The sequence below is a fragment of the Monomorium pharaonis genome, chromosome 8 (assembly GCF_013373865.1).
Source record: "Monomorium pharaonis isolate MP-MQ-018 chromosome 8, ASM1337386v2, whole genome shotgun sequence".
Taxonomy (NCBI): domain Eukaryota; kingdom Metazoa; phylum Arthropoda; class Insecta; order Hymenoptera; family Formicidae; genus Monomorium; species Monomorium pharaonis.
Window position 1 is genome coordinate 16,985,206 of NC_050474.1, and position 144,179 is coordinate 17,129,384.

Below are 144,179 nucleotides of genomic sequence, written 5' to 3' on the forward strand. Positions count from 1 at the left end.
ACAAAAAAATATGTAGATATTATAACCTAATGAAAAATAAAATTTAAAAATTTGCATAATACTTTGTGTGTCGTGTATATTTAACGTTGTCAATATTTGCATAACATTGACATTAACGTTCGGTTTGCTCAAGTATCTTTCGCGGTTATCTTACAGACACAACTAGAGAGAAATATATTTTCGTTGAATCTCCGATGAACCTTTGTGACTATTTTACGAGAAATATTTATGCAAACCAAGTATAAAAATATCATTCTAGTGCTAAGAAGAAATGGAATTATTTAATTTTAATTTTTTTTAAATAATAATTCTTTGCAAAAGATGTTTTCTTGATAACAGTTTTAAAATACATTAATTATTTATTAAGTTACTATTTAAAGAACTGGATCGAAACAATTGCATTTTTATTCCAGAAGAGAAGGTTTATTTGCACAAAAGTAAAGATCCGTTTTTGCTTTGTTTTTAGTCACGTAAAACCACAGTCTTACTTCATTTTGCGCTTTATTGCCAATTCCGTTTTGGAAGAAACAAGCAATCTTCGTTCCTAATAAGATTTGGTTGAATATTTCATTGGTCTAATAATAATATGTTTGATGTTATATGATTCATTTAATATATTTGAATATTATAGAGGTAAAGATCGCATTATCCTATGTCAATGCATAACAGCCGGCATTTGTTATGAGGCATTTTAATTTTTTTTGAGCATTTTAAAATCTTTTAAATTACATTTTAGCATTTAATTACACATACTTTTTTTTTTACTTGAGCATATTATAACATGAATATGTGTATATTTAAGTGTTTTTTTGTTATTCATTTAATACTCGATTGTACATATTTCGAGTTATGTAATATTAAGCAATAACATGTAATTTTACTAATACAGATTTTTAAAGAGTTTGGCTTTATACCACAGCTAAAAGTTATTAAAATTAAAAAATTCGAATTTTTTAGGTTTTTTCCTAATCAAACAAAAAAATTTTAAGTTGTAATTATTTGAATTTTGGGTGTCCTGAAACCAAGTGTAGAAAAGAAAACAAAAAATTAGCTCATAATGATTTATACAGTAAAAATGGCCCTACTTTGCAGTTTTACAATTAATAAATAATTTTTAACAATTGTGTAAAATTTTTTAAACAAACTTTTGCAACAAATAATAAATATGTATTTATTAAAGTGTTATTAGTATAGTTAAAAATTTAATTCGTAATTGCTTCTTCATCAAATTTGTTAATAAATATTATAAATTACATTTTATTTAAGAATCAAAAGCAAAATAAAATAAATTAAAATAATTTTTTAATCAATAAGAGAATTATAAATTTACTTAAATTTAATTAGAAGAATTATAAAATTACTTAAATTTTACACAGATATTTAAATGTATTAATAGGATAATCTATTAATACATTTTCAAATTTTTTATGATACTTTGATATAAAATATATTTATTTTTAAAGAAAAACAACTATGTAGTCAATATTTATTTTCCTTGAAAGTGTTGACGTCTCAACAGATTTAATGTGGTTTTTATTTATGTTTTTACATCGAAGTAGTTATTCGACAAATTGATTACTATTCTCCTGCTAATCTATAATTTACTTACATGTATTATGAATTTTCAGTACTACACATATGGAGGAATCATGTATGTATGTACAGGTTGGCAGAAATGCTTATCCATACTAACACTTTTTTGTCTTTTGTCTTTCTTGTATCATATTGAAAAGAAAAAGACACTTACATTCTGAACTAGTGTAGTTAGTATGGTCAGGTATTTTTTGTGTACATACATTTGAATATATTTTATATTTTTTTTTATTTTGAATGAATATAGTTTTATAACATCTCTTTTAAGCAAAACTAACGTTTTAAATGTTTTTTTTTATAGAAAAGCCTATTATTTAAAATATAAATAGAAGTTGCAATATAATCTTTTCTAATATTTATTAAAATTTTTTATGTGTATATGTGCGGAGATAAATATATGTATATTGTGTAAATTACTCAAATATTATTACTTATTCTAAATATTTCAATAAGCAAATTTATTTAACGTATATTCTGAATCTTAATTTAATACTTTAATGAAGAACATATTATGCTAAACAGAAGTTTTATTTATTTATTATATTGACTGTTTTTGATAAAATTTTAAAATATTTTTTAAAAGAGTATTAATATACTCTTCTTTTAGGTATATAATAATGAGTTTTTTTAAAATCTGTGAGACAAAGAAAGATATTTTGAAATTAGTATCAAGAAAATATTCTTTGTTAAAGATACCCATTACTTACTAAAAAAATTAAATCATAATTATATTTCATGAAAAAATGATTTAGATATAATTATATATGACGTCATATACAATTATATATAATTATATCCAAATTTATATAATTATATATGATTTATATATAGACTCCGTTTGTTCTTGTTCTTTCATATATGAAACTGTATATGACTTTATATAACTATATATATATAATCACTCAACTTCAATAGATACAATCAGATATGACCAGATATTATTATATATGATCATATAAAGCATTTGCAGTTCTTCAGATATAACCTGGCAAGAACAATGGAGTTGTCTATATATAAAAATATATATAAATATGTATAAATATATAATTGTATATGACGTCATATATAATTATATTTAAATCATTTTTTCATGGGATAATTTTTTAGTAGAATTAACATTTTTCGATGTATATTGAAATTTTCTAAGTCTCTAGAACAGAAATATTTTATTTGAAACGTTAAACATTTTTTTTTTTAATTACTTTGTTCAAATTGAATTGAACTAAATCTGAGAAAATTGAAATACTTAGAAACTTATATGTTTAGACCAAAAAGTTGAAAACTTAAACACATGTGCATTTGTATACAATTTTTTTTAATGAAAAAAAAAAAACGCATTGAGAAAAAGTTACTTTCTACTAATATGAGAAAAATATAATTTGTCAATGTTTGCTTGCGCGAAGAACTTAGCCGCCACTTAAGTGTCATTGTTCGTAGCCATATATACGCGGCATATATGTTTGTCACTGTAAATGCAATAAAGAGGCGAAGGAGTTGTATCGATCAATATGTCGAGCTGCCAACGGCCGTGCCGATAGGGAAACGTGCGACTCGATTCATAAATCAGCAAGATTCCCCAACTCTCGTATCTATGAAATTATCACGCCCGCATCATTTCAACGGCACGTAGAAACCGATATACCTTGCCGAAAGCAAGCTACCCCTTAGATCTCACTTTTTGCATTAAGAACTTCGCGAAACTTTTATCGCGCGTCTCGCTCCCTCAAGACTTTATTTTCGCAGTTCTGATGGTTGGATATTTAAAATCAAGAGGAAGAAGAAACTTCCAGACCGTTGCTGGGCAACATTGGCAAATTTCATTACCTCTCATCGGACATTTCTTTTTTATACGAAAGCGAAACTACGTAAAACTCTTTTTAAACGATAAAATCTACATGTATATACAGTGCCCATTAAAAATAATCGTAATATTTGTAGAATAAACAGACAAAGCGGAAAAATAATTTGTTTTCAAATTGACATATTTTACATATTTCGCATTACATTAAATATTAACTCAAATGAATATTTTTTGTATATTAAAAAAAACAATTTTCTAAACAATGTTCTTAGATTGCATCACAATGAATTAACGCTGGCACGTTAACTCATTCGCTACAAAACTTAAGTGACTCGTGTTCAATCGATTTCTATTTATGGGTTTCTCGAAATTAAAAAAAATTCACTTTTTATGTCTTGATGAAAAAAAAATTAGTGCAAAGAAACCTTGTGTTGCAATCGAAGCCGTCGATTTCTTTGCAAGCAACGATTTCTATGTCGAGTACTAATGAGCCACAATTGTACACAATGTTGCTTTTTTGTAGAAAAATAAACATTTTGCACAAATTATTGCTAAATTAATATCTAAATGTCTGCTTCTATAAAAATTTCTTTCAAAAATAAAATTATCTATGAAAAAGTAGATTTGGCAAACACAAATGAGATGTCGAATCGGATTATGTACAAGTAAAACAACGTTTAGCCTCTTTGGGAACACATTACTTTTACACTAAAATATTAAACACCGTTTATTTTCTTCTAATACTCAAGTTTTTATTTGTCCCCCCCTGAAAATTACTTCCCTGTACCCAAATAATTGTACTTTTTATAAAATTTTGGGTTTTTTTTTAAAGCTTTAAATCTAAACTAAAAGAACCCTAAAGTAATATTTTAAATATGTAGTTCTTTTTGGGCCAAGTAACATTTCCATCCTATAATCTAATTAATATTTGATTAAATTATACAATATTTTATTTCTTTCCAAAATAAAGCATATAAAACTTTTTTAAAAAATTAAAAAAACATACTTGTTTAAAAAATTCAAAAGTATGTTCATGAATTTATAGAGATTTTTGAACAAATTGTATTATAAGGGTTAATCAGGGTGTTTTTGTGGACAACGGTGCGGTTATTTCTCGTACTCTTCATTTCACAACCGGTGGTTGCAGGATATAATAAAATATTGTTAGTCACAGTTTTTTACCTCGACTGATCACATTTGCTCATTAGTATCTGTTTTGCATTTCCTTACTTTATGTTTGTTTCTTTGCATATAAACTGAATTAAAATACGATACGTCAACACTTCTTTGGTTTAAATATAAAAAGAACCAACATACAAAATAGATACGTGCAATTTGACGAGCAATTTAGTTCAATTTTTTTTTCTCTTTTCCTTCTGGTCAAAAATAACATGACCAAAACTTTTTATTTATTGAAACTTTTGAGCAATATTGTATGGACGTACGTGCTTAAAAATATACAAGGAATCAAAGAGATAAAAATGCGGAAACGTATATACTCTCAGGCATCCCACTGGAAAGATTCAACGGTATTGGAAAGGAAGCGGTAAAAAGGACAGATTGTCGATGACAGACAAATTCGTCTGGCGCCAAGAAGAAAGAAAGTACAGAATTGGCTTTTCCTTTTTATTTTTGCCCGCGACGATGAAAAATGCTAGTGCATTTCCACGATCAGATGCATCCATTATCGAGAAGTTGCATGTCGATGTGCCTGCATAAAGAGGGTGGTGGAGGAGGGGGGAGGGAAAAGCAAGCAGCATGCAGCGAGAAAACTGTCGTGACACCGTCGGCACGCCAAGGCTTGGTGACCCGCAAACAGCGAGACACTCCACTCCACAAAGGCCGTCCATCAAGCATCAATAATGTACAAGGGTCGTAGCGTGGCCTTGCCGCGAGATATCGACTCGCTCGCAAATATCGATTACCTCCATCCGCGCGGCCCGGCGATTCAAGATGCTGCCGCGTACGCTACGAAGTCATTTTCATCGTCGCGCACGCATACATAATAAACCCCACGTCGACTAAACGAGCTATAATCCGTTCCATAACCGCGCGCGCTCACGGGCCTCGTTATGATTGCACGCGAGGAAGATGCTATATTAATTTCGCTGCGAAGGACGACGGGCAAAATCAGCTGGTTTTGGTCCCCGAAGTGGCGATGAAAGACGATATGGTTTTTTTTCTCCCTTGTAGTTTTCGAGCCGCTGAATCTCACCTCTAAAAAACTTTAATCAGGAAAGTGTGAAAATCAATATTAAAAATGATTTAATATGGAAAAATTATATTAATAAAAGTGGAAAATTGCAGTAAATAAATGAACGATACTAAATATGCAAACAACACAAATTAATAAGTGAAGAAAGCTTTATTTGATCAAAGCGGATCTTGATGCTTAAAAATCATTTTTACATGAACCTCACAAATTTCAGTAGTATAAAATAGAATATATAATACTCTGGAGTTAATGATACAATAATGTTTTCAAGTCTCAAAATTTAAAGCAACTTTCTTTGCTCTTGATAACATGCTTTTAGATATTAGATTTTGGTCTTTAGATATTAATAAATGTTTTTTTTTTTTAATTAAGCAGAATATAAATTATTACAGATTATCATGTTTTACTGATAGAAAAATACGAATTAATACGTTCATTTAACGACAATAATTAACGGTATTAGATGTTTAAAAGCTTTCCATACTGATTTTACCTTTGTGACCGATTAAAATCTTTCAAAGGTCAGAATCAGTAACTCGAAGACTACGACAATAAAATACACCGTTTTTATTTGTCACTGTAGGAATCAAAATGACCCATTTTACCCACCGCTTTTTTTATATAAATTCTGCAACGATTCTCGCGCTATTCGAGTCTGCAATTCAAAAACTTTTTGATGCTTTTTTTCGGTATACTTTTATTTGTCAAGTATAAAAAACTGAATATCTAAAAATTGAAGGTTTTAGTAAAAATGTTTGGTGACGAAAAAAATTTTTTTTTTATATATGCATTTTTTGCTAGTCAAAATATTTGACAGTCAGAAATTTCATCTTTTATGAAAGCAAGACGTTTACATATAATTTTTTAATTAAGTTATTATTTTAATTTATTGGAAACACTAATTAAAAACATTTATTAGGAATGAAACTTGTCTTATCATGAGTCTATTTTTCTTTTTGCATTTTCATTATATTTTATTTTTTCTTATAATTTTTTACTTCTTATACTATTTGTTTGTAACACGTCTCTTTCCATTAAATTCTCTTCCTCTCTATTTTCTTTTTATTTAAAAACTGCTCGTTTTTATATCTTTCTTCACATCACTGTAACTGTAAATCGTTTACTTTGCATGGGTCTATTTTTATTTCTGCGTTTTTATTTTATTGTATTATTTATTAATTTTTAATTCATTATATACATAATAGAAATAATAAATTAAGAAATAATAAGAAAAAACAATATATATATGAGATAGACGACACTGGTTAGTTTACATTTGTTTCCAAAGTTTTATTTTTACCTTTTTTTAACTTTTTGACTGTCAGAGTTTATTGCAAAAATTATATCGAATAGTCATGCAGCATGACATGATCTGGAAAAATGTCAAACGATCGCGCTTGTTGTATTTTATAATAAAAAATTTTATGGCAAAATCCGAGGACACTGTCAGCTGCACATCGCGACTCGATATGGGATACTTTTCATTTAGTGACAAGCGTCGTTCTATCTTTGTTATTCATTGAATATAAAAAAAGTGCTTGTGTAGACTCGTGTCACTAACTGGAAAACATTTGTAGTAGCACTTTTCGGTATGAAATGTAAACAGCGTGACTTTTTACTGCGTGGCACTCAAACGATTAAGAAATATTATTTAAAAACAAACTGACGTACCAGTATTGGTGACTTTCTTTCATGAAAATGTCAAGCACTAAAATCCGCTTTGATCGAGAAATGGCTTTCTATTACTTATTGAGAAATATTTTATTGCGTAAATCCAAATGTTCCTTTTACTTAAAAAGGAAAAGAAATTTATACAAAACCGATTTCGAATTTCAAGCTTTATGCACTTTCTTCCGGTTTCCTTCGGGATGTAGAGTTACAATGGACTTTAAATGCAAGTACAACTTTCATGTTGGGGATGAAAAATGTATCCGATATCAAATTGAAATATAATATTGGAAATATAATAAAAATGCCGTTACGTAATCGCGGTTTTGCTTTTTATCGATTAAATTTGTTATGGAGATTTGAATGCATTAGACCGTATATATTATAGTTATATAGATTGTATGAAAAACGAAAAAACGACTAATGTCACCGGACCAGTTCAATTTATATCGCTATTGAAGCGTAAATATCATTAATTTTAATTTGAAATTGAATTTTTAATTTAGTTTTTGTAGGTTTCATGTTTCCTTATTCCGTTGCAAAATATATGTAATATTTTCGAGCCATTGAACATTTTTTTATAATTGTAAATATTATATATATATTTTTATATAGTTATAAATATAAGAGTAAAGAATAAAATTAAATTTATCTTATTATGATGATAATCTTTAATAGACAGGACTTTGTTCAAAGAAGAAAAATTTAGTATATACGAAAAATCTTAATAGACACACAAAAATTATAATATGAAATTATTCAGACTAAAGCTAAAAAAAATGATATACTAATAGCAATAAGAGATAAAACATTAAAGTTGTATTATACTCATTTTTACAAACATATTACTATTTATTCTTAATTAAACTATATACGTATGAAAGTTATGATTAAAATGTTATATTTTTATCAGACAATCCATTTTTAGAACTTATTTATGTTATTTGTTCGTATTTTTTATTGTTAAGAAATGAAATTTAAAATAATAATATATAACAAAATTTCAATTTTTTACATAAATACTTAAGATGAGCTATCAAGCTATGCAACATTTTATTGCAATTCTGAGCTTGATTGTTCTGTCAATAAATGAATAAATAAATTTTGTTTATTTATAAATTAAATAAGTATTCTCTGCATCGCGACGAACTTTACACAAATTATTTTAAATACATAAAGTACATAAAATTAATAGTTTTATTATTATTTCTTACATTTTATTGGAACAATATTACAGTTTTTTATACATATATTTTGTAACATTTTATTTTATTTCCTGCTGTCGATTGCATTTACGCATGAAAAAAAGCGCGTACATCTCTCCCTTAGGTATAAAAAAAAAAAAAAAAAACATACTCACTAGTCCGACAACGTGAGTGAAACGATAAAGGATCGCCGATGTCGAATCTTAGGAGCCAAGTTGTCGACTAAGCTCACCGAAGAGATGGCAAATCGAAATTGCCAAGAGTATCGAAGCGTAAGAGCAAGAACATCTTTCGACTTCCGTTTTCCCTCTCGTTTGTCAGCGTTCACATTTCTTTCCCTTCTTCTTTTTCCCTTTGTTTTCCCCCTTTGCTCTTCTCTCCCTCCTCATCCGTCTCTCCACCGTCTTCTTCATTCACCTTCTCAATTCCCCTCCCCCCCCCTCTTTATCATGTTTTCTTTTTCCCTTGCTCCCTCCCTCCCCTCCCGCTCGCTCTATTTTGTAGCGGGTGTCTATCGATCGTGTCGGCTCTATAAATAGACTCGCGGCACGTCGGCGATATTTAGCATTTCGCAACGGACTACTTGCACTGGCTGCGTGCAGCCTGCTTGTGACAAGTGGGCTGACACGGTGTCGGATCTCACGGCGAGGAAAAGGTGACGGGGCCATCGTGGGATGATGCCTGGGAGCGTCACTGCTGTCCCCTTCCGCGACATTTATCGCCTTTCGTTCGACCACGATTCCATTCCGACAATGCGTCTCTTTATGACTGACGTGTTGACGAATAGCGAGCGATGACGAATGTCATTTCAAACTGCGAAAATGCGTATCATAGCTGGGGGCAAAAATTCCGGAGCGAAACCCGATAACTTTTGCCACGACGATTGTGACAGGTAGAATAATAGATTATGATGATAATGATAATAACTAGAAATGATGAAAACTAAAAAAATGTGCCTAAAATAAGAAATAAGAAATTTATGTACGACATAAGGATGCTTATTCAAATCAATCGAAGCTTGATTTTGACTATTTCATGAAAGAAATGATCGTGATCGAATTAAGATATGTTTTATGCAAATTTTTGTGTAAATAAATAGGATTTCTAATTACAAACAAATATTTTGATCAATCAGAACGTTAAGATATAGACAGTCAAGGATCTGTCATTTAGATAAAGAAATTGCTTTATCCTATTTTTATCTAGATTATTGAATATATTATCTTAATTAATTAAGCAGTAAAAAAATTGTGTTAAAGTTATAGAATAAGCTCAACATTTTTTCCTGTTTTTTCTTTCAATTTTAAGAGATAAATTTTGTCACTGATAATAAGGAACATATTTATTGTGTAAAATTAAAAATACGTGCACATTATGTCACTTTCTTTTATTTATTCTAATAATTTAACACCTCACTGAAATTAACGCAATAGCAACATGTTAAAGTAACAAGCAAATGAGTTAAATTTTAATATAAAAATTTTAACAAGGACCAATCTTAACACAAATACAAAATGTTTTTTACTGTGTATGTTACTTAATATAATATATTGTCTTAATTTTTATCTCTGGTAAAGAAAATGTTATTTTTCCAAATTATTTACATAATATTTTCTTAGATAATTTTAAGAAGATAAAATTTTTTAAATTTAAGATAAAGATTAAGATAATATGTATTTCAGTAATCTAAATAAAAATCAGATAAAGCAATGATTCATTTTACCTAAATAATGATAAACATTAGATAAAATTACAGTAAGATTTTTGGTTAATATTTTCAGATTGAATTACACATATTTATTCGTCCAATTCTTTTTTTTTTTTATCGCACGATTGAATTGCAAATAGAAGCAATTTTGTTGAATTATAAAAATAAGTTTTCAAATTTTGAATTACTCTTCAATCTCTCTGGTACACGAGTGTTGTGTAAGGAAAACGTTTTCCAGACAAGTCGTCAAATAAAAATTCGACCTTCGCAATTTGAACGATTCGTCGAAATTTTATGGAAAAACCAATCCATTTAATGCCGACGAGTTTTTGCTACGTAATGAATTATTGATTGTGTTTTTAAGAAGTGGTTCCAATATTCATAGGTTCGCAAAGAGCGATTTCGTTGTATAATTCATCCATCAAATTCTCGCTCGACTATCCCCGTGTCGTCTGTGTTTTACTCGCGCTCGCTCCTCCGCTCAGTGTCTCTCCCGTAATCTTGCCCGTAATCTTCTTCGTTTTCGAGAGGCCGGCCGCGCATCTCCGCTTTCATCTTATTCGCCGCACGGATTTCTGGATTACCGATTTATTACCGTCTCGTTACCCGGGAGATCAATTAAGCTGTACATCACACGCTCGTATCACCCTTCGTCAGATCGTGCGCCATTTCAGCCGTATCATTTCTTTTCTGAACGTTAGACAGATTTAATTGAAAAAAAGATTCTCCTAAAATGTATAAGCATCTTTGCTGTTTTAATTAAATTTGAAGAGAGTCTCAAACAATGAAGGAATCTACACTGGAAAAAGTATTCGACTGCATTGTTTAGAATTTTGGTAGACAACTGTGCTTGGTTGGAAAATTAACGAATCAAAATTCTTGTGAGAACCGCCAGGTGGTATGATTAATTCTGTCCTATTAAATCTATCAGAATTACTTATTAATACTAAATTTGTATCATGTGCATACGAGTGCTTCTGATTAACGTTTACAAAAATATTTGTGCAAGTTAACTGAAGAGGTGTTTCTTATAGAGTTTAGGTCCTTTTTATACCTTTATATTAATTTTCAAAATACAATAGAAATGTATAACATTAAAAATAACATCTTTCATTTACATTAAACTTAATGAATTATTATTTAAATTATTATAATGAATTATTTCATTAGAATATAAATAAAAAATCTCATACTGCATTTTTTGTCTTATTTCATATGGTTTTATAATTATGAAAAATTGAACTTTTGCGTCCAACTAGAAGTTTTATTATCTAATTAGAAAATGCTTGGTTATAATCAAATATATCAACATATCAAATATAGATAATCAGAAATTCTGTTTAATTTTAAATAAATAAAGTCTCAAATATATTTTGTTGATTTGATCATAACACTTTTCTCAGTGTAGAAAATAAAAATAATGCCCAGGAAAAATCTTTATATCAAGGATGAAATTGTAGATCGAATTACATCAGAGCAGATCTAATTTTACCAATCGGATTGTAAAATTAGACCCGTTCTGATATAATTTGATCCTTCCGATATAATTTGATCTATTTGATATAAAGATTTTTTCTCTGATTATCTAAAACAGACTTATTCTCGTTCAATTGTCTTTAAGTTTTTGGTTTTCCATATTTCCGACACTTTTCACACCGACTTATCTCTTCAAGGGGATACAGCGACAGGGTTCAACGGATTTGCGAGAGATCACTGCTAGACGTAGATGTCATCGGGGAAAGTACAGACAGAAGTGTACAGAAGTCGAGGCAACTCCGTAGAAATGCATACTAAGCGACTAAGCGACACGGCTGCGATTAAGGCCGGCATTCTTTTTCGAGGGTACGAGACTGGAAACTTTGCGTCGATAAGGGGTTCGCTCGCAGTCTCCGAGTAGAACGTATTTAATGATGTCAGACTCAGTTGGTTGTATTGTGTTAGGAGTATTCCGACATTAATGACGACAGCCGCGAGTTCCGCGATTTCATAAGGAAGTTGTTTTATGGAGTTATAATTGGGATTTATTTCAATTAAAGAGAGATTGTACAATCTGAAAGAACCAAAAGTTATTTTTCGAGAATTAAAAAAAATTAATGAGTCAAATATAAAATCAAATAAATAAAATAAAATTTTTCTTATTAAATGTAGATGTTTTTATTTATATTTAAGGGAAATTTTTATGCAAATTTATTATGAATAATAATTGCAGCAGCTATCAGCGTGGATTATGCTTATTGAAACGTTTGCAGTGCTTATCGTAACATTTTATAAAATGTAGAACACGAAAATGCTTTCAGAATCGTAAAGAGAAGATTTAAATCTTCACGTACAATTTTTTTTATTTGTGCATTTAGAAAAAAGATGATATTTAAAATTATTAAGTATTTGTTACTTAGAATGTTATTAATACAAATATTATTTATAAAAAATTTATAAAAAACGACACTGCACAAAGAATCGATAAAAATGAAAGCAATAATAAGATTTCTTACAAAAATAGATTAAATATTTTAGTTTTGTTTAAAGAAATACAAGAGTGTTTTGCAAAATTATATATAATAAGGTACGCACAACATACAACCCTTTCGCATATAAACTGCATTATTGAAAATCTATAACACATATAATGTAAATTATAGATTAGTGATAAAACTATAATCAATTTATCGAATAGTTACTTTAATTTTGAAAACTTTGAAAAAAATGTTCTAGTTTCTACGGCTGCATTAGCAAAATCTGCTATTATCTACTTTTGCATAACTTGAAATGCATACAATTGAGTAAAATAACAAAAAAAAAAAGAGAAATTTTCTGGTGCATATATATTTATGTAATAATTGTAAGTTTAGAAAGAGTGAGAAAGTATGTGTAACTGAAAAATGTATCTTGAAAAAGATTTGAAATGCTGAAAGGTAAAAATGCCTCATATGGTGGCTATTGTGTATTAGCATATTAACACTACTGACGGGTACTAATCAAATGATTCCATAAGTAATCGTTAGAATTCTTTATCTAATAACTATAAATATAAATATTACGTATGGCCATAATACCTACAAGAATCGTAACATATTTTCTCCCGTACTTTTTCTAGAATATAAACATTTTTCTGTGTTACATTCTTCGATACAACATGATCTCCAATTGGGCATTTATATCTGACAATCTGGCACGTTCGCGTATATTTCTACCCTCGCACGATCACGATCATGACTCGAATGTTTATGCCGAACTTACCTCCGAAAATTCTTCTTCACGAAACCACGTTTATCATACAGATAACAGTTGAATTGATCATGCTATAACAGATATTTCAAAACTTTTCCATTTATATATGAAATATAATTTGCCATTATGTGAAAGATGTGATGTATGAAAGATCCAAATTATTTTATTCATAATAAATCTTATGCCTCGATTAATTTAGTGTGCTAAAGAGTAAGTATCCATGTAGCACAGAAATTTGTTGCAACATTGTAGTACAATGTTGCAGAGATATTTTAAAGAAGTACGTAAGCAATATGTTGTGCCAATCAAAATTCGACCTAATAAAATTTTTCTGGCGATTGATTCGAACTCAAAATACGTTAAAAAGTTGTATCTTTCTTTTGCATTAAAATTAATGTAGAATTGTTAAACTATATCTCAGCAAACATCAAATAAAACATAGAGGTAATGTTATATAACATAGATATAACTCACGTTTGTGTTATATAACATTACATTTATGTTATATTTAGTATTTGCTGGATACTGTTGTAAGGGATTATTTTCATACCTTGAGACAGCTTTACTTATTTTTCGCAGCAAGATTTCGAACTGTCATGTCAATTCGATGTTGCGGTTGATTACTTCCGACCGAATCTGACCCCCAATCTTTTAAAGTTCAATACCTAAGAAGAAACTATCGAAAGAAGGGAGGAGAGGGGAGAGCTAGTGGACGAAAGACGCGGGCTAACGTAATCCTCTTTTCTTATTGATTGGCACACAGTTCGTTGCCATAGTTACCAAAAGGTTGCTACAATCCTTTCATCAAGTGCCATTTATTGGACGAGCATTACTCGTCTGAGCTTATAAGCTCATAGTGATATTAGGAGAGCGTTGCAAACAGCGCTCGTAACGGACGAGCAAATTGCTCAAATAGCGGACGAGCTTCAGCCCGGCATTCCGCCGAGTCCGACAGCTTTACGCAAATTTTAAGCAAGTTGCGCGTGAATAAACGCTGGACGTGTATACCATCGACGGCATGCCGAAAATGCATTTGTTTGCATACAACTTTGCATTCGTTCTATCGACAATATCGTAACGCACGCCGGTGGAATGCGAACTCTATTTTCCCCACAAATCCCAAACGCGAAATTTATTCACTCTCGGCAAGTTGTCCTCGCCCGTTGCCGAATGTTGCGAGCACGACGTGCGTTGGCTGCTGTCAAAGTCGGCTATTCCCCGGGCTATGGACCACAGGTTGCCTGTCGAGGATACAAGTTAAATGAAAAAGTTTTGATCCCCTTACGGGCCGATATCGAAAAATTTAATCTTTAATATCATTGGCGGATAAAATCCGTGTACAATTGCAGGCAGAAATATTTTTCAAGTCAAAAGTACAATCAAATAAGAATTATTTTATTATAAATCAGTGGTGAAATCGAAATCAAAAAGATTTCATAAAGAAATCTGTGTTACAGACATAATTTACTTACATGAAGAATTTTTATATGGTGTCGAGAAAATTGTATTCTCATTATTCAACGATAATTTTTATGAATCGCGAGGAGCAAAATATCGGATAGAAAATGAGTGTTTAAATTAAGAATTAGAATTTTTTATAAAGGGAATACCGATAAGATACTTGGTCAATATCAATTTTGGATACCGAATGCTGACGCGATACTGATGCAGTACTGTTTGAATACCGGGATAACAGCAGTGGGTCAAGATTTGCATGTCAGTACGAACATGGTACTAAAAATTTATACCAGTAATACACTGAACCAGTACTACTGAACTGTTCAATCCACGATTTGACCCACTTTTAGATTCTTATATTGGGCTGATGCGTTGTTTCTTTTTTTTAAATATTGATCCGGTACAGGGTCAGTATTGAAACGTGGATCTCATTTTGCGATACAGAATCAATATTTCGCCAGGTTTCAATATTGGTACAATGTATTTTATTCCCCTTTAGATTAAACAATCCCTTTAGATTCCTATGACCTAAAACAGTCACACATTCACAATATTTAAATTCTATCTAATAAAAAATAATTTCTATTTATAAGATTTCTATTTATAAGATAATTTTTATTAGATAATAATAAATTGATTTGTGTGTTTCAAATAGAGAGGTCAGAAAATTACAACGAGACCTCCCTCATCATTTTTTCATACTTTACAAACAAAACTTTATCGATAGAGGCATGCAATATTTTCTATTGAATATCTAATGCAAGAGGTGGTTAGCGGGCCGTTATTGTCGATCGGGCTACGTTGCGGTTGAAATGTTTGTGCAGCTAGCTACAGGTTTGCGCGCAAACATATCTCGCGTCCGGACATGGGTACACAGTAGCGACGTCACGCGTCAGACGAAGTGGGGCGTCGGAATCAATCGAACAAGCGAATTACTGTTCGAATGATGCGTGCATTCACGGACATTGTGTTACGCAAACACAATGTTACCGAGCCGTTACCTATATCAGTAGGTTCCTGGTACGAAAATAGCTGATTTTGCTTTCACATGTTGATAAACATTAATTAATATTCTGGATACATCTCATTTAGACTGGTATTATATTTTTGCAACTATATTTCCTCATATTCCTCATTCTTGTACTTCTATCAGATGGTACAGTAGTTTTCACAATACCGTTTCATGTTTTGTAATAATTAATGTATTTGCAATCAAAAATAAACGCCTGAGAAAAATTAGCCCTCAAAACTTGTATAGTGGGCTGTATTTTTCTTTTCTGTTTCTTCAAAATAAATTATTTGTACAAAATATTTAATGTATAGGAAAATATATATAAAGATTCCTTGCCTTTCACTTCGGTGTAACATTTTTTTTGTTGGTTGTACAAAAACTCTATGCTGTTCCGCAAGATAGAACAGCGCGACTATACATATATAAAGATTAGATTAGGTTGAATTCGTTTTTTAGAAGTAGATTTTATATTTAAAGAACCACAAATGTAAGAAAGACTGTATTTTTATTCCTTTTCTTTTATTATCTAAGAGAGCATGTTTCAACACAGTGCAGTGCTTAGTTTCGAGAAATAATGGAATGCTGCTTTAGAAGACTCATGTTGGTAAGATGAAAACAAACGGGAGATATATCTTAATAGTTTTTAGTTTTGTACAAAAATTAATTCAGGAATCTAATAATTCTTGCAAGAATTCTCATTTATTTTGAGCAGACACCTATTTTAATCTATCAGATTTTTAATTACTGTAACTAAATTTTTTTCTATGTATAAGTCGTACTAAAAACGCAATCAAATTTGTCTAATTATTAGAATGCGAGCCTTCTTTGTTTAGCTATTTTAATGAAAATTATGGATTGTTTGTATTTCGCCAAACTGCCAGATTGGCACTGATTGGCACATCTATATTTCAGTTTAATTGAAGCAATTTTTGTTTTTGTTTACGATATAAAAATCAAATTACTTTCAGCAGAAACAAAGGAGGGTGTTAAAAAAAGTGTCGACTTTGGCCCTTGCGGCGATACGTGAATAGATTTTGAAAAAGTATTGTTTACGTCTTCAAATGACGGAAAATACAATCCTTTATCCGACAAGTGATGGATTGCTAGAATGCCTTAAATAACGTAAACCAAAAACCTGCAATTTACTTTAAGGCGCTTCTTCTACATATGTGGTTGCACGTATAAGATAATGAGTCCTACAATGGGGGTTCTACCGATAATAGATAGTTTCAATCATTTTTATGCTTATTCTTCCTTCTTTTTATTCTAATAATTAAAATATGTATTACAATATTGTTGTTGTTTGTTGTTTGTTTGTTTGCAATAATTATCGAGTCATTAATTTGTGCATAAACATTTCCGTTTGTAAGCAACAAATTTATAAGTTGATAACTCGATATAATTATTGTAAATATCGCAAAATAGTAGCAGACATTTTTATTTGTCTTAATATATCCCTTCTACCTCTTCACGAGCATTGATTTAGGTGATTTTAGACACCCTGTATATGTACTTTTTATATTTGCTACATATATGAACTGGAACATAGTTCATTAATTTTAATAGTTCGTTAATTCAATACGCGAGCTATTGTTCCGTCTTCTAAATTATTTACGCGATCGTGACTATGCGTATGTCTCTCACACACACACGCACACACACACACACACACAGAATGTTAAATAATGTAGAAATACACCTATATACTTCTTACATTTGTGTTAATTTTAAAGGAAAAGCTGATGAGATATTATAATATCTTTTCATTAGAATTTATTAGAAAATATTACAAGTGAGATAATTTGAATAACGCCTTCGAATTAATTTCTTTTTGCGTAGATTGCAATTTACCGCAGTTAAATGTAATAATTATTTTAGTCGGTGTAGACTAAATTATTCAGAGCAGCGCGGAACGACCTCGGATTGCCTGCGAAATAACTTTCAAAGCTGATTTCAAGTTTCGGACATCTTCCTTATTACGACCGCGGAGCTTTCCTTTGAGAGGACAACTGTCGCGATCGAAGTTTGTTTCAGATGACGAAAAACGTGCGCGTTACTTTGCGCAAACTTGTTTCATTTCAACGATCATAGTCACCGCCACTTTTTTCAGCTATTTTCTTCTCGGGTTTTCCCCCCGATGTTGCTTGAGATTAAAGTCTCCTTTGTAAGTCATTTTCGAAATATCCGTTTAAGATTCCGAGCCAATTGGCGCAGAAATTGTTCACGCGTTGATGCACGCGCCTCGCATTCATCTTCGTTATACTCTCTGTGTTCGTTGTTCAACAATTGAGAATTTATAAAGCAGTGTGTTAAACGAGAGAAAGAGAGAGAGAGAGAGAGAGAGAGAGAGAGAGAGAGAGAGAGAGAGAGAAACGCAAGGGTAAGCGGAAATTCAAATAAGAGCAAAATGAAAGCGCCGCGCGTGAACACGAATAATGGAAGTAACTAGCATTGTGCGAGTCGGCACAGAGTCGTTAAATTTCGTATAGAGACTGCAATGCTTCAGTGATTCAGCATTTCCTGATGCTAATCTGTATTAATATTTAAACTTACTGTTGTTGTCTTTTTAATTTTAATTTGTATATGTATTAACATTTTTTATGTTTACTTTTTAATTCGTTATTTACCGTTATTCAATTTACAAAAGAGATCTAAATCTTTTTTGTCAATATCAAAATATTTACTGAAATAAAAGTTAACCTTCATGACTTTGTAATCCAACAAATACCTATATGAATAACATTAATATGCAGAAATTTATTGATCCACACTCAGCATAAAATATTAATGAAGAACCTTGTTGAGACGTATAGTAATGTACAATGATGAAATATGAATATTTTCTCAACTCATATGGATGTTGAATTTATATTGATCTTTCTTGATTGATTGTTCATATTGCTCCAACATTGAACAAAATAACATTGAACAAATTATTATATAAGATTATTAATAAAATCCTAATTAGATAGAGTTAAGAATATCTTAATTTTATAAAAATTTAAAATTCTAATTTTTTTACATTATTAAAAAAATTAAATGAAATGAACGTGACATGAAAATATTAATATAATTAGTTTTTAATGTTGCCCGGAGAATAATCTAAGTTTAAAGAATAACATTGATTCTTATAATTTAAAGTTAGTTTATTTTAAAATACATTTTATATATCTAGATGTATATGTATATTTTAAAGGCAAAATAATTAATTTCAAACAATAAAAATTTCAATAAGCAATAATGTTTTTTAAATTTAGTTTTTTTCTCAACAATTAAAAAAAAATTTTTGTTTCTTGTGTGTCGAAAGTGATCTCTTTTCTGTCACTTTTTTGTGAGTAAATTTCAGCATTTTAACATTATTGCACAGTTCTTGTCCTCTAAAAGATGGTATAAATCATGGCGAAAAACAGTTCAGAACGACTTTTTCAATACGTTTGATCAATTCAGCACTTGCATGCGCGTATGATAACAATCTTGCGGCACGTGTATGATAACTTTCATGGAACTGACCGCTTCGTCGCTTTCGCGAACTTAGCCTAACCTAACCTTAGTTAACCTGTTAATTTGCGAGAACCCAAGGCATTCAAGGGATCACACATCAATGCACGGGTAACAAAAAATACGGTATGCAAAACAGGGGTAATGGCTTTTTGCACTCGTGCCGACTTTACGCCCTTATTACATAATGTACCATTATCTATTTCTACTTTATTCAATTTTTTAAACAATATATATAAAATCTACGTTACGTTCGCACAATGAATAAATCATTGATGTAACATAAAACAATGTGCTTGAATGTTGAAGCGTAGTGTCTGCAAAACATTTAATAGATATTAGTTCTATGATTATAAGACCTTTTTATAATGTCTTTTCGACATTGAACCCACAATCTGAAATGTTGCAATTTAACATATTTAATAAATATTTCAACATTTATATCTCATATAGCATAAGGTACAATGTAACAGTAATATTGCAAAAACGTTGCAAAGTTATTGCAACATCGCTAGAATTTTTTGTGCTCTACGGAGTGACGACACAAAGATACATAAAGAAAATTTTATAATAAAAATTACTAAATAAATAGTAAGCCCAGAAGGAAGAAAGGAATAATGAAAATTTTTACTATGTTTTTTTACCAAATTATCATGGTATTTATATTACTTATGGTATAATTATTTGAAATTTTTTTTATGGTTTGCAGCTATCGTAGATAATAATTTTTACTACAAATTTTCTCCGTATAGTTTTGTTTTATAATTTTACACTTGCATTCTCTCTTGAAAAAATGGCAAATTTTGTAGCAGTCACATTTGGCTGTTCTTCGAACTTCTCAAAATTAGTATTTCGAGTCCAGCTGCGTATTTTAGTGACAGATTACTTATTAATCTTTTTAAGCGCGCGAAATTATTTCAATAAGCCATGGAATAGAAAAAATATCGCAAGGGAAAAATGGCCGACCCGGTCGGCGAGCAGGTGCGGGTACCTGCTGGACGAAAAGCGATAGAGTGAGAGGGGGGGGGGGAGGGAAAGTAAGAAAGGGAGCGATCCCCGCGGTCGCGAGCGAGGAGAAAAACGCGAGGGGGAGAGAGGGGGAGTCCCTCATAAACTGTGCAGAAGCGCCAGGCCGCCCCTGCTCGGGGCTTGCGGAGGGTGGCAGAACTACCAGGGTGGCGGAACTACGCGGGTGGCGGGCAAAGAGCTACAGTTGGTTGCGGGCTGTCGCCCTGAAAGCAAGCAAGCACGCGCGCGCTTCCGTAGGACCCGGGTCACGGCACGCCGCGACCCTCGTGATCGCGCGCGTAACGAGTCGCGTGTGTATCGAGCGGGTAATTGCGCTCGGGTCTCGGCCGCCGCGCGAGAGAGATCGGCCGAGCGATCGTCGCGGTCAGTCAGTCCGCCAAGGTCTCTCGGTCGCGGACACGCGACACAGTGACAGGCAGTGACAGGCAGGCACGCTCCGCTCTTCAATCAAGATACTGATTTATTTCTGATAGCGCCAGTCGATAGTTTTCCTCATTCGCGTTCCTCGCGCTCGCACGAGGCGACTCTTCGGCCACGCGATTCGCCGAGGAAATCTCGACCAAATGGGGTTCGTTGGGGTAGGAGAAGGAGGGGGAGGCGCTACGTGATAATTGCCTGCTCCGAATGGCCGCGGTAAATTGAATCGTGCGACCGTGTGCATGTGTGTTTAAATATCATAACGTTTGATAATTCATTGTCTCGGCGAGGGAAGAGGGGGTAGAGAGAAAGTTCGAGGGTTTCCCGGTGAGTTTGGATTAATTGAGGAGATCTCGAGAAAACTCGTTCCGCGAATGTGACCTCATATCCGCGACGATGATGAACGCGTAGATTAATTGTGATAGACGATTAGAGAATCCGGAAATATCAATATACAACACAACAGCGGAAGTGATGCGCGAGAGGAATCCGGCGGGGATCCAAGACGGACGAGTCCTAACTGCGAAGAAGGAGAATGATAAGCGAAATCCCGGGTATTCCGAGAGACCGTGGTATCGCGCGAAGAGGAGAAATCTTCTCAAGGGAACCGAGATACTGGCACATCGCGCACGAAAGTCGCGATCGGAGCGATCCTCTTGAACTCGCGAGGAAGGGAAATTATCTTTTCTTTAACTCCCGGCCAAGTTGGCGGTATATACGTGCACGTGCACGTGTCTGGCACCTTGCGTACCTGAAACAGTTTCCGGACTGTTTCGTTGAGCGCGCGCAAGTAAGTCGTTCCAGTTAATCGCACTTTAACTCGAGCTACGGTGAAGGATTGACGGGGATCATGAATGCGGCGTGCGAGAAGTGACTTCACTCGCGCCGTCGATCGTAACGTCGAACACGAGTAAGGTCTTTTTTCTCTTTGGCCTTTGGATTTTCAGATTTGCTGTTGAATCGCAGTATCATTTTTTCAAGAAAACGTCCAATACCGGATTTTATAAAGTCCAAAACTGTGTTGTCAATTTGGGTAGGTCATCAGCGGATGATCTGAGGGACGAAAGAGAGAGAGAGAGAAAGAGAGAGAGGAGAGAGAGAGAGAGGGTGGACCTGAAAAGCCGAACGCGATCAATCTTGTCGCGCGCGAAAGGCCAAAAGATGCTCCCGTCCCCTCGGTGTAGTAGCACGACAGCCCCGGTTTGCGATTCGACAGGTTCATTGTCGCGCATTTCATAACTGGGACTATACATGGCGGCACGTGACGTGTGACGTATGACACGTCAAAGTTCGCGTCGGGATTATCGAATCTCGCGACGATGTGTTGTTGCACGGTGTGTCGGAAAACGTTGTTAAGATAAACGCTGGTTGATCCCGTTTTCGCGGCCTGTACAGAGGACAAAGGTTTCTCCTTAAAACGCGGTGCTTTGATTTGACGCTGAGAAGGATTAAGGCGCTTGTCTACGACGCCTGAATTCCCCTGTGCACACACATCGGTGGTTCTCTGTGATTTCGCGTTAAACCCAACTAAGAGCAATAACAAAGCAATCATAAAGTGCATTAAGGAGAACAGTATTATATTATTTCACGGCCGCCGCAACACAAATCGTGTTTCGTTTCTGTAGGGAGAAATTCGACGAGGTATAAGATTCGTGAAGATACAATTTCGGGATTGAGAGGAACTATTTGGCCGTTGGAGGTCAACTCTTATTTTTTATTAAAAATACAGTCGAGATTTTGGTGCAAGTATTTAAGAGAGAGACTGATGGCGAAATTATACTGCGCATTTGCCGAGTGATAATAACGTCTTGATGGAGACATTTTAAAAAAACACGAAACAAAGTCTTTTTGTGACGAGAGAGAGATTACCAATCTCGGTAGCAAAGGAGCGACGAGTGAACGAAGAGGAAAAGGACATCAGTGATAATGTTAAGGAAAAAAGAGAAATTATCTGAAAGACGTCGAGAGGAACGACATATATCTTTTGCGACATAGGTTAAACAATCACGATTATTCATAGAGTGGAGAAAGAGAGAGACGTTTGCCGGAACGGAAAGGAGACTCGAGGGAATCGCGGAACGGAATTTCATTACCGTATTAGTCGGAATAAATACTCGAAGGATTTTCGTAGGTAAGATCGATTACGAGATTCCGATAGTTCGCTCGCTTTCGACATCCATCTTCCGGGGACCCAGACAAGGATATATTTCTGCGTCTTTCTCTCTCTCTCTCTCTCTCTCTCTCTCTCTCTCTCTCTCTCTCTCGTCTTTCTGTCTGTCTCTCTTCCTAACTTTCGTTCTCTCTCTCTCTCTCTCTTTCTCTCTCTTCCTTTCTCTGTCTCCGCTTCTGCTTCCTCTTTCCTGTGGCGCACATCCAGACTCTCCTCGTCTCGAAAAGTTTCAGTGGCCTCGCGTGATATCGCGAGCATTATGCATGACCCAGCCGTCGAGTACCCGCATGTGACGCCCACGATCGTTTTACGTCGTTCCGAAAGTAACAGCTTTTTGGCAAACACGAACAATTCTGTCTCACGAGGGACGGTTCGTTTTGTCAAGTCGAGCGAAAGTCCAACGAGAGGGAAGCGCGGTGATCCGTGAGACATTCGCGAATTCGCAGAATCCTTCCGTACGACAGACGTCAGAGTGAAAATACATCAGAAAGACGACTCCGTGGGGACAATTCAATGTCCGCCGCTCGGAAGCTCGTCGCCCGTATCTTCGAAATATCGAGACCACTTAACGAGCACTTCCGAGAACGGCAATTAACGATGACAGACATAGAAGCGTACATCGCGCTACGTCTCAGACGCGATCAACAATTCCGGCGACGGCCAGGTCGGATAATCCTATCGGCGGATATTCGCGCCGTGAGGGAATAGTCTCTCGCGGGAGAAGAGGCGATACGATCGGTTATCCATCCTCCAGCTTCTCTCGAATCAACGACGAAGACTCTAAGACGCGACAGTAGACGGGCGAAATGAATCCCATCATTTGTCCCAAGACGAATTCCACAAAGTGATCCATAAAGGAACGGACGTGCCGCGAAGATTGGACTATTGAACCTTCGGTAGTGAGTTCAGCAACGCGACATCCCGCAGGACGAATCACGTTATCGTGTGAACGCGGATTTATGGTGATTAATTGGTGATTTCGGGGACCATGGACAAGCCGCGCGATCGGACGATCGTCCGGCAGACAGGGAGCCGTTCATCGACCGTAACCGGAAAGCTGGCGCCGGGATGCTGCACGCGGTTATGCTAGGTAGTGGTCCAGGACGGGGGAGACGCGAGTGGTATCCAGGATTTTATCTCCAACGTCGTCGTCTTGGCTGTAGGATGAATCGCGGCGAGCAGGAGATTCTCTTCCGGCAGAGCCGGCAGATCACGCAGATCGTACCTTCCCGCGAGGACCTCGTTTTGAGCGTCCTCAAGTCACCGATTAATCAGCAGCAGCAGCAACAGCAGCAACAACAACAACAACAACAGCAACGACAGCAGCTGTGCCGACATCCGTATCAGTCGCACACCCATGGTCACTTTAACTGCCAAGGTCATCCGCATAATAAGAAGTGCAGTCATTCAGGTATACAAGATGTTGAAGGAGTCGTTCTCATAATCCCGGCCGTGCTATTCGTGTTTATTGTATATGTATGTTATCGCCCGACCCCTAAGTAATCTCTTTATACGAACGAGCGTGACGTGGATAACCGTTGTACTGGGTCACGTTGCATTTGTTGCACGTCATGGCATATTTATATCGCGATTTGTCGATCGTGTTGTCAACGCGGTTTAGCGTGTCGACCGTCCTTACCGCATAAAAAGATTACAGCAATACTGCGTTAGATATTTCGTTAGATTACAACACTGAAAAAAATGTTGCGAGATGTTGGCGCAACTTTGTTGAAGCAACGGTAAAATGTCCGTCTTCAAAAATATTGCAATATAATATTGTAGAAATGTTACCCTACAATGACCCGATAATGCGCTTGCAAAGACATTAGCGCGTTTCTTGGTCATCTTATCTTCGTTTTAAGTGAATAATGAACGCGATAAAGATAGAATGAAAAGCATGCTAACATCTTTATAATGTTGAGTTCTGAGTAAGCCGATATTTCTAATAACATTTTAGGTATTACCATTGTATTAACACCTTTTGGCACTTCTAGGAATGTCGTTACGTAGACTGGTAACTTGAATCAAGTTACTAGTCTACGTAAAAGAATTTAAAACTTTACTGTTAAAATACTGCTCATTTACTTTTATCTTCGAACACAACTTCGGGAACTCATCACTTATTTCATAAGAATGTGAAAAGTCTTACTATACTGTTTTTCATTCTACTCTGTGGTTTTCTAACGACGAGAAGTAGAAGTAGATGCAGGTACGAAAAAGGACATTATTTTTTACAATATTTTTAAAACGTTTTTGCAACATTGCTGAAGCAATAATGCAAATAGCAGTTTTTGCAATGTCTCTGCAACATTGCACCGTAATATTGCTGCAAACTTTTGTGCTGTATGGGCGTGATTAACTAAGGCTCTCTCTTTCTCTCTGTTTATTTCGGCTCTCTTTCTGTGTTAAATTTCAGTCAATTCGGCGAATCCAGAAGAAAATGAAGCATCGATTAAAATATGTTTTGAGTTAGAGTAGAATACAGTATAATTTACAAAATTATGTAAATGGAAAACGAATTGGAGTTGTGTATATCTTTTTCGTTCGTGCTGTTTCGGCTGAGAAAATCGAAAGTGTTTTGTCTTAAATTGTTGTCGTTTATAAGATCAGTTTGAGGGTCGCATAAAGTGGTATTAATTGAAAATTAAATTTCTTTCAGAGGCTTTCTGCCAAAGAGAACACGCATGCGTTTCGCGGTATTATATAATTTACATGTTCTTTTCAATTACTGAAAACGTTGCATGCAGCGACGCGAACGGAAGGGAACGTTTGTTGCATTTTTCATATATTTTGCCTTTCATGCATAATGTGAAAGAAACTAAAGCGAATAAAGCGACGGTGACGATGCATGCAACATGTATACATATATTTTTGCGCGTGACGAACGAATATTAGATATATTCCTTTCGGCCGGAAGCGAGAGTTCGCATAGCTCGTGAATCCGCGCTTAACAGAGTGGCAGAATTGCGAAGCCCAACTTCTGTTCGGCCAGAAAGAGCGAAAAAAAGAGAGAGAAAGGGAGAGAGAGAGAGAAAGTGTTTATGTGTATGTGTGTGTGTGTGTGAGAAAGAGATAGAAAGAGAGAAAAGTGTCTCTTCGCTCGATACTCGAGGCTCGATCCGCGACGGATCCGTTCATGTAACAAGAGTTTTAATGTCTCGTCGTCTGAGAGAAAGAGACGGAGGGGGGGAGGGCCTTTTATAAATAGAACTCTGCGGACAATTCATGCACGTTAATGTAACAAACACTAGAAACGCGCGAGTCGTGGATTTGTGGATTCTATTGTTCCGCCTTCCCGATAATTCCGCTCTCCTGCGTCCTGTCGCACGCAGGACATATGCTGTAACGCCCATCGCCGTAGCTTTACATGTTAATATTCTGCGTGTGATCATCATTCGCAACTGTTGAACCTTTAACGATTTTATACGGGAACTCAAAATAGAAAATCGAAGATATTTTGATGGTTGAACATCTCATAGAAATGAACTCGCGATTGGCTTCTTTTGGACGAGCAATTAAACGTGACTTTTTTTATTTATAGAAATAATTAATTATATAAATATTTTCTTAATGCAAAAACGGTGTATTGAAATGCTTTAATATTCACCGATTAAAATATATGCGCCATTGACCTTTGTGCAGAGGCTGCTTATGCAATCGCTTTATGCAGTATGACAAATTGTGAGAAAAGTGCACATGTGTAACATTGATTGATGTTTCGTTACTCCATCTTATAGACATCATCGTTAATCGCGCATTCTCTTCAACATTAAATGCATCTCTTCTATTTTTCGTGAAAGACGTGGCTGAATGCCTTTTTGTGTCCCTTTTCAGGACGAACCACTCGGTTTTTCAATCTTCCCACTTGCCGTTGGGGATTAAAAAAACTTTTGCGGCGAGTCATTCATTTAAAAAAAAAAAGCTAAGTGAAAAACTGGGAATTGCTGGTAAACGCGCTTGCAATTCCATTTCTTAGAAGGAGCGCAGTTTTTTTGCAATCGTTAAGTATTAAAGTTGAAAACTACAAATAGCCTTGCAATAAGATTATTATCTCTCTCTCTTTTTTCTAGAATACTATAAAATTCATTTAATGAAAAGAAACAACCATTTTAATTACATGTATGTACAAACGTATATAGATATGATGTATGATTATTAATTCTATATCATTGGTTGTGAGACAATTATTGAAAATAATTTACTACATATAGTTTAAAAAATTTTTAAAGAAAATAAAGATAAAAAAGAATTACAATTAGTATACATATTTTTTAAAAATAAAGGAACGAATTAATTAAAGGAACAAATAAACAAAACTAAAATATGTAAATTATTTATGAGCTTTCATAATTTAATTTATAATTTTTTCGTAGTACAATGGATCCAGTATTTCATTACGAAAATCTTATTAGCCTTAATGTACCAGAATTAATGTAACAGAATTTTTATGAGATCTGGAAGTTGTAACAGTATGTATGCTCAATTTTTAATGAAATAAAACTCTTTTTAGTACATAACATACTCGTAGCACAGTGAAGAGAATATAATCCTTAACATTCTTTAAGCTATTTTTGTGATGAGAGATAAAATAAAATAAAAATTGAATGAAAATTGTCTTAATGTGTGAGCACAGAATAAAAAAAGATTTAACTTTAACCCAAGTTTCGTTCAAAGTATCACTGTTAACACATCGTTTTCTGAAATGTTTTATTCAAAGGTACGCATTTAATAACAGATGTTATTATCGATTCTATTTCGTAAATAAGCTTGTCGATTACAGGCAGGTTTTCGTGCGCGTATTATATGGCGGAATATTATTCTGCGGTTCCTCCAGTGGTTAGAATTGCAAATGCTTCAGTCTGGCCGTGTCAAATATTTGAATAATCTCCGCACGATGACTGATCTATCTGTTTACCGTCGAAGACTCAGCCAAGGTTCATCAATGATTGAATCCTCTCATTGGCGACCATCTCGAAAATGTAAAATCGCGAAATCGAATTGTCCTCGCAATTGCGAAACACAATGCGGTATGTTGCATATAACAGTTAAAGTTGACTCTCTGTTACACATGGAAAAATTTCCATTTTTCTGCTAAGAAAACGATTATTCAATTAACATTTTTTTAGTGAATTAAATTATCTTTAATATATATACATATATATATAATAACTATTTTTTGCTTGATAATAATTTTAAAATAGATTCATTATAAATTTTAGAAAAACTTATTAAGTACTCAAAATACGATTTATACTCTTTTGAAGAATATCATAAAATTTGCTTGAAGAAAAGTTTAAATAATGAGCATAATCGAATTTTTATTTTAACTTAGTGTTCTTGATTAAAATATAAAATTACTAAGATTTATAATATATTTTGAATTAATTTAAGGCTTATAATTAACAGATGATAGATTTATTATAGATTTATCTAATCAAATATGTGTATGAGCTTATAAAATATTTCAAGTGATTAATATCTAAGTTCAAGTAATTTACAATATGTATTTTTTTATGTACAAGTACAGAAAAATTTTAAGTAAATATTAGAGGAAAAGATAATAAGATAAATAAAGATAGACAGATAGTGCGAGTAGTAAGTGGCGCTTCTCATTTAATTTTGTTACAATAACTTTGTTAATAATAAATTAATATTTTAAGTTGAAAACTTAATGAATATATTCATCTATGTGTTGTTCAATCGATTCAAATCAAACTCAGATCAAAGTTATGAAAGAAATATATTTATTACTTAAGATGTTATCTGTAAAAATATGAGGATACTGCATAATTTGAAAAGAAACAGGTTATAATGTAGCTTGCACAAAAATAATTTTGTTTAAAAAACGGTTTTTATTATATATTTATTTAAAATAAGAAGAAAATTATCTAGAATATTTGCAAATGTACGTAGAGTTTTGTAATGACTGGTTAAAAAGTTAAAAGTTAGTTAATACTGTTAAAAAGTTAATAACTTTAAACTTTTTTTAACTTTTTTTTAACGCTGTACCAGGACGTGGCATGTATTCGAAAGCCCTTTCTATTGAAAGCAACTTTTAACTTAGTTAGTTTTAAATTAATTAAGTTTTAATTTTAGCTAATTATTTTTAAAACATAAACTTTAATTTTTTAATTTTTTTCCAAGTGTTAAAACTTTACTTTAAAAAATTATGAAAGAATAAATGGTAATTATTTAAATTCAGAAACACCACACCAATGACTTTAATCTTGACATATGTTATTAGATAAAGATACTGATTAACTTTTCCTTATAAACTAACAGATGGTCTCATACAGTTTTCGAAATACTTATATAAAAGAGTTATACTTAACCACGTCTGGAACAGAACATTATTGACGTAGTCGTAAGCAGGGGAGAAGAGAGGAGAGAGATAGATCTTGCTTCATATGGAAAATCAAAAACTCATATGGAACAGAATTATTGGTGAATTTTTGGGCCGTAAGTACCGAGGGTGGAGGAAGAAGGATGAGGGTGGTTCTCGCGTAAAAAGTTGAAAACTCAAGAGGAACGGAACAAGTATTGATTAGTTTTGGGCCATAAGTACCGGGGAGTGGGAATAGATTTTGTTTCACGTGGAAAGTCGAAAACCCATGTAGAACAAAACAATTATTGACGTCATTTTGGGTTATAAGTACTGTGGGATTGGAGAGAATCTTGTTTCACGTGGAAAGTTGAAAATCTATGTTAAATGAGAAAACAATTATAGACATAGGCCAATTTTAGTTCGTTAACAATGATAACTGACTAAAATTTTTTGTAAGTAACTCAAAATCATGACTTTGGTAACATATGTCACGCTTAAAATTATAAAAAGTGTACGTTAATTTAACTAAAAATAAATATTTTTAAACTTTATGTAATTTTATCTCAAAAACTATACATGATTGCCAATTAATTTATAATCAAAGAAAAGTTGATCAGTATTTTTATTTGTATAACATATATCGAAATCAAAATCAAATATTGGCGCGTTCTCTGATCTGAATAATTATTAAATAAATATATTTTTATATGAAAAACAGTATTTTGTTATTTTATGTAAACTTAATTTATTTTTAATAAAATATTGTCTTTATTTAATAATCCATACTATAATTATTTTGAGTAATGTAACTTTAAAAAAATACGACTTCTATTTATATGAATGCCTTTTAAAATTATTACGTTTAATTAAATGAGGTTAATTCAATCTTAATGTAAGTTTTAATTAACATATAATAGTACTCAAGTGCCACATGCTGATAAGCTATAAATATGTTATAGTCTAAGTTACAATAGGGGACACATATTTATTTGTACGTATTCGTATCAGTTGTTAAGGAAGTGATACATCCTCTTGAAAAAATCGGTTTTTATATTTTTGAACAAATATTGGCGAACCAATAAAAGATATGAAAAAATTTTCAATAAAAGTTTTATGATTTTTAATGTACTTTACAACAGTGCACTCAGGTTTTTAAAAATGTGATATTTTTCGAAATCCTTTTTCTTAACCCAATTTTTCGAAATTTTAAAATTTGCTTTGTAGCAAAAATTAAGGCACATTTAACAATAAATTCGATCATATATGATAAAATTGCATTTTGAAAAGGCATTTTTTAAAAATAAGCTAAAAATATCTTCATGTATGTTTGCTTTGTACACGCCCTATACGTATCCGACTTATGACATTTATTATTCATGTCGACAACTTTTTTTTCGCAATCTTCCAAGGACAACAATGTAAATTAGTACAAGGGGAATTATTTTTAATTAACAGAATAAGTTAAATTCTCGTTCTTTAATAGACGCAGGAATATTCAACGCGTGGAGAGAAAAGATACTATTTGAAAAAAAATTAAGTAATTGTTTAGAATCGTGGCTTTTCTCAATTTTGAAGTTTTTCAAAACTTTGATACGCTCCACGGGGTGCAGTGAATTTTTCTCGTAAATTTTATAAAAATTATCGTAAAATATGAACTTTTCCCTATAAATTGAAAAAAAATTGATGATTGTACGATTTTTTTGGCGGAGTTTTAAGATTAAAAAAAAAGGTTATTTTGACTTTTATCGCTTGTTACTCGTGAACAGATCAACGTATAGCGCTCAGCAAAAAAGCATTGGAAAGCTGAAAGTTTGCACTTTCAAATGCTATTATTAATTTTTTCAGAGATTTATTTTTTCTAACAACAAATTGCGTTCCAAGATTACGTAAAAAATCATATTTTACGGTTTTTATTTAGTTCAATGTACTGTCATGAAGAAAGATCCAATCACATCGCTAAAGCAAAGTTTTATAGTACAATTACTCCCCAGTAATAAACACTAACGTTCTTTGATCAATTACTGCTTGTAAACGTTCTCATATATTTATGCACCTCTCAATAATTTCCTGCGGAATTTTGTGCCAAATTTGCCTAAGCGCTTTTCCCAATTTATCAATTAATATTTAATAGTGCAAATTTTCAATTTTTTATTGTTTTTTTGCGGAGCGTTGTACGTTGATCTATTCACGAGTAATAAGCGATAAAAATTAAAATAATCTTTTTTTTTTTAATTTTAATAACTCCGCCAAAAAAATCGTACAAACTTCAATTTTTTTTAATTTGTAGGGAAAAGTACATATTTTACGATAATTTTTATAAAGTTTACGAGAAAAATTCACTGCATCCCGTGGAGCGCGTTAAAGTATGAAAATTTTCAAAGACAAAATACATTCTTACTTTTGAAGAGATGCCGAAAAGGGAAAAGGAGAGGATCAAAATCTGACAAACGCTCTTTAAAGTAGAGGCTTCAAGCTTCAAAATGAAAAAAAAGAACTTTCCAATACGATAAGTTTTCGCGAAGTTACGATTATTTGAAGTTGAGTGAAATTTTGGTAAAAATTTTTGTTGCGTTAATTTTGTTGCTCAGTGTATTTTGAATAAATTTGACGCTTATGACAAATTTGTGATAGATTTGCGGATATATGAACTTATTAAATATTTGAAATAAGCCATATTTATTTAATGATTTACTCAAGTAATTTACAGTAGGTATTTTTCTGTATGTATATTTTAAGTATTTGTTTCAAGTAAATAACGAATAAAAGTACAATGATGATACTTTAAGGCCATTATCAAGAAAATTCTCTTTCTTGGTTCCATGATACTTTTTTGCGTGTACGCATGAGAATTTAGTGGAGGGATGATTTTGAACGAGAAACGAAAGTATGTTTTATATCGCGTTACTCTTACGAGCCTCGAGGATCGAGCGGCGACGCGGCAGAATCGCGATTTCGCGGCGCAATCTCTTGTCCCCCAAGTCTGGCCTCCCCACTGTCAATCCTGGAAATGTCCAGGTGACACCGAGAGTCTTCCACGAAGCAAGGACCAATGCTCTAGGCACGCGGAAAAGCGGTGCGGCGCCGCCTACGCCGCCCTCCGGGGCAGCGAGGACGAGCTCGCAGCCGAGCAGGGCCTCGAGGCGGAGGACACCGCGTTGAAGACGCCTGGCAGCGAGACCGAGGACACCGAGGACAACGGCGCGAACGCGGGGGAGCCGCCGTCGCCCGCGCGCCGCTTCACCTTCCTACGTCGCTTCCGCTCGCCGCGCTTCGGCGAGGCGCACCACAAGCGGGTGCCGACTCCCATGAAGCGGAAGTACCGGCGCAAAAAGAGCAAGGAGGACATCATTAACAATGACGTGGCCGGCGGCGAGGAGGAGGAGCCCCCGAGTCCCGATCAGACCGCCATTCCCGATCCTTACTACCCGATCTACCTACCGATCGATCAGGCCTTCAAGGCCAAGTACGTGTTCCATCACAAGCGGGGCAAGACCTTCCAGGAGCGCCTCTACGTGTTCCTCGAGCATCCCGGCGGCTGGCTGTGCTTTGTCTACCATTTCGCTGTGTGAGTATTCACATCCCCAGTGAGAAATGAGATGATCGAAAAGACCCCAATTCGACGTTGGTTTGACGTTATTTCGATGAGTTATTTCTCAATGGGTCACTTATCTCCCGTAATTGACACTTTTTTTTTTCAACGTTTCTTGCAAACGATTCGCAAAAAGAAACACGAATTTACAACGTGCGATTGTCCACGAAGGCCGTGGGCAGTGTACGTACGTTTGTTCGCTGGCAAGACCTAAAACGTAGGGAGACACGAATATAAAATGCCGCGTCAGAGGCTCCTCCTGTTTCCGGTCTTCGTGCGGGCGCGCAATCGATTTCGGCGTCGTGGCCTTTGACACCTGGCGTGCCCCAAATAATCCTCGAGAACGTTGAGGACTTCCCCTTGTCTGCGATCGGCCAACAATCACACGAATCAGTCCGCCTATCGGGGCGCGATCTTTGATTTTTGATCGGAGAACAGATACCTCGCGCCTCGTATAGAATTTTATTGCTCATCATTGGCTTGATCCGATAAACGATATAACAAGCGTCGACGCAGTCGAAGCTTGAGAGTGTGTTCGACTTCGAGAGTGTCGATAAAAGGTTTCGTATATTCTTTGCGAGATGGTTGATGTCAACTCCTATCGTTTTCAACGTTTACACGAAAAATTCGCATTTTGCCAAATATAATGCTAAGCGACAAAATCTTGCAACTTGAATCGTTAGCTGTTTGCCATTGCGTCTTGTAGAGATTACAATTGACTTGAAATATTATGCAACGAACGTTTAATTGTTATTGCAATGAAAAAACTGTTGTAATTTTGATATATATTTTACAAACATGATATTGATTTTTTATAATTTTAGAAATCCTTAATGTCTATTACACATTGTCATTTAATTTATTATATATATTAAATTTTATTGTAATATAAACAGTTTATAATTTAATTTTTAAGAAAGTAATATGCTTAGTTTATTATTTATATGAGTTGGCTAATAGGCTTGTTATCTACATAGTTTAATATGAAATTTAATGGTTTGTTTTATTTTTTGTACATTTACAAAAGAAAAAATTTAGTGCAAAGGTTAAAGTTGATTTTATGATTTTTTAACAACTAAATATTTGATTTATATTAAAAAATTTAGTCGTTTCTGCGAAATGTAAATAAAGAACATAATAAAGGACATGTAAATAAAGAAGTATTTGTTCATACTAACAAGTTTTATTTGATACTTTTTAAATAATAAAAGTAGAAACAAATATTTTTTTATTTACATATATTTCGCAGAAGTAACTTTTTTGTTATATAAAACAAAATATTTAGCTGCTATTAAAAATGTTTCGATTGAACAATAGTTTTGTTAATGATACTAAATTTTTTCTTGCATTCCTCTGACATATTTTGAATAAAATAAGTTTAATCAAGATACGCATATTTGCGTAATTTGATAAATAGATTCTTATATTCCATGGAAAAAGGTAAATAAGTCAGTTTCAAACTTGTCGAAACACAGAACGTGACACACTGAAAAAAAAAATTTGGTTGAATTAACTGGAATGTGAACTAACGGTTCGGATTCTAGTTGAATCTACTAAATTTCTAATTAATTTAACAAAAATTCTTGTTGAATTAATTGGAAATCTTGTCAGATCAACTAGAAATCTGAACCGTTAGTTCAATTCCAGTTAATTCAACAAGACTTTTATTTTTAGTGCAGAAGAAATAATTCCTGAACCAGTCCTACATATGGTATTTTTGCATTTGAAAGCGTGTATACGTAGATAATTTTATCGGAACGAACACATTTCGTGACTGTATATGAAAATGTGTTTTTATTATGACGTTGCGATAAAACGATGGAGACTGGTTAATTTTAGCAAAAAAATTCTTGAATATATTTACGTTTCAAATTTTATGCATATAAGAATGTTAAAAATACTTATAATGCCTGGATTATAATTCTTATTACTTAATTCTAGAAGTTTTAGTCCCATCGTCTTATAAAACCATGATTATTATAAAGTTCAACGACATTTTATATAAAGTACAACTTAAAAAAATATTTTAAAGAAATAAAACAAAATTTTTAATAAAAAACGACAGAGAAGCTAATCAGAGCCAATTGTAGCCACCGACTTTGATATTTTTTTTTTACATTTTTCTTACATAAGTATTCATTATTAGATAGAATGATAGATCATGAGTATGTACGGTAGTGTGAAGTTCTAATCCTGGGGGATTATGGGATAATAGTAGTACCCTTGAGTATCTTCAAATAAAAGATTAAACACGGCATCTTAAAACGATAGACAAACATTTAAGGTAGAATGAGATAGATACATTTTGTAGATATCTCCTGATCACCATGATGGATCAATCAAGAGTTGTTTAAACTGTGTTCAATTTCTTATTTGAAGATCCCTAAGTACCCTAAAACTTCAACAACCTCCTTCCTTTTTTCTACTTTCTTTGTTTCGTGTCATTAAAAATGGAACGGCTCTTTTCCAGTACTTTAAGAATATGTATATTATAATTAGTATCGTTATATAGTTAGCACTATATTCCACAACACTCTTCTGAGTTAGAATCCCTTTAGCATACTTTTACGTATAGGGAAATAGCTCTCGGATATTAATAAACAGCATTACATTTATTGAGCTTCGGCCTTGTATCCCGCTACGAAAGGTATATATCGGCCAGCGAAGTACATCTACCGCTCCGACGGGCATCATCCATTGAAAAAACTTGGCGAATTCGTGCATTATTCAATAGACTGTTTTTCATTTCTTTCAAACTGTCGCCAAGCACCGCAGCCTTTTAAATAATTCATTATCAAAACAAAACGCGGCAACGTATCCGAAACAAATCGATCGTCGCAAATATAGTAACGTAAGTTCTTTTGTTTTTTTTTTCATCTCGCCGACACTTTCTGTCTATTTTCATTCAATTTCGGACGAATAAACAAGTAAGTGAGAAACTGAAAGCTATTGAAATTTCGCGAGATCTTTTTTTCCTTTCTTATGAAACATTACTTAGAAAACGTCTTATGGATATTTAAAAGATATCTTATTAAAGATATTTGTACGAGATGTGTTCAAAGGACATTTTAAAAGATATTTTTAAGATATTTGTCATATCTTTTATAAGACAAAATTTATTAATTTATATGTCAAAATCTTGTATAAAAATTATAATCTGCATTTACGTAGGTATACCAGAATAGATGTAGATGTATTATAGATTGATCTTTCTTTTGAATAGATTGACCTTTAAGATATGATTAATATGCATAATTAATTATTTGTTGGTTTGCGCAATTAATTTCGGCAAAACTGTAATGATGTTGGGAATCATCCTATTGTTAGTAGTATATTTGCAAAATTAAATTTGAAAAGAACTTGTTCAAAAATTATTTCAAACTATTTTAGCTGTGTATATAAAACATTTAAAATATTAACATTGATGTTTACAAAAATATATAATTAATCCTAAATTGTAATGTAAAAGTATTACAACAATGAAATATTAGTATGGTAATATTTTAAATAAAAAAACATTTTCTTTAATACTCGCAATAGGAAAATATTGATATCTTAAATTTGTCAAATTTATGATCAATATTATTTAGAGATTTTATTCCGAATTGCTGCATATTAGCTTATATTATAGTGTATTAGCTTACGTTAGCGCAATTACTGCGAAATTTTCATCAATTTATAATACAATTTATCGTGTAAAATATTTGCACTGTTCTTGTCAAGGTAATAATCGAAGATATGATGTACATACATGAAATGAAACATTTTGTATATTATAAATAAATTACAAAATTTATTATTAGAGAAATACAGCTAATATTTTTTATGCATCTGAAATTAAATTCGAGATAACTTCACATTGCGGAGGAACAAGTATCCGTATGTGTGATAAGTAAGAGGATACATCTACTTAAAGTTGGCTAACACGAACTCGCACAATGTTCTCGAAATTAACACCGTTCTCAAGCTTGTTTCAGTTAAATACGCGAATAACTGATAACTGTTATGGATCAAAATTCTCTTGCGCGTTTTATTACAACTCGCGGGATGATAATATGCCGCGCTTATATCGAACTTTTGACGATGCAAAAGTTAAAACACTGCAGTCGGAAATTACCATGGAATTGTCTTTCATTTTGTGCCCGACGTACTGCCGTCATGTCGAACGCGCCATTTATTTCCGGAAGCGTATTTCTATTCTTACTACACACTGAAAATATTCATACAGTCTGTTTTTACAATTGTTTCTTGGATGTATACCTTTCTATTTATGTGTGTGTTCGCTTCAATATCTTAATTTAAGAATAATAACGCTGTAAACGTATGGCGCTTAAAACTTAAAACAGTTGAATGAGAGTTACTTTATAAAGAACTTTTAGCCTTTTAATCACGTTGTACATAAACTGTAAAAAAAGTTGCACGTTACAATTTCGATTTATTATTAAACATATGTATTTATGCACATAAGAATAAAACGTTATAATAAATTTACATATAAAATGATTCTTTTTTTTTTTTTTAGAAATGTGTAAAAATAAATGATAATAACTATAGTTATTATAAAATTTTGTCAAATTTTTCTTAAGCTATGCTATCAAAAAGATATTCATATAAAAATGAATATATAATATGTGTGATATTATCATCAGAGTTGTAAAAGTTATTTAAAAATGTTACTTTTTAAGTAACACGTTACTGTTATTGTTATTTAGAAAGTAACAATTCGTTACTTGTTTCATTATTTTGTAATATTAAAAAGTAAAATATTTTATTAAAAATTAATATTAAAAAGTAAAATATTTTATTAAAAATTAATATTAAAAAGTAAAATATTTTATTATTATTTGAAATTACATTGTTTAATAATATCTCTTTTTCTCTCTTTTAATATTAAAATTTACAACTTTAAATTGGTCTTTTTATAACAAGCTTTTCTTTACGTTAAACTTAATTTGTAATTTTTCTGAATTTGTTATATTAATAATACTATTGTTTTTAACATATTTATTTTTATAAAAGTTTAAATAGTATTTTACAAATGCAAATTTTATTAAAAATTATTATTATTTTTTATTAACGTTATTAAAATGTATTTCAATACCGACAATGAATATTGAAATGTATATGTATATACATATATGTATATATACAGGGTGTCGTGTAAAACTTTAGACAACACTTACAAGCAGGTAGAGCACATCAATGAACAGAAAAGTCCTTTATTGTTTTTCAATTTTTGCAATAGTTAATAAGTTATTGATTACACAGGTACACAAAAAAGTGGTTGGTCTGGCGGACCAGCTAGTCAATTCTTATGTATTTTGACTTGCTAAATTTGAATTCAAGGTCAGAATTACTGAATTGGTTCATTTTTTCCTTACTTCAAAAATAAACACTTTACTACTTTTTTGTGTACCTGTGTAATCAATAACTTATTGCAAAAATTGCAAAACGGTAAAGGACTATTCTGTTCAGTTTAATGCACTCTACTTGTTTGTAACGTTGTCTGAAGTTTTACACGACACCCTGTATATTATACATTTCAGTACAGTAATTATCGGAATGCAATCTAAAATATGAAGTACATAAAAAGTGTTTTCAATATTTAAAATACATTATAAAATATGAAAATAAATCATATAGCACTTAATGCACACAATTTTTAATTTAGAATGTCAATTACTATACATTTATACATGTTTGTATATTGAAAAAATACGTGTATCTACTGAATTATATAAACCTCATACAATAAAAGTAACAGATTAATTCTTTCTCTTTTATTACTGTAAAAATATTATAACAACGTTATTGTTACTAGACAGAAAAAAGAAATGATAGTTAATTCTGATTATTATGTTATAAATATCATAAGAATTTGTAAAAATTTACACATAAAAACTAAAAATACTATTATTTGTTATTTTCCGTTTAAATATGTATTCCATATAAAGATATATTTACACACGTAAAAAAAATTACACATTTTATATAATTTTACTATAAATCGTGTAATTTTAATACATATTATTTATGTAACTTTACATATCTATTTTACAGCGTAAACATTTTTATTTTCCGCTTAAAAAAAAAATAAATTTAAAAACGGTTTGAAATAAAAAATTGTGTTGCACTTTATTTTACATTAAAAAAAAATGCTTGAATTAGTTTATAGTATAGATATAATAATGGAGAGCGTGGTGTTGCGAACAGCGCATCGGTCTGTTATGTTGAAGGTGCCGTGTTCGATCCCAGGCAGAACTGAAAAAACTTTATACGTATTCTCTTCTTTGATGGGTTGGCAGGCTATCAAGAGTATTCTATGCCTTGAAATCTTTCTATCTTAGCCATTAGCGAAACCAGCATTCAACTGTAGGTCTCGTATATCTGTGTCTGTGCAACCTACATGTGTATCACAAATATACGCAACGAGAAGCAGTATTACGTATAAAGCATATACCATATGTATATATAATAATCTGAGAGCTTGGTGAAATATGAACAATCTACAATTTTCATTAAAACTAGAAAATTTTTATTGCTTGCATTCTGAGTGCAATACTAAAAAGTTCTAGCGTTGCATTAATTGAAAATCTGCATTGAAGACAAAAACAAATAAAAAATGTATCTTGACAGTGCAGTTTTTAGTTCTGTATAAAAATTAATTTATAAATCTGATAATTCCTGCAAAATTTCTGTTTTGCTTTAAGCAAATATATATGTATATATATAGTTGCTTTAAAAATCTAGTTAAATCTACCAAATATCCAAAATGTAATCAGATGTCTGTTCAAAACAAATCTGAATTTTTGCAAAAATTATTAGATTTCTCAATAAATTTTTGTACAAAACTAAGAACTATACTGTCAAATTACATCTTTTATTTGTTTTTGCCTTTGAATCCAATTTTAAGCACTTGTAAGAGACTTTATTTATTAGAAAATCAGTAAAAAAGCTTATAATATTGTATTTTTTATTCTATTACGTGTTATTTTCTTCTTATAAGAAATATGCACTGCGTCCATCTAATATACAATGTCGCAAACTGTCATATACCAAACATTCAGTAGATCAACCAAATCCTTATAAGCTAATTGATCTATTTCTAGCACATAATGGCAATTGTTATATTTATTTTATACTTTTTAAATAAATGTTACGTCCGGCAGACTCCACGATTTCCCTTTATCAGAGATCAGATAAAATTACAAAAAGAATTCCGTTTCAACGGTCTCCGATATACAATTTTTTCATGTGCCTTGGATTAGTTTGTTAGAAACGTGATAATAAACATGGATAGACGAAACAACCAAGTTGATAATTTCGGTTTCTTTTAAATGTCGAGTTAACAAACAATAAATTCTGACAGAAATACAATGGCAAACTCATGTTCGAAGCAAGGTTTCACGTTTTCTCACAAAAAAATGAGTAATAAAGAATCCAAACATTAGTAAAAAAAATAAATAACGTTTCCTCCATCTGCAAACTATACCATAGCACGTCTAGGACAATAAAGAATTTGTTATCTTTTAAACTCGAAGGGAAGATAGATCGGATAGCGATCGGTCGGATTCCTTCGATAAAATTAAAGGAATGTGGCAGGAGAGAGAGAGATTATTCGACAGATTATTCAACGTGTAATTTGTCAAAAAAGGAATAACCTTCCCTCCAATAGGAAAACCTAGGAATTCACCCACCGTATAATTCTGTAAGTAGTCCTAACAATAAGAACCTTTGAACCATCTACATCTAGATCCTTCCTCTATAAAGGCCCTGTACATATATGTAAACACCAGATCCGGAAGGCAGTCAGATCATTAACACTAACCAATATACATATACATTAGTATAGCAGTAGTCATAGGAATACATAAAAGTATGGCAGTCAGAGCAGTATAACAGAATCAGTATATAGCAGTAGTTATAGTAGTATGTAGAATATAATCATGTAGAATCAATGCGTGAATAAACTTTAGTGCTGTTCCATCCGGTCAAAAAATCTACTCGATTCAGACAGACTTCTCTTCCCCACAGAACCTCGAGCATCTCTCTCTCTCTCTCTCTCTCTCTCTCATACACAATCATCCACTAACCCTACGACTATCCCTTTGCTCCTCGGTTATCATTATAATTATACATATTATAGAATTAAAATGGAAAATTCTTTCCATTTTCCTTTCTCAGCTACCATACACTTGAGTATCTGTAAAATTATTTATATATTTACTATGCGTTTTAAATCCGATTATTTTACCGTCGTCACAACTTTTCAAATCACGACTTCAGCGTCTAAGTTGTATTTCCACTTAAAAAGTGTTATTAGAATAAATATTTTGTTGATTTTAAACAAAACTTTATCATTTATTCAAATCCTTAAACGATCTACCTTTTCTCCCCCTGACCAAAGATTGCACCTGGTCCAGTTCCGAGTTAAAGTGATTCAATTCGCCGACTCAAAATTTGGACCTACAACCACACAACTCGGAAATAAGGTTGTAACGGGTTTATCAGCACGCTGACCCACATTTTCCAGTCACAAAAAGTGCGTTTGATCCGAGGCACCTACCCTTTCTAATTTGCGTGCCTACGGGAATTCTTAGTTTCGTTACGTCTTTCTCTGCCTTACCTGCGCTCCTTTGAAATATCTCCCTAACAATTTAAATAAAAATTAAACCCCATATGGCTGGACGTAATACAAATAATCTATCTTTCCGATTACTGCTGCGTATATTCAGTATGGTCTCTTTTTTGCTGCATTTACTTATATTTATATGATAATTTTAGACAGTTTAATAATATTTAATAAAAAGTAAAATATTAAGAAAGTGAAATAAAAACATTTTTAATGCGTAATATGCCGCTCTGATCAACGTTTTATTCCAATACTATATTTGACAAAAGCGACAGTAAATTGGGACTGCCAGTTATTTCACCATACTTAAATGTTTTGGCTGTATACTAAAATACTTGATTGTAATAACTGGAATCTATTTGTTTATTTTCACTAGAATTTACTTCAACCAAACATATCTTGTGTGTAATTCAACCACGATTGTTCTTTTCTTTTATATGTAGTACCCCGCAAAATAATCCTGGATCTGTTTACAATTCCATTTGAAATCCGGCGTAGCATGAGGAAGTATTTGAATTTTGAAATTTTTCGCGACTCATTCAACCGCATAAGATCGTTGCATGATCGTGGCGAACATTTGTGGGCTTCGTGCGGTTTTAATGCCGCATCGTTTATTACAATCGTTACACAGCCGACTAATGAAGTCGCGCTGCACGAAACGCCGCGTAAATAATTTAATTGCTCGATAATCCTATTGATCTGCACTACCGGATTCCCGCTATTATCTATTATCGCAGTACTACTAACCCCGCGTTGATGCCGATCGGAGAGTGGTGGATAACAACGAGAGAGATAAGAGTCATTCAATCTCGAGAGAGAGACTCTGCGAAGGAATCCGTCCGTTTACATGCCAAGTGCATGTTGAGTTGAAAACGTACCGAGTGTAAGTTTTAGTTTCACAGGAATTTTCCTTCGAAGAATTTCTCTTTTTTTAGTCTTAATTATGCTATAATTTTTTCCCCGTCTATCTTTTCTAATTATTGTGCAGTATTGAATTTCCAGAAATTAAAAGGAATCCGACGTTAAAATTACACCACGTTTAAAACGGGTTTACCCCGCCGGCTGAATTTAAAGCTGAAACTTTTTAATTTTAGCTTTTATCGCTGCAATTTTTGAGTAGTAATTTTTTGTCTGGAAAATGCAGTTATTATAGTAATTTTCGAAAGACCAATGATAGATTAGGCGTGACGTAAGCGTCCGGATAGCGTAGCGATGTTAAAAAGATAGAAGAGAAATTTGTCTCAAACGGCGGTAATTCTAATTCGACTGGCCTACTTTCAAGCGCGAATAGTAGCGTGTTGTTAGGCCCAATGCATATGCAAGCTATTTGCGTGCGGCCTGCTATTTTTAGATGAGAATTGCTCGCGCGCGCGCGCGTGGGCGAACTGATATATCGATATCGCGTACATAATGATGCCCGGATGGAGATTATATATCGTGGAAGGTCGTTACTAAATTTTTCAGTAACCCGAGCGTGATCGGAAGGTGCGAATCTGAGAGTCAAAATCAAAACCCGATCGTGAAATCACGACTGATTCGCGTCGGATGCACGCAGACTGACGAGCGAAAGCGCGCGCGGTCCTCCCCCGCGTCTATTTACAGTAATTAAAATGCAGCGCGTAATTTGAGGAACAGTTGCACAAACGGTCGCGCGCGGATTGATTTTCAACGAGGGCACCTTTGATCCGCTTCCGATTTGCTGGGAAACGACGGGAATTGCATTCGTTAATTGCGCGTGCGGTGATATTGCATTATTTATTTCCCTTTATTGATTAATGATAATGTCGCACTCTTTGTCAATTAATTTCTTTTATCGGGAGTAAACGCACATTCAATTCATCCGCGAGATTGATTAACGCGCGGATACTTATTCGGGGTATAATCGAGAAGTTTATTCCTCGGAGATCCATTTGTAATTAAACCGCGATGAGAATGAATAAATGATGCGACACTACGTGACATTATTGCTGTAGGAACCGCACACGCACACGTTTCTATCTCCTCCCCCCCCCCCTCGATCGCATGTAGGTTAATTGATATGCGGAGTATGCACAATGGGTGTACACGCTCAATCATTTTATACATCTTTAGCAATATCATAAGCAATATATCGCGCCGTCTGTCGATGTGCGGGAAGGTATTAATATTGATAATTACATTTCATTGTCTCGGCTTTCCCGCACTGCGGGAGTTATTTATTAAGATGCTACTCGATTCATTTGTATATTCCTAATCAAATGTTTATTCCGAACAAATTAATACATTTTTGTTTGATTAAAACAAAAGGTTTTTTTAACTGAAAAAAATCTTGACAAAAAAATCTCGGTGAAAACAATTTAATTGAGGAATTGGAATCGACACCAACGTGTCTGTTTAGTGAAATGAAAAATAAAGTTTTCCGATTGCTCGGGTTCTTTTTCTCTGTGGTAAATTCGAAAGCAGATTTTATTTTGTACAGTTTTTTACACTGGGTCGTTACAGATTTGAATCTTTTTGTTTAAGATAAATAATATACTTATTATTTACTTATTGTTAGTTTAACCAATTTGTAGTGCGCATTCTTCTGTGTTTGCAAAGTATCCCCAAACGATCAGTTGCATGCTTTCTATCCATAAAAGTGTACTATTCTCGCTCAGAGATTGTCCTCCTATCAAAGGAATGATTCTCAGGGAATGTTGTTGTAATTTAAAGAGATTTTAAAATCCTTTTTTATCTTTTGCAAATAAGTTTGGTTGAAATTTAAGATTTTGGCTGAGGTTTATGAACAAATTTCCCATTTCAAAAGATTTCTCTTTTGTTTTTGTGCCTATGGAAAATTTCATTTCTTGTTATATTTTTTGGAAGTTGAAGGCTGAAAATGCGTTTTGTAAAATGTTTATTTTATTAAAGGTTTTTACTTTTTTTAGTACTTTTTTAAGTTTGAAGCAAGTAACTCTTAATTTTTGCTCGCTTGTAGAAAAAGAAAATGCAGATATATTTAAAAATAGAGATAATAATTTAATATAATTTAAATTTGCTTTGATTACATTTTTTTAAAAGTCCAACCTGTTTCTGAAAATTTTGAGCGAAAATATTAAGTAATCTTCAGGTAATTTTTTCTGAAATATCTGTTTTAATACATTATTTTATTTATTACATTGTATTATGGAAAAAACGGTTTTGCTAAAGGTATTAAAAAATTTTTCTGAATACAGATATGAAATTAATTTTTTGTCAGACCATAAAGCAATTATGTAAAATGTTCAAGCTCTAAGTGCTAGAATGTTAAAATTTTTTGCAGTATTTCCAAATAGTACACAAAATATTTACTAAACATTTGTAACTATTTATTATTATCTACTTTTTAATCATTTTATATACATATGAAAGAAAAATATTATATTATCCTTACTTATTTAACATGTTGTTAAAATATAGATTAAATATTTTATAATAAATAAAAAAATAAATATTTATATATAAATATTTATAATAATACTTTAAACAAACTATATAAACTTTTTCATATCTATGATGAATTTTTATGAATTGTTTATTATGGAGATTTAAGATCGCAAATACATTTATGAAATATTTTGGTAAAAATATTTAAATTATTATTATAAATATTTTACAAATCTTTAACAAATACCGTGTACTACCCTGAACGTCCTCTATAATTATTAAGTTGGTTCAACATTATTTTCATATTTATCTTTTATAATAGATACTTCAGTAAAATAAATGTTTTCAGAGGACGGAATTTCGTGGCGATGAAATTTGAAAGTTGCATAAGCTAAATAGGGATTCCCCCAGGCCCTGGCGGCACATCGGACTGTTATTTAGTGTTTTATTCAGCGGGCATTCCCGTGACTTTGGCATTTCCACGGCCAAACATATAAAAAGCGTTCTATCCGCGCGGGTGTCGAGATGTCTGTCCGACGCTCGTGCGGAAGATGGATGAGTTCCTAGCTACGCTCGGGGGAAAAAAGGAGGAATATGTTAGACAATTATCATAGTAGGTCGATGAAGGTGACCCACCGTGCAGCCACGAAGCGCTGTACATACGTCGGAATTATAGGCCCTCGACACGCCATCTTAAAGAGCCACTACGCGACCGAGCGCGCTTTCGTTAGTGCCGCGCGCTCGTCCCGTTACTTAACGAGGTAACGCTCAATAATAAATTACTTGTACAAACAACGAAAGCGCCGCCGCCGCCGCCGCCGCCGCCGCCGCCGCCACCGCGATCGATCGTCAGATCGTAGCAATTACCGGTCCCGCGTTCATGCCCTCGCATACGCGGACTCTCTGCTTGGTTGCCTCGTGTCGGGTTTTTTCCCCTGTTTCCCCCTTTTTTCTACGTCGTTAGTTCGCGTCGATAAGCGACCGATTAAGATTCGCAATGACGATTCTAAAAATTTGTATTTTTATCGACGAAATGAAAAGCGAAATTTCTGCGCATTAACGGTTGCAACCGAATTTCGATATAGGATGTCCATTAAAGTAGGGGTCAAACTTATACAAGGTGTTAATGAAGTCGAGTAGGTGAAAAGAGTTCGTATAAACTTGAGATCGAAAATGCTTTATTAAAAAGTTATGCTTTATTAAAAATTCAAAAAACCTTTTATCAATTGTTACGATTGCAATGCTCAAAAAAAACTCTTTCTTCTACAGACTGAAAAAAAAATTATATTTAATAAATGTTTTTGAAAATGGTACCAAGCAGAAATTTTATAAAAAATAAATAATATTTATTTTAGATGAGGTAATATTTTCTATAATTTAGAAAATTTATCAATTTTTTTAATTATATAAAATATCATCTAAAATGAATATTATTTATTTTTTATAAAATTTCTGCTTGGCACCATTTCAAAAAATATTTATTGAATCTAATATTTTTTTCAGTGCAAGAATACAAGTTTTGATACGTCGAATTAATAATAACTGTCCACTTCTTTGAAATATTCCTCGAACATTTATTTTACACAACACAGAGATTGTCCTGAAATTCGTAAATCAAAATATCACAGCAAAGAAACTTTTGAAAAATGAAATATAATAATTATTTATCAATTTTATTTTAAACAATGGTTTTGGGAAATATATGAGTTTAGATTTAGAGTTATAAAAGCTCTAGTCAATCACAAACTATTTTTAGTCGTACATTTGTGTGAATCGCTCGTAGGATAATATCAATAACCGCATGACAGATGTCCAATTCTAATCATTGATTGATCAACTTTAAGTGCTTACATTTCAAAGTTATTATTAGAGATAAAGATTTGTAAGGAGCTATTACATTTAATTTTCGAGAACATTTTTGATATAGTATTTGTATTGATAAATTTCACACTTTGTGTACATCGATGTTGTAACACTTCTCACGAAACTGTATTTGCAATCGGAAATCGATATTATGCACAATTCTAAATCTTATTGCACAGAGATTATGTTTCAATGCGAAACGCACGAATGATGAAACACATAATTCGGTAAATGCACGTTTGTGATTATGCAGCGAAGTACGTCAAAGAGAATATTCAATATTTGAAAACACGAATCCTTGAGGATTTGTAATAAAAATTCACAAAAAAATTGGTAAAAATATAAAATGTATTGCTGGTAGAAAGAATTCATCAAAATGATTTTTTAGTATTGAATTTATAACTGTTTTATTAAACTGTCGAATATATAATATATCGTATATGTTCTATGAAATTTCCTTTTTCGTTTATTTAATAGAACTTTAATATTTCCTTTCTACTCGTTTAAAATATATCACCAACACATACGTTATATACACCACTTTGTTTTTGGATAATATTTTTAAGATTTTTTAATGCTAAAAATAAAACTTTGGATACATAAATGTAAACTAAAAAGTGTCTTCTATTAGATGGTATAGCAGTTTTTATAATACAGGTTTATATTTTGTAATAATTAATGTTTTCGCAATACATCCTACAAATAAACGTCTGAAAAACCCTAAAAATTGACATAATAATCAGTAATGATAGAATTCAGATACGATTCCATAGGAAAGGAATTAACTATAAACTAAATTAATTGATGAATTAAAGCGATGTTGTAATAAACATATTTCTGTACATTAAACAACAAAGTTTATAAAATAAAAACTTATAAATGATACATTTCTTTGTATTTATCTGCAACATTAGTGACTTTCACAACTTTTGCAGTGAATTTATTTATTAGGTATGATTAGTGTTTTTAGCCTTAAAAAAGAATATCGGAAATTTTTGGAAAAAAAAACTTAGGTTTTTCTTATTTTGTTGAGTTTTGTATTTCCTTTTTTTATTTTAAAATCAATAATCACCTGAGCAATCATCTGAAAATCTTTCATGTCAGTGGTGTTTTAAGATTCTTTTGCATTTGAAAGTTCTAATAAATAATTCATCAAAGTCAATTGCCATTACTACAATATTGTTCGAAATAGAAGGTCGAAAAGAACTTATTTCTTGAAATTTTATTTTTCCGAAAAATTAAAAATGCACTAATACTTTATTATTATATTATTATGTTATTATGTTTATATTATTATTTTTTCGGAAAAACTCGAAAAGGAAAAAGACATAATTTCTTTCTTAATCTTACATGTCTTGAAAATTAGTACCTCATTACCACAGTTGGCGTTTTCTGTATGATAAAAAAGAAACTTAATTTTTCCCTTTAATTTTTGCCAAAATTAAGAACATACCAGATAAGATAGTAGAAAAATTGTCATGCACACATTGACTATGAATATTTTTACATTCAATTGTCGCGGAATATATGCGACCTTGATCGATAGGCACCACAGGCTATTATATGCATATACATTCCGCGGATAGTATTCTCTTACAAGTTTAAGTATAAAATTACGTTTTACACATGGCAGCAATCAGTAGAGAATATGTATAGTAACGCTTGTGTAGTTTGTCAAGTAATTTGTCAGTTTGATTAGAGTTAGGTGACATAGTAGTTTAAGAAATAGTTTGTTCTGGTGGAAAAAAATAGGTAAGCTTTGGTAGTAAAAATTTATTATTCCGAGCAGCGGAATTGAAACGAAGCTTTATGGTGACGCACAAACTGAAACGCTATACATGGTCAATATATATAATACACATATATAATACACGTAATGCATAGTCAATAATAATGCAATTTATGTCACATTTCAATCATTGAGTATTTGTTGCGCTAATAACACGTTGGTTGTTTGTATAATATCGGCGGTTTATATTATAAGCGTTCGTATTAAAATTATCAGATAGGTTTAATGCCAATCTGGATTACCATTAATGAAAGTTTATTAATGCGAATTTTACATTATGCAATGTACATAATGTGCTACAAGACTACATATATTGTATCTTTTTTTTGTTAATTTTTAAGTCTAACATTGTCAATATCATGTATTGCTTTAATTAAAAGTTTTCTATAAAATTAATAAACGAGTTTAAAAAGTTAAATTTTTAAGAAATCAAAAAATTTTTTTAATCACTTATTGTATAAATATAGTAATTTTTCTTTGAACATTAAAAAAATTTAAGGTGTAAGAATGAAATTGTTGACTTTAATTAATATTTTAAGCATTAAAAAAAATAAATATACAGATCTAAAGACCTTTTACTTTGGAATTTTATACTTATTAGCTGTTTGTCCTGCGTTATTTTACATTTATCTTCAAAAAATTATCTTTAGAAAAAAATATTAGAAAATAAAGAAATTATTTTTTATTTTCTATTAGGTTATTTTTAAATTTATTTTTTATTAAATTTTTAGAAAATTTTAGAAAATTGTTCTTAAAACAAAAACATGTTTTTATTTTTTTTGTATGTAAATGAGATAATTTTTTTTTGGACATACGTATATGTAAGGACAAACTTTCAGACTTAGATTAAACTTGGATAATGATTTAAACTTTAATTATTTTGTGAGGATTTATTTAAAGGCAAAAATCTTTGGATTAGTTCGTTTTCTTATTTTATATTCACTACATATTATAATACGAAGAGTTTAAAAGTTTATTGTACAGCCTTTTGAACAGCATTACAATGGTTAAGTCGAAAATAGCGAGCAATTTTGATAAAGAATCTAAAATCACTTTTAATGTGAATTTGATTGTAATCTGCGACAGCCTACGCTTTTAATCAAATCGCTTGGTGGGCGAAATTTTATGATAAAAATCAAGTTTTGATTTGTATTTGTCACGTGTGACATAAAGTTAAATTAAAATTCTAAAATTGCCTTGAATATAAATCTGATGTTTTAATATATGACATCAATCATTCATCTAATTGGAATTTTATAACAGAATTACATTCTGATTGATTTGCCACATAACATAATAGAATAATTTATTATAATTTGTTTTCAGGTTCATGGTGGTATTGGTATGCCTCATATTTAGCGTTTTGTCAACGATAGACCAATACAGTAACTTCGCAAACGAAACTCTGTTTTGGATGGTAAGTAGTCCGTGTTCATTATTATCAAGTGCGCTTGTATATACCGTTTAAGTGGACAGGATATTAAAAGCATCTCTGGGTCAAATAATGTCAATAATACTATTTAAAGAAATACTGCAGAACTGCTAGATTAAGACTATTCTATCGCAACCGCATCGATTGCACGGGAAGACATACATTTGACACGTCACGTGTATAAAGTATATATAGACCTGACGCGCCATTTTTCATTAGGAAGTCTTTGATCAATTCGGAATGTTTTTTTTTTTTACATTGAAACGAGTCATTTTTTCAATATTTAACTACATAATTTAATTTTTTTCCTTAATATTTCTATAATTTTTCTACTTTTTTTAGAATTAACTCGATAACAACCTTGATTTAAGCGTTCTGCAAATTATTGCTTTTGTAATAGAATCTTAATTACATTTACATTTGTATATTTTTGCCTCTGCATTCTTGTATTCTTTACACTTTTAAAAATCCAAACTTAATATTTGATCTCGAGGGAAGAATTAAGAGTGCTGAATGTCATCTTGATTGCAACGCGAAACGTTAGGCACTGACAATGATTAGGAATTCATCGAAACAAGGATTTCGTAACGTTTTGTAAGAAAGTTAAAGCAAACTTCATTTAATTAGTCGCTCGAAAAGAACACTTTGGATCTGTTGGCCCGCCCGAGAATAGACTTTACAACAAGTTCCTGACGAAAAACTTTTTCTCTTCTTCACCACCGTGGCTGCACAAATAAAATTAATTCCTCCTCTCGTCTACTTATATCATTTAAAGAGGAGCAAGTTTAACTCTGCGAAAGTTTACAAATTCCAAACAGTATTCATCGGTACGGAGTATCGATCTCATTCACGAATCGGTATTCCATATTGTAAAAAAAACTTTCATTGTTAAATATTAAAATGTTAAATTTAAGTTATATTTTTTAAATTAAATAGCACTTTGTTTTTTTGTCTTTTGTATTCTCAAGAAATAGAAAGTAGTAAATAAATAGAAATAGAACAAACTTTGTTTAATAAAGTATATAAAACTATAAATATAGAAATAAATAGCAAAGCTATAAAATATAGAGAAGATTTATTTATTTATGATGTATTGACGATTTAAACAGTATTTCTTACAGATACATTCTTTGAATAGATAGTTTTGTTACTATTTTTTATTTCAATCATTTTCCTTAATTGAATTTAACATTTCTCAAGTTAAATTATTTACTGCTCTACTTCTATTGTTTTAGACAAATTAACGACATAACTATATTATGTATGAGAAGTAATGATCTATTATAAAAATGATTAAAAATAACTGAAGATGGATACAATTCGACACTTCGCATTTAACAGCGTCCGCTTGTGATACTTTCTTACTTTTTCTTATATGGACGCGAGAAAAGTAAGCTCGCATAAAACACGAAGTTCGTCAATGTCCTGGCTTATAAAGGAATAGTATAAACTAGTTCTCAAGGATCTCACCTCCCACTTGCGGTTCTAACATTGACGTCCTCGTTTTTCTAGGGCATCCTGTTCATACAACGGCGTTAGTACAATCGATAGAATAGCCACTCTTCGTCTAACGCTAGCTTATTTGTTGTACATTTCTTTCAGAGATGATGTTAAGCTAATGTCCATACCACTAATGTACAGATCTATTCTGCTGTATTTCTTCCCACTGATGTTGGACAATTATACTAGTATTCCATTGTAAATTATTTTGAATTAGACAAAATGTTTTGAATGTAGATTTTTGAATACTAAAAATAATGTCACAAATTAAATTTTTTAAGCACGTTAGATTTCCGAAATAATTCAGATTTAATGTGCAAAAAATCGCTTTTTTTGCAATATTTGGAATTTCTTTTGTAAAAAAGATTAACGTTAGTTTGAAATTCTGATTAGAAGTTATGAATATATTGTTTATTGCCTATAAAGTATATTTCTTTTATTTTGGTATCTTACATTTTAACGATGGTATGAAGATACAGTGACAAGAATTAGACTCGGAGGAATTAAATCAAAAAACGTCGAATAAATTGCCATTACGAGCGGACACTGGATGTTTGCATATACAATAATTTATTATTGAAAATATGTAATGTTACAAATTAAATTGACAAATTGACGAGTAAAGTTATAAAGGATGAAAATATATAGAGAAAAAAATCTTGAAAAGCATATTTTAAATGTACACGATTTTATCGACATAAACAGTAAAAATTTGCTATTGTGACAAAACTTTGAATGGATTAAATATAAGACATTGAAGTAAAAAAGATGCACTTCTTAAAGAATGAACAATCATTTTTTTTTATAAGAAAACGTTTTTTTCTAAATTTCTAGTAAAACAACCAATTGCAGAAAATTGTTTGCACATCAAATCTCAATTATTTTGAAAACTCGACGTGCTGATGAACTTTAAATTTCAACATAAAAAAAAAAAGAAACTAATGTGATTTAAAGTATTTTAAAAACATTGTGTTTTTAGTAAACTAGTGTTATCGATTGTATTACGATGATATTGTGGGCTACACATTCAACCAGTATCAAGTCTAAAGGCCAAGAGATCAGTTATATTTTATTTCTATTCCAGGAAATATGTCTCGTAGTATTCTTCGGAGTCGAATATCTGGTTCGACTATGGAGCGCGGGCTGCAGATCCAAATATATGGGTTGCTGTGGACGGCTGCGATTCATTCGGAAACCGATTTGTATCATAGGTGAGTTGTGCCGCTTGTGTTTCCTCCCTAACGGTGAACCGAAATGCGACACGACCAAAATTAATCTGATATTTGCATTGTTCGATCGACCGGGCGAAAAATGGGATCGCGACAATCGTCTCTTTGTCCCGCATCGCTTGTATAGGGTCGTTTGTGACCGTCGTTACTACCTAACTTTGTGATATTAAGCGCCGCTCCTAAATTCGAGTCCATTTTGCTAAAATCAAGATTGTGAGCGCTTTGTATCGCGGCCATCGTTTTGTTGGAGGCGTTCCGCAAATGAAATACAAGCGAACGACGAAAATTCCTCCCTTAGTTGAAGACTTCGCCTAAAATTGATTACTTGGCATCTATTTCACAAACTTTGTAATTACATTGATAACAAATGTTGCGATTGGAAATTAATAGCGAAAATTGAAAGAATGAAACAAGAATCTATTTTTTTTTTTGAATTATTATTTAAAAACTAATTAAACTGTTTGAATTATAAAATTTTAAATTTTTGCATGTACACAGAAAGAATGATAAATGTTATGAAACTAATAACTTAATATATTCTATTTAATAATTCATTGTTTTATATAAACAAATAAAATTATGTTTTTTTACATATATAAATACAACGAATACAATTTTCTTAAAAAAATTTGATAATTTTAAATTTTAGCAAAAAATTATATTATTATTTCGGTATTAATCCTTCGTGATTACACGTCCAAAAAGTTCTGTGCTAATTACACTGGAGTGTAACGGACCCAGACTACATTCTTACGTGTTGACAGTTTTCATTATTTTGACAAAAAGAAAATATTGAATAAACTTGAAATATTGTTCCCAAAATACTGTGGAATGGAATGTAAAAATTTGATTTTAACAGGAGAAAAAAATTCATCTAATTTTCAAATAATGATTCAGAGTATCATACAGAGTGCCAAAGTTTTTTCAAGGTCTACTGGACCGCATAGATAACTACGAAGGATTAAAATAGTTATTTAAATAGTGTTATACAATGATGGTTTTTTGACAATAAAGTATTAAAAATTTATAATTTTTTGTCTTAAGATGTTTTTTTTTATGAACTCACAAAAATTATCATTGAATAATATTGAATAACTTACTATTATTATTATTAAATTTATTTTTAATGCTGAAACTATACAAAATTTGTTTATACAAGCAAATTATGCGTGTTTAATGCTATGTAATCTTATTTTAATATTTAATATTTTTTAAATAAAGATGATCTTAAAACAAGAATATCTTATTTTCTGTATATATTATATATACACAAATATTGTATATAATTATTGGATTTAATTATTTGTGCTTGTCTAGATTATTCGGAATGTATTAGAACAAGATTTTCATCACCCAATTTCGCCGCGGTACTTCAATCGTGCGTAACCACACCTGCAATTTGCGTAAATCAATACTTTTGAATTAGTTGCGTTTTCGAATCGATTTTACGTCATGTTTATTGCAGGGCGCGTGATATCCGCGAGATTATCTATGTTTGGCGGTTATTCGCAGATTCCTCTTCTCCAGCAGTTATCTCAAATAAACGAGAACATACCATTTCATTTAATTTCGTTCATAACAGTAGAATAGTAGTCATCCGTAAGGCAGAAAATGGAGCATTATTATTACGAGACTAACCGCTAAAATGCGACTGAGATTACACCTATTTCGGCAATTTGTAACGCGCGGATGGAAAGATTGTTTTTAATTAAAGTGTGCACTGTCGACAAATTTTACAAATAAATAGTAACGTCGGATGAGATATTAATCGGATTACGCACTTTACTTTTGATTATGCATAATTAATATTAAAAAATTACACAATATTCAAAAATTATACAATATTTTAAAACACACATATGCATCGGAATTATAATTATAATATTTTTAAAAATATAATTACAAATTAATGTTTACTATTTTTAACAATTTTTAAATATTTATTATTTTTAATAGATTAATATTTTTTTAATTAATAATATTTGATTTGTTTCAATCGATTAAATTAATCGTGATTATGCTTATCATTAATTTTTTATTGATTATTTTAAACAAAAATTAAATTGATTAATTATACAATATAATTTAACATTAATTTTATCAATTGATTACGGTAATTATAATCATTTATATTTAAAGCTTTTATTTTAGTTAATCAATAAATAAATTGATTGATGCCCTATGTTATATGTATCATACGTGTATGTAATCTAATTAATAACATAACGTTTTTTTAGCGATATATATTATGTTCCGATCTATTATGTTTTCTTCGTATTGATCGTGTGGAACTTTTCTCATGTATTTTTTCAGATTTAATTGTTGTAGTAGCGTCCATGGTAGTCTTATCGGTAGGAAGCAATGGACAGGTATTCGCCACTTCCGCCATCAGAGGCATTCGGTTTTTGCAGATTCTGCGAATGCTTCATGTCGATCGTCAAGGTGGCACGTGGCGGCTTCTGGGTTCGGTGGTTTTCATACATCGTCAGGTATTTTGCAATGAAAATTCTCAATGATACAACCCATATAGCACCGAAGTTTGCAGCAACATTGCTGCAACGTTGCAACATTTTGCAATTCAATGCAATGTTGCGGCAATATTGCACCTGAATTATTTTGCAATATAATACATTAAATTGCTATCTGCAATACTAAAAATTTATAGTGTATGTTACATACACATTCAATTTCAAAACACTATAAATAACATTTTATTTGTAATGCAATTCGAAACGTAGCAAATATCCGACGAGAAAATTAACTTATACTTTCTGTGAATTTTTATGCAATTAATTAAGACTAGGGTCTTATAAATATAATATCAGAAGATATCATTCATCAATCTTTTTTCATTGCCTATATAAACTCGTGAAAAAAGTGTTAAGTATTTATTCACAAATATATATTAAATTTTTCAATAAAACGTTTCGTTGATGTATTCACATTACAGAAGAAAGGATTCATGATTGATACCTTAATTATAAATACCGCGCGGCCATTATTTGGCTGCCGCGTCTTGCCTTGTCGCGTTCAAGATAACAATGTTTTTGTTTTATGTGCATAGTTTATAATTTGTAGTCACATAAACAGTGCATTCTTTATTAGCACACTTCTCGTATCTTTTTTTTACCAAAAATCACAATGTTTTTGTTTTACACGCATAGTTTATAATTTATAGTTATATAAACAGTTTATGCGTGTTAGTTTTTATAAATATATAATTTAATTGAATGTACTAGCTGTATTTAATACACAGTTCTTATATTTTATATAACCAGCAATACAACAGTCTTTGAATTTATTTAACGCATCGTTAATTTATTTTATTTATATAAATAATTTATAGATACATGTTTATATGTTATTATAAGTAACTAAATAAATATATATTATATTTCTGACTACTATGGCCTTATCCGTATATATCCGTATTATTGCATATATATTTTGTTGCAACGTTGCTGCAATGTTGCATTGTAAGTTTGTTGCAAGCGGACATTTCGCCTTTGCAGCAACGTTGTAGCAACGTTGTTGCACTGTTGCTGCAATATTGCAATATTACAGAATAACATTGCTGCAATGTTTCTGCAATGATTTTGTGCTATATGGGAAAAAGTAGACTTGACAATGATTTTAACTGAGGCTTCTGAGCCGAATAAGACGCACACTTAATTAATTTCATTTTTTTAAGTTTTATTTATAGGGATATTCAAATATTGTATGAACTGAGTGAATGTAAAATCTTTATTTTAATTACCTACAAAAATAAAATACTGTTATTGAAGTATTTATAAACAACTTTTTTTAACTCTGAAATTGCCTTATTATATGCTTATGTAATATAATAAGATTTAAAGCAAAAATAAATTAAAAGTAATAAAAAAAATAAACATTATTGTCTCAAAATTAGTTTAAAAATGAATAATAATCACAAAAAGTAAAATTTCTTAAGATTTACTTTAATCGTAAACATCATAATTTTCTTATATTTGGTTTGTAATTAATCTTTCGACCTTTAGAAATTTCTTAACATTTAGATACAATTTTAGCTTAACTTATTAAAAATTTACAGTATTGAAAATCGTTATTGTCTGGTATACATTTTACATATAACAAACAAATAACATATAGTGATCATGTAAATAAGTTTTATTTACTAACTGCGTTGTTTATAAAAAATTATTTAAAAATATCGATATTCTATAAAACACTGAAAAATTATATCCACCTTACAACAATCTTCTACCGCAATGCAGTATAATGTTGCAATTACATTCCAAAAAAGTTGATGTAATATTGTAATATATATTGTAATAAATTTACAATATTACTGTATTTATTATATAATACACATAAGAATATTTTTATTGTATAAAAACAAATATGTTACACTATATTTTAGTTAAATATTTTTATCTGCGTTATTTATTACTTGTACATTTGATTATCATTAATAAGATAATCACATTTCACGTTCAAAAATTACATAAATTATTTTTATACAATATTTTATTATTAAATATATTTCGTATTAAATTACATACAATTTTGATTTTACAATATTTCTGGAACATTGTCTCATATTATTACAAGCTGATTTATTGCAGATTTGTATCTCTGCAATGTCTCTGTAACTTTGTGTGGTTTGCACATTGAAACATTGATGCAATGTAACTGCAATTATCTGTATTGTGTGGGATAATATACGTTATTTTGAATTCTTTACAAAAATGACTCATACATTTATTTCGTTCAACAAAATTTGTGAACAAACATGTTGCTGTCGATTTTAATTATTATTGTAGACCTTTCTTTTTCTACCTTCTATGACACATCTTTTAAGCATATATTTTAGACGGAAACAGTGTTTTAAATGATAAACTTAAAATTAGGTTTTATTTATTCTGGATTTTATGCGGTTCAAAAATAGCCATTTTTATATTCAGAATATACATATAAATATGCAGATTTATACAATTTTGGTATTTAACTGCGAAATATTTTTTCTTTTTTAACAGGAGCTGATTACAACGCTGTACATTGGATTCTTAGGCCTTATTTTCAGCAGTTATTTTGTATATCTTGCCGAAAAGGACGCAGTTGGACCTAATGGCAAAACAGACTTCGCGAGCTACGCCGATGCGCTTTGGTGGGGAGTGGTGAGTTTTTATCTCGCACTATTGATTATTTTAGCAAATTATTAATTAATAATATGCTATTTAAGATTTTTTTATATTGAATCGAATCAAATTGAATTTTATTTCTTTGTTCAAATTTAACTTGAATCAAATTAGTAAAATTTTATCCGGAGTGAATTAAATCGTTGAAGCATAACAATACAATTATTGTCATGGTAAATTTTAATATATGAATAATTTAAAAAATGTTTATATGTATACGAAAAATTTATATTAACTATATATCACAGATGGTGTATAGTTGGCGCTTCGCGCACGCTACTTACTTTCTTACTTTTACTTTTTGAAAATAAATTACAACGATAATTGCATAGATGATATCTATACAAATTTGACAGCTATCAAAATTCAATCGCAATGACAGCTACTTTTTCAATACGAAGTAAGCGCAGCGAAAGAATTAATCGGCATCGCGGAAAAGCGACAACAATAAATTTCGAGAGATGCGAGCAATTGACTTTACATGCATTTTTTTTTTAGATAGGATGTATTAATTATATAATATAAAGTTATGAAAAATATGATTTTACGAAATTGTTAATATATGTGATTTGTATTTAATTTTTTTGATCATAAAGATTAAAATCTGAATTAAAACTTACCTGATTCCATTCTGATTTTAATAATAGAAACATTTTATTTCGTGTACAAATATGATTTGTTTGGATTTGTATATCTCTACTATTAACTTCACATTTTATTTCTGTTGTATTCTTAAATGTTTTAATTATATTATGAATCTTTCTCTTACTATAGCCAATAGACCGATAGACTGGATTATTTCTATCTTGTCCTGCATTTCGTTGCATAACTGTAAATCTGTAGTTTTTTTAGTTTGATAATTTAAAAAAATTGATGCAGAAAGACTTTATAATTATTTTCTCTTGAATCATTACAAGTGTAAAAATGTTTTATTATTTAAATTTTAAATAATTTTATTATTTAAAAACGCAATTTATTATTTAAGAAATTAAAAAAGAATGCAATAAATTAAGCAATTAAATTAATTCTATGAAAAAAATAACTTGACAAATGTTTGATTAATTGGAGATGTGGAATTTGCGAAAAAAAATTCAAGAATGCGTGATTGCAAAAATAATTTTTTCGCAGTTTACTGTATAATGGTAATGATTATATCTCAACGGAATATTGGTACTGATGCAAATAGGTTCTATTACGCAAACAGCATAAATTACTTATTGGGGTGTAATATGTGCTAATTAATAGATTTAACTAATTATATTTCGTGGGTAAACCATTCACAAAGTAGATGTCAGCGGCTTATGCGGCGAAACTCTCTGGACTAGATTCAATATCATTAGAAATCTACATTGTGTGTATGAAGTAATTTCGTATACTTCAGGAGTATGCTGATGGTTTTAATTATGGATCAAAATTCACATAATTAAATATTTTACAAATATATTAATACATATTAAAATTGCAGAAAATTTGATTTGATTTTTTTGTAATTATTGTAAGATAACATTATTTTTTCAATTATTGGTTGATATTAAGAAAAAAAAAACAGACTGTTATCCTTAATAATACCTTTTTTTAATACTTTACAATTTTTATAAAAAAAATTGAGTTGCGAAAAAATTATTGAAACTTGTATAATATTAGTTTCGAATAATTGCTAATAATTTCCAACAGTTTTCTAGTCCAATATTTTTTGATAAAAGAATACTTCTTTAATCCCTTGAAATTGTGGTACTCTTATAAATGGTATTTAGTAATGTTACATTAAACATACAATACATACACAATTGAAAAGTTTGTTAAATTTAATTAACACATATTGCATGTCCCAAACGGTTCACAGAAATTTTTCTATTAATTTAACATATACAGCATATGCTAGATAGCAACATAAATATATTATATTTCAAGATCAAAATAGATGTAAATTTTATAATCTGACATAATTTTTATGTAACAATTTAATGAGAAAGTTACGTAAAAATAACACATAAAACATGTTACTTTAACACTATTATAATGTTAATGCATGTTGTATGTGGCGAAATGACTATTTATTAGACACGAGGATTGGATTGTAATAATAAACTTTATTGCTAGAGAAAACAACGTGTGGATGTTTTTGACCGTTCTGTGTGGTGTAACCGTCGATCTGCTTGTGTGTTATGTATATGTGTGTATCCGCAAAATATTGCGCCAGTCCTGCCAGATGTCTCTTCTCATGTGACGTCATTGTTTTCTCTTCTTGTCTCCTAATTCTAACACTCCTCTTCAATGACATCGTTGTCATTATTGAATGATACTTTGAGACCGCTTGCTTTTGACAGTTTTCTAAGCTTCACGTATAATATTGCCTTTGTGAGCATATCTGCAATCATGTTCTCCACCATGTCCTTGCACAATACTCAAGTAAGATTTTGTGGGAGCGTCCTAGATGCACACAGATCAAAATGGACACCACCAATCAGATTGCTGAATTAGTTAGTTAGGATAAATTTATAGAATTTGATTGGTGGTGTCCGTTTCGATCTGTGCGCATCTGGGACTTACTCGATTTTGTCGCTTTTGATTAGATCCTTTACAAAATGATATTTCATATCTATGTGTTTTGATCTTTTACTGAATTTCTGTTTGCTAGCTAATTTGATGCAACTTTGGTTGTCTTCGTATATCTTCACCGGTAGTGCCAAATTTTCTTGTATCCTCCAGCAGTTTCATTAACTAGGGTTTCTTGATATCCATCACTTAGAGCGATGTATTCAGCTTCGGATAGTACCACGCACGTTTGCTTTCTGCATGCCCAACTAAATGTGCTTCCATGAGACTTGAATAAATATCCACTGTTCGATTTTCTATCTATTTTGGATTCAGTTTGCGTCTACATATCCAACAAATCCTCTTTCTTCTTTCTTGTTTCCCAGTTTAACCTTATAGTTTGCTGTACATTTGAGATATCTTACTATCCTCTTAGTTTCTGTTCAGTCTGTTTTGGTTCGGTTATTTAATTTCTTGCTTAGTATTGCAACACACTCGCTTGTATGTCCGATCGCGTACTGGTGGCTATATATAGCAGACTTCCCACTAGACTCTGAAAATCTTTTCTTTCTTCTAAATGTCTGTTATCTTCAAGACCTTCATATCCTACGTTTAATGATATACGAGATCCTTTTGCATCCTTCAATCCGTAGATTTCCAAGATATATTCGTTTTCTCTGGTGTATACAATAAACTCTTTCATTGTCGGTCTGCATTTGAATTTCTGAATATTCTTTAATCTTCCCAAGTTTTGTTAATGCGTATGAACTTGATAGAGTATCTTCTAGTTTTATTATCTCTTCTGTGCTACTATTATGTCGTCCACGCAAACTGTTATGTAAGTTTTAATATTTTTGTTGTGTTTTATATAAAAGCATGGATCAGTTTTACCTTGTACATATCCCAGCGTTGTCAGTTTGTCTGAAATGCATTCGTTCCATAAATTTTCCGACTGCTTTAATCCGTAAAAACTTTTGTTTAATTTAAGAATATACATGTTCCTTTCCTTTAGTCTCGTATCCCTTGGGTTATCTCATATATATAGCTTTTGTTATTTCTGCGTTTAAGAATGCGTTCTTTATGTCATAATGCTGTACTTGTAGTTTATCTCTATCTGCTATAGTTAATATAATCCTTAGCGTCCTCTGTTTGACCACTAGTGTAAAGACTTTATGGTGATCTATTCCGTGTTGTTGATTATATCCAAGAGCGACCAATCTAGCTTTGTAACGGACTATTTTTCCTTCTTCATCTTTTTTGATCTTGAATACTCATTTGCATCCTAGAATCTTCGCGTCTTCGGGGAGTTTCACTACCCTCCACGTCTTATTTGCAATCAAGGACTTATATTCCTCGTCAAGTGCTTTTCTCCAGTTATGCTTATCTTTTCTCTTCAGTGCTTCCTCGATTGTCTTCGATTCATCAGTTACATGTATTGTTATGCCTGCATATTTGTCAAATCTTAATAGAGAGACTCCCTTATTTTCTCGTTTTGATCTTCTTGGCGTTTCCGTTATGTTTGGTTTATTTATTAATTGTCTTGTCTCTTGTCTTCCGGCTTGCACTTCCTCTTCTTCTGTAGTTGTATTTCTTTTTTATGGTCTCTATTTCCGTTTCTAGTCCTTTGCTTTTCTTTTCTTTATTTGCCTCCTGCTGTTTTCGCTTTCCATCTAGAAATGTCACGTCTCTGCTGATAATAATTTTGTCTGTTTTTTCATCTAACAGCCTAAATGATTTCGACTGTTCGCTGTATCCGACAAAATGTAACTTTCTTGCCTTATTATCTAATTTACGCCATAGTTCATCTAGAATCTTTGCTTGCATATGCTTCACATCCGAATATATGTATGTTGTCTAAATTTGGTTTCTGCGAGTGCCATTTTTCATATGGTGTGCCGTCACTTGATTTAGTGGGTAGTCTATTCTGTAGATAATTCACCGTTACTACAGCTTCACTCCATTACTTCTTAACCAGTCCGCCATCGATAATCATGCATTTAGCCATTTCAATTAGATATCTGTTTTTTCTCTCGGCCTTCCCGTTTTGTTGTATTGAGTATAGTATCGTGAGTTTTAACTTGATGCCTTCTTCCTTAAAGTAGTCCATTACTTGTTTCTTAACATACTCCTTGCCACGGTCTGACCTTAATATTTTAGGCTTTTTATTGAATTTAACTATTTTGATATATTCCTTGATACGTTTGAAGACTTCCGATTTATGCGTTAATAAGAATACTTCTTTATAGCTGCTGTAGTCATCGATCATCGTTAATACGTATCTTTTATCGCCGGGTGTAATGGTTTGCATTGGACCGCATACGTCACTGTGTATGATTTCCAGGATATCCTTTGTTTGCGTATTTGAGGCAAAAAAAATATTTCCTACTCATTTTTCTTTGAATGCATTTTTCGCAGATTTCTTTAATTCCACAATCTTGTAGCGCAATTCCGTATGCCATGTTTTCTTTTACTAGTCTTCTAATTGCATCCGGTTCCCTATGTTCCAGCTTTCTGCGCCATGTATGAATGCATTTATCTTTTATGTGCTTTTATCGATGATGAAGCTTTATATTCTCAACATATATAAATTTCCTGCGCTTTGTGCTGTAACAACTATCTTCTTATCTTCCAGTATGTTGCATATCTTTTCTTTGAATTCTACCGTGAATCTATTTTCCATAATTTTCTTCACTGATAATAAGTTACCGTGTAGATTTGGTACATACAAAACGTTTCTTAATGTAATTATTCTTTTAGTATTATTGTCGTAGCATATTGATTTTCCTGATCCTATACCCATTACGCTGACTTTCTTTCCGTTTGCTACAGTTACTTTATTTTCCATACTTTTAAATGTTCCATCACTTTCTGTTATTTGTCATGTAACTTGTGGCGCCCGAATCGATGAAATATGCTTCTCTAGAATGTTCTTTGTCATCTATATTAAAACAAATATCCTTAAGATTATCTTTATCCCCAATTACTTTACTTGTCTTTTCATTTTTTTCTTTCCATGTTTTGTATTTTCTGCATTTTTTCTTCATGTAATCTTTCTTTTTACAGAAGAAACACTCTGTAAGGTTCTGTTCCGATTTTGTGTGGTTTCCGCTATCTCGTGTTTTCAATACCTTATTCTGCATTTCATTCGTTGCGACGAAGTTACTTGTTTTTCTACGATATTCGTTAACGAGCTTCCCTTTTACTAGGCTGATAGTTAAGTCCTTCTCGGGTCTACTTTTAAGCGCATTTATTAGACTGTTATACGAATCTGAAAGGCTACCAAGTAACATTGCAATAAATAACTCTTCTTTAATAGTGTCTCCAATAGCTTCTAATTTTTCTTTTATTATTGACATTTTAATAATGTATTCTTCAACGTTACCGTCTTCTACAAGTTTCATAAGCTCTTTAGTAACATAACTTTACTTGATAACGAAGATTTTTAGTTAAAATTTTGTAGCGCTTTTCACATTTCTGCTGCTGTCGTCTCGTTGCGAATGTGTATGAGCTAGTTATCTTCTACCAAGAGTCCGATTGTTGCTCTCGCTTGTGCATCCTTGGTTAGCCATGCCGCACTTGGTTGTGCTGGTCTCTCCTTATTTACCACGTCCCACAGACTTTTCTTGATAAGTAACAACTCTACTTTGTATCTCCATGATTCGTAGTTATCGTTATTTAGTTTTGTGACCATCACACGAGATGTTTCTGCCATTTTTGTGCCTTTAACCTATACCTTACTTTCGCAGCTTTATTTCCTTTTCACTGACTTTCCAATCTGAATCCCTTGTCCGAACTGGGCCCATAACCTGTTGTATAGGGCGAAATGACTATTTATTAGACACGAAGATTGGATTGTAATAATAAATTTTATTGCTAGAACAACGTGTAGACATTTTTGACCGTTCTGTGGTGTAATCGTCGGTCTGCTTGTGTATATATGTATATGTGTATCCGCTAAATGTATCGCGCCAGTCCTGCCAGATGTCTTTTCTCATGTGAGGTCATTGCTTCCTCTTCTTGTTTCTTAATTCTATGTAACGTAACGTATACTATAACATGTTATATGTTACATAAATATATCATATACGTTACATTAATATTATAATAATGTTAATGTAACATGCATAACGTGTTATAACGTACGTTAACATGCTATAATGTTACCTTAACGTTATCATAATGTATTAATATTAATAGGTAAAAATATGTCAATTACAGATCAGCGTAACACAGCACAAACACATAAAAAAGTTAGATTAGATTAAGGTGACAGAAAGACTGCCGAACTTGTAATATACAGGCCGTGTTCTAAAATTCACTGTTCATACTGAAAATCAATAGTTTATGTAACGTGAATTATAGATTTTCAGTACTGGCAATGAATTTTAGAGCTACAGTAGATCGTGCTCGAGATAGTAGGTACCGCGTAATACATGACGCGTTTGTGCTCATGTGCTACCGAACTACCATGCAATTTCTAGCATTACTTGAGAAAATAATGCTAATGTAAGACGGAGTTTTTATTAAAACACATTAATAATATATATACTTCATAAAATAAAGATTTTAGCAATGAGAAGATTTTGCAAAGTTTTCTTGATTTTTGCGAGACACGTCTGGACACGTCGAGATCACGTTAAGAAATAATAGTAACTCTTATATTACAAAATAAATTTAACATTTTTTTCTGTCAATTTTAATAGATAATAAGTCAATTTTTATGGATAATAATTTTAATAAATAAATTCTGTAATTTTAATAAATAAATTCACTAATAGAAAACATATTTATTATGTAAAATTAAAAATGCACATTTTGTGTGTGTGTGTGTGTGTGTGTTGTGCGTTACTTGTTTCACACTTTTTTTTAGTTATTCTAATAATTTAACACTTTACTTGAATTAACACAACAACAATATATTAAGCGTTAACATATTATTGTTGTGTTAATTCAAATGAAGTTAACAGTTAAAGTTACAATCAAATGTGTTTTAAAATAAAAATTTTAACCAGGATATTTTTTAACAAAGAACATAAATTCTTCAATGTTCTGTGTACATTAAAAAGTATTAAAAACTTTGAGATATTATTAGAGAGATTATTAACGGTAACACTCTACTTTTTCTTCTTAATGCCAGCAATAATTGAGAAAGTGATTTTATATTACAATAATTATAAAAAATGCAAAAATATTACATTTTTTAAATGGGTATGTATATATTTGTGAAATATTTAATTTTGTAAATTTGATCCATAACTAGAACTTAATCAATAATCGAGACCTAAGATCATTCCTGAGACCTTACTGATATGTATAGAAACTATGTACGTACAATAAACATGCAATAACATTACATTAAAATTAATTACATATATTAATGTACATTAACGTTGCTTAACATACATTTAATTATGTCGATTTATAATTGAGACTTATCCTTCTCAATTATGTCGACTCATAATTGAGACGTATTTAAACTTTTTTAAATATTTTCAAAATTCACACACAATCTTCCTCTATTTATTGAATATAGAATAGCTTTTCTTTAAAATTATAATATTTACTATTTACACATTGCTGACATTGCAATATTTGTAAATGTTAAAAATTTAATTATTAAATTTACACAAATTCGTGACAATTATTTTGAATGGTCCATAATTGAAACCATCACCTTTGATGTTTTTTTTTTGTATTATAGATCACAGTAACGACGATAGGTTACGGTGATACGGTTCCGCAGACATGGATGGGAAAAATAGTGGCCTCGTGTTTCAGCGTGTTCGCCATATCATTTTTCGCACTTCCAGCTGTGAGTATATAAAAAAATATTAATTTTCTTGCAATATACAAAGTACCTTACGCATCTATTGACTTTTTGTTTAGATTTTTTAATTAATATATCAAATGAAAACGTCGTCAGATGTTTTTCGTTCTTTGCAATTAAATTCAAAAACTTTGTCCCAAATTTTGGGATAATTCAATAAGCTTAATTGAGACGTGTTATTCTATCATTTATTCGTTTTCAATTTCAATTTTCGAGAATCTTCTTTTAAATCGCTTGTAAGCTCTACATGAAATTTTGATAAAGGTAATATTGACTCGAAGAACTTAACAGAAGTTGAATTTTGTATTTGTAATGGATCATCTGTCTCTACACGAGAAATCCAAACAATCGTACCTCGTGAGCCGATGTTTTCGCATTTTTTCCCCAGGGTATCCTAGGTTCCGGCTTCGCGCTGAAGGTACAGCAGAAGCAACGACAGAAGCACTTCAATCGGCAAATACCGGCTGCCGCGATGTTGATACAATGTCTGTGGAGGTGTTACGCCGCTGACAAGGCCATCAACAGCGTTGCTACGTGGAATATCTACATCAAGGATCCAGCCCCGGCCGGCCAGCCCTCGACACCTCTGGGCAAGGTAACGTTTCCCGTTTGCGAGTTCGTGTTAGCGAGAACCGGTGCGCAGTAGCCATATTTAGCTGTTGACTGTTGATGTTCTTAGCTGCTTATACAATGTTCTTGGACGTTTTAATTGACCGTGCCGCGAGCGATTAAAGTAAATGTCCCGGTGATCGAATATGTCCTTATACCTGACACTTACATGGAAATTTATTATTAGATATTAATCTTAAATGTGTTTCTTTTTGTAATATTAGAAATGTAATCTTTTAATATTTTAAGACATTATAAAAACAAGGTAAATTTTCTACATATCTCGTAATGCCAGTAATATTACGGAAATTTTACACAAATATTTGTATTGTACTACAATGTGATACGTATAATATTATTTGAAATATTATTGCTTATCATATAAATATTGCAAGTGAAAGCAGCACTGCTAAATATAGTGCCGTTTCATTTCTCGCAGTTAAAACACATATATAATACGTAGCATTATGATATTTCTTTATAGCTATATTATAATATACAGGGTGTCCCAAAACATGTGGGTCAACGGTTGTAAAAAGATAGAAGGGATCGAGATGAACATAAAAGCCCAATATTGTCTTGGGTTAGGTCCACCAATAATCGAGATATTAATTTTTCAAATTATGCGAATGAGAGCGCGTTGAGGGAAGAGCTCGATCCGCTCGAGACACGGAAGAAAAAATCTATCGTGAATGATAAGCTTTTATTAATTTACCGTTCACAATTACGATATAAATTACTTAAATTATTTGCAGATTCCATACATTAATATCTCGATTATTGGTGAACCTAATACAAGGCAATATTGGACTTTTATGTTCATCTCGATCCCTTTTACCTTTTTACGAGCGTTGACCCATATATTTTAGGACACTCTGTATAATAAAATAATGATAAAATATTTTTTTTAAGGTAAAGCTCCTGCAAAATTAAGCTTTAAAATAAAAATAAATAAATTATATACGGCAACACAATTGCAATATATTTGCAATATAAAAATAACAAAATGATTTAATTTTTTGTAATATTACATAAATATATAGAAAATATTACATTAATTGATTAATACAATTGTGTTATGTTACCATTGTATTAATGTAACTTATTTTAATGAATATTTTAATATAATATATATATATATATATATAGCTACTTTCTACATTACAATCAATGCAATCAGTAAAGGCACACTGATTTTCAATGATGTATTTATAATTTGTCAATCGGTGAAATAAATGTACTGATCTTTCAGTGATCATACACTAATTCTAAAATAAAAATCACTAAAAGGCAATGAATACTCACTTATCACAGCTTTATAGCAGTATACACTGCAAATTAGTAATAATACACTGATTGCAATTTAGAGAGTAATATTCCAAGAATATTCTTGTTATATTTCATTATATTATATTATATTATATTCTATATGGATTATTTTGAATATTATAAAAATTAACGTAAAGAAAAAGGAATTTGTTACACAAGTTACAATTTATATTTTCTTAACGTTGTTAAAAGTCTTGAAAAAACATTTTTAGTTATCAAAGTAATATTTTTTTGTTTGTAGTTTATTTTATAAACAAAGTAAAGAATATTAAACATAATAACAAATATTAAATTAAACATTTAGAATATAAAAGACAAACGTTCTATATTGTTTAAATATTGGTCCATTCAGATGCTTTACAAATTTTTATTATTTTTGGAATAATTTAAAAGCTTTTCGTATTTTTGTGTATTAATAATAACATTTTGCACTTTACATTTCAATTAATTATATAAGATAAATGAAGAGTAAGACGAACATTAATTTAGAATTAATTATATGATTAAATAATATATTTGTCATCGTGAAGATAAATTTATAGTTCAACAATCTTGACTCGCGCATAATCGCATGCTTGGTTACTGGGACATTTACCTTATTGTGCGGCGCCGTCGAGACGAATGCTAATCCGTCGCGAATCTCGTGATCATCCTGTTCAAACATGCGAAAAATTATAGTTCTTTCCCCCCCTTCCCTCCTTGTAAATCTTGTTCGTAGCGCGCAGCCGCGAGCAAACTAATCTAAAATTACTCGTGATATCGCATCCGAGTTAATTGCTGCCAAGATCTCTCGACTTTTACCGCGATTGCATTTCCATGAGCGAGCGGATTGTCGACTAATACCGTTGAGTCGCGGGGGACTTGGTCGTGCTCTAAGCGGATTGCGCGATATCAAATTTGCCTTTTACCGATCTGCCGCGCGAATAAGCGCGAAGTAACTCAGAAGATTAATAACGTGTAAACTGATAATGATTAATTCAATCGAAATAGTAATATAACCAGTAATAACCAATACAAATTATTCAGCATTTTAATAAAAGCAGAAAAGGTGTCGCGAATATATTGGACCTCGTGGTTTTCGAATCTAAATTCGATAATCGAGTGAATTCCAATGCGACAAAAAAGACAAAATGTTCTTGATTGGTTAAAATTTATGTAACGGCAATTAAAACTAATTTTTAATTAGTTTTACATAATTAAATTATATCAATTCGTATTTATCTTCAAGTGTGTTGAAATTCGAGATTGTTAAAATAAAATAAAAGTATCACTTAATACTTGACAAATAAAGTTAAGACTTCTGAGTTTATTGATGAGATTTGCGAACAAGTTCCGCCGCCTAATGTTGTTTTTTATTAATTATTATTGTATTTACCCTTCGACTAAATCCCGGTATCGTGTACCAACTACGACGGCTGTATATTTGTCTGATATTACTTATCCGACAATAATTTGGCAGTGGATGGTTGCAAGCGGAGAATGCGAACTTTTTTGCTCAATGTTCTCAATGTGCCATTATTTTAACCGCCGAAATCCAAGCGATTTTGTTTTTTCCTCCATGTTGCTAGTCACATACGTGTGTTTATGCAATTAAAAATATTCTAGAGGCTTTCTGTACATTATCCCCATTACATACAAAGTAACGAAAGTTGCGCTTTCATTTTTGATTAGTTCAATTTAATTTTATTGCAATTACAGCGGGCAATTTGTTCTTAACGAAATGTTGGTAATAGATTGGTTTTACTTTTTGAATATGTGTATAGGGTATTTTATTTTAAATGATACAATCGATTATGTTGAAGAGAAATATTTCGGGGAAAATGTTTCAAGCAATAGTTATATAATTTAAAAAAATACACATAATATAATTTATTTTTGAACAAAATTAATTTTTTATGTCGAAGGTTATTGCTAGTTTTTGATGGAATAATTTTTTTTACATAATATGACTCCTAATTATTCTACATATAAAAGTATTAAGATAAAGTATTTGAAAAAGCAATATTTTACGAAATATTTTATTCGGATATATTTCTAATATTAAATATTTAATATACATTTCTAATATCAGTATTATTAAATTAATCATTAATTTAATATTATGATACTATTATTATGGTTCAATTTAAAAGTGCATTTCAAGAACAAAAGTAATGACGCGCAAGTCGAAGAATTAGAGAAAAAAAATTATTATTAATATTAGAAAATATTATTTAGACACTAAACTCCTGCTATGACCATTGTCGACCTTTTCATGATTGTAATTGTATTATACACGTCGCGATCTTATTTCAATTATTGTTATAAAATATTTCATAAATTATTAATAACTATACCTTAATATTTTTGCATAGAATAATAAGATGTGTTAATTGGTGTAAAGAAAACGTATAGAGTTTTTTTCAATAGATTATAAGATTTACAATATGCAATTACATTTGTTTAATAACCTATTTTTTATATTAATTAATTTATCTTATTATTTATTCTGTGCATAAAAATATTATGGTACAGTTGGCAAAAAATGAATAGTTCACAAAATATTTTATACTTTATATCGAAATAGGTCAAAATAATATAAAATATCTTGTAAACTATTGATTTTTTAATAATGTTACCGTAACTTTTGTGCAGAATTGGATCAAATATAAAAAAATTATATAATTTTATTTTAAAAATGACGACTATATATTTTTAAAAACCGACTTTTAATCTGGTTTACATATTTTTTCCTGAAACATTTTTTCCAAAAATACTTTTTTCCATAATAATTGATTGTATTAAATGAAATACACTAAAACGAAACACCCTGTGCACATATATACCCTATAATTTCTATTTATTGGTTGGAATGCTGAGCACATGAAATGTTTGCAGATATTTATTAGAATATTTTCACATGTGTGTAACATTTTTCAAACGTAGTCTTTCTTTTAAATAAAATGCCAGTCAGCAAACTTTTTGCATAGTCACGCATTTAGACTTTCTAAAAATTTTGTTTTTTTTTTACATTTGTCACATAAATTGCAAACATTATCGTTTGAACATTGCATCGACTGGCTCTTGTTGTAATTACGTAAACAATACAAATTCTACAAAAAGTCAGTGAATTTTATTTTAACACATACATACATACACATACACACATACGTTTTTTCGTCACATCAACCTTTTTTTAAAATTGAATTTATATTTCAAACATTATTGCGCTTGAAAACTTCAATAGTTGTCAAATAAATTGCTTTCGAACACAATCAAATAACAGATGCGGTATTTTCTGCGCTTGATTTTTCGGGGGAAGCTATGCTTGATTTCCATTGCTTGTGATTATTATTGTCAATTATATTTTTGCATTCGTGCATCAAGTATTGTTATAAAAATTGCTGGGTCAATAGGAAAATGGTATTTACAAAGGATACATTCGAAACATACCTTTCACAACTGCTACTAGCATTAAGAAGACTAGAGGATCAAATTGTGGTCGAAAACCTTTGACAATTTTCTGTGATGGATTGAAAAAATGTACGAAAGTAAAGTTTGGAAAAATATTTATACAATATTTATAAAAAGCGGAAGGATGTATTTTATTAAGAAATAATAATATAAATAGCTGAAGTATTTTCCGTTTTCTGAAGTAATTTGCAATAACTTTGTAAATACTAACAAGGGAACCTCGCGAACATTCTGATTTTAATGAAACTTACCATAAATATAAAAGGGGTAAATACATGAATTTCGAAATTTTCCGTTTGGGCTTAAAAACGATTTAAAGGGGTGAAACCAACCTTTAAAGGTAAAAACATTTTTGCCTTTTCTCGATATATCTCGTAAACTAAACAAAATATCAAAAAATGTTTTATACAAAAGTTTAGAGCATAAATACTTCTATTTAAGTATGTTATTTATTTTTAAAAAAAGTTAAAAAAAATTTTTTTAAGTAAATAACATAGTTAAATAGATTTATGCTGTACAATTTTTGTATAAAACATTTTTTATATTTTTTATATTTGTTTAGTTTACGTTTACAAGATATCGAGAAAAAGCAAAAATGTTTTTACCTTTGAAGGGTGGTTTCACCCCTTTAAACCGTTTTTGAGCACCAACGAAAAATTTCTAAATTCATGTATTTACCTCTTCTACATTTATGCCAAGTTCTATTAAAATCAGATTTTTTGGGTTCGCGACGTTTTTTGTAAGAAAAAAATAGCAATTACTATACTTTAGTTATAATTTATAGTTATTTTTAGCGCTAACTATATATTTACAGTTGTTTTATTTATGCAAATTATTATTAGATTATATTTATTATTATTATCATACAAATAATAGCTAAAAAATATTAAAAACAATAATTAAATTTACTATAATTTATTTTATTTACTACATAGAAACATTAATTTTATTTTTACTATCTATATATTGTGATACATTTTTTGCTACTTTAATATTTAAAGTTGTAATAATTATAATTATGAAATGGAGCTTTTAATCTTAATTATTTTCAAATTGTACATCAAATACTTTTTGCTTTCTTCTGCAGCTATTAATAATCCGACCATGGCTACTTTTAACTAAAAATTTTCAAGAGGCTGCCGTTATTAAGTGAACTTATACAAAATAGATTAAATAAAAATTAACAAGATGCCAGCTATTATTATATTATAAAAAATTACATTACTAAATTTTTTTAATTGAAAAAATTGAGTTTATCTCTGCCGTTTTCTTATTTTTATTCCATCTTTATGTATTCTGTAAAATATCTTTATGTATTCCGTAAATATCTTGTAAAGCTTTACTTTCTTATATTTATTCAGTCATAAAAAATTGTCAAAGACAAGACGCTGTGTAATTTAGTCTTTTATTCTTTAGTCTTTAATCTGATGATAAAATTCAATCTGTGAAAAAGCTTGCAAAAAATCAAGAAAAGATAAAGTGAAAAGATGAATAAGTCAATCGGCACATTTCGGCGCGTTACGCTCGATTACGAAGCGATATATAATAGGAACGGTATCTCCAACGGCATCTGCTGCCAAAATTTTCAACCCCCTCTTTTCAAATTGAAAATCCGCGTGCATTCGCGCAAGCACCGATTTTACGATATTTTTGAGATAGTAAGAACTCCCAGTGACAATTTAACGATGATAAAATATGCCTTAAATATATTTCAGTTGATTTGTGTAAAGAAGATGGTATGTAAATGGTTTATATTTATTTCCATTTTTATTCTCTCTTTTGCATGTTTATTTTTTTCCAAACTTTATATCACCATTTCTGTTACACGACGTGAAACGTCTTATCTTTTACATTATGTAAGTCGGGACCACTTCACTCACCGTGTCTGCTGAATGTATAATATATGCATATTGAAAGATATATTCAACGCTGCCACAAGAAACGTACTTTCTCGCCGCACGCTTAATGTAACTGTGAGAATGGTCAATTTTAAGTCTGAGCCTGTCCGCAAATGCGCCACCGCGGGCGCGTTTAAAATTTAACCCTCAGAACGTAATAATAATTTACACGACTGACATGCAAAAAAAAAATTGATACGACAAAAATCGTTAGACAGTTGTCATTAAATAATGAAAATATTGTATTGTGTCCTGAGATTTAAATTTCATAGCGTAATATCGATTTATATTTACTGCCGTACAAATAACATTTAAAAATATATAATTTTCTTACTTTCCTTATCTTAACAATTTTTTTTTTTTATTTGTCACATTTAATTTCGGACGTTTGAGATTAAACGTTGGATAACGTATAAAACTCGCTACTTCGTGAATAATAACTGAAAAAAAAGTTTACGCGAAATCTATGACATTAAATATTGTGTACTTAAATCATAAAAAATCACGCCATATTCTGACGTTCGTACGAAGTACGAATCTGTATATTCGTCTTTGCCGGAGATTTTTTGGATTTTCAAGTGAAACGTGAAACAAAAACAAGCGTTTGTGAAGCCATTGCACCACTTATTCGCTTCAATGTTGTATCCTCCATCTACTCTCGGGACACATCATTTTCTTTTAACGTCGCAGCTACAAATGCCAACTAAGACGAACGAGATACTTACGGAGTTTTGTTTTTTCTTCCTTCTGACGAACGAGACGGTCTACCCGCGCGCGTTCCCACAAGTTACTTCTTCTCGAACGAACGAAGGCTTTGCGTAAGCTTCTTCAGGCTCGCTTATGAAGGAACAATATAATCGTCTACTTGATCGCGTTTTTGCCTTGCCTTCGTATCTCTAGCTTTTATATTCCTGCACTTTATGTATTCTTCCTCTCTAAAGATAGCGATCGGTGTCGTGTGATAAAAAAATAACTTTATCTTACTTAGAGACATTTTGTAGCATGCATGAGTCTGAATTATATATTCCTAGCTCTGTGTGTGTGTGTGTGTGCGTGTGCGTGTGTGCGCGCGCGCGCTCGCGTGCGTGCGTTTACGTGTGCGTGTATGTGTGCTTACTCCTTGTCTCTGCATCTTAGCCTTTAGAGAGGCACCTTGAAATCTCGCTCGCGAATTCGCCATACAAAAATGGGAATTTACGTCGGTCGTGCGGCTCGACAATTCTATGTACGAAGAGTATACGGTGTCACGGGAATACAGACGCTTTCTTAACAAAGATTCTCCTAACAGGTCGAGAAGGTACTTTCAGAATACATTTTGCCGAATGAAAGGCGTGTTTTTTTTTCCTACATAAGATACCTTTGTTTGCATTAATAAAACAAGGTTCCGTATTTACAAGGTAAATCTGCCGAGAATGAGAGAAAGAGAGAGGAAAAACGTAGACTTTACGTAACATCCTCGGCATATGTATATCCCCGGGGATTCCGCGATGGGTCCGGGTCATATTGAATTGTTTTCGCGCTAAAAGGATGCCATGAATGATATCGGCCCGCGACCAACGTAATTTCCCGCAGAAGACTTTCGTTCCGGGCGTCCCGACGGGAGAGATCGTTGCATTTTGCATAACATATCTTTCGGGTGACGATGTTGATGATAGCTGTGATGATGGGCTCGTTGTTTAAAAGAAAAAAAGAAAGTGTTGTGTGTGTGTGTATGTATGTGTGTGTAAGAGAGAGAGAGAGAGAGAGAAAGGGGGGAGGGAGAGAAATAAATGGGCCGAATATCTGGCCAGTAGGGATAGTGCATGTTGTGTTCGATGTGTGTTGTAACGGGAGGGCACCGGGGGTTCAGTCTCTGATGATCCAGGTGGCAAAGAAGGCGAGTGTGCTGAAGAGGCGGAAGTCGCGGAACCGAATGGACGTCCAGCAGCAGCAGCAACAACCGGCCCTGCCGCCCGTCACGATATCAGGCGGCATATCGGCCGGTGCCGGGACCGGACAGAACGACGGGCAGAATCAGCGTCTTGAGAATGAGGGGGACGTGGTCTTTTACATGGAGGAGCCCAAGGTGGGCACGCCGAATCGCGCCAGGCGCGACAACCGGTGAGCGGCATACATCTAAGAAAGTTTTACATTAGAGAGAGAAAGTAACAAAGGGAGAAATGCGTTGGGACGTTATGATTAATCCTGGAAATTAGAAGTGCGAATCAAACGTTTGCGAGGTCGAATCGAATCGAATCGAATTCGAGTCGAATTTTTAACAACGTATTTGAAATCAAACCGGAACGAATCAAATTTGAACAAAATTTTCCAGGATTTACATGTTGCATGCTAATTCCAACGTAATAAAGTATTCCATCACCATCGCTAAGAAAGGGGTATTTAAGGATTTATTCACAAATCAAGAGAGTATCGTAGCTCTCAGAGCCCAATGCATGTAAACAGCAATGTTTGCGAAACGTCGCGTCGGCACAACGCTGTTTCAATACGCGGTATTCATCCGGAAACCTTTCATGATGATAGAATAAATAACCGCAAAAACCTCAGTAATGAAATATTTTTTTATGACGTTGCATTTTTTTTAATAAACAAAAAAATAATTATTGTAGAAGATATAGAAAATAATCATAAAAAATGATGTTTTAAATGAAAATTTATAAATACTAGATTAATTAGATAATTATAGTGAGTAAATATATATTGAGTTGATAAATGCGTATGTGAATAACTTCTTTTTATACTAATAAATTACTAATAAATATTTTAAACATATATGATATGTTTAAAAAATAACAAAATTATTTAAAAATAACAAAAATATTTAAAAAAAATTTTTTATGTAAGTTACGAGTAGCATTTTCAGGCTGCATATCTATCAGGTGTCTATATTTCATGAGAATTGGATATAGATGGTGCAAATTACAATGTTAGTCCAAGTAATATTATTTTAGTGCAGTTCACAATAAAATAATATAATAAAAAAGAATTTTTGAATTTTGTTTTAAATTTTATAAATATATGTGATTCAAACCTATGAAATATTGAAGTGTTAAAATTTATAAAGACGATTCTTCTGTCGTGTACAATGTTTTTTTAATAGTTTGTGAGATAAAAACGGTAGAATAATTAGAAAATTGCTACATTCATGCACGTTGATATAAAATGGGTCACGTGGGAGATGTAAATTAAGCAAAATCAATACGAGATAAATAAATCAAAATAGATAATTGATTGAAAACTATTGATAATTGATAAATTTTTGATAAATTTGAATAGAAAAGTCTTTTACCATTTTGCAATTTTCGCAATAGTTGATGAGTTATTGATTACACAAAAAATGGTGTTTCTTTTTAAAATGAGTAAAAAATGAGCCAATTCAACAATTCTGATCTTGGATTTGAATTCAGCGAGTCAAAATACATAAGGATTAACTAATCTGGTCCGCCGGACCAACCACTTTTTTATGTGCTTGTGTAATCAACAACTTGTTAACTATTGCGAAAATTGCAAAGCGGTAAAGGACTTTTCTATTCAGTTTAAGTCGCTTTACCTGCTTGTAAACATTAACGGAAGATTTACACGACACCGTGTATATGTATACATAAGTATAAAGGATATATCTCTTTAATAATAATTTTTATAAGTTGAGATGAGAAAATATTGGATAGGAAATAATATTTTTAAATCCAGAATTAGAATTTTTTTAATACAGTTGAACTCTGTTTAACTCGAGTTTAAAGGGAATGGAAAATAATTCAAATGTTAAACAATTACATAGGGCCACAAAAAAATAAAAGTATGTTCCCCTGTGCTGGGAACTAGACCCATCTATCTTTATGTATTTTGACGCACTGAATCCGAATCTGACACAAAAATATGGGGGGGGGGGGAGGCAATCGACTATTTGTCGAGTTATAGCCAATTGTAGATCAAAAACCCCCAAAATTTAGGATATTTGGATATGATCAAAGACCGCTTGTTAGAAAGGTGACAAAATAACATTTTTGAACTGCTTCTACATCTCATCTTTACTACAGTATTTACGTCATCTCATATTTAGCCTGCTTCCTTACTCTTTTGTTTTCTAACGGCCTGCGTAAAGGGTTCTTTCTTTCACGCTTATTTCTTTTCACCGGCATTTCTCTTTTCAATGTCCAGCAAAAGTCGGCCATCATATTGACGTCCCATCTTCCTTGATACCGCCTTTCCGTTTCTTTAATACCTCGGTGGAATCTTTCACCTTGTTCTTCACTGAAGTCCCCAAGATTTTCAGGGAAGTGGTCAATGTGTGATTTAAGGAAATGAATTTTTAAACTCATGAGACCTAATTCTATATCACAATGTTTTTCTAGTCTTTACTTTTTGTGTTTCTTACTTTCCTAAAAATTTTTCTACAATTTCTTTGAAGCTGAGCCACACTGCTTTCTCGGTATAAGTTATTTTAATAATAATGAATATTTTATTCTTCAATAAAATACGAATTTGCGATACATCAAATATTTCTTCCTTCAGCTTAGCTTCGGATATTAGTCCGAACGTCTGCCTCAAATATTCGAAGCATTGTCCTTCTTTCTCAAGAGCTTCGACGAACTGTTTCATTAAACCTAGTTTAATGTGAAAGAGAGATGGAAGAATTGGAATGGCGGTATCAAGGAAGATGGGACGTCAGTATGATGGTCGACTTTTGCTGGACATTGAAAAGAGGAATGCTGGTGAAAAGAAATAAGCGTAAAAGAAATTCTTTATAGAGGTCGTTTGAAGACAAAAGAGTACGGAAGCGGGCTAAATATGAGACGACGTAAATGCTGTAGTAAAAATGAGACGTAGAGGCATATTATTTTTTTCACTTTTCAAACACACGGGCTTCGATCACATCCAAATATTTTGGATTTTGGGAGTTCTTGGCTCTCGACTCGCTATAACTCGACAAATAACCGGTTATCTTCCTATTTTTATATCAGATTCGGATATAGCGCGTCAAAATACATAACGATAGATGGGTCTAGTCCCTAACCCAGTACTTTTATTTTTATTGTGGGCTCGTATTGTCGATAATAATTACCGAATGTTTCGAGTTATCAAGTATTTTGAACAATAAAGTTATAAAAAATTTAATTTGTAGAGATTTCGATAACATTTTATTTCTGACATAAGCACATAAAAATACATATTGAAATTACATATAAATAAATATTTTAAAATTACTGTGAAAAATTACAATAAAAAAAAATTAATATTTTAATAACTTTAATAAATTATTTTTTTAATTAATTGTATAAAAGAGCATATATGTAATTTTGTATACATATATGTATTTTTTTTATTTAGTGAAAAAAATATAATTTTATCTGTGATTTTAGCAGACGTAATCGTTTGTTTATATATTCAGTTGTTTTAACGGTCAAAGAAAAAAGGAAAAAGAAAAAAAAATTGATACAAAATTTTTTACTTCGAGTTTGAGTGATTTTAATTATATCAAACTTCGAAATATAGAGGCTAAGGCATAATATCAATCTTAACGTTATAAAAATACTTCGAGTTAATCTCCTATTTTCCTTCGACTATAAAGGTTTTTATCGAGTTATACAATTTTCTTTAATTTATAGATTTTTTTTAGAGAATAAATAGAAATTCGAATTGTAGAGATTTTCGAGTTAATGAAGTTTGACTGTACTTATTATTATATTAAGACAATCATAATGTACTTTTTAAATGTATTTAGATTATTTTTTTATTTTAGATTATTACAATATTGAGAATTAAAAACACATTTTGCTAAAACTTAAGATTATTAAACTTTTTAAAGAAAATTTTATATTCTTGTTTATACTTGAGATAATAATCGTTAATGTCTTACTTTTTTAAAATACAGATTTGATGACAGATTTGATCTTTCACATTTTACAATTATTTTGATTAATTCAGAATCATTTTTTTACTAAAAACGTCGATTATTATTTATTGAATTTTTTTATAGAAAAGGTTTTTGTTAATAGACTACAAATTAAAATTATAACATTCATCTTATAAACTTCATCTAAAATCAGTTAAAAGAAGATATGATTTTATATTCAATCTAGGTCACTAAAGTTTAGTTTATGAAAAAGTTTGCTTCTTCAATTTAATGGTACAACATTTTTGCTATGGAAAAATTAGTTACAAAATCTGTAAGAAATGGTATTTTTCAGTCTCTCAAATATTGTCAGTGGAGAAAATTAGAGTATCCAAAGTAACAAGGAAAATTACTGCAATCCAATCCAATCAATTTCGTTCGCGTTATGTTACAATGTGTCAACTTTGCATCCATAACATTCGTAACGGCGCGAAGTGTTTCACATCGTCACCTTTAAACGGACGTATCTTCGCCCATTGAGCGAAAGAGCCGCTCGGAAGACTCACCTTTCAGCTCGGCGAGAAGATGGAGCTGGTACCATGAAATTGATGGAGCTTATTTCCGAGTGCTCGTCGAGCAGCATCGAGTGAAAAGTATATCGGGGTGTCCCGGAGACTTCCTGAATGTGGCTGTGCGAGTAATTGCACGCTGATCCTCAAAAGCTAAAGGATACGTTCGTTGATACACGCGCGCGCGTCGGGAGTCTCTTCCGCAACCTTTATCACTTTAAGCTCACGTAAAATGTCTCAAGCGCGTCATTTCAATTATACAGCACGTTAATCTTCTCTAAAGATCGCTCGCTTGTTCCTCCTTGTTTATTTTTACAAGTTAATCAGTGTCTTTCGTTAAAATCAAAATTTATTTAGATATTAATGTGGAATTAGCAAAAAGTGTGCCATAAATTTAAAATAAACAAAAAAACATTTGCACGGAAAAAAAAATCAAACATTGGTATAATTAAAACAAATATATTTTATTTAATTATTATTGTTCTATGTACCAGCATAAAATTGTGGGTTTAGTTCCGCCCTCTTTAAATAAAAAAAAAACTTGAAATAGTTTTATAATGACTAAAAAAATTCTATATTTAGTAATATTTGTCTTATTGTATATATTTAAACATTTTTCTTTTGATTTTTTGTGACAAAAGATTTTCTGTAGTCCTTTTCGCAATTTGGACGATTTATAAAAGTGCAGTTTGCTATTATTTCCGGATATTATTTGGTATGAGCTTTTGGTATTCATCTTTGATCTTATTACTGACACCAATTATATTACCATACATCGATTTCTTTTACGCAATCTTGATATGACACGATCTGATGTCTTCAAATAACACAAATACAGAGTAGCTGAGGTTAGATTCACGAAGGTGACGAAATATCGGTAATTTTGCGAGAGAGTTCGTATATGTTACCGTATGTGTCGCGCAAGATAATGTGCATGTGAATGTAGTAGCAAACGTTTGAAAAATGAGATGAACGTGCAGAAAAGTATTACTCACGGTTTATGTCTATTAGAAAGAAAAAAAAACAGCAAAATAATAAATTACTTGTGTGAAAAAATTATTCCGTGAGAAATCGACGACTTTCCGACCGAAAAAAGCGACACGAAAAGAATTGATTTCTACGTATATCTAACAAAATAGATATTTATACAACTAGTGCGGTAAAACACACGAGCCGAAGACGAGATTCGCACATGTCGCATACAATATTTTTTGTTACCTGTGCGTCGAAATATTAATCTTTTTGTGTGAAGTGACACGTGAAAAAAGGATCATTTTTCATGCACTGGTAGCGAAAACGTTGTTTTCTTCTATGTAGTATATTTGATTAATTGCATCCTAAAATAATTATAGTTAATTTATTGCTTTAATATTAGTCGTAAAATAAATAATTTTGCGTTTACAGTATAAATATTTAAAAAATTTTAAAATATAATAATTTCAATTAATAATGTAAAATCTCAAGATATGATTGCTAAAAGTAAAATAAACATTTTTATGTATAAATGTAATCATAAATATAGAGAATAGAATTATTTTGTTAACTATTTTATTCACTTACTATTTATGCAATAATAGTAATTAAAATTTACCATTTGCACGAAAATAATTATAAATACAGCTGAAATGTAGCTATAAATTATAATTTAATTATGCTAATTGCAACTATCTTTTTCTGTGTACTCGTGGAAATAAACGATTGGATGCTAACACAGATTAATACAAAGAAAATCCGCAACTTTTTATATCCACAAATTGGAAATATCTTACATTACATGTAATAGATATATATATCTATATATAAATATTGTTTAATATTTGTACTTTAATTATCGAGGTGTTCAAGAATTAAACATATCAGATTATATTATTTACCGGTGAAGAACCGCGAGTTCCCAAATAATGCTGACAACAGCAGTAATTTGGGGGAGACGTAGCATCGACATATCACACACACACGTCATTCGATATCTTCCATCAGTTTTCGAGCGCATCAATTATCGACGTGTTCGAAAGTTGATGCAAGATATCGCGGACAAATTACGTATGAATATATAATTTGTACGCGAAGAATCATGAATTTCCGAAGCTTTACAAATTGTAGCGATATATCGAAGAAACCGTTAAAACTATCGATTAGCTGCATTATCTAAATTAAACGTAACGAGAAGTTCCGGCGCGCATGTAAAATCTTAATAAATCGCGATGCTATACACCGCGCGAACTCGAGTGCTCGCCGCGCAATCTGCATTTGATCGATGCGAGTTGAGAATTTATATATCTGCGGTACTATATAGTGTCCTAATGCGCCGTTTCGAGAAACAGAAAGCAAACTCTCTCTGTTCAGCTGTTTCTTATTTGTGCCGACGTAGTCTCTCCCAACGGCATTTCTCTCCGCTGTCAAGAGACATATTTAGCAAATTGCTCCGGAGAAAGACTTTCAGAAGTCGCGCGCTGCGTAGAAGCCGCGGGAATTCCGATACATCGGAAACGCCAAATACTTGCTAGACGCGTTTAATGATAATTTCGAGGAGAACGCGTTATGCCTATATTCATGTAATAGCGAATAACCAAAGGGTTCGAAAGTAATGTATAACTTATAACATTGTCGTTTCTTCTTTTTTTTATAACAATTGTATTTTTTCCATAAAAGTACATTTTTCTATAAAAGTACACACAAGAAAAAAATGTTAATTGGACTAATTTTCCAACTAAATTACTTCATTTTATGTCTATTCAAGTATTTATATATTTCAATTAAATATATAAATACTTGAATTGAAATTTGTGCATTTAAGTTAAATATATAAATTCTTTAGCTGACAAAATTTTAATTTAATTGGAAAATTTAATCAAATTAACAATACTTTTTTTAGTGTAACAAATATTTTATTATTATTTGTTATCGTGTTACGTTTCTTTTATATTACTTTTGTCGTTAATTTATAAACGTACAATGTATGAATATGTTAACTAAAATCGTATTGAACTAGTTAAATAGTAACATAGACAGTTGGACGTCATTTCTAAAAGAAAGATTTTTAGAATTTCGTAAAAAGCAATAAAAAAAGTAACAAACTGTTGTTTTCTAAGTAATGATAACGATAACGTGTAATTTTTACGAGCGTAACGTTTCCAATTATGAGTAATTTAAAAAATTAGCTGGACAAACTTCGCGATTCATGAAATATGCGAGCGACGTTAATGAAGTGATTCTCGTGGAATTATACACGCGGAGATTTGCGAAAGTGAGTCGTCATGATAGACACGCGTCAGAAGAGCGTCTTCTCCGGAGCAATCTTGGTACGTCAAAGGAACGAGATGCGCGAGCCTCTAGTTTGACTAGTGTGTTTCCGGTTGGCAGGGGAAGCCTCTTCACCTCGCAGACGAGTTCGGTGACGGAGGCGACCAGCGACGAAATTGACATCGACATCGAAGAACCGCAGAGAGTAACTACGTAAGTATTTATTGAATTTCAAATTTTTAGGTTTTACGCGCATTGAAACACATTCAGGGCATATTTTGTTGGCGAAACAAATATTCTGATTTTTTCACAATTTTAGAAAAATTCTTAGCACTAAAGCAAAGAAAGATTTTTAATTTTTAAATTAATTGAAAAGAAATAGTACAATCAAAGGTAAGTTGAACATGTTTAAATAAAATAGAATCTAACTTTTGTCATAATTTTTGAGACATTTTTAACAGGAACTTTAATCTTGTATTTTTTAAAGGAATGTATTTATCTTTTCCTCTATTTCCGCAATTTCTTCAATTCTGTCAGACATCATTGTGAGTTTCTTGATTTTTAACTTCTTCATTTTAAACCGTCTTTTTCGTTGAATTTCTTTTTTCTTATTCGTACTGTCTCTTCTGCTCCTTTCGGTGATTTAAAATTTTTCTGATGAGAATTTTACATATTTTAATATTATCATATCTTTTTGCATTTAGTTTTAATTTTTAATCTAAGTCAGCCGCAGCTTAAATTGTATTGTATACAATTGCTTTTGTGCGATAATCGATTGATTTTCTATACGAATATTTTATTTTTGTTTCGCACATTATTGTACTTATATTAGAGCTAGAGAACTATCGATGCACGAGAACAACGATAGTTTCTTTTATTTTTTATCGCATTGTAAACACGAATTTTAATACAAGTTTTCTACAAATGCTCATTGAACATTAAGTAAAGCACAAAATGTGATTGGTTCTACTTTTGAATTCAATCGTCTTATCACTATTCAAACTATCGAAATGAAGGAAGATTGGAAAAAATACTGTAATGCCAAGCACGTGTACGGAAAATGAGATAAAGCTAGATAGATTTTGAAAGCAATCTATCTCGCTCTTTCTGTCGCTGCGTAGGAGCAAAACGCTGTAGTACAAGTGAGTCAAAAAAGTTAGTCAAAGGTTCAGTTGTGTAGTAACACAAAACGTTACCGTGAGTACTTAACGTTATGACGAAAGCAGATATGACGAAAACAGGTTGCTCTCAAAATTTCATTCTATCGTATCGCTTTATTAAGCAGGCTAGTGCCTCTTCCAGTTTTCCTTCAGTTTCATAATTGTGATGCTCCGTGAACTATTGTAGTGATACTTTCATTAAAATCTTTTGTAAAATATAAACAAATTATTTTTCACTTCCATTATTTATATTTTTAAAAATTAACTTTTAGCTTCGAAATTTATATTCAAATTTTTGTATTTTTAATTTGGTATTTACATGTATGTACATACATATAATGAACTTGAATAATTTTTTAAACATGTTATATAAATGTTTTTCGTAACTATCGAAGATAATCGATAGTTAAACATTAAAATATCAATTATTATCGATAGTGACAACTCTAGTACTTTGAGATTTAATCTCACTAAAAAACACTGTTCTTATTACCATCTTGATAAAAAATGTATTATCTTGACAGTGCATAATTCTAGAACGTTTAATAATATATTTTTAAGCGAAACAAAGAAATATCTTTTATAATAAACCTGTTAAATAAATTCGTTAAATAAGTGCACGATTACTGAAGCATCATAAACATTTTGTTTAATTTTCAGCACTCTTGCCATGAGTGATTTGCGATTAACGTCATTATAGTTCTTTTTTAACCGTTGATAACTTTCTGCAAATTGCTTGTTGTAAAATAGAAAAATCACAAAAAAAAGCTTTACTTTTCTAACCTAAAAAATTTATAGAATTGACATTACGGTAATTCGCAATAATTAATTTAATCTTATCTTGGGTTAATAATTTCTGACTCCTCCCGGTTTTTTCCTGGTCGCTAATAACCCCGATAGACATTAAACACCGGAGATCTGCGATCTGTTTGGTAACTCCTAAAGCGACCCTCGTAACCCACTGCCGTGGCCGCGGTGGTCGATCGCCCGAGTTATTAAACGCCCGTTTCGCGTGTACACGGAGTTAGACCCGCGCCGACCGAAATCAGAGTATAGGGAGCCGTGAAAGGTATATCTCCATGCAAATTACTTCTACTTTGTATGCGGAATCGATAGCGTCGAGGAATTTTCCTGCGCCTCGTGCATACCTCTCTATCATAATATACGAATAAATATCGCGTAGATCGTTACACGCCCGGCACGGGTCCCCGCGTTAGACCCGGAACATGCTCTTCCATTTCCCCCAAGACGAGATTTAATCTCGCGAAAATCCTGCAGTTCTTCTTCTTTCCTCATCCGCGCTCATGAAAGGAGAAATCCGAACGAACGCGCGACGGAGTTCTCGATCTCTGTAATGTCGTCGGAGAAACTTGTCTTGTAACTCTTGTCGTAATCTACGTGTAATCTGATCGTTTTCGTCATTTTTCGTCGCGTGCAGTGCCCCCTGCACTCGTGCATTCGCGTTTTTCACCTTTCAACCGTCCATTACCAATCCACTGCGAGCTACGAACGATAACCGGGAGAGAAATGAAAATGAAGGTTATTGAATATTACCCAAGTAGGCGTATGCACAATACATATTCTACACTTCGGTACATTATCGAACACGAGTATAACGTACGAAGGAGTATTTAACCTTTAGCCTTTGGCTCCCGTAATGTCATCCCGGCGGTACTCGCTAGGAAGCAGATCGAGAGCTCAATAATAAATTGAAAAGTAATTGATAAATTACATTAATTATATTAATTAACTTCAGTTTTAACTGGCGCGTGTAGGTACGCGCTTTTTCTATATTAAGCGCCACTTTACGCGCTTTGCAATAGCGCCTTATGACAGTTGAAGGATTAAATTATTTATTTCAAGACTGATCGCACATATTAATTATAAGGTGCCTGCACCCAATGCGGCCATGCATCTAATTTGGTTCATTCGTCGATGAGGCCTCTCTCCCATTTCCAAATAGTTACATAATAAATTTCACAGATAACGCTGATATATCGCTCAGGAAGTCGATACGATGTATTTATGCTCAGTTAAACTGGCCAATATCTGCCTTCTACGGCTTGTAATTACACTTTATTCAAATTGTGCTCTTCTGAACGTAAAATTTCAGAGATAAGTCTTTGCTTTGCATCACTATCGCAATTTATATTATTGTAGCTCTTTATTTCCCCGACGAAAATAATGTATTTATGAGATGTACGCTTAAATGTTAAGTAGACGTTTCAATTAAAGGGTAACGGCACCCCTGAGGCTCTAAAATAATCCCCTAAGTTCGGGAATTTTTTGCGGGCAAATAAACAGCTTTAACAGAAAACAAATTATAATGAGCTCGGTAATGCAAAGTAAAAATATAAAGAAGCTTTTTTAATCTTCTTTACAATCAGCTTACATCTGAAAGCCGTGTAATAAGAAAAAATATTTTGCACTGCCTTAAATCAAGCAAATGTCTGAAACCGCATCCAACGTTGTTAATTTGTTTACTGTTGGCTTTCGTTGTCCTAACAAATTAAACATGTTTATCCGAGTGCAGAAAGATCAAACTGGTATTAATTCAAGAAATAATGTCGTCTACAAAATCTGCTGCAATAATTGCAGTGCATTCTTATGTGGGACAGACCAAAACGCAGCTGAAAACCAGAATAAAGGAACACGCGAATAACTATAAACTTGAATTGTCGAGAAGCTCTGTCGTGACAGAACACATATGTTAAAAAATAATTATCTTTTCGATTTGAATAACGTCAGAATCCTTGACTCGGAACCATCCTATCAAGAAAGACTCATTTCAGAAATGATTCATATCAAAGAGCAAATTAACGGTATCAACCTGCAAAAAGACACAGAGCTTCTCGACAATTCCTATTATTGACATTCTGTCCAGAAGAGAAAGCGGATAATTCTGCCAGCTCACATCGTTGACTGTCAAACAGTTCACACGTTTTGACGCTTCCTTCCTACAATGTACTCTTACTTTGGTACAACATCTGTAATTATCGCAAGTGTGACTTTTTGTTTTTTATACTTTTCTCGTTGTTTTACATATTCCGTGTATAATGTTTTTGTTTTTTTTTTTCCGGTTATTTTAGAGTTTTCCACAATTTTATTGACTACATTATTTTCTAATATTATTGACCGGAATTACCCTCATGTTTTAATGATTTGACTCCACGTTTTTTCGCCGTGGAATAAAAAAATTCCGGTTTGATTCTACGTTTTTTCTCCAACAAACGAAAAAATATTGTCTTCGTTTTTTTGTCTTATTTGTAATGTTTTTGCGTTATTCCGTATCTTTTACCATTTTTTTATTTATATGACTTAATTTTCCGGCGATATGTTGATGACTTCAAGTTTTTTCATTGTTTATGCATTGTTAACATTATGGCAATACTTATTTTTGTTTAATCTTAAATATTTTTTGTATCGACTGATGAGGACTTCGTAAAATCGAAACGTTTCAAGTTCTTTTTATTATTGCGTTTTAGAGTCCATTTGTTTGTTACATTTTTCATCTTTATGTATAGTAGTCAATAAATTATAATTTTGATAGGAATACTGTATTGGCTCGTTATATTCACCTGTTTCTTTATAATATTTATTACTTTAAATAAATTTATTGAAAACAAATATAAATCATTTTATTATACACATATTAAATTATTAATAAAATGTTTTATTTATAATTGTTTTAAAGCATTTTTTAAATTGTTTATAAGATAGATATTTAAACATGGAAACATGGAAATGTTCATCATGCAAATTTTTTAAATGTTTGTAAAATATTAATGTCAGCAGAAGATTAACTAAGTTTGCAACGTGCTTCCAAACAGCGTAAACATTAATAAAACTTTTCATAAACAATGTAACCATCAATAAAACTCTTTATGAAAACACAACATATCTTATTATCATACAAAAATTAAAATTTTATTTAGTATTTAACTTTTGATTAGTACTTGTTGTCTTTCTCCAGTTAATTAAAGGAACTTCTTGACAGGTAAAAGTTAAGATAACGCCTCGTAATAAATAAATACAGTTTGAGATTTAATAAATGGTTGCGTGTGTAATATGTTCCATAAATATATTAATAAGTGCTTAATTAATTATGTTAATTATTTATTTCACAAAAATACTTTTAAAAAATATCTTTAAAATATTTATGAAGAAGAGGAAAATATATAACAACGCCATATTAAATACATATGCAGTTAACTTGACCCAAGTGCTATCCTTTCTTTTTAAATCTTTACCGTACTTATATAAATAATTGAAAATCTTTTATATATCTTTTTGATTTCACAAATGTTTTCCATTTAAAAACATTTATTTTCCAATTTATATTTACAAAGTGTTATATTATGTGTAAATTTTGTGTATATATATATATATATATATATATATATATATATACATATATGTATACCTACATATATTTATATATATTAATATATCTTTAAAGACGAAAAAATATTGCTTATGTATTTAAATTCAATATAATCATAGCTAAAAATTGAGATATAAAAATTAAAAAATATATATTTTGCAGGGAATGAACAATACATGTACGATTTCTAATCAAAATCGGGATAATTTAATCTAGTTAATTTTTTTACAAAAGAAATTTTTCCAATAAAAAATAAAAATGCCTTTTCCGATCTCTACGTTAAATTTTAACCAGGAAACCTGCTGATGTAATTTAACTTGCGGCATTGTTTGCATCGTATTAAAAAATTATTAAGAAACATCTTGTCTATAAAAATAATTTTGAAAAATTTTGTTTAAGCTAGTGTTATTCATTTACATCCTGCGTATGTAATTATGGTACAGGTTGCGTTAAAAATAATTTCTCTTTATACCTTTGTTGCACGTCGCACTTAAGTGCGTAAAAGAGAGGCACGATGAGAGATGGGGGAGGCCTTTCGGCGGCTTTTCGCGCCATTGACATTTCGAAGAGAGTCGGTTCTGCGGGCGCGAATGGATCGCACGGTATTTCGCACAAAAGGCCCTTTTCGTACACTCGCACGGAGTCGTGAGTGCTGCTTTTTCCATCGCGCCATTACTCCGCGGCTGGGTACGAATGACCCAGATTTCGCGGTGTCGAACGAACCCGCTTGCCGTTCACGTGTCTCGAAACTTGTGCATGAAGATACTTGCCAGAATTTTCCCTTCCATCTTCACTCAACCCCCTTCGTTCTCGCGGTACTTCCGCCCGAATCTTTCTTACGCCTACCAACCTAGCTAAGAGCACCTAGTTTTGGATATATCTTTCAGTGTTTCATTGTCGCTCGCTTTCATCTCAAGTTTCTAAAAAATTATCATTATACGCGCCCTGTGAAATTAAATTCTTTAGTCCTTTTACATGTGTTCTCGTTTCTTCTCTTTTTCATCCTGTTATTCGCTGTATTTTTTTTATTATTATCAGTTATTGTACAAGTTTCACACGTTCCAAATATGTTGTCGTTTAAAACAATATATTATATTGAATTTTAATGATTTTTATTTTCCAGCAATTCTCTCCTATCAGTTTAGAAACAACACTAACAGAATTTTATTATTTGGTTTTTTTAATTTAATAGGAAATATAGGACAACAAAATCTTTCGTGTTTTGTAACATTAATTCTACATTACTCACACGAGATATATTTTAATTCTTATTTTCTTAGATAGTTCTAAAAGTAAGTAAAGATATTGTTTTCTTTAAATAAAGATAAATGCAAGAGTTCTCTCTTAATCACGAAACAATATTTACACTAAATATAATTACATGTGTATATTAAAAAATTTTTTATTTAAAAACATTTTTTTAAATATATTTATTATAATGTGCATAGTTATCAAGTAATTTTATTTATTTGGTATTATTTTCTTGATTGAAAGAAGTATTTTGTAAGTTTATAAAGAAATTATTTTATTGTTATATTTGTTTAAAAAATAATACTGAATATATCACAAAACTAATTATCTGATAACTGGATATTGTCAGTTTATTTCATATTACAAAATCACGAAATATTATAACTTTTTACAGAGAACTTGATTGAAAGTTAAAACTCTTGCTAGTGACACAGTTTTATTAAAAGCAAATTTGTGTTCAAAAAAATTCGCTGATCTGTCATCGGCAAAATCAAATTGAAGATGTATGTAAATAAAATTGCAACAAAGCGTCGCGATTCTATTACCTTCACCTTTATTTGTTTCTATTTAACTTTAGTCTGAAAATATGTAAAAGATGTGATAAAAAAAGTTGCAAAATATAATATTAAATAAACAAAATGTATACAGTCCCATTAATTGTCTAGACTCAAGGTATTGGAAATTTATTTTATACGATAATAAAAAGCAAATCAATATTTTTATGGAAATGCACTAGTAACAATTTTCATTTTCAATCAAGTTTTTCTGAAAGAATTATAATAATTAAAATTGTAGTATAAAATAAACTTTCATGTTCTGTGTTTAGATAATCTGTTTAGTGGCTGTTTTTACTTGATATAAATTTTTTCCCGTGAAAGCAATAAAATACACATGATATGACAATTATTTTAAGAGAGAGACAGAGATAAGTGATTTATACATTTTGTTTATATCCTAAAGTAAAAGAGATCTATCTATTTATTTATTACTCGTTTTCCTCAGTGGAAATCAAATTCTCCGTCGTGATACTTTATAAGCATTCCTCATGGCGTTTTGCCATTGTATAAAGCACTCTATCTCACATTTACACTCACGACAAAAGCATCTGCCAAGGAGCTAAACGTTCTCAGAGACGTAAACACCTGAAGAAAGAGCGCTCTTCTCGATAAAGCGTACTCCCTCGCTCTCTTCGGCTAAGCGTAGGAGAGGGGCGGGTCGAGAGCCTACGGATGACTGGCGCAAAGTCGAGAGAGAACAAAACCAATATTTTGGTCAATATATGGGACAGCCTGTAATCCGCGATGAATATTGACATGTAATATTGCGTTTGACACACGAATCTATTTTCCAACTCGTGTAACAATTATTCGCGCGTTATGCGAGTTGCAAAAAAGAATAGCTTTATTAACATTACGTCTCGTAGCTTTGTCTCGAAAACAGACTTATTTATTCTTTACAGGGTGTTTGGTAAAGATTTATGCAATCTTTATAAACAGGTAGAGCGCATTAAACTGAACAGAAAAGTCCTTTACCGTTTTTCCATTTTCGCAATAGTTAACGAGTTATTGATTGCACAGGTATACAAAAAAAGTGGTTTCTTTTTGAAATTGAGAAAAAATAAGCCAATTCAGCAATTCTGACCTTGGATTTAAATTCAGCAAGTCAACATACATAAAGATTAATTACTTTGATCCGCCGAACCAACCACTTTTTTGTGTGTAATCATCAACTTATTAACTATTGCGAAAATTACAAAATGGTAAAGAACTTTTTTGTTCAGTTTAATGCGCTCTACCTGTTTATAAAAATTGCATAAATCTTTACCAAACACTCTGTATATATGTATATTCTTCGTATAATCCAGCGAGAAATGACCCATGATTGATCGAGTTAAATCGAAATCATTGATATTTTATTATATTGAAAATATAATGCTTAAAATTTAAAGCTTATTTCAAAGTCTGTGCTCTAAATGGAAAAGATTGTGACATATTTGTCGCCAGACTCTTAAACAGGCAAATTGTGTACTTTTAGTAGGATATCAATATTTTATCATTTTGATATTTATTCGAAACTATTTTTTTCCGCTTTTTATATACATCCCAGCAAACACAAAGTTACATGTAACGTGCTTGTTAGTTGTAATTTCCCACTCAACAATGTAATTGTAATATAACACGTGTGTTATATTACAATTACATTGTTGAGTGGGAAATTACAACTAACAGGAACGTTACATGTAACTTGGTGTTTGGTGGGATATAATCACTTTTATTATTACATAAAATGTAATATGAATAAAATATTATATCGCAAAATCGATAATGTGAAAATTTTATAATTTAAGCATAATAATTGCAGATTTAAATATAATATAATTATAATATATAAATTTAAATATAACTATAAATTGTAGTTAAAAATTAAATTATTTAAATTTAACTAAATTAAAAGTTATTTTTTAAGCATGTTATTTAATAATAAATGATACACTTAAAAAATATTCTTATTAGCATGCAATTGCCGAGAATAATTGATTTTAATTTAATTGAATTCATTCAAGAACTTTGATATTATAAGCGTTATCCTGTATTGGAGAAAAATAAATAATTATTTCTTTCAACACTTAATTCAATACTTTTGTTTTAATTTTAATTGGATTTCAGTTAGAAGTGAAAAACGTAAGATTTGTATAAGAATGCTAGCATCCTTTTTACGTCATTCTGTTCTTGTTTTTTAATGAACGATAAAATTAAAATGACAATAACGTGCTACATCTTTATAAGCGCGTTTTGAGTACTAAATTTTTTTACATTATAATTTAAAATAAATTAATATTTATAATTTTTATTATTTGTTTAATAATTTGATAAATTAAAAAAGATTTATAAGTTAATAGTCATTTAATTTTAATTTAAGTATAATTTAATTTTGGTTAAATTATACTTATTGTTAGTTCTGTTGCCTTATTTTTAAACACAGAAATAATTTTTATATATAAAACTAGCGGTTTTATACATAATCGGCTAATCATAATCAAAAAGTAATCATTTTTATCTGCGAAAGTGATTGTGTGTGTATGCGTGTAAGAATAGGCTCTCATTCAGATAACATGATTGAGCTCTTTGAAATTCTTTTTAAAGTGTCTTTATAAATTTGAATAATTTGTTCGAAAACAACTTAAAAAGAATTCTTTCTGGTAATGAAAGAATTCTGTAAAAGTATGTTTTCTGATTTCTTGTGGAGCTAAATCAAAGTTGCTCTGAAACAAATTCTTTTTCTTTATAATGAGATGTAATTGTGTGAGCAGTTTTGGTGTAGCGCCGACAGGACACAATGACTCTCTTCTTCGTAATTAAAGAACTACGCAGAATAATATAAAATATGTGGTGTTATGAGATTTTTCACATCTTAGCTAAATTCTGATAATATAACAATGAATTGACATCTTTTGAAGATAAACTTCCAAAATCCGAAATTTATCCGACTCGGTGTCGGATAAAAGTAAATAAAGTATTTTGACAGTACAATTTTGTTTAATTTTATGTAAAAATTATTTTAAGTATTTAACATTCTTGAGAGTTATATATTTGCTGGAATATTATAATATGGATACTTGTGTCGTACATTGTATGACTGCTAATTCCCTTACTGTACAAAAGTTGTTCTCAAAAGCTATTTTATGTGACGTAAGGAGGACAAATGATGTCATGCAATATGGCCGATACAGTACGTGATGTACTCAGAAACATATGTGCGGTATAAATTGTGCACGCGTGTATGTGTGTATGTATAATATAATACGTATTTTCACGTACTTCTCCTTTGCTTCACGTATGTGCATGAGTTTTACATATACTTTTCGAAATTGTGTTTGAGACAAATGAGTTTAATATATAATATAAGAGTTTATGGATACTGTTCAAAAATTATTTTAATTTTAATGCAAATTTTTATAAACTATAGAACGTTCTTTTTTAACAAAAAAGCTGACGGTTGGTAATATAAAAGTAAAATTTTTCAGAATCCTTGAACATGCTTTTAGAAATAAAATACAATAGCTTATTTCATAATGGAAAATAAAAAAGAAACTTTTTTACATTTTCTGAATAATAACCTGAATCATAGCTGCAAAAAGGAAATAATATTCAACAATCAAAATCAAATTGTTCCGAGTCAATAATTTATCAAAAGTTGTGGTATAAATCAATTGAAATTAATGAGTATTTTAATACACGTTTTTGATGCTTTATTTCTCGCTGGGATGGATATTCCAACACAGAGAGAAATTGTTAAAACGCGTCAATGCCTTTAGAAGTAGCTTTGAACGTGGTGTACTCGATGCAATTTACATTAACGAGACACAGCGTTACACTTTACTGGTTATTTCTAACGACGAGAGGGAAACGAGCTGTATCAAGTTGCGCATCTTCTATCTTGCCGCGTCGTGATCGACTAGGTAGATTAAGTTAACGAAAATCGCAACTTGAGGAGAAATCGATTTCTCTTTTAAGCCGAATCAAGTGAATTTAAAACCGCCCTACAATGAAGTGGCTCGTGAATGTTGCCAGTTTGATATTTTCAATTGCGAGGAAGCTAACTTCCTCTCTCTAATTCATACTTTTATCCTTATAAAATAGAATATTTATTTATTTCAGTTTTTTAAGGTCAATTTCTTTTCTAAGAAGAGATTTGGTTTACAATATTTCTATAATCATGTACATTTATTCATACTTTACTCGTAATAATTATCTACAGAATATATAAGTCATATTACAGTTATATAATAATGTAATAGCTTTGTAATTTTGTATTGTGTAATATTTGTACTATATTGCAATGATGACATAATTTTTAAATAAACTAAGGTATTGTATATTACAATATGACAGTAATAGATTAATATGCCGTATTGTTAAAAAATTATACAAAAATAAAAAATGCAGCACTATGAAATTTTTCAGCCATGAAATCAGAGCTGGAAAGTAACTCGTTACCTGTAACAAAGTTAGAGATACTTTTTTCAGTAATTATAACTTTGCTTTCTATCTAACTGTAACTTAATTACATTTTTTTATTTTAATAATTAATTTAATATATTATTTTTATATAGTTATTTTATATATTTTAAACTTATTTATTCCATATATGGTGTTTAACATATACGTTTAGCAGAATAAAAAATAAATTATCTTTAAAAATGGCTGTCATATAACCATAAAAATTGAAATTTTGAAATAAGCCTTGGACTAATTACACAGGCCCACAAAATGTACCCTGCGCCGTAAACCAGACCAAGTTATTCCTATGTATTTTGGTCCACTAAAAACAAATCTAATGTCAGTTTTGCTCCACCACATTACAGTTTTTTCCACCCTCAAAAAATACCTTAAAAACCATAAAACCGGGGATTTCTGATTTTTACTCCTACAAACATTAAACTTTGTGATCCAATATATTTTAACTAACCATTTTTAATCTTAAAACCCTCTAATAAATGCTCCTTAACCTGATAACCTATTAACAGCAAATTCCATTACCCCATAACCCCAGGGATTCGATGCAAACGACGAGAAAAATTCCAACATGATACTGTAACTTTGACATTACAAACTCAATAGCTGCATGAACTCTTAGGTATCCAATTCCATCTTTTATAACCTAATAGCCCTGTATTCTTTAGTAGCAAACCATAAAACTCTATAATCCCCGAGATTTTTCAATTCCGTATGTTTAGAGCATAACTTATGATTACCTATGTTTGCGTACTCTTTTGTCATCGAATGACCTATGAAGTGGATTTTTTTTTTACGCTTTGTACTTTTTTTATATCTTTTTTACGCTTTATACTTTTCACAACTTTGTCTCTTTTTAACATCCAATAGAAGTCAGTCATTATATTATCGTTCCACCTGCCTTAGTAACGACGTTCCATTTCTCTAATGCCTTAATGGAATCGTTCTCTCTGTTCTTCACTGTATTCTCCAAGATTTTGGGAATCGAGATGTGAATAGAGAAAATGTAGCTTGAGATTTATTAAACATTCTAATGCATGAAAGTTTTTTGCAATGTCATTTACTAAATCTCTATAGTCTTTACTTCTGTAATTACTCAAAAAGTTTTCGACTGCCTTCTTATAACTAAGCCATACAGTTCGTTCGTCGGCATTCATTGTATCGAGAAATCCTTGATTTCTTAAAGTAAAGGGCATCCCGTATTGGAAATTTCCTAGATTGTCCTGGAATGTCGCTTTATCCTATCGAATAGAATCTCCTTGGATCCTTAATTTTTATATCGGAATTAAAAAATCTGCTGCCTCAGAGGATGCTGGAGATGGTTGTAATGTCAAAATTACAGTATCATGTTAGAATTTTTTTCGTCGTTTGCATCAAATCCCCGGGGTTATGGAGTAATGGGGTTTGCTATTAATAGGTTCTCAGGTTATGAGGCATTTATTAGAGTCCTAAGATTAGAAATAGTTAGTTAAAATATATTGGATCACAAAGTTTAACGGTTCGTAGGAGTAAAAATCAGAAATCCTCCGGTTTTATGGTTTTTAAGGTGTTTTTTGAGGGTGAAAAGAACTGAAATGTAATGGAGCAAAACTGACATCAGATTTGTTTTTAGCGGGCCAGAATACGTAGTAATAACGTGTTCTGGTACTTTTTTGTCGGCCTGTGTTATTAGTTTACGATATTTACGATTTATACAAAATTTCAATTTGGTAAACCTTTTAGCAGATAAATATTAATTCCGTGCACTTTATATATATATATATATATATATATATATATAATAATGATGTAATAATAAAATAATTATATAATAATAATTTATTATATATTATTAATTTAATTAATAATTAATAAATACATTTTGGTTTCAAATTCTTAAGATAACTAATTTCTCAGTCAACATATATTGGATCATAGAATATTTTCTAGATTTTTTACTGGAAAGATTTATATAATAGCCTATTTAAGAAGATAGATATTCTGAGACCACATTGCTACATTTTCTCTAATATTCTTATTACTTTGTTTATATTTAAAGATACATTATTTTAGATATCCTAATGACATTCTTCAGAAATTTTCCTACTTGTACAATAGAATATTTAATGTGTAATTTGATGCGGTAATTGTAATTTTTCGAATATTCTATTACATGCAAGAACTCTTGAATAACTAAAAAGTCAAATTTGGGAAATAGAACGTACATAATTATTATTTAATTACAATTTTTATTTATTTACAATTAAATTATAAAGAAAATTTATATTACTGTGTAACAATATTAAAATATTTATTTTAAAATGTTTATAAGAACAAATATAGAAAACGGAACTAATTATAGAATATGTACAAATATAGAGAGAATCGCCCCGATCTAATTGTACACTACGTCTCCAATTATATACCACTTCAATTATATATTACATTATTTTAATTATAATGTAGTATATATTTGAATGTTTAATATAATAAATAGAATAATTTAATCTTGTTAGAAATGGAAGATTTTTGTATTTAAATAACGATGCATAAAGGTATAAACAGAAAAATCCAAAAGTTTTATAAAATACCTTTTTTTAAAAAAGAATTCATACAACTTTGGTAATTTATAAATATTATAAATAATTAATAGTTAAATAATTGAAAGATAACGACTTGTGAATTTTTTGTATTAATTGTAATTGTAAATTGTTATTTTTTGGAATCGAATAAATTTTTACTTGTAACGATAATTTTGTTACTTTTTAAGAGTGAAAAACTGTTGCTGTAACTAATTTTTACAAAATAACTTTTTCAATCTTGAATGAAATACCTTTTAAAGTATGCATAATGATATCTAAAACTTTAAATTTTGATTTTGAGATAAAAATAAATAAATTATATACAATACAACTGCAATAAATTTATAATATAAAAATATTAAAATGATTGAATTTTTCACAATATTACATAAATGTTACACTTATTATCACACCTGTAATATTAATGTTCTATTATTGTAATTTATTTTAGCGGATATTTTAATATTGCTGCTATATCTTCCAGCAATATTCATATTATCTGTAACGACTCCACTTCTGTCTATACAATTTCTCCCTATTTTATTTGCTCTTCTAAAGCAGTCTTTAATTTCTAAGTTATATTACATTTTCTTATCATATTGTTGCAAAGGTTATTGCCAAAGGTTTTCACCTTATCACGCTTTTCTCTTTTATTTTCCTCCACTCCTTATCTCTCACTTTTTACAATTTCCTCAGAACATTGCTCTCTACTACTCTGTTTAAATCCTCCCCCTTGCAACCTATTATATATTTCTTTCTTATCTTTACCTACTTCTTCAAACCAACCTTTTGTCTGGTTTTATTCTTATACACAATATTGTTATCTTTAACGATATTTTATATTTACACGTATACAGTTGGAAAATTTGTGTTAAATTTAACATATATCGCATGTCCCAAACACAGAAATTTGTCTATTATTTAAATATTAAGTATATATTAAACAGAAACATAAATATTATATTTTAACATAAAAGTAAACGTAAATTTTATAATTTGACATAATTGTTATGTAACAATTTAATGAGAAAATTATGTCAAAGTAATATAACATATAACATGTTACTTTAACACTATTATAAAGTTAATGTAACGTGTAACACGAAATCACATCAAGAAATAACAGTCACTTGTATATTACAGAATAAGCTTATTACATTTTTTCTGTCAATTTTAACAGACAAATTCTGTCACTGATAATAAGGAACATATTTATTATGTAAAATGAAAAATACGTGTACATTGTGTTACTTTTACGCTTTTTCCAATTGTACTAATAATTTAACTTTATTTGAATTAACTCAACAGCAATATGTTAAAGTAACAAGCAAAACAAACTTTTATGTAAAATTTTAACATAAAAGTTTTAACAAGGAGAATGAAAGAAGAAGAGATAACGAATGTATCCTTTCTCGACATTGCAGTTTATTGATCTGAATTTCGTATTGTATCGCTTCTTAGGTTGACAGAGGCGCACCGGAACGCTATTCGGGCGATCAGGAAGATAAAGTACTTCGTGGCTCGCAGAAAGTTTCAACAGGCCCGAAAACCGTACGACGTTCGTGACGTCATCGAGCAATACAGCCAAGGCCACCTGAACATGATGGTGCGGATTAAGGTGAGTCGATCCTTCATTCTGAATGTAGGTACACCCAACTCCGATAGATTATCGTTTAACAGAGCCGGCTGAGACTATTTTGAAAAACGCCGCCATCCGCGAATCGCCGAATGGCCCTCGACAAATCGTTTCGACTCATTCGTCGTGTAACGAGTTGACGACACGCGACAGGATAAACCTATCCCCCGCGTAATAAGCTGTAATTGCTCTCGTTTGACGGATTACCGAGCGATCGTCAATAGTGGAATCCCATGTTTAATCGACCGTGAGCGATCGCCGAACGATTAGTCCGATACACGCAATATCGAAGGGTCGCGTGAAGTCCGTGTCAATTCACGGGACAATGTTGCCGGTGCAAAGCAGCCGTCAGTTAATCGGCGAACGTTGTCGAGGCTTATACAGCTGCATACGTCGAACGCTAAAGATCGATACGCAATACACAGTCATTAACATATTGAGAGAAATGTTGAACAACATTTGATTGATATGCGACTAAATAATATTGTCTATTAATTAAGAAGTTTAATAATGTTATTTCGTTAGTCACATGTCAACCAAACCTTTGCTTCTTAATACAATGCATTTTTCTCAGTGCAAACATTGTAAAAAATTTTGTGTTAAATTTAACACATTTCACATGACACAGTTTATCTACTTAAATTTTTGTGTCAATTTAACATAAAGCAAAAGTGTTAAAAAATAATACAAATAATATGTACAAAGTTTTAACTTAAAAGTGTTTTTACTGACATATGTTTAATGTTAACTAAAATAAAATGCTATCTTAATCGATTATTATTTTTTGGATATTTATTAATAATTCAAACCCTGACAAGGTATAAAAATGTCAACTTTTCGAGTTTACATTTGTGTAAATTAAAACTTTTTTGCTTTAAGTAATTTTTGCATCTTAAATAATGGCAACGGTAAATCGATATTATACTACTCACCTACATTAATTTATCAATAATTGTCGAAAATATTTTTGCTAATGTATGAAAAATTTTGTAGAAAATATTTTTTAAATGTCAAAGAATAAATGCTCTATATTAAAAAGGGGTATCTTTAATTTTAAAATATTAAACTGTTTTGTTTCTATCTTCGCGGTTTTTAAATGTCTAAAAATGTTTTGGTTTTAACAGCGTTTAGATTTAAAACACTAAAATGTTTAAAGTTAAATATTTCATCAATTTTATTTTAAAAAAAGTTAGAATATGTAAATTTTTTAAAATGCAGATACAAAGCAAGAAAACATTTTAATTTAAAAAATTTTAATTAAATTAAATTAAATTTATAATTAAACATTTTTTTATGAGTGTAAGTTTCAAGTTTAAACCTTTTACATGTTTCTCGCAAAAAATTTCTAAAACGGCATGTAAAAATAATATCAAAAACAAAAATACTCCCTTAAAAATAAAGGTATAATCGCAAAACTATAATCTTTCTAAAATAAAATAAATTTAAAGTATTGTTTTTGCTCGTATCTCATTGCGTATTCATGCTCGTTTTGAATAAATTTTCATTGGTATTTCTTCTGCACGACAATTTAATATAATTTAATACAGTTTAACATAAAGTTTAAAACAAAAATACCATTTGTAATTTTAAACAATTTGATATGTTATATTGACAATTTTATTTCTTTATTTAATATAATATATTTATCAATTAACATTAAAATATATTCAACGACGTTTGTCGCTGGTGTTTAATTGCTTGATTAAACAATAGCGCGTTTTCCGTCTTTTAATGATTGCGGAAAGAATAACAAAGTTATAGTTAAAAACCTAGAAATGACAAAGTGTCAATCGTGGTAAATTCAGCTTCTGTGAGCATACTGTCTTTTGTTTGCTAAAGAAGCTTCGGTACTTTGCGAGCGAATAGGGTTCTATTATGGGGATCGATAACATCCTTGAGCTCCCGGTATTTCGCAGCGAGTTTCGTCGGCGAAATTTCGAACTGCTGGTTTAAATGCAACGAGACCTCATTCGCGTATCGCCTAATTGTAGAGCGCCGCACGGATCTCACTCACGAAATTTCGCCTTTTACGTCTAATTTCACTTTCGTCTGTTACATACTGCAAGAATCGCGATAATTTCGCAAATTCGAATTATTCTTTCATCTTTAGAACCATAACGCAATGACATTTCCACATTAAGATTAATTACAATATTATTTAAGCTTTATCTGCTAGACGAAAAAATATAAATATATATTTTTTATAAATTCATCTTTGAAATGTCAAAATTACTATCCTTGTCTTAATTTAAAATAAATGCGACGTATTTAAAATCCTTCTATAAAAAGAGATTTATTCTTTTATCAAAAATCAATACCTGAATAATTTATTTTCAAAACTCAAAACTTTCCTGTTTATGATATATACCTAATAGTTTCATGATTGTACTATAATTATTTTAATTTTTATTAATCTACTTATTTTTTAAATTATTATAATAATTTATTATTCGGATATATAATAATTCTTTATTATACCCGTAAAGTCACACCGGGTCGCAGAAACTACCAGGAAATGAGAAGCCGAGGATGTAAAGCAATATTAATTAACAATATGAAATATTAATGGCGAATAACGATCTCTCGTTTCACGTCTGCGCCGCTGGTCGACCGCCGCGTTTTTCGGCGTAACTACCGCCGTTGTAGATTTACGGGGCGGTTGATTGCACGTTCGATTTGTCCGCAGGAGTTGCAGAGGAGATTGGATCAGACCCTGGGTAAACCTGGGAGCTACCTGGCAGGAATCGACCGGGCTGGCAACGTAAAACCCATGACGATTGGCGCGCGTTTATACCGCGTGGAGCAGCAGGTGCGTCTCTCTGCTTTAATTGCTATTAATGCTTCTTTTATGAATATCTAACGACCCTAATTTCTGAATATGTCACTTACTGCGTATAAATCTGTCCTCGTACTTGCCAAAGGAACGTATAACCGAATAACCGTCAAATAAATCTTATGTATGTACTTCCAAATCTATATTTTTTTAAAAATTAAAGGAAATTGTCAATATACGGCTCTTTGTTTTTAGATATCTTTTTTTAACAAAAAATAAAAATAAAACTTTAGAAACATGTAGCAGCTTTTGTAATGTAGTTTCGAATTTTGCAATAATTAAGATAAGCAAAAATTAACATCTGACAAAATAAACTCCAAAACTGATATAGGTTATATTTTCTTTTTATTCTATACATGAATTATTTGTACAAAATATTTACAAGATGATATATCTTGTTCTTCTTAATGACATGATTTTGAAAATAAAAGATTAGGTTGCAGCGTGAACAGTCAATAAGAAACGCTATAAGATAAAAACCGTGTAGGATAGAAAAAAGCATTACAAGATTTAATTATTAAATTAGAAACTTAATTTAATCTTTATATGTTATCGCGCCACATGTTGCGGGACAGTATAAAATAATTAATAAAAGGATATTTTAACATCGAAGTAAAAGACTTCTAAAAATTCTTATATACATTAATTTGTAAAAAAAATATAGTCTGTTATATCAATTTTAGGAGCCCATTTTTCAGATATTTATTTTTAATTATGGGTGTGTCGCAAAAACATTAATAGTTGTAAAATATGAAATAATAAACTACTATAAAAAAACTACTATATCATCTAGAAAGCATTTTCTATTTTACATTTATCGGTATCTTCAAAATTTTATTATTATTTTTTGTTTGAGAAATACTGTTCAATAATAAAATGATGCTATTATTGGTGATTTTCTTCTTCTAAAAAAAAGCTATAGATATATAAATAATAGATTTTTTTTTCTTTATTTATCTAACATGAACAGATTTTTATTATTATTATTATTAATAAAGTGTTTAGTTTCCAAGAAATGAAGAATTGCTGCTTTAGGAAATCGATATTGGCGACACTTTTCGTTATTTATTCAAAAATTTATTACGATACCGTTATACAATTTTATATACATATAAAAAAAGACATATCAATAATGAATTTAAAAAATTCCAAAGGAATAAGAAATGTACGGTTGTTTGGTATGTAATCGAATCTGATTGCAGAAATATTACATCACATATTATTTTTAAGAAATTAAAAATTTTAATTTTAAGAAGGAACAAAATTTCTTATATAACGTAATTTTCCATACTGTTAAACAGTTATGCTAGAAAAATTTTATCCCTCTTAAATTTAAATGTATTTTTAGAATTTCAATCTTTAAACAAAGAAATTCATTGTGAAGTATTAATAAAAGAGACTCGCGATTAAATATTGATTTATTACAGGAAGATTCTGGATTAAGCTACATTAATGACCAGAGACAGTTTATTGAACATTTGATTTTATATACCAGGCAATGTTCATTAATCTTTAATTTTTGACTCGTGATTAATAATCTAAATTCTTTTATATTAAAAACTTTTGGGAAAATCTAATTAAATTTTTGTTATTTACTACGTAAAGATCATGAGAATAAAATTATTATTTGTATTAAATTTGTACTTATGTTTGTATTTGTATTTGCATTAAATGTATATTTAGCAACTTGAGACATTTTTTCAAGCCTGAATATTGAAAAATGTTCGATAAATTATCCATTTTTCTCAATAGCTTAACTTTCGTATCTTTGTACTAGATATTAGATTCGATATTAATCAAGTAAATCGTATTAATTTTTATCTTATAATTCTTTCTGAAAATTAAAAAGTTTTCACAATATACTTTGTTAAAATAGAATGAAATCTTTCCTACATGCTATAATTGTAACATAATAAGACATGTTAAAATAATCTTTTGTTTTAACTTTAATCTCAAATTTCTTAAAATTAAAATGTACTTTCAAAAATCGGAATTACATTTTGTTATGTTACATTAAAAAATACGAAGAGTAAATGAATTCTAGTATGAAAAGAAGCTTTTTTTGTAACTGTACTTTTTTTAATTGTACAACGTACATTTTTTAAATTTAAATTTAGAAAGAATTGCAAATTGGTTCATTGATTTGGAATCACGATAAAATTATATTCACATTTGCGTAATTTCCATAGAATCATTTTTTTGAATTTTTCATTCCTCTTTGTTCTCTTATGGGAAATTTGCATGTCCGGATTCTTCTCCCTATTAATTATTCTTTTAACTCCTACAGATTTTCCCAATTCAAAAGAAAAAAATGCGAAAAATACGAATAGGATTACATTTGTCATTGTCTAACTCTTCATACAAGAAAAACTAATAATAGAATTACTTAAAATATTATACTGAAATTATCATTATTGAAAGTATAATTAATTATAAAAATTATACTAATTTATTTTAAATTTGCATTTTTGAACGTTAGAATTTGCTTGAATAAAAGCCTGAATATGAAATCGTGGAATTTTTAAAGAACTTTTTTCCATTATTTTTGAATAGACTCCTCACAAATCAAAATATGAACTTTAATTTCGACAAAAAACGATGGATGGGTAAAATAGTCCGATTTTAATCCTCAGAGTGCCAAATAAAAACGTGTATGTTTTCTTATAGTTTTTGAGCTTTTAAATCTGATTTTAACTTTTAAAAAACCTTAATTTATCGAGAAAGTATTAAAATTAGCATATAAAACTTTTAAATGTATAAAAAGTTAGAAAGAAGAGTTTCTAAAATATACATTAGTTGCTTAAATATAAAACAAAGAATAAGAAATGAATAAAATATGAACGAACAAAAATTTAACAAGTTTCAGCTTATTTTGTTCGTGCTAACATTAAAAAATAAGGTACAATTCGTTAATTTTTGTTTAATTTAGTTAATAATGAAAAATCCTGTAATTTTGTACTAAATTTTTTTATTTTAAAAAAGATTTAAAAGCAGATTGTAAAGGAATATTTATAACGTATAATTCTACATTCATTATATTATATATATTTGCAATTATTACAATATAAAATTAATTATAAAGTTATATTTCCATAAAATTATTGAAGTTGCATAATTATAAATTTTATTATAATAAATAATATTAGTGCAAAATTTAACACAACTAATAATAACTAATAAGTAATAAATAAATAAATAAGTAATTAACAAATAAATTATAAATAAATAAACTACTGGCTAAAAATGCTAATTGCAATAAAACTAATTTTATTTTAACATTCTTATTTTTTATTATAATTTATTAATTAATAAATATTTGATTCTTTTTCAAGTTATTTTACAAGTTATTAATAAAAGTTATTATAATAATAAAATAAGTATTAATTGTAATTTAATATATTTTAATTTTTTTAATTTATAAATTCGAAGGTGATACGTTTTAGGAGACTTACAAATTTAAAATTGGTTGCTTAAATTGTACTTTCTGCGACATGTAGTAAAAAGACGTGAAAATTATTTTGTTTTGTTATTGATAAAAGATTAAACATTTTAGTAATACGTAGACTTGAAACATTAAGTTACAATTTTTAATTTGCCATTTGCATGCCAAATCAGTATTATATAGAAATATAAAATTCCCAAATAGAAAATATAAAAAATAATGTAAGTAGTATGTATTTAATAATTTTTTTTTGTAATGAGAATAATATATTTATTTGAAAAAACTATAATAAAATAAAGATTAAGTGTAAATCAATACTAAGTGTGGATCGAAAAATATGTGAATAATACAAATTAATAAGTAAAGAGAATCTTATTCAGTCAAAGCAAATCTTAATGTTGAAAATATTTTTTATGCGAATCTCATAATTTCTATAACAGTAAAATACTACAAAAAAATACCAAATATTCTGGAAGAATATAAACTATTAAATGAGAGAATTATCATGTTTCACTAGCAGGAAAACATAAATTAATTCGTTCGTAAAGTTTAATAGTAATAATTTATGGTATTACATAGAGAATTTTCTAATAAAATGTACTCTAAAAATTCTTATATTAATTATAAGACAACATTGTAATACTTTAGACAATTTTATACAATTTTTTCTAATTTATTAATCTACTATACAGATTTTATATTTTAACACAGTAAAAAATAAAATATATTAAAATTATTTTTATTATAAAGGTAAAAGTAAAATTATAAAGGTAAATTTTAATAATTTTAAAATATGTTTAACAGTTTGTGATTCTTTATTGTTTTAAATGAAAATTATAGAAATAATAGAATAAATGTTGTTTTAAATAAAAATAGAATAAATAATAAGTATATAATAGTATACTGTTATGCTAGAAAACTTATATTAGTTTTGCCATCTTGGTTTTTTGAAATTCAGAATTTTGACCTCAGATTCAGGTGCAGTGATCCAAAAAATTCATGTATTGATTAAAAAAGATTTGAATTATTAGACCGCCATGTTGGATTAGTCTTTTTAAATTTCAAAATTCTGACTTCTTATTTGTAATCAGCGATCCAAAAAATCACTGGGTGCAAAATTTGAAAAAAATTGATTCGAAATAAAAAATTAATAACACACAGGATTAATTAATGCAAGATTCGAAACAATGTTATAAAAACTGCTATATCGTCTAAGAGAACGGCACTAGTTTGTATTTATGTTTTCAAAGTTATATTTTTTGTAACTGCGATGAAAAAAAATGTTGATATTTTTGACCTTCTTCTATATAAAAAAATTGTCTCTTAAATTATACAACTTTAAACCTTATAACATTTTATACTGCCATGATAACTTAGTTTAGTAAGCAATTTATAAAATGTTTTTGTATATTTCAAAAATTTTTATCGAAAAAAATTACGTAAAATATTGGTAGTGTTTAAACAAACATACGCGCGCAATTTGCTTGAACTGGAAACTTAATTTCCATTTATAATTAAATAACATATTATTGTACACATTTATTGTTAGCTTTTAAATTGGCTATTCTGTATATATTTCAGATTTATAATTCTGAACCTAATTTCTCTCAATTTAAACATTTAATAGCCAAGAATTACCAAGAGTTATCCTAAGTTTATTACTCACGCGTAATAAATTCATAGAGAAAGATATACTACTATGTTTTTGAATAATACTTCTTAAACAAAAGCTAGTACAGCTCTTTGAAAGCATAAATTAGAAAGTCTTCTATCAAATGGTATAGCTTTATGATACTATTTTATATATCTTGTAATGAATGTTTTTACAACATAACCAAAAATGAACGTCTGATTGTGAGAAGTTGGGTCCAAAACTAACGTAGTAAGCTACATTTTCTTTTCCTTTTTCTTTAACGTGTACAAAATATTTACAAGGTAATGTATAAGAGGATTTTTAGAAACCTTAAACTTCGATGTAAAACATTTTTTGTCAATTATACAAATATCTTAAACTTTTTCAAAACGCGGAATATATAAAAATTAGATTCATTTTTAATGGATTTTATATCAAGAAAAAACCATTAATATATGAATGACATGAGAGTTTTTTATTTCTTTAATTACTAAAGCAGATCATATTTTTATCAATATTAATATAGTGCAATGCTTAATTTCCGATAAATAAAGGTATGTCGTTTTCGGAAATCTATTGACGATTTTTCTTTGGTAAATTTTGCAGTAAAATAAAATAAAAAATTCTCTCCGAGATAGATATTTAACAGCTTTAATACATGCTGATTTTAATACTTCTCGATTTTAATAATTTCCGACGAATTAAAATTCTTAAGTAAAATTCTTAAGGTTTGAGTAGATTGAGCAAGTTAAAAACTACAAAAGAGAAGAACATATTGTTTCTACCTTGAAAAATCAGCCTGTCTTACCCATTTATCCTTATACGGTCGTAGATCCGACATCGGCACGAAGTATTCTGCTTTCAGCTGTCGGTGATGGACAAGAAGCTGGACCAGCTGGTGTACGTGTTGAACGCGGTGGCGCAGAAGCAACAGATACCCCTGCGTAGTATAGAGGACGACGTGTAACAGAGAGCCCCCGGCGAGCTCGTGCAATCTGTTTTACAAGCAGCCGCGGTCCCGCGAATGGTTCTCCTGCCCCGCGTCACCATAACTACAGTGACGCCGAGTATGTTCAGCGAGGGCTGTTAACGCGGGAGATAGACGACGGTACGCGCCTGATGATAGTGCCGGCTGCTCCGAAAACATGTTCGGAAAGTACAAACGTCATAGAACGAACGCTATGAAACACAATTCCACTCAACCCCCTAGAGAGAGAGAGAGAGAAAGAGAGAGAAACTACAAAGTCATCGCGGGACGTGGCGTCTGGAAATCGTGACGATACTTCCTTGGAAGAGGAATGTTTGTTCGCCGATTCGAGGACAAAGTCCTCAAGCGTAAGAAAAAAAAAACGCAAACGACGAAGTCAAACGCACAGGACGGATAATCGAATCAATCACGATGAACCCAGACGCGATGGACGTAGCACCAGGTCGTAGATCGCGCTCCACCCGCGAGGGCATGCATTATTCATCGACGGCGCGAGGGTTGATCCCGGGCGGTTGGGGACGGTTGACCCTCGCCGTCGTCGGATGGGAGGAAAGGAAATCTCTCCGACTCCGTTCAAAGTTTTCGCCGAAAAGAAACATGGGTAAATGCCAATGGGAACATCACTCGGGCCAACTAGAAGCTAACAGGGTGGAAACAATAAGCAACACTGAACTTCCTAGAGCAAGATTTTAATTATCTATAATAGACCCGCCGATCGTTCCGTCGTCGATCGATCGGCCGATCGTTCGCTCGTCAAGTCGGCGGAGCCGCTTGCCGGGCCGCGAAGCGATTCCAGAAATTCGGTTCTGCAGGGTTCGCGATTTCACGGATTGGTGGTGCTCCAGCTGTTTTGTTTTCGATCCCCGGAGGAACGCCGGAAGTAGAGAACCCAGTAGTCCAGGACCGACTCGCCCCGCTCGCGAACGTGTTTTTCCAGTTTAGATTTCGCGCGAGCGCGAGCTCCCTCTCTCCCTCTCCCTCCCCCTTCTCTCTCTCTCTCTCTCTCTATCTTTCTCGATTTATTTGTATCCCGATTTCTAATTCTTCGGCTTAGCACAAATACTAGATACTTCGGGGTAAGGCCCGCTTCAAGCCCGCATTGTACAAACTCTCCATCATCTCCTCTTTTCTCCTTCTTTTCTCTCTTTTCTACGGCATCGCCCGGTCGCACTCGCCTGCGCAGCGCTTGTTCCTGAAGAGCAATACGTCTAGAGGTAGAACTTAGGTGCCCTATGCTGCTCCGTGAAATCCGCGATATGCAATACGTACGTGTCCATAATATATATATATATATATATATATATATATATATATATATATATATATATTGGTTTTCGATATACGCGTGAAAATGTTCGGTGATGAGACGAAAGGGAGGTGTGTGTATGTATATATGTATATCGCGTGACGACGTGTCACTCTCTTGCATACAAGTACAATTTATATTTTATACGTACGTACGTTACTTACGGAATTATATTTTAAAAGATCGGAGACGCGCAACCACGCGATCTTGAATCCCGCGCGCGCAACTCGCGAATCTACTTTACGAAGGATTAAAGGGATATGTACTTAGACGGGTCTCTCATTTAGGATTGAGGGGACGTATACACTTAGACACGGGTCAGAATAATACCTAACTCTGCGAATTTTTTGTGGAAAAAGGAAAAGAGACAGAAAAGTTGTATTTAAAAAAATTATACTTTTCTCCATTTGCCATTTAAATTTTATTAAGAAATAAAGTAAAATGTCGTCGCTTCTTCAGGTTTTTTTACATTATGTTTTTAGAAAAGTTGTTCTTGCGTAATCATTGCTGCTCCCATAGGGTTCATCGGAAAATAAAATGGTAAAATAAAATAAAGTTTAGACATAAATCTCGTGCTTGACTAGAATTAGGAGAGTTACATACTTTGTAGAAGAACTATACTATTTTCACGAGAGATGCCGCTCGGACTGCGCATAATGGCGACTAAGAAGGTCAGAGCGGGGAGGACGTAACATTCAGCGCAAGCAGTAAAATGGTGGGGATTACCCATGCGCAAACCGAACGAAAATTCGTTTATTTCTAGCGGCGTCTCTCGGCGAAAATAGTATAGTTACAGTTTTTTTTTCCAGCACGTTTATGCGTAAATATAATCTAAATTGCGCGGCACTCAATAAAAACAAAGAAAAAATACTAAAATTTTCTAATTACAAACGAAAAGTACAACAAAAATAAATTTAATGATAAAATAAAAATGATAAAATAAAATAAAATATAACTTTTATTATAAAACATTTTAAAACAAAAACTTTCAATTTTTTACTTTGGAAAAGACATTTATCTTGTTGTCTATTTTTGCAATTTTATTTTTTGAAATTAGATATAATTTTGAGATTCTTAATTATTTATTTTATTTTATTAAAGAATCTTGTACTCTTCTGCATCTAATTATTTGAAATAATTCTTATGAGAAATTTATATCTAAAGTATTATTCTTTTTTAACTTTGAACTTTATTTAATCTATTCTGTAATAACTTATATTGCTTAAATTGTCTACACAAAAAAGATTTATGTAAGTATAATGTAACGTTACGTAAATAATCTATGAGATATAATTTTGAAATTTATGGCATAATCTGTTAAGTTTCGTTTTTCAAGAAGCTAAATTAATTACTAGTTACTACAAAAATTTTTAGTTACTCAGTTATAGATAGAAAGAAAGAAATAATAAGAAATAATAATAAATTAAGTTATAATTATCGAAAGAAATAATTTTAACTATAATTTTGTTACAAGTAACCAGTTACTTCCCAACTAGTATTCTTAACCCGGTAAAATGCTTAAAAATTTTAGAAAAATGTTTTTTCGGTTTCTCTCTTTTTCCTGCGAGTTTTCACTTTTATTATTCTCTATGTATGATGTACATTAATAGATTTCCACATTTATGATCTATCTCCATAATAAATAAATAATTTATCAATAAAAGCCGATATCATCACAATATTTTTCATAAAAAAATGAAAAAAAAATTTTCTCAATTTTATTTTTCTAGAAAATTAAAGTGTACTAGTATATGTAATATCTTGTTATCACAATTATTTCTTTTCGTCTTTTTAAGAGAAAAAAAAACTAAAAAACTTGTTATTCTCGATCTTATTAAAAGAAATTAAAAATGTAATAAAAAATGCTATTCCTTATGCTGTGCTTAAATACAACTATTTTTTGAAATATTATATTCAGCGCTGCTAATTTTGAGAACCTGCCACCGAACTATAGATGTAAAGGAGAAGAAGAGCTAGAAGCAAGAACCAATCATATTACAGAATCAGCGAGCTCTCACAACCAGTAATTCTCTAATGTAATTGGTTCTTGTCTGTAGTTCTTCTTCCTCTCCACAGCCGTGGCTTGGTAGCAGATCCTCAAAATTGACGGCGCCAATTATATTGCACAAAATGACAATCAGTCAAAATCAACATAGGATTTTTCTTTATTATAAATTATATCCGTTTTTGGCAGCGACAAAAAACTAAGCATCGTAAAAAATTCTTCGTTGAGTACTTTAACGTTTAAAAGAAGTATATGAAATCGCAAACCAATCGGCCGAGCCATCTTCAATATACAATAATTATGTATTTTTTAAAACATGATTTAGGAAGATTTGCTTAATTTGATCGCGAATTATCTTTATATATTATTTTTTAATAAAATTTAAATGCCAAGTAGAGAAAAGTATGATATCTTTATAACGGAATAAACACGGACTCTCTTTCTGCTTTGCTTCTCTTTTCGAAAAATTCGCAAAGTTTAATCCTTGTTTTGACCCTCGTCTAAATATATGTATATGTCCTCTTAAAGCCACGAACCGCGACGCGGCACGGAACTCTCAGAAACGAGCAATCTAACAGTTTTTCCTTAAATTAGATTGGTCGACGACGACTCGAGAGAGAACGATCGAAAAACGAAGAGGATCGAATCGGCACGAAGGTTAATCGTAATTCTTTATGATTTCTCGACTGCCAAAAACTAGATCTAAAAAAAAAAACAAGACGAGCAATACAATGTTAATAAGTTCAGATAGGCGGATTCGCGCCGCCTCGCGATTCGCGGCGTTGATCGATTAAGCAAGCACGGCCAGTCCTTCGCGGGTGAGAGATCGTTCTTTATCCAGGCGGATCTATCGCACTTTATATATATATGTATGTACAGGGTGTCCCAAAACATATGGGTCAACGCTCGTAAAAAGGTGGAAAGGATTGAGATGAACATAAAAGTCCAGTATTGTCTTGGGTTAGGTCCACCAATCCAGTGAGAAATAGTACATCGAATCGACATCGATTCGACGTCGAAATCATCATTTCGATTCGATTCGATGTCGAATTGATGTCGAATTTATTATCGTTTCTCGCTGGGCAATAATCGAGATATTAACGTATGGAATCTGCAAATAATCTAATTAATTTCCATCGTAATTGTGAACAGTAAATTAATGAAAGCTTATTGTACATTCACGATAGATTTTTTCCGTGTTATAGCTCGAGGATCAAGCTCTTCCCTCGGCGCGCTCTCATTCGCATAATTTGAAAAATTAATACCTCGATTATTAGTGGACCTAACCCAAGACAATATTGGACTTTTATGTTTATCTCGATCCCTTCTATCTTTTTACGAGCGTTGACCCATATGTTTCGGGACACTTTGTATATCTATCACCTCTAATATATACATATTATTATGTACATATATACAGTGAAGGTAAACTTAGCGACTTTCTTAAACCGAGCGGCTTCTAAGAGTATTTTTAATCACACAGAGAGAGACATATGTATACATATACATTATATATATATACATTATATACATACATATATAAATATACATATACATATACATAGGTGTAGGGTCCAAAATTATACACATTTTACATAAGACTTTCTCGTGAACCAAAACACCACACTTTACTGCTGCAATGGACGTGGTGCTTGATTCGAGCCGCATCAATTCGTCGCATCGGCGAGTGCTGTACACACGCAACATTTCCACGTGTACACTGTCGGCGCGATCGAGCACACTCGATATTACACCATGCGTACCGTGCGTCCGCTTAGTTTTCTTTTTTTTTACGCGCGCGAACGAAGTTGCAACTTGTACTTTCCACACACTTATACTTTTATACCGTTTAATACCTTTTCTTTTGTACCGCGTAACCGTTACCTTTCCTATCCGTACCTTTTAAGTGTATGTAAGACTTGTACAAAATAATTTGTTACCTACTTGTCGAATGCTCAATTGTTCTTGAATCAAGCACAACTTCTATCGATTATAATAAAATGGTAGTCGAGGGTCGACTGTTTTGAGAACAAAAAAAGAAGCGGAATTAAAACAATCGTACCGCCTTAAAAAGTGCATAGATGCTTCACCCTTTCTCGACCAAGCACGCACGCGTTTTCCTCTATTTTTCGACAAGCATAACGAACACTCGATTTTTAACTCCCTCCGATATTTTGATAATTAACATACTTTTGACAATTTTACACGGCGCAATCCCCCGTGCAGCCCGATCACTCTTTGCGGAACTGATTCGCGCCGACGGCTTGACTATCAGTTTATTATAAGTGTGTATATCTCATCGAAAATATGTGAAGAAAGTGCACTGGGGAAAAGAAAAGAAACGTAAGCAAAATACTCCGCAACACACGCTTTAGCCTATACGTGCGTACGAGCACACTCTACGGTGCCTCTCACTTGACTTAATCCACTTTAACACGATCGAGTAATAAAAACTTGCGATACTTGCGTATAGATAAATGATAAATTATGTAGAGAATATCGATGGGACGTAACGTGTAGCTCTTACGGTGTAAACGAAAAATTTCTCATTTATCTAACAACCGTTACGTGTTTTCGATAATACAGTTTTCAAAAACTAGTAAAAGTGTTGTGTTAAAATCGATCCTTGTTGAATTTTAACATATCTACATGTTAATTTAACACAGTGTGATTATGTTATTCTATGTTAAATTGATATTCAACGTTTCTTAGTATTAAAATAATTATTTACTGGCAAATAAATAGATAACATAAAAATAATATAATTTTGAGACAAATAAATAAGATTATAATATAAAGCTGATTAAATACTCGTTAACTAGTGATTCAAGCTAATTTTTTATCAAGAGTTATAATTTTAAGAAAAATAGTATTATTATAGTATATTATTATTTAAATTAATCTTGTTGTTAATCTTTGTTTTAATTTAAAATTGATAATATTACAATTACAAGTAGTATAATAAGAATTATAATCTTAACAAAAAGTGAATTGTTATTTCCTAGAAGTTTATACATTTACATATTTTTAATAATAAAATAATTATTTTGCATAATTAATGTTATAACATGTTACATAAATATAAATGTTATTTGACTTACGATCAATTCATCTTACGACCGAGATATCAAGATATAATCTCGTCGTAAGTAGACGGATATACCTGTGCGTGTCAACATATTATAAATGTTAATCTTGCTGAAGAAACATGCTTCCACAATTTGTTTCCAAATTGTATCAAAATGTTTTCTATTTAATCTCTCGCACGTTATTTGCGTTACTATTTTTGCGTTATTATTTCTAACATATTCACCTTGTGTTAAATTAGTACAAAAATCTAAGTGGACATGTGAAACGTGTCCAATTTAACACGAAATCTTTTACTGTGTAGTTTTAATTTCGTCGTCTTTGAATTTCGAGGAAATGCCATTCCCAATTACCATTTTCTTGATCCAGTTTACTCTTATGAGCGACTTTAACAGATTATGGGAAATTCTTTAGGCGTAAGAAAACTCGACGAACACCGACGATGGGGAAAAGAGCACGTGCACGATAAACGAAATTTAGGTACTATACATTATACAATCATGAGTAGATAGAGATGGTTATCATTATAGAAGTAGAGACAATCAATAAACGTCATTGACGTGGCGCTTATATGAAAATCAAATTTCCTGTCGCGACCTACTGAACAATGATTCTCGATAAGTGAACGACTTAGTCAACGAAATATGTATAATAAAATAAGTTGGTAAATTCCGTTGATAGGTATGTAGAGATCGGTGATATTCTATGACCTCGCGCTCTAAGCACAGCGTTACATAATTTATTATTCCGGCAATTATTGTGCCGGTTCGTTATTGTCCGTACGACTTGAAAAAAGTAATCTCATATAAAATATAAATAAAAAATGTAAAAAGACGCTTGGAGAAAATGGCGAAAATATAAAAAAATTTGTTATAATCATACACATGTAACAAGATTGGATAGTAACTAATTAAAATAAAATTGTTTAAGTTGAATAATAAAAATACAAAATATTATATACCTTTAACTTAATTTAGTTAATTTTAAATAAATTAATTCTGAACTTTAACTAGTTATTTTTTAATACATAAACTTTGACTTTCTTTCTAAGTTACTAATTTATCTATTAAAAAAAACAAATATATTTCTATATGAAAAGCAATATTTCTTTTATAATAAACTTAATTTATGAATAAATTATTTTATGATCTATATTACATTTGTTTTGTTATATAAATTAATTTTGAAACATTACATTTTCTAATTAATATCAATAATGTTTTTTAAAATTAACTTTTAGTTTAACTTAAATTAAATTTAATCTTAATGCAACTTTTAACTCAGTCAGTTTTTTGTTTATGCAAAACTATTAATTTCATTTTAATTTACTTAAAAATTTATAAACTTGCACAACTCTGTAATAAATATTAATAATTATACATGAAACATGTTTATAATATGTTTTTTATCTAAATGTGTAAGAAATATTATTGAAAAATAATTAGAACAATAACTTTTGCATTGTTTTATTTACAAAAAGTAAAATTGTGACCACATCGTTTAATATTCTATATACAGCTTTATATATTATTATATATAATTGCATATGACCAATTTTTTCTTATTTTCTCAAACTTTACTTTTTATAAAAAAGCAATGCACAAATTATCTTTCTAGTTATTGTTTAAATTATATTATCTGTTTATATATATATTTTGTTTATATATATATATATAAATAATTAATAAATTTATAATATGAATATATATGGACCATCTTTACCAAACGTCTTTTTAACTCTATCTACATTTTGGATTTATTTTTGTATGCGGAGCGGCCTCTTTTTTCCAGTTGTAACCAAACAATAACTCTCTAATCACTTTATATAAATTATATTTTTGTTGAAGAAGCTCAAATATATTATATTTATTAAGAATTTTACTTTTTATCCTACAAATTAAAAAGATAAAAGCTTTTTTAATTTGTAAAAGCTGCAACTAAAGCTTCTGCCTTCTTGAAAATTTTCGCGATTCGTTTAAATATGCTTAAATTATTGATTAAACATATTAATTATATCCTTTTTTTCTTCGAGACTCGTGATAATTGGTTATAAAGAAAATAAAAATGTAATTGTAGATAAAATATATCCATCTAATATTATAATTGCAAAATACTCTTGTAAAGAATCTCAAAATGCAAGTAGTGTTCGTGAATCGGCCGAAAAAGTATGTAACATAACTTTTATTCATTAAACGCATGTATACATTATATACAATAAACACGCAGACCACGTACGCGCGCACGCATTCGGAGTCAGTAGATAATATTAACATACTTCAGAAATCGTTTAAGGTGACATTCTTAGACTTATCGCATACGAATAATGAGCTCTCTTTTCCTACAATAAATTAATAATACATTATTAATAATAATTAATGATATATAATGAATAATTAATTAATAATTAACGCGTATATATCAGCATTGAACTAGTGATAACGTAGAAGATTATTTTTAATTAATTGAAATATCGAAAACGAATTTCGATTAATTCGATATCGGATCCAACGACAAAGTTCGTTACTCTCTCGCGGCTTAAAATGTGATAACACGCAATCTATATTCTAGTGGGAACTTAGAAAATCGTGTCCGAGGGAATGCCTCTATCTCTTTCTCTCTTTCTATCTCTCCTTCTGCCTATCCTAAAACTTCAGATACCTCCAGATTCTAATTTGTAAATACCGACACGTCGAAATATATTCTCTTATCGCCGACGTCCAATGGACTAGTTTTAATGGTGCGTGAGGGCGGCATCACGCTCTAACAATCTCCCGCAAATAATCTCGCCTCGAGAGCGCTCCCTGTCTAAACGATTAACGCGGATGAATCAGAACGGTCGGCGAATCTTTTCTAAACGCGCGCGTTTTCGGTGGATCATGTGCCTATATATATAATATATATAATATAGTATGCGCCAGGGCAGAAATAAATTTAGGAGATACATCAAAACCACCCTCTCCCTCCCTCCTTTTTAACGAAACCTCTTACGGGTCTTTTTCCCTCTCGACTCACGTTAATCTCAGCGCTGGACACCTATGTACATAATATCCTTCTCCACGCGTAAAATATTTATAGCCCGTACGACTTCGCGACAGTTAGCGCGAAACCCGCTAATGTAATAAAACGATAAATGAACTTAGCACACGTTTAAAACTGCACCACTTCGCCGAGCTCTCGGTTGTTAGCGAGGCCCGCGATTAAAATACGCGAGGATTAAAGTAGCGTACGTTGTTTTTTTCTCTTTTTTTTTTCAGCTTAGAGTAGCAATGTAGCGCATCAGAAACGGAGGAAATACGCGAGGAACAATTCGGATACTTTGTGCGTAGTATTTCATCGAAAGTGGACGTTTTTACACGTAGACGCCCAGCCTGCCGACGCTATAGCCCGTTATAAACGTGTAAAAAAGAAACGTGGGACCGTACATCTGAAGTTCGTTTTCTGCCTTTTAGCCTGTCTATTGTAAAACAATTTTCTATGCTCCATCTACTCGAGCCCGGCCGTGATCACGCCGACGTAGACGTAAGAATAAATAACAAAGTGAATAATAATCCGTAACTTGATCCGTAGAATCATCGCCGTTGTGCTTTTGACAACTGGGATTCACAGTCTCGGGTACGTTCACCGCATACATGTATGAAGGGTTTCCAACAAAACCAGATAAATAAATAAAAAATATATTTTCGAGGAACGAAAAAACTTCTCATCTTCCAACTCGTTTGGCCCTTGCAAAAAGTTTTATATCTAGGTAGAAGGAAACATCATTTTTTGAGCGAGGTGGGTAATATTTATGTGGATTCATTTCGAGTTTATGCAAATGAAAGTTTTATATTTGCTATTTATTTACATTTCCGTTTGGTTCTTGCCAGAACAAAATTGTTTACAATGTGACGCTACTGACAGAGAATGTTTTGGCGTCGTAATGTAAGTTGGCGCCGTTTTAAAAAATGGACTTATTTAGTTTTCATGGGAAACCCTTTATATAAAATAGTGATTTAAGCGGAGCAACTAGAAAAAATTGTACATGCTCTCAAGTGTAAAAATGATAACGTCGGACTCTTGTCCACGTGTGCGACACGCCGCTGTTGGAGAACATTTGCCGCAATCTTTATTCGGACGAGGTTTTTCTTTTACTTTCCTGTGATTCGTACGTAGCAACATACAGATAGATAACGATATAGCGTGACAACTCGGATATTGTAAGATACTGTTATTTGCTATTATTGCTGTTATTGGCTATTACTAAGGTAATTAATTTAAGATTCTATTTAGTAGGATGCATTTCTCCCGTGAAGGGTCTGTTAATTTTTAACGGCCAATCTACAATAGATATAGTAAGCCTTAAACCATAAAAAATTGATTAATCATAGTCAATTTATTTAAAAAAGTGATTAATTTTAAGTTATTGAAACGTCTTATTTTCGTCTGTCTTTTTTTTTTATTTTTACAAACATATTAGTTTTAAATGATATTTAAATTTAACTAAAATAATTAAAGAATTCGGTTAAAAACTTGCAAGGTTTGTAAGCCTTATTTTTTCCAAATTCTTTTAGTTCTTATTATTTAGAAAATCTTACACTCACATTTGATTTTTCAGTTTAAAACATTTTAAATTAAAACACTGTTTAAAACTGTAACGTCTTTAAGTATATTTAGAAAAAAGAAACAGAAGTAAAACGTTTTAATATATTAGAATAAAATACGTTTTTTTTTAGCATTATTTTTCTCAATTTTAATATTGATTGGTGTAATTGGTAAATTTTTTACACTATGTGTCGATTATTACATCTATTGCAGACAGATCATATAAAGAATATGGCATACGATGACATTATGTCGTGCGAATTGCGAGAAGACAAACGGTATTTGGAAGTGTGCGATGCGTTTCTTTTGCGAATGACAATCTCAAGTCATTGTTTCAAAATTTGACAAAAAAATAATGAAAACGCGTTATTTACTCACCTTTGTATAAGTACATTTTATACACTTTTCGCGCAGATATAAATTTCTAAATTTTCATGCAGAATTAATGAATTGCGTGATGAATAAATCTAATAGATGAGTTAAACATTCATGATTTGCGCCGGATTCTTAGATTTTTAATTTTTTAATATAAAAAAACTTTTTGAATCAAAATAATTATTAGCATTTCCTTGCAAATTTACTACTATTTGGGTAGCAAAATCATTTGTAGATACCCAAAATTATCTTTAATAAATAAAATTTTAATATTTTTACGTTGTTACTCAATAATTAATCAAATTTATTAGAACGTAAAATATACTGCGCTAGCAAACATTTTTCTCCGATATTTTTGTAGTTTTTTGATGAGAAAATTATATAATGTATTGGCTTTTTTCTTTTTTGCAACAGATTAATTTAAATAATTAAGATCGAAAAATACATTGTTTTCTATTTTATTAGCTTGTTAAAGCTAATTAAAAATAAGCTTGTTAAAAATAACGTAGCACTGTATAAGCCGCATGTAAATAATTGTAAAAATAAATAAGAAAAATGATAGCACATATTACAAAAAATCAAGGATTTAAATAATAATTATCACAAATCAAGACTATAATGTTTCTCGCGTTGGAAATTTAGAAACTAATTGAATCAAAAATTAATTGAAACTTGATAGCAGGCTTTCTGTCGAGTTTATAAAAATTTTGCGGAGCAAAATCCAAACATTGTTATTTTTCGTGCAATTAATTTTTAATCTGAGAAATAAATGAAAAAAATATACAATATCATCAATGGAATTCGTATTAACATACTACATAGCGATTATTATAAATTTATTATTCGCACAATCGTAAGAAGCACTTTTATTAAGCAAATGCATAATATAAACAGGTTATTAATTTATTCTTATATTTTCTTTTGTTATTGCAGTGTTGGGCATAATTTAATCAATTAATAATTATTATTAATTAATAATTACAATTTAAAAACTTAATTTTTTAAATAATGAACGATTATAAAAGATTAAAATTTTTTTGGTTGTCTCTTTTTCTTAAAATATTTTTTAAGTATTAAACAATTAAATTTTTCATAATTAAGATTTATGGTAATTTTTTAACTAAACGATTACCATATATATCTTGGTTGTTGACAATGATATAACAATAAACTGAATCAATTAAAATAAATTATATGTAATTATGATTGACTCAATCAATTGATTGAAAAAGCTTAACTGCTATTTAAAAGTTAATTATTAATGTTTAATTTTAGTTATTGTGTGTGCTTCATAGCATTAATATAATAAGTAAAATAATTTACCAATTAATATTTGACCGATTAAAAAATTTCTTTTTGATATAACAAATGCATTCTTGAAATTTGAAATTGTAAAAATTGTAAATATAATTATTAAAAATATTAAAATATAAAAATTAATAATTATAATTATTATTGATATAACAATTTATTATTTTTTCAATAAATGGTGTTTGATTTTATTTCATTAATTAAATCAAATCATGATTATCCTTTTTATTTTTAATTGATTACTTTAGTTAAACACTTAATCAATTAATTATAAGAAATATAATTTAACATTTAATTAACTGCATTAATCATGACTATATTTTTTAAATTATTTGAATTGATTATTTTACTTAACAAATCAATTAATCGATTAATTCTTAACACTACTTTATTGGATGTCATATTTTCTCAATGTTTTCGATTAAATATAAATGTACTCGTTCTATATTATATCATAACTCGTTCTATTTACGCGTCCATTTTTTTTTATAAATATACATTTTTTTTTATATAATTGTGTGAAAAATAAACATTGGCGATTAGACTTGTAATCGCACTTTGTATGGTGAGATATAATGCTCTACAATTTCTTTAATTAATTAATATATACTCTTGTAACATTAATACTAATGCAATATATATTATAATGTACTAAATACGAAATGTCGAAAAATGTGACAGAGTGTCCTCTCTATTTTACTATACCTAGATTAATATCCGACATATTCAGTACAGCAACTCTAACAGTATTGTATTATATGAAACTATATGAAAATCTAGTGTAGATGGTTTTATCAATCGCTTTAGTGATTAATCCTCATAGCGGAAATAATATGGATGGCAAAATAGGTCAGTCTTGGCGCATTTTTTCTCCTTTTTATTTGTGCAAATAAATATACTGACTCTTTAATAACATTTATTTCAATTATTTCAAAAAGTGATTAATAACAATTTTTGTAATATACTGAATAAAGTTTTTTTTTTTTATTTAATAAAAGTATATTTTGTATCATTTTATGAATTTAAATAAATATTATCAAGTGTAAAATAATTTCTTTGTAAACTTACAAAATATTTCTTTAAATCAAGGAAATGATTTTGAAATAAGTACATTTACTTCTTAACTAAAAAAATTTTTTGTATAATTAATTTATACGAAAAATATCAATAATTTCCAAACATATTTTAATTTACTCTTAAATAAACATATCAGATACACATAAAAATCCGATCCAGTTTCCGATGTCAGGATTAATGAATAGTAGATAAGATTTTGCGAACATTATTACTTACTCATAAATTTATTACTTTAGAAATCTCGACTGTAATGCACTTTTTTACAAATTGTTTTCGCTGACGTAAGATTTTCAATGCTGTATCGATTTTCTTTCTCGAATATCTCGCGTCCGAAGGTGACGTATACGAGTCACATCAGCGCGCAACGTAGCGACGGATGAGATTATAAAATGGTTCTGATAACACGTGTACAACTTTCTGTGGCAAGAATGTTTTGCAAGTGTCCTTCCAATATTGTGAATATGAGTAGTGCGCTCTCAAGTGTCTAAGACAGTCTTTAGATTTAGGCCGAGCTTACTATTGTACATTACAGTGGTCCATTCATTCAACTGCGACATTGTCGGGCACGATTGATATGCGTAGAGACGTATGTAAAAATGTATAACGTAAGACGCGATTTGCAGACGATGCAAATATCTGGGCGGACTTAAATGCGTACACGCATATAGACAAATGCTATATGATATTTTCACGAATCGCGCGTAATATCCGATCTGTCAAATATTGTACATTTGCAGCAGATTTACTTAATTAACTAATATAAATATGAAGATATACATTATTATTATTATTGAATATTAGTAAAAGTTGAATATATCATATCTAACTATTCTCTTGAAAACATTTTATTATTTTTACCTGTTACTCTCTCATTACTCAGATTTAGTCTCCTGTCCAATATGTTCTTCAGATTTCCACGTCCTTTATTTCTCAGCAGTTGTACTCACAAAAATAAGATTAATTATATTATGCTCGCGTATGCACTAACTATCAAAATGCAAGATAATGTAGCACTTTATATAATACTTTATTTTTACTTATTGTTAAAAAACTATGCGCCATGAACGCTATCAAAAGTATAAAGAAATTAATCTTTCATACTTAACCTTTTATTTATTTTACTTATATTTCATGCCATTAAATTATTAAAATTTTTAATTGATTATCAATAAAAATAAATCTATAAAAAGATTAAATTATTAAAAAACTAAGAACTTTACATTATGTAAATATGATCATTTTTCTTTGAATATTATAAGAGTAAACTTATTGGCTATTTATATTTTGAGAATTTATTCCCGTGAAAAAAAATTTTACATAGATTTAATATAGATTAATATAAATTTTATTAAAATTATATAAGATACTAATATGATTTTAATAAAAACTCGATTTTTAATTGAAACTTAATTTATAAATATTTAATTTTGATTATGTACAGATCTATATTAAGTATTATATAATCTTATTAAATGTCTTTATAAGCATTAAACGAAATAAATATTTATATTATTCCTTCCTCCTTCCTCTTTTAAAATAGCCATGTAACCCTAAAGTTGGCTGCTAATCGTAATTGTATTGTTGCCGCTTTATTCTGATCGTGATTGGCTGTCTCGCTTGACTCACTTCGTGTGTGAGAGTCGTAGTTTGACAGTTTAGTTGACAGTTTGACAGTTTGATAGTTTAATGGTGTGATTTGACTATAGCGATTTGTGGTTAGAGACCGAGAGACAGAAAGACAAAGAGAAAAAAGAAAAAAGAAGGAAGAAAATTAAATATTAACATTGTGTAATGATATGTAATGATATGTACCCGATAAAAATTTTTTCATGTAAAGTATATAAAAATCTATAGAATTATGTATTAAAAATGTCCATACAAAATTTTATATTGTAACAAAATTTTATATTGTATATTTTTATATAATTTTATATAATTTAGATATAATTCTATAGATTTATATATGCTCTCTTATGAAAAATTTTTTACCGGGAAAAAATTACGTATTTACAATTATATATAATTATACATAATTATATATATTTAACTACATGATCATATATGAGTAATTTTTTCCAGATAAAAAAATTTTTCATATCAAACCACGTATAAATATAAAATTATACCAGAATTATTTATAATTATTTAAAATTACATAAAAATATACAATATAAAATTTTGCATGGATTTTTGATACATAATTCCATAGATTTTTATATACTTTTGCGTAAAAAATTTTTTATCGGGTAAGTATGTAAGTATGTTATATATACATGCATGATTCTAAACAGGGAGAAGAGAGATAGAAAAAGGAGAAAAAATAGAAGGAAAAAAAGAGAAAATTAGAAATATGTTAAAAGAAACTACGAAAAAGAGTAAAATAAGGTAAAACAAAAAAGAGAAAGAAAAACAAGATTTTTTTAAAAGTAACGAAGACAAAGAATAGATAACAGAAAAAGAGAGAGAAGAAAATAATTTAATGTAATGTTTATATATGTGTATATGTATATACATATATAAATATATATGTCAATCGTAGATTTAGGGGACAATTTTTGATATGCACTTTGAGGACTTCTGGTTCTATTGGGGACCGTCCCCAAAGTTCCATTAAAGATGCAATTTTATGCGCGAGCAAAGAAAAGCTGGCGTTTACCCCCACTGCATTGCAATGAAATTTCGGCGTTAAAAACGCTAAAGCTATCGCCTCCTACCTTTTCATGGAGCGTTTCTTCGCTGGCTTAAATTTGGCTCGAAACAGTTTCGAAAATATAGAGGAATACGTAAGAGCTACAGTTAGAACAAAGATTAGAAGACGACGCGCAGCTATGCACTTAATACAACAAAAAAAAGAGTATACAATAAGAAAAAATACTGGGTAGCACCTATTTTTGAAAATCGTTCGAAAAACAGTTTTCTTTGCTTCAATTCCAAAGTTGATTTTGGAGGACATCTGCACACACCTCAGGTGTACGACATTTCTAAAGTTTCCTACAAGAAATACAAAAGAACACTATTAAATAAATCAATCTAATATAAATAAAAAATCAATCTAACCTATACCTATACATACCTCTAGATAGTACAAAACATTATCATAAATATTTATAAATATTTTACAAATTTATTTTCAAAAAATATTTTTTAAAGATTATATAATTATTTTCATAAACTGTTCAGAAATTATACAAAAATTATTATCAACAATATATAGAATATATTTTTAAAATGTACCAAAAAATATTTATGATATATGAATTTGAAATATTTTTTATATTCTTTGATAATAATGGTATAAATATTTATTTTAAATATTTTCATAAATGTTTATCATAATTTTTTTTATACCTGATAAACTCGGACATAAAAATATGTACAAATTTAAATATTTATCATAAATATTTTTCCTTCTTATAAATATATATTTATAAAATATATTAAAATATTTTATAAATATTTTGTGCTATCTGGGATTATATATGTATTTCACTCAATTTCAAATAATCGTAACGTCGTAAAAACTTATTATATTGAAATCATTTTTTTTTTAATTTCAAAGCTTGAAATCTCTACTTTAAAGAGCATTTGTCAAATTTTGATTCTCGTTTTTTCCTTTGTCGGAATCTCTTCAAAAGTAAAAACGTGTTTGGTCTTAAAAATTTTGCACAATTTGATGCGCTACACCGGGATGCGCTACACATGCAATGAATTTTTCTTGTAAACTTTATTAGAATTATCTTAAATTATGAACTTTTTCCTACAATTGAGGCCTGTACGATTTCTTTTGGCGAAGTATGACGTACCAAAGTTATCTATGCATTTTAATCTGTTTATGTCTGCTACCGCCAGCATTAGCATTACCCGATGCGCATCACGAGAAGGTTGCTGGTTAGATTGTACACATTGTGTATGCGTGCGTGTGTGTGTGTGTTCGTGTACATATGCGTGCGTGCGTGCATGCGCAAAAATCATTATAACCAAATTAAAAATTATGTATTTTTAATTCTACGTTATCTCCTACATTTAAACTTTCTGAGATTGAAGGTATATTTGGAGAAGTATTTCCTTTTTTTTAATCTGAAGATCTTTATTATGTTCTTCATTTTGACAATTAAATTTTTTATTTATAAATATCACATTAATGTTATTAGAAACGTTATATTATTTTTGCTTAATTTAATATAAAATATCCAATCGTTAAATTCAATAAAAAAAACTATAAAACACCGATTGCTATAATTAATAGCAACGGGATTAAACAAAACGCTCTCGAAATAATTTAATTTAGTACAATAATACTGAATATGGATATTATATTAGATGATAAGATCGAAAACTACCATACATGTAACGTTAGGTACCTGTAATTTTATCGAAAATACCTATTATTTTATTATTTTATTCTACATTATTTAAAACCGCAAATTTCTGTATGCTTTTGATGACTTGCCTCTGCTACTTTTAATGTTGTCAATTGTGCGATAGGATCGATGAGGCCGACGCGGATTTTTCAGGAGAATGTTTCCATTTTTTTCGTTTAATCTTAATGTCGAAACTCTACTTGCATTGCTTTCATCAGGGGGACATCGTTTTATGTTTTCCCTTCTCGACTGTCTGCGTCTCCCTTCGTACGACGATAGTATTCTCCACGTCTCAGACACTCGGGAAACCGTTCGAATTGATCTATTGTCTAACATTCTAAATATTACATCCGACATTTCTCTCGGCAACATTCCTATAATGTCCAATTTTCTTTCTATTACAAAAACATTAAAGAATGTTATCATTTTTCTAAATACTTCCATCGCTTACGATGTTTTCTGTAAGACTGTTTAAAACAATGTGACACTCTCGGCAGATCTGACGCGTATTTATTGCCTATCCCCACCTCCCATCCGCGCCTGAGCGCCCTCTACCATTTTCTCAACATCCAATCAGCGATGCCAGTTCAGATGCTTTCTGCCTGCACCACCTGCACGCAGCGCTCGTGGAGGGGACTCCCACTCCTCGGACAACGTCGAGCGGCGGGAGCATCTGCCGTCTCCTTTGCGGCTAGCTCCGTCTCTTTCTCACTCGAACCCTCTTTTTTTATCTCAAGCTGTTCTCGACTCTCCTTTCTCTCAGCTACAGTCGTATGATTTTTGATCTTAGGATTGCTTGGCGATACGACGCGCCATGTAATAATGAATGGAATATTTTCCGACAAGCTTTTTATAAATTTGTACAATTATTACATACACGTTGATTTTTTACAAGTACGAAGTAAATATAAAAATTAAAATTTGTAAATGTATTAATTGTATGTTAATTAAATAATTATAATTTAAACTTAAGAAAAAATTTAATTTATAAATTATATTAAATTTTTTTCTCGTTTTTTGTATAAAATTCTTATGTGTGTATTATGTTACTGTTTGTATATACTTTAATTATATACACTGGCGCAAAAAAAAACAAAACAAAATTTTGGACCGATTTTTAGGCAATCCTCAAAGTGATGCAACTTTGCGAAAAATTATCCAAATTACATTTACTTTTTTTTTAATTAAAGGACAAAGACTCTACTTTGAGAATTCCCACGCGAAAGTTTGATTTGTTAAGTGCAAACTTTTTGTGTCGCATGAAAATCAAACATGTGTTTTTTAATTAAAAAAAGTAAAAGTTTGTTATCATTTTGCACAAGTTTTTTGTTAAAATCTTGCTAATATTAATTTAGATTTTTAAAGTTCATTTTTTTCTAAGCAATTAAAAAAAATACATGTTGATACGATGTTTTTTGTTGATTGCACGCGAGTTTGTAATTTGTACTGCATTTTAAGGTATTTTAGCGAATAAATACAGTATTTTTTTAATATCATGAATTTTGAGTATCAATATGATATTGCACATTGATTTTCGTGTTGAACTCAATCATACCGCTGTCATCAAAGTGACCCGATCTGCATCACGTGAAGAATAACGATCGGATTTTGTACATCATGTGGCTCTGAAATTCATCGGTGGAAATTTGTACTTACTGATCGGAATATAACGGATAGCTGACGCACCAATTTCACTGAAGTCAACAGAAGATCACATTCATCTATACTTATAAACGCACACATACACGTAAACATACATATACACATACTCATACATAAAAAATAAAAGTTTAAATTTTATTTAAAAAAATCAGCCTTTTCAGAGCCACATGATGTACAAAATCCGATCGTCATTCTCCACGTAGTGCAGATCGGGTCACTTTGATAACAGCGGTATGATTAAGTTCAACACGAATAAAATCAATGTGCAATATTATATTGATACTCAAAATTCATGATATTCAAAAAATACCGTATTTATTCGCTAAAATACCTTAAAATGCAGTACAAATTTCAAACTCGCGTGCAATCAACAAAAAATATCGTATTGACATGTATTTTTTTTTTAATTGCTTAGAAAAGAATGAACTTTAAGGATCTAAATTAATATTAGCAAGATTTTAACGAGAAACTTGTGCAAAATGATAACAAACTTTTACTTTTTTCAATTAAAAAACATGTTTGGTTTTCATGCAATACAAAAAGTTCGCACTTAACAAATCAAACTTTCGCGTGGGAATTCTCAAAGTAGAGTCTTTGCCCTTTAATTTAAAAAAAAGTAGATGTAATTTGGATGATTTTTCGCAAAGTTGCATCACTTTGAAAATTGCCTAAAAATTGGTTAAAAATTTTGTTTCGTTTTTTTTTTGCGCCAGTGTATATATATCTTATTTATTACATTTGTTTTTATAGACGAGAAGGTATTTTTATAATTTGCATTGGCGCTGGTACCTATTAGTCTTTCCATTTTTCTTTTATTGTGCTAAATATTCAAGAATCTTAGTCGCGTCTTGCGTAAATTCTTACGTTTTTCATTTCGGAAACGATTAGTCCTATTTTAACGACATTTGGAATAGAAAAGGTTTTCATGGTATAACTATTTGAATTATACATATAAAGCAAAGTTATTGAACACCAAAACGCTGGAGTTAATATGGCGAGCCAAAGTTTAAAAAAAGCAATTTGGGTAAAATTTATCATTAAACTTACATTTATTTTACTATATAAACTTTTGTTAGTAGCATACTGAAATAGAACATATAAGTACAAAATATTTAAATAATATTTACAAAATACAAAAAAAAATATTTATTAAAAATGTATGAATGGTAAAATAATTTCAAGTGTAATAAATTTGAAAACAGTTTTGTTTGATGCACTAACCAACATTGCAAGTGGATTAATCTTTTTGGCATTACTCGAGCTTTAATATGTATGTACGATACAACTCGTACGTATTGCGTTGTTAATAGATTTGTAACTTTAAATTTCATAAATATTAAAATTGTATTAAATTTAGCACCCTTAAAAATAGTATAATCAAACAAATTGTACTATTTAAAGATTAAATCCGTCATATTAGATACATCATAATAAAATTTTGAAATTTTGAGGTTATAATTGTAAAGAGCAAATAAAAAACTAGCAAAAAAAATATAGTTTTTAAGTTTCATTCTCGTTCAGAAAAAAACTCCAAAAAGTCTTTAAAGAGTTAATCACATAATGTTTTACATTTACTTTTTTTATAATATACATAATAATAAGATTAAAAAAAATAAAATATAAATGAAAACAATAATTCTTTTTTACACTTTATTTACAAAAACGTGCATTTATTCTTAACAAAAATTCTCTTATATTATCTATTTATATTTATATATTTTCTGTTTTCTGTTTGAGTTCTGCAGGAACAAAATTATTCATGACATAATGCTACAGCTACAACATTATTTTTTGCATCATAATTCAAATTAAATAAAAGATTTGTTTAATTTTTGTAGCAAATTAATTATATTATTTAATGAAATTTATTATGTTGTCTGGATGTAGCACAGAATCGAACCAACAATCGTACAAAATTAAAAATCAAATCGAAGACCGTAGATAATAGTTACCTGCCTGAAATATCCGTGGTTATGTTGTTCAAAGTGCACGTTTTGTGCACGTAAAGGCGCCAGTGAATAGGTTTCGTTTACAACGCTTATGTCGCCCCACTCTTAGACTTCTCTCTACCTGCTAACTGAAAAACCTGGACATATTCACCTGAAGATAAAGTAGGATTCGCTAATAAGTATAATGTAAATTATAAACTTTAATGTAAAAGATATCTAAATCTCTACATGTTTAAATCATGCTTAAACTTAATAATATTTTTAAAAACTGTGATATAAGACAGAAAAAAAGTATCTTAAAATAAGAACAAAAAATCAAATAAAAGGAGAAGGTAATTTAAGAAATATAAAAAACTGTTACAAATCCAGTAAGCAAGATATCATTAACACAATGTTATTACAATAATGTTTTATAACATGTAACGTTTTTAAATATATAGTTCGTAACATTGTATACAACGTTATTATAAAAAATATTTAAATAACACGTTAAAAATAATAATTCTGTAATTGTAATATCTAGAAACATTATGCTGTAAAGTAAAAATTCATAAACATATATTTGTAAAATATTATGTGATCGTGATGTATGCATAAAAGACTGATTTAATTCCGTGCTGGGAATAATAAATTTAAATCATATAAGTAGAAAATCTATTACATTTAAAAAATGTATTTATAATCTATAAAGTCAAAAACAAAAATATGTAGAATGTATATTGCAAAAACACACAAACATGACTATTTGAAAAAGTATTTACGTACATTAATGCTATTATACAATTTTAATTGTCTTTTTAATAAGAGCACTTATATTTTTACAAATATTGACAATGTTAATAATATTCATAAAAATTATATATAGTTAATAATATTTATAACAATGTCAATATTTATACGTTAAATAAGCTATACATATATGTATGAAAGTCATTTATATTCTATTTATATTTTACTTTTACGAAGCAATATACTTTTATAGTTTATTTATTTTATTTATTATTATTCTTATTGTTAAAATATTAAAATTTAAGAAATAATAACAAAAATCTCAAAATTTTGTATAAATTTTGTAAAAGTTTTAAGTATCTTAAAATAATTTATACAAAATAATATGTAATTCTCAACTTAGTTGTTCTATAAATAAATAAGTAAATAAATTTTATTTGTTTAAAAAACAACAAAAATCTCAGAATAAGAATTTACATAAATTACTTCTTGAATACTTAAAGAAGTTATATAAAAGAATTCAGATTTTTGTCATAATTTCTTAATACATTTCTATTAGAATATGTTTCGACTTATTATTATTATAGAATAGTTTTGATCCACATAAATAAAAAAAAAAAAAAAATTTGTATTATTTTTAATAATTAAAAGATTTCTAATTACTTTTGAGTGACTACATTTTCAAATTTGATAGTTATTGTGGTCATTTATTAAAAATTTGTTTTACAATAACAATTAAAATTTCCCGAGACTGACAAGAAATTTCGTAAAAAAATTCGTAACTTAATAACAAATTATTATTAAACAAAATTCTTTTGAGGTTTTTTAGATTAAGGTATGATTTTTCACAAAAAAATTGTTTTATGTGTGTCGAGGTTGCAAAAAGTATAATTATTTGCATGACTAAAAATAAGGTATTTTTCGGGTGATGAGAATATAATAACAATAATTTTTCACACAAATATTTTTTTATTATAAAAAATTATAGTATATTATCATAAAAAACTAAGATATATACAATGTAGAATGATCAAAATTTAAGAAATAATAATATTAACTATGTTTTTGTGCGCAATCTAAATAGTAAATCGTGCGATGATCATCGCAAATTGGCTCGCCACATAGACCACAAAAAACTACGTTTTTTTATTATCTGCGGACGGACATACAAAACATCTTTTTCGTTTATTCATTTTTGTATTAAAATTAAAAGCTTGAGTAAAATCATCGCTGTTATTTAAAATTTCTCAAATTGTATGACGCAAGTAGCTTAATTCTTAATGTTTTTATTATTAAACAACGTTGCAAATGTGGCTTTAGTAAATTGAAAGCTAAGTCTTTCAAAAAGTCACGCCGATTTAAAAATAGATTTTCTTGTTGCAAACAGTATAAAATTTACGAATTTATGCCAGCATAATCAAACATGCCATAGAATATATGCAAAAGCCAGCGATCAGACGTGTCCGAGAGGCCATTGTGATTAAATTGCCTTTATCGACTAAAAAAGGCAGATTATACTTGTAACTCAAGTAAAAACATCATAAAAATAATTAAGAAAAATACAAAAATCAAATATTTCTTACTTTCACGAAATACTAACACGGTCCGTACACTGTGGGTCTTTTTGGGAATACTTGAAAAGTTTACATGCTGCCGTTTTAACAACAAGTGCCGGATCAAAGCATCCTTTCGGGTACGAGTACCTATTATTGCTAAGTTTTTTTAAGGAGAGGAGCCAAGCTTTGGCTGTCGCCAGTTTTATGGCTACACAAATGAAAAATTTCGCTTGTTCCCTGTTGAGGTCAGTGTACAAACGGGGGATAAATATCAATTAAAATAGCACTTGATTTATTCAGGCGCTTCTTTAATATCTTTTATATATAATGTTAACTAACTTTTGAATGAATTATTTTAATTTTCTGTTGCGAGCAATATTTCGACCAGTTTAATTATGAAAGACTCTTTCATATGCCGTTTAAATGTAACAGACAAATAGATTGGTGCAACGAGAAGAGATAGTTATGTATTTCTTGCGTCTAACATGCGGTCAGTCGCTCGTCCACTCACGAGCTTTCTTCCCTCTTTCTTTTATCTTTCATCCTTTCGTCCAACGCGCCGCCCTTTTGCTCATGGGTTCTTACTCTCATTCATTTCAAATCGGATTTTTCGTTTTCGTCGCAGCTGTTGGCGGTGGACAAGAAATCCCGGACCAGCTGGTACCAAACGCCGATACAATGAAACGTATCGAGACGAGCAGATTCGTGATATTCAATCATCAACTTGTTGTTTTTAAAATTTAAAATAATTAAATAATGTTTTAAGTGTGGGATTCTTGTGTGTGAAATAGTAATAGTAACATAAACACTACAAAGAGGTAATAAGAAAGTTATTATAGCGAATTCGACTACATACCGGTGAACATTAAAAAGTCGCTGTACACTAATTTAAAAATAACAATGACATATCACATATCTTTACATTTCGTATGTACGACGTCTTTAATGTGCACCAATACGCAATAGTAGGTCCAATCGGATTCGCTATAAATAAAAAGTAATAATTCGTTTCTTTTTAAGTAAAAGTTAATTGTAACGTGTTTTTAACAACCGGTAACTTGTAGCAATAACTTTTGAGAGAAAGGAACTATAATGAATTACCTTTACGAAGTAACTTTCTTAATTCTGTTGAAACAGAACTATGTAGTGGAATAATTTCAATAAATAGTTGGCGATGACATATTCCTCTTGTTGCCATATTGTTCCAACTGATGTGAATATGAATAATTGTTATCCTTTGTCCCGAGCTAAGAACGTGAACCCACTTAGCGGCATCATGTTAAGAAAATGTTAGAATCTGACCAATCAAATCACGTTAAATTGACACATATACACAAAAGCATTTCATTTACGTACCCAAGGCACGCAAGTCTAGTGTTTCCTCTAAGATGCCGGACCCTCAATTGGCTCCACCGATAGAAGCGCTAAGAACTATCCACATATTCAGATCAGTGATTCGTCCCTAGTTATCCTAATTAAATCTAACATACACATGTCGTACGTATTATTTAGATACAGTTGTAAAAAATAGTGTATACGATGTGCGTTGATATAAATAATTAGAGAACAATTATTAAATTAAATAATTATTAAGATAGTTATTAAAAATAATGTGCATTTTTTTAGTAAATTAGACACCGAAAGCGAGACAACTCGTGCCGCCCGCGACAAGTGTAAAGTGTTGTGATTGAAATGTATTATTTCAATCGCTCTGAATTTTTGTGAGTCATGTTCAACAGTTAGAAGACGGAACCGAAAGTCGCCACATCTCATTTTTCTCTTCAGACAGCGGAGATGAAGTTCTCCTTCAGTTAAGTAAATTATATTTCTTTAATCGTGTCTTATCCTGTGCCTCAAAAAATATATCAGAGTAGTTAAAAAAACAATTAATAAATGTTATAATTGTAAAGAAAATTAAATGCTATCAAATTAAGATTTCACATCGTCAGTTTATGAAATCTAAAAAATATAAATACATATGAAAAAGCCTACATCTTTTCTAGAAATCTTCATTATATGTGTTCTGATATATGTATTTTAAGATTTCTTCTTTCATAATTTCCGAAGAAACCTATAAAAAATCTGAAAAATAAGATATTTTTTTAAAAATCTCCATAAATTTAAAATATTTAAAATTAAAAGAAAAGTTTTAATATGAGATAAATTATAAGAAAAATTTACGCAAGGGATACGTGGCGGATTTCTAATTCGTCCATAAGTGATCTCGATTTTTTTTTTTTTTAATTAGAACTCCCACTGAGAATGATAATGATTTCCGATGGCGTCCCCTTTTTATCTCTGTTACTGGAAAGGTCGCGAGCTGCTTAGAAACAATCGGGTATTCCGTCTGCATTGTCCATCCAGTCTGCGCGCGAAGGTAAACGACGAAGGTAAAGGCGAAGCGGGAAAGAAGAAGATCGAAGATGGTCTTGCCAGGTTCGCGTCGCGGTTCATTCATGAAGTCGTTCTTGCGCGAAATCGCACGCCTGATGAAAGAACCGCTCTACCTGCGGACGGACGGAAGGCAACGAACGAGGAGGAATGCCATTAATTATACGTAATTGCGCAATCGCTCGTATTAATTGGATGGCTCCTGTATAAAGGGAGTCGTGCGCGCCCTAGTTTCGGTTTCTTGCAACGATCGTTTCGTAAAATATAATTCTACGCAACATAATGAAGGTTCAGCGTTCCACGCGTGTATTATCCGATGCAGGCAGATATCCTGCCGCGATACGGGCCCGCGCGAGACAAATTGAAGTTTTTCGCGAGCGAACCTGTCCGTAGACCACCGCGAACCCGTCTTCCTTCGCTTTAACTGGCCCCTCTAGAAACGACGACCACTCGGCCCTATTTATTCACCGATCGCCCTTTGTATAGGCGCAATTAACTCTTTATATGAAAAAAATTGCAAATTGATAAGAAAAGGAATTTGATATCTCTTCGTCATCTTTAATTCTTCAGTCAATTTTTCTTGCGAAAAATAGCCTTTAAATATGTAAATCAAAAAAAAAAAGACTAATAAATAACAAAACTCGGCAAAGTTTGCAGTTTTAGAAAAAAGAATTTTAAAAAAATCTAACAATAAGCAGATTCTATGTTTTCATCAATATTAATAAAGTAAAAAACGTTAAAGTTATATAATAAAATCTCGTATAAAAATAATTATAGCCAAACAAAAACAATTATTCCTGAATTATAATATAAAAGTATTGCGATATAAAATATTACCCACGCATTTAGCATAGCAAAATTTTAAACAAAGAATCAAACAATTTTGAAAATAATTGTAAAAATTTGTATATTAATTATACTTTAAATTTGAGTTTTTAAATTTTTGACAAACGTTTTAAAAAAATTTTATTCTAATAAAACTGCTACATTATAACGTATTATCTAAGCGTGATTACCTGCGAATTTCATCAATTCATGATACCGCTATTATGCAATATTTATAATATATGTTTATCAGAGTAAAGCACTCTGTATGTATAAAAAAAGAAATTATAAAATTTATATTATATTTAGATATTCATTGTGCCATTAAAATAGAAATTAAATGCAACGTACGATATTTGAAAAAAAAAGAAAAAAAAAGAAAAACGTCTCTCAGCCTTAGATATAAAGTTTTTTTGAAATTGTCATGTATCTTTCTTTCGAATATCAAAGCGATATTATCACGTTCGAAGAACACGACATACGTCAACGTGTTTAAATAAATTTGCCTACCCGGAGATTATTAACGCGTCTTCTCCGAAGGTTGTCAGTGTCCTCGCGATTTTAGCATTACGCACGTAGTTCGCCTGTCTTTTCCGGATACGCGAGATGGCAACCAGTTTGTTGGGCGCTCGGTGCTTAACAGCATCGTCTTTTTTCATCGAAGCATATGCCGAGACTATATTAGGAAACTTGCAGTCATGTGTAAGAGGAGATAGAGCGCGTAGGCGCACGAGAGCAAGAAAGAAAAAATTGAAAATTCGAATATCGAACCTCGCGGATTCAAACCGTGCAAAAGAGTCGTCGGGTGCGTTCGCAGGACTTATAATTATTACTTCCTAAATTCGATCGCAATCGATTCCGCTGTATGCGGTTATTAAATTTTTGCACGGAGTCTAACTACACGCATCTCCTTCCCGTTCCTCTTCCCAGGCCTCTCCTTGCGCTTGCCAAAATTCCTCTTTTTTTCGACATGCATCGCGGCCCGTGCCCGTATTAGGAAACTTGTAGGCATTGTGTCTGGCTCTCCCGACAACGAACGGCACAACGATGACGGCGAAGCAATGAATGCTCTCTCCTCCCCTTTAGTTTCTGCGATCGGTAACAATTGCAAAAGTGACGAAATACGGAAATCGATTTTGCCGATCGCGATTTTCTCTCGCCGAATGCATTTCCCTATTTTAGAACGCAGAAAAATCGATATTGAACTGTAGCATCAAGTTATTAATCAATATATGCAATTAAATTATTATTGTTTCATATATAAAATTTTTTTATTTTGAGAATATCTTTACATCTGTAGTGTTAAATATCAAAATAAAGTTATATGGCGTTAAACAAACGTAACTTGCTTACACAAAAAATTTTATGTAGTTTTATGAAAAAAATATATTCCCGTTTCTAATAATAATCTTGCTTATATATATATAATAAATAATTATATAATAGATTTCTTTTTCTTTAACAAATATAATAATCTTAAACTTCATTAAAAAATATTATGTTTTTATTTCAATGTTAAAGTCACCTAAAGAGTATAATATTTGATTGTTTTAATAATAATAATATTAAAGAATTTTTGATTTAAAGATATCGCTATTTTCTGTCCTGTCATGAAAATTATTATGAGAATAGTGAGAATATACTTTAAAATTACACAAACTTGATAAAACCATACAAAATTCTTCATGTAACCAAGTTATGTCCGTGTAACTCTGTATGTATAATCTCATTTCAATATATTTAATGTTTTGAAGACAAAGATATTATCAAAACAAGAATGTCCTTCTTTTGTAAGAATAGTACGTGTTTCTTTAACCGCGTATTTCTATAATAAATCAAGTGCAGCTTGAGAAAAATCGCGAGCAATACATTGAAGTAGGATTTTTGCATAACGTTAAGCGCAAACGAAGTAATCAGTGAATTTTCGATCTGTCAATGTGTGCGTGTGACAATCGCCTCCGCGTGGAACGCGAGTAATTTTCTTTTTTCACGCACACGTGAGTGAACGGACGCACGCACGCGTGCGAACGCGTGTGCGTCGCACGGATACATCGATGATAAAAAGCTTTCAAGGTGAGCCAGACCGACATATGAATGGCCGTATGCATGAATGGGTAGCTGTACGCACTCCGAAGGAACTAACCGGTGGATGCTGTGCTTGTTATGTGTCCGGCTAGTGCATATATACAGGGTGTCTCAGCTTAATTTTAACGACAGATTTTCTCCTTAATATATTACGTTAATATTAGCCGTTTGAGTGCCAGGAATTATTGTAAAAATTTATCAAATAATGTTATTGTAATAGTCATTTAAAAAGAACACACAGTAACGTGATAATAATACAATAATAAAAAATTCGAATTCCGTATTTAAAGATATAGTTATTTCTTATGTAATATTTTTTCTTTTAATGAAATTTCTATTGGAAAGAAAAATATTGCATAAAAAATAATATCTTGAAACAAGGAATTATAATTTTTTAATTCATCCATTTATTATCATTATATTATAACTATATTGTATATGCTCTTTAGATGACAATTACAATGGAACTATTCGATACGAATTTTGTAATAGTATCTAACACTCGAACAATCCATTAGTCGATAAAAATTATTATTAAATAATAAGAATGTATTTTTCTTGATAAAATTGTATAAAATACTTTATGTAAGCAAATTATGTTTGTTCAAGATTAATAAATTTTTTACAGATTTTATATTCTTGCTTATACATGTGTCAATAATTGTAAATTTGAAAATAATTTTTCTTGTATCTCATAACAAAATCAAACAAAGAATAGTCTCGGGAGTCATTAGATCAATTAAAATCTGCACAGAAATTTAATTAAAAATTATTAAACTGCGTCAAGCTTTTTTTATTTAAACTTGTTTGATTAGTAATTAAAAACAAACCTAGTTTTTCATTAAAAAGATACTCCAGTATTTTCGTACAAAAACTTCATCAAATTTTAAGATTAAGTTTATTAATTAATATATGCGTAAGCATTTCTTAGAGTTTTCCAAATTTCTTGATCGTTTAATTTTCTTTAAACTAAATTTTCTAAACACAAGTTACAGAAAGGAGAGTTTTAAGTATAATAATTTAATTGCAAACAAACTATATATAGTCGCCAATTGCACGACACCTTGTATATGTGTGTGTATGTGTATCTCGTGGGCTACGTGTACGCTTCTTTCTCCGTCCCAAGATCACAAACGTGATCCGCGATCGCAACATCTTAGCCGTTGGCGCATCAATGAAGCCGATACGGGAAGAAATACGTCAAAGGGTTTAATTAAGATTCTTTATAAAGACCGGTTTTTTTTATGAAACGCGAATTTGATAAAAAATCGCGAATGCAATATTCACGAGCGTGGCGGTCGTTAATGAACGTCGTGCATCGGCACAACCGGAGTCGTTCCTAAATTCGAGTTGTTCGTCTTGCGCATGTGGAATTTCGTTTCGACGCGCACAATTTACAGCTGCGCGATTTGCGATTTCGTGCAGCACGAAACTTTGATAAAATTGCTTCACTTTGATAATATAAGAAAGAATTAAATCAATTATATCAATAAAAATATCTGTAAAGTAACTACAAAGCCGCAATTTTTTGGAGAGTTATTTGTACAACAGCTCTCTTTTTCCAATAACAGAATTATAAGAGTTCAAAATTAAAGTAGTTTATCGTTAAACAAAAATCCTGAAATGAATTCTAATTTTTATATAATATAATGTCTAAACTATAAATATTTATCTTTTAAATTAAAAGTTGATTGTCGACTGTTTTTGCGAGAAAGCAGATTCTCGCACGTTTTAAGTCCGTATTTCTTTAACTTGTGTATGTAGAGATTTCTCATAAAAATTTTTCAGCATGTTCTTCAAAAGGTTTGAAAAGTAAATATTTAAATAAGTTGTCGATCAATCCGAATTAAAAAATTAATCTAATTTGTTAGATTTTTACATATTTTCACTTTTAGCCGGCATTTTTATCTTGAGCGACAAGTAATTGTAACTTAACATGCAGCTTGAATGGATTTTGGAATAAAAGATAGATTCGTATTTTCAAACAAAATAATTCAACTATTATAATAACGCAAGTTATGTTTTACATCAATCTTTATGATTGGATATGTTATTATCAAATTTTTGGCAGGCTCATATACTATGTAAAAACAAAAGAAATAAAAAAATTTCAATTTTCTTTTAGATTCGGTGATAAAACTATTTTAAATCTGAATTAGTATAAGTATGAAAACTTTTTACTATTATAAAATTATAATATTTATATGCAAATATACTATATAGATATTTTAAACCTATATAAATATATTATACTAGATTTTTTGTTAGCGCTTCATGCGGTCTTCTACATTCCTTTTAATTTTCTAAATATATTATTTACAAAATTTGTAAAAATTAATTTACAAGTCTTATACATTACAGTAAAAATGTAAAGTATGTCTGTATGATGGTGAACTACACAGTCAGGTTTATCCACTTGCAACAGGACAACATATTTTTAAAAATTTACAAATATTTGTTTAAACAGTACCAAATTTTTTTTTTTTTAAAAGTACCACAATTTTGCAATGTTTATTTCAATGAATTTAAAAATTAATTTTTCAAAAATATTAGGTTGGAGAAAAAGAAATCCATTATTTTTTCGTTTATTTCAAGGCTTTATTTAACATAGTTAGGATTGTTCGTTTTGGTCAAATGTGCACTGTTTTGTTTTACAATTTGTTGCCATTTCAAAGGTAATTCCATGATGCCTCTCTCATAGAAGCCCTGATCCCTATTGGCAAAAACTTGGCTAAGAGATTTTCACAATCTTCTCTTGAGGACAATTTCTTATCACCAAAGAAATTTTGCAATGACAAAAAAAGATGGTAATCGCTTGGTGCCAGGTTCGGACTATAAGGTGGATGCATCAAAACTTCCCAACCAAGCTGTCGAAGTTTCTGGTGAGTCACTATAGACGTATGTGGCCTGGCGTTGTCGTGATGGAACACAACTCCTCTCCTATTGGCCAATTCTAGCCGCTTCTGGTCAATCGCTAGCTTCAAACGGTCCAATTGTTAACAATAGAGGTTCGAATGTTTGGCCACATAAAAGCAACTCATAGTGGATGATTCCTTTCCAGTCCCACCAAACACACAACAAAACCTTCCCGATTGTTAATCCTAGTTTAAGCCGCTTTGCCGCGCTTTAATCACGATCGTTTTTGCACAATATTGTCATATGTAATCCATTTCTCATCACCAGTCACCATCCGTTTCAGAAATGGCTCGATTTCGTTCCGTTTGACCAAGGCTTCGCAGATGGAAATTCGGTCCATCATGTTTTTTTGCGTCAATTCGTGTGACACCCAAACATCGAGCGTCTTTTTGAATCCAGCTTTATGCAAATGGTTTGAAACTGTTTTATGGTCGATCTTCAACCTGGGCAATGCTACGACTGCTAACATGCCGGTCTACTTCCATCACTTCCATTATTTTATTGACATTTTCAATGACCGGGTATGGTTTCTAGTATGGTTTTAACGCGCCATCTACTACGGAATAAAATTTTGTTTTGGCAACACCGTCTGCGATTCTTGCTTGGCGGTTGTCTGCACTAACGAACCTAAAACTCGGGTACTTCCAAAGAAGATGAAGCACCCGTCTCCCAGTGGTCAAAGCCTTTACCGAGTACGCCCGACGAAAAAATCTCGTTACGGGAAAACACCCCTTCGGCGTAAGGATGCCGAGGACGCTCGGCGGAGAAAGAGTATATCCTCATCTCTGAGAAGACAGAGTGGGAGTGCCTACTCGGATGAACGACCGGCTTATATACTCGCTCGGACATCCTCACCCTGCGTGCCGGGATAGCGGTGGTAGTAAGGATGAATGTAAGGCCACTTGAGTGGGGAGTTGCATGGCCGGCGGCGACGGTGGTGGCAGAGTGCAAACCAGGGGTGGCCTTGAGCCCGTTGCGGTCGTAACGATACTTTATCGTCACAAGTATTTTATATGGCGTTTCTTTTTACAATAAAAGAAACGGAAAATCTCAAAAAGTTTTATTTTGAGTAAGTTTGATGAATTTAAAAAGAAATTTTTAAATTATGTATCGAAATAGTTATTTGGACTAATAGTTCTAATAAAAGATTATGTAAGCTGTTTCTTTCTTTTTCAAAGAATTCGACAGAGATTCTTATGCAAGGTCTACAATGTCAGCAGGAGTAATGGAGTAAGGAATAAGAGTAACAATTGACCAATTAAAAACCGGGAGTAAACGAAATGGGCAAATCTCATTTCATATTTCTTACTTCTTACTCCTACTCCATTACTCCTGCTGACAGTGTAGACCTTGCATTAAAGTTCTCTTGGATATCAGAGTCAATTTTGTAAAATCTTCGATGTAGATTTGCAAATCACGCAAATCTACTTACACTTTAACTTACACTTTAAAAAGTTACGGAACTTGCTCAGGTACTATCATCAAATAGTCCAACCCATCATCACCGTCATTCCACACAACTTTGAGGCGTATCTGGAATTCGCAAAGGCCACATTAAAATTTACCCCATGTCCTTCCCGGCGTGGTTTATGCTGTTTCTCATTCGGGTAACAACACCTATGATTACTGCAATGCCACGAGCCGATCGCTAATTTTTTCAATTTGGTCCCTCCGTTGTCCGTGTGTCCCTCCGTTAGACACGCAAATGCTGATAGTGCTGGGTACTGTGCCATAAAGAAACAATCCGGGAATGGTACTTCGTCAAGGATGAAACCGTCAAAATGTTTGACGTGGCGGAGTAGAAAGACGAAGAAGGATTCATTTCTCGGACGAATCCGTCTCTTTACGACCGAAGAAAAGAGAAGAAATTGTTCTACGGGTGGTCACAGTCAAGGTGAAACTAAATTTTATTCTATGTATTTTATGTACATATATCTTCAGTAACATAGTTTTGTTGTTGTAACAGAAATCCGCTGTTTACTTAAAATTCTACAAGGATTTCTGCATTCGTTTTGATTAACTTTTACAATTTATCTCGACAAATTTGAGATTTAATTGCACATTAAAACAATTAATTATCGTGTCATCATGGACATGTAATATTGGCAGATCATTCGTTACACAATTAGATGTATGTGTGTATTTCGAGATATTACTTTACCAGCTATATATAATGTGCACTCGTTTTTCAGTTCAAAGTAAGGATTATAAGTGGAAACAATGTAAAATAATCTTTTAAGGTATTCTTATCTTAGAATTAATCGATTTCAGCATGCTTGTGGTGTGATGGACGCGTTGATACAGGATGTAAAACTTGCTGGTACAGCAAGAAAGTGTAAAACAATAGTCATAGTAGATGGATGCAACGCGTTCACTTTTTTTTACGAGAGAAATGCAGCTTACGCATACCCCCGTCTCGGGAAAGAAATGGGGGCTATGTAGGACTTACCGCCCGGTAAAGGCCAGACGATATACCCACTAAACCCCTCGGTGGTTGCCTATCTCCGGGGCAACCGGCGGGCCACGGGTCAAACTAGTACGCACCGCGGCCCGCCGTAACCCCCGAATATCCCCTCCGCATCTCAAATCCCGCAAGCGGGAGAGTCAGAGGGGATCCATCCCCGAGAGGCGGCCAGGCCCGACCCGTTAGGACCGAACCGCAACACGTTCACCTCGAATCACACGCGCATCTTCAAAAACATTAAGGTGATGATTCTGCCTAAGCAAATTACGCTAGCAAGATCATTCTTCGATTTAACAAAAAATGATTGGTGTAATAGTGTAATTGTACTAATAGTGGATGAAATATATATATATTATAGATAATATTATTTCACTTTTAGATTAAAATAAGTTTTTTTACGTTAATTGTGGGTTTGTACACGGAGAATTTCCTCTTGAAATTTACTCTCAAATCCTGGTAATCGTGGGATAATATGTGATCTCGAGAAAATATATATTATTTTTATATATAGGAATGTTTTTTAAATTAAAAAAGAAATATCTTTAAAATCATGGTTACTTTATTAAAATAAAATACGATACATAAACTAATAATAATAATCCAGTCACCAAAAATATTTTAACCTCTTGCATTAAGAATGATAGAAAAAAAAATATATGTTACACAAACCATATTGTAATATTTTTTGTAAAATAATGTCAATATACGTCCACAACATAAAATTTAGCAATACAAAGTAGTATATTGAGATATATATGATCTGTTAAAAGTATAAATTTAAAATTATGCATTGTTCAAGTTCCTAAAAAGAACCATAATACGTGTAAAATAAAACCAACAATACAGAAAAGATGTTATATAATCAATAGTAATTACAAACTATCGACACAATATATTTGTTATTTTATCGTTTATTACATAAACTACTATTAACTATATATAGTTTTGGCCCTATTCCTTCTAATGACAGCGTACTGCATAAATTACATCTAATGCTTTGTAGATGTCACCATTTTGTACAGACGAGTGAGCCATGAATCCTCGTTGGAGAACTCAATCGCCATCATTTCTTGTACGATCTGTTGAATCTTAGGATTTAGATGATAGAACTCTTGCCTTACTTCTTCAGGTAAGGATGGGTCCATTTTCCGATTTAACGGTTCTTTTTCTGGCGCTGTCGGCGCAGATAGTGTCGCCTGTAAGATAAAGTATTCTGAATACATGATACACACGCATAGAGAGGGTTCAGATTTATGAAGTGGTGATTAATACTACCATTACTGTAACCATAGTATCATAATAGTACCAATTAGAATGCCTTTTTATGGTAACGGTCACTTTCAACGTCAAAAGGCGTCAAATAAATTGATATTTTTAT

General features: G+C 30.8%; 4 protein-coding genes across 11 annotated transcripts in view; 2 read left to right on the top strand and 2 right to left on the bottom strand.

Annotated features, from left to right (window-relative positions):
• Positions 1-1,047, top strand: part of LOC105833306 (potassium voltage-gated channel subfamily KQT member 1) — a 41,595-nt gene extending 40,548 nt beyond the window's left edge. The window contains exon 5 of the mRNA XM_036291263.1: positions 1-1,047. This exon is cut by the window's left edge and continues 2,298 nt beyond it. The gene's annotated coding sequence lies outside the window, so the exon portion shown is untranslated.
• Positions 1,048-20,565: 19,518 nt separating this feature from the next.
• Positions 20,566-108,469, top strand: LOC105838285 (potassium voltage-gated channel subfamily KQT member 1). 6 transcript variants are annotated; one of them, XM_028189080.2, is made up of 14 exons: positions 20,566-24,413; positions 32,343-32,892; positions 49,911-50,001; positions 52,601-52,727; positions 55,059-55,234; positions 57,764-57,904; positions 66,162-66,272; positions 66,676-66,882; positions 73,394-73,414; positions 75,441-75,676; positions 83,321-83,431; positions 99,051-99,207; positions 101,912-102,034; positions 107,999-108,469. In XM_028189080.2, the coding sequence occupies exons 1-14, from the start codon at positions 24,071-24,073 to the stop codon at positions 108,098-108,100; spliced, it is 2,496 nt and encodes an 831-aa protein (XP_028044881.1). In that variant the 5' UTR covers positions 20,566-24,070; the 3' UTR covers positions 108,101-108,469. The 6 variants fall into 6 exon arrangements, with proteins under 6 accessions (XP_028044881.1, XP_036147133.1, XP_012539194.1 ...); XM_036291240.1 differs by having other exon boundaries at positions 20,567-24,413; positions 75,426-75,676; positions 83,339-83,431; XM_028189079.2 differs by having other exon boundaries at positions 24,071-24,413; positions 75,426-75,676.
• A 31,621-nt stretch (positions 108,470-140,090) lies between these two features.
• LOC105830162 (histone-lysine N-methyltransferase SETMAR-like) lies at positions 140,091-140,806 on the bottom strand. The gene is made up of 2 exons (XM_012669333.1): positions 140,609-140,806; positions 140,091-140,399 (listed from the first exon to the last, which is right to left on the bottom strand). Exons 1-2 carry the CDS (start codon positions 140,804-140,806, stop codon positions 140,091-140,093), a joined length of 507 nt encoding a protein of 168 aa, XP_012524787.1.
• A 2,649-nt stretch (positions 140,807-143,455) lies between these two features.
• The window catches only part of LOC118647063, an 11,268-nt gene continuing 10,544 nt past the window's right edge, over positions 143,456-144,179 (bottom strand). For 2 of the 3 annotated variants that reach the window (XM_036291258.1, XM_036291259.1), the window contains one exon: positions 143,456-144,179. This exon is cut by the window's right edge. The gene's annotated coding sequence lies outside the window, so the exon portion shown is untranslated. The other variant, XR_004964373.1, reaches the window with a different exon arrangement.

What these genes read in the sequence shown, in the direction of transcription:
- LOC105830162 (XM_012669333.1), bottom strand. Translation starts at nt 140,806, where the DNA reads ATGTTAGCAGTCGTAGCATTGCCCAGGTTGAAGATCGACCATAAAACA. An exon ending in AGCCATTTCTGAAACGGATG is followed by an intron (nt 140,400 to 140,608) that starts GTGACTGGTGAT and finishes GACCGTTTGAAG; the next exon opens with CTAGCGATTGACCAGAAGCG.
- LOC105838285 (XM_028189079.2), top strand. Translation starts at nt 24,071, where the DNA reads ATGCTGCACGCGGTTATGCTAGGTAGTGGTCCAGGACGGGGGAGACGC. An exon ending in CCTCGACACCTCTGGGCAAG is followed by an intron (nt 66,883 to 73,393) that starts GTAACGTTTCCC and finishes AATATATTTCAG; the next exon opens with TTGATTTGTGTAAAGAAGAT. An exon ending in ACATGATGGTGCGGATTAAG is followed by an intron (nt 99,208 to 101,911) that starts GTGAGTCGATCC and finishes ATTTGTCCGCAG; the next exon opens with GAGTTGCAGAGGAGATTGGA.